Source organism: Lepidochelys kempii, chromosome 6 (assembly GCF_965140285.1).
Source record: "Lepidochelys kempii isolate rLepKem1 chromosome 6, rLepKem1.hap1, whole genome shotgun sequence".
Classification (NCBI taxonomy): Eukaryota; Metazoa; Chordata; order Testudines; family Cheloniidae; genus Lepidochelys; species Lepidochelys kempii.
In genome coordinates, this window is record NC_136385.1 from 44,958,494 (window position 1) to 45,102,672 (window position 144,179).

The following is a 144,179-nucleotide window of genomic DNA, read 5'->3' on the forward strand; positions in this document are numbered from 1 at the left end:
TTTTAACAATAAATTAATTGTTCTGTACACTATTTAAAGAATTGGACACTAGGCTGGAAATGTGAGACTATTATTCCTTTGATATCATGAAAAGACAACTGGCTGTAGATTGATCTTAACAATATAAGAAATGTACTACTTAAGTCTTGATGAAATAACTCTTTAATAAATTAGAAAATTGGACTTGTGTGTTTGATGGATGTTGTTGCCTTGGACATGAGCTAATTGCAAAGCTGTAGCCACATTCTGAATTCTAAAGTCATCTCATAACTGTTTTCATTTACAGAAGAGATTTCAGTTGCTTGGTCTGGAGAATTTTTCTTGGTAGCAAAGAAGAATTAAACCAAAGCATCATCATGTCTACTGCTACCCAGGAAGATATTTGCAATCATGTGAGAGTGGTGGTCCGTGTCCGTCCACAGAATCAAAAAGAAAAAGATGGCAACTTTAATAAAGTGCTTCATGTTGTAGACAAGCACATGCTGGTCTTTGATCCAAAAGAAGAGGAATTTAGCTTCTTTCATGGGAAGAAAATAGCATATAGGGATATTAACAAGAGAAAAAACAAGGATCTCAATTTTGTGTTTGATGCTGTTTTTGATGAAAATTCATCTCAATTAGAAGTTTTTGAACACACTACCAAAACTGTGCTTGATGGCTTTTTAAATGGATACAATTGTACAGGTAACTTTTCAATTTGTCTCCTTGAATTGAACAAATCATATTTAATTTCTGGAAATCTCACTTAGGTGCTAAAATTGATTTTGAACAGCTGCAGCTTTATCACTAGCAGTCAGAGGCAGGAGATTCACTTTTTATTTTCTCTCTCTTTTTACATACACAGACAGAGAAGAAGACCTATTTTGTAAGAAATCAATATTGGGATTATAGTAGATTTCATAATTGGTGTAGTGATATGATACTCATACTTAAACTAATCTTTCTGAAAATTCAGTGCTTGCATATGGCGCAACAGGAGCGGGAAAGACCTACACGATGCTGGGCTCACCTAAAGAACCAGGAGTGATGTATCTAACCATGATGGACCTTTACAATTGTATGGATCAAATAAAAGAAGAGAAACTGTGTACTGTTGCCGTTTCATATCTAGAGGTAAGCCAACTCTTGTATTTTGTGTATTGCTATCAATAAAGAATATTTTCATATATAAAATACAGTGAAACCTGTCTGAAGGAATGATTAAGGAGTGACATAAACTGGATGCTTAAGAGAGATGTAATAGAGATGGAGTAGAACCATGCTCAACGATTTGGAGATGTTTGTAGGGTAAAATCTTAAAATAGGATGCTGCCCAATAAGAGTAATTTCTTCTAAAGATTTCATTGAACACTCCAGTTATCATCAGTATTTTCCAAATTATTTAATTATACACCCTTATAAAACACACAGATATTATGTGCAACAAAATATCCTTGAGTTGGCTGATAACTTCAGGGATGAGCACAACTGAAATGCCTATGAATAGTGTGGAATCACTTGATTGTAATTCAGACTGTTTGTTTGGTTTTTTTCCCCTTTCGGTTATGAGATTTTTTTTTCAGGTTTTTTGTTTGAGTTGCTATAGTAGTGTTTAAATTGAAAGGTTTTCTCTGGTTGAATTCAGACAACAGCTATCTGAAGATAAGGGCTGTCATAAATATAAAGGGAAGGGTAACCACCTTCCTGTATACAGTGCTATAAAATCCCTCCTGGCCAGATGCAAAATCCTTTCACCTGTAAAGGGTTAAGAAGCTAAGGTAACCCCGCTGGCACCTGACCCAAAATGGTGAATGAGGGGACAAGATTCTTTCAAATCTGGGGGGGAGAGACAAAGGGGTCTGTCTGTCTGTGTGGTGCTTTTGCCGGGAACAGATCAGGAATGCAGCCTTCCAACTCCTGTTAAGTTAGTAAGTAATCTAGCTAGAAAATGCATTAGATTTTCTTTTGTTTAATGGCTTGTAAAATAAGCTGTGCTGGAGGGAATGTATATTTTTGTAATTAAAGGTTTTGCCTAGAGGGATTCTCTGTGTTTTGAATCTGATTACCCTGTTGTCATAAATATAAAGGGAAGGGTAAACCCCTTTGAAATCCCTCCTGGCCAAGGGAAAGCTCCTCTCACCTGTAAAGGGTTAAGAAGCTAAAGGTTACCTCGCTGGCAACTGACCAAAATGACCAATGAGGAGACAAGATACTTTCAAAAGTTGGGAGGAGGGAGAGAAACAAAGGGTCTGTGTCTGTCTGTATGCTGGTTTCTGCCAGGGATAGACCAGGAATGGAGCCTTAGAACTTTTAGTAAGTAATCTAGCTCGGTATGTGTTAGATTATGATTTCTTTAAATGGCTGAGAAAAGAATTGTGCTGAATAGAATAACTATTTCTGTCTATGTATCTTTTTTGTAACTTAAGGTTTTGCCTAGAGGGGTTCTCTATGTTTTTGAATCTAATTACCCTGTAAGATATCTACCATTCTGATTTTACAGGGGGGATTTCTTTATTTCTATTTACTTCTATTTTTTATTAAAAGTCTTCTTGTAAAACACTGAATGCTTTTTCATTGTTCTCAGATCCAAGGGTTTGGGTCTGTGGTCACCTATGAAAATTGGTGAGGCTTTTTACCAAACCTTGTCCAGGAAGTGGGGTGCAAGGTTTTGGGAAGTATTTTGGGGGGAAGGACGCGTCCAAACAGCTCTTCCCCAGTAACCAGTATTAGTTTGGTGGTGGTAGCGGCCAGTCCAAGGATAACGGGTGGAATATTTTGTACCTTGGGGAAGTTTTGACCTAAGCTGGTAAAGATAAGCTTAGGAGGTTTTTCATGCAGGTCCCCACATCTGTACCCTAGAGTTCAGAGTGGGGGAGGAACCTTGACACCTGTAAAGTATTTACCATCCTGATTTTACAGAGGTGATTCTTTTACCTTTTTCTTTAAATAAAATTCTTCTTTTAAGAACCTGATTAGATTTTTCATTGTTCTTAAGATCCAAGGGTTTGGGCCTGTGTTCACCTGTACCAATTAGTGAGGTTTATTATCAAGCCTTCCCCAGGAAAGGGGGTATAGGGGTGGGGGGGATATTTTGGAGGAAGACGTCTCAAAGTGGTCTCTTTCCCTGTCCTTTGCCTTGTCCTTGAACAGTATGCTGCCACCACCACCACCAAGCATTTTAAACAAAGTTTATACCTTGGGGAAGTTTTTAACCTAAGCTGGTAAGAAAAAGCTTAGGGTCTTTCATGCAGGTCCCCACATCTGTACCCTAGAGTTCAGAGTGGGGAAGGAACCTTGACAGGGGCATTTCAGCTGAAGCTGCTTTGCCAGTGGACTGTAGAATAAGTTATCTACTACCACCTTCTTCTGTTGTTGATTGTACTTGATCCCTTCTCTCTATCACAATGCTACTCTTGCACGTTGCTCTCTCATTGCTAGCAGGAGGAGGAGCAGCAGCAGCTGTAGCAAATGAAAACAATTTGATCTTTCAACTCCTGCTAGAGCACAGAGAAAGAAGTGTAGAATCAGTACAGATGTGCTCCAGTGCTTCTGTATTAGACATAAATGTGTCTTTCACTGCATTCTACCCAAGTGCTTCACTGGCAAAAAAAAGGTTTGCGTATGTTGTTGCTACATAAGAGCTCTTCCTCTCCCCATCAAACTCCACCTTTTCACCAACCAGTGACAAGATTGTGTTCTTTTCACTTCACTGCTACTTCTTCCACTGCAATTGGGAGAGTGCTACTTTCATGAACAGTAGCAAAGAGGCCTTCCACATTAAAATTGAGGTAGGGGTTACAGATTCTGAAGCCTAATGTAACCCCTTAGATTAAGAAATAAGACTTGAGCAAATGTGTACATACAGCATTGAATTTTAGTAAAGCATAATGTCCCGATAAATTGGTACGTGTTACAAATTATAACTGATAAATTATACTCTGCAGATGAGCATTAATCCTAGGGAAAGAGAGTCGGCTAAAACTTTTCTTCAACTGAATTAAGCCTGTTTTAATTTAAGACTCTTGAACAAATAGGTATACATGAAAGTAGAGCAAAATTATTCTTTTTTAATCTCAAGCACAATAGGATTTCATTTTTAAAGTGTGTGTGGTTTTTGTTTTGTTTTTTTTTTGTTTCTTCTGGAGGTCTACAATGAACAGATCCGTGACCTGCTAGTAAATTCAGGACCACTGGCTGTCCGTGAAGATACCCAGAAAGGGGTGGTGGTTCAAGGACTAACATTACATCAGGTATGTAAATAATATTTTTATCTTGCATTCTAAGGCCATGTTAACACTACAAACCTTGGTCAATGAGAGCAACATCTGCATAAAGCTGCCATATTTAGTAGCCACATGCACAAGCGATATACTGGGTTCTTTGCATTGGCTATGCATTCTCACCAGGAGTGCTTGTATCAGTGCAGTGTACTACGGGTATGCAGTATGCAACCAGCCAGCATGCTCTTTTGGGAAGTTTGGGCAATGAGTGGTGAGGCAGAAACGAGTTGCACAAAAGGTGATTGGATGCAAGGGATCAGCTTCCCAGCGTTTAGTCTCCATCCCATAATGTCATCTGTATCCTATAATTTTTGCACCTTTTTTAAAAAGAAATGCAACGAACCCACATGGTCCCCCTTTTTGTCTGCCATCTCTGACAAAAGCATGGAGCCTGTGCAGCTCTGCACTATTGTTGTAAGTGTTGCAAGCACAGGACACACAATCCTCCAGTATTTGCAGAGTCGAATCAGTGGGGAATACAACCATTTCTTGTGGGACAGATTGCTGTGGGACATAGCAAGAACCAATTCAAGGGTGCTGGTGGAGTTCACAGAGCAGTTGCAGATCGTGGAGTGCAGCTTCTAGGCTCGAGAAACAAGCACTGACCGGTGGGATCTCATTGTAATGCAGGCTTGTGATAATGAGCAGTAGCTGCAGTTCCGTTGGGTGCACAAGGTCACGTTCCTACATCTGTGTGCCAAGCTGCCTCAGCCCTTTAGTGCAGGGACACCAGAATGAGAGTTGCACCAACAGTGGAAAAGCGAGTGGTCATCACATTGTGGAACCTTGCAATGCTAGATTGCTACCAGTCATATGGAAAATCCATTGTGGGGGCTGTTGTCATGCAAGTGTGCTGGGCCATTAATCTGCGTCTATGCAGGATTGTGGCTCTCAGCAAGAGGCAGAACATGGTGGATCGATTTGCAGCAGTGGGATTCCTGAATTGTGATGGAACGATAGCATTTTGGCACCAGACTATCTTGCCACAGACTACATCAACAGAAAGGGCTATTTTTCCATGGTTATGCAAGCATTGAGATATTACCAGGGATGCTTCATCAATGTTGGCTGTTCAGGAATGGTGCATGATGATCATATCTTTAAGAACACAGGACTGTTCAGAAAGTTACAAGGAGGGACTTTCTTTCCTGACAAGCGGATTACCATTAGTGATACTGAAATGCCATAGTGATCCTGGAGGACCCAGCCTACCACTTGCTCCCCTGACCCATGAGGCTGTACACCAGTCACCTTGACACCAACAAAAGATTCAACTACTGGCTCAGCAGGTGCAGAATGACGAATAAGCTTTTAGTAACTTAAAGGAACACTGTCATTTACTCACAAGATTGGATCTCAGTAGAAGAAAATCCCAATAGTTATAGCTGCCTACTGTGTTCTGCATAATATCTGTGAAGCAAAGGGGGAAAAGTTGCTGAAGTGGCTGTCTGCTGAGTTTGAACAGCCAGACGCAAGTATTAGAAGACCTCCATACGGAGCTATATGGGTCAAACAGACTTTGAAAGAGCACTTTAACAGTGAGCCACTGTAACGTATTGAGGTGTTTTGGGGCCTGTTATGAATTGTGTGGCTTGGTGTACATCAGTGAATATGACACTTGGCAGACCTATTAATTTTGTGATCTTTGCTGTACATTTATCATTGTTACACTTTCGTCACTGATCCTATGAGTTGTCACACTGTATAGTAACAAGTAAGTGGGTGCTCTTACAATTGCTAGGCACTCTCCAGCATATGTTGGGAGCTATGAATTATTTTCCAAATAATGGAATTTTATTCAAGAACAAAATCAGTGCAAAGAAAACTGTTCAATTTAAAAGCAAATACATTAAAACCTTAATCAATTAATGGAACAGAACTTAACAAGGAGAAATTCATGCACATTTCACCTGCACATAACGCAACTGTGGCTTTCACAGGTCAGTGTATGTGAAGCTGTGGTTGTCTATAATGTTCCCCAGGATGGAGTGGTAGGAGTAGGGATGGCAGCCCCTGATGCCACATGGGATGTAGAGAGTTGCTATACTGGGAATTCTCCATGGACTACAACAGAAGGCAAGCCCATGATTGTTAAACCTGTAGGTCAACAAGAGTCTGTAGCATCTGTTTGTTGCCAAAGAAGTCCCATTATGTCCTGGTACACCTCCCTCTCCCTTTTCTGCTGCAACTCCTGGGCCTTTCTCTTGTCGTCTTTTTTCTTCCTTTTCTAGGCTGTTTACAAGGTTAACCCTCCATGCTCTTTGCTCACTGTCTGATGCAGCACTCCCTTGCAGGATCTTACTGAATATGTCATCCTGAGTCTTCTTTCTTCTCCTTTATTATCTGACACAGGTGTTCTGTGAAGGGAGAGGACCTCCCAGGGAACCCCTCTCCCCTTCCCCTCTTCCCCCCCTCCATGGCCACAATGACTGCAGATAAAACACACTCAGGTACCTTTGTCAATATAGTCACACTGGGAAAATTTAAGTTCAGAACTGCCTTCCCTAGCTCCCCTAAAGTTTTTTTTAAACAAGGCATGCTTATTGACATGTCTGCTTCAGAGTACTTGTGCATGCACCAGCCATGATGAATATGGCCCTCCAGAGGTGAGGGAAATGAGGAGGGAATTGCTTGCTTGCATGAAACCATGACTACAGGGTAATGGTACTGAATACTGACACCATTTTCCACATGCGGTGGTGATTTTAGCAGATAACTCGCTCATGAGGGTAACAAAGGCACAGAGAGCACAGGTGTTGCTGGCATCCCAAAGCCACTAGTCCTGTATGCTGCTAGTCTTTGTACTGCAATGGTGCCTGCCAAAGTTGTTGCTGACTGGCCCAGGGAAGCGTCCGATCATGGAGGAAGTAATAAGGCTCTTCTCCCAAAAGTTTCTAGGGATGGCATTTGCACAGTACTGCCACGAAATTTTCATTGAGATCTCGGGAGGATTCAAGGGACATCCCTGTGTACATAAACAAATTACTTCATATGGCCCTCCCCATCGCCTACCTCTACTTGGAAATGAAAAGCAGATAGCAGTACAACAGAGAGTTATCTTATCTGAGTAAATTTAATGTAAAGTTGATAACTGTGTCCTGTTTAGTTGGATGTGACATCAGTACATCATTTGAATGGGAAATACAATTACACATTTATCTGAGGTTCAGTCCCCTGCATCGGGCTCACCCATGCTGGACTGCTAGGACGGACTGGACTGCAATGGAGTCTCAAATGGGTCCTGGCTCACTACATAGCTCAATCCCAGCCCACCACCATGTTCCTCCTCACTGTTTATGCCAAGGCCCTGTGGCTTGGGCTCTGTGGAGGTATCCACAGTGTTGTGCAGAGCGATGGTGGGATCGCAGCCAAGTGTGAGATGCAGCTCTTTGTAAAAGCAGCATATCTGCAGCTCGACACTGGATCAACTGTTGACATTCTGATATGCCTGCTGCAGTTCTTTTGCTTTCTCGCGGCACTGCTGCTGGTCTCTATCGTACTTCTGCATCTGCCCCACACACAATCTTCTCATTGATGTCCACGTTTCTACGTCCGGTCCATAGCTGTGCTTGCGCAATCTCTTCTCCCCACAGGCCCAAGAGAGCCAATATCTCCTGTCTACTCCAAGATGGAGTGTGTAGCTGGCATGGTCAGCTGGGCATTTGCATACAACAGTGGAGAGTTGCTACGTATGCTTGCCAAGCTGGAGAATCAGAAAAAGGCATTTCAAAATTTTTCAGGGTTTTAAAGGGGAAGGGGGCCTTCTGATGTCTGTGAACCATGGGCAGCTGAGATCACAATTATGACCAGAGAGGTTCATGTTCGGCATTGTGTTGGTGTTCTTTTAAGGTTGATATAAGTAACAGCGTTTGCACTCATGCTGCATCAAAGTCAGTACATCAACCGTGGCTCAACACAACTCAAGGAGGCAGTATTGCCCCGTTATGGGGACACAGTACTTACAACAGTGGGAGACAAATGTAAGTGTAGACACATGCACAACTAGGTCAACGTAAGCCACTTTGAGAACTTTGTAGTGTAGACCAGGCCTAAGACTCATAACTCCCCGGACATTGTGATGAAGCTTTTTCCTTTTTACAGACTCTGAGACTAAGCAAACTGCTTAGTTATACAGTGACTCTTCCTATGCTCGATAATTGAACTGGTGGTGCTGTTTCACCAGTTCACTTAGCACCATTAATACTTACGTTGCTATCTGTTCCCACTAGCCATGGGGTTTTGGTTTCATGTCCACTGTAACTTTGCTGTGCATTCTTCTTCATTGTTTGCAGTCTCACTGTTTCCTGATCACAGTTCCCAGCAGAGCTGCCTGAAGCAGTGTATTCTGGATAACTTTGAAAGGGCTTCTAGAATATTTCAGCCAACCTGAACCCTGTGTGGGAGTGCAGAAAAGCCATCTAAAGTTCACCAGTCACTTCTTGGGGTAGGAATGAGAGGTCTCTGCACACTTTGAAGCTTTTACACGAGTAATCTCTGTTCACACAAGCAATGCAGCAGTGAAGTCTAGTTGTATGGTTTGTTTGTTTGAATTAAGACTAGTTCCACAATGACTGCATTGCCTTTGCATGGCTGGGAACATTTTTGTGTATGAATGTGAGGTGTTACCATTGAGGAGACCACTTGATAGCTAACGCATCAATTTTTTATAATATAAACAAGGCTGATGAGATGCTTGCAGAGCCAGGAATAAAACTGAAGAGTTCTGACACCCTCTATCCTGCTTTAAACAGCAGGTTACAATTATAGGTGGCACAGCTGTCAACGCTTACACCAAATGTTCCCTGACACTTCTTATAAAATGCTTTTTCAGTTGCTTATAACTTTGCCAAACTTTAACCATCTAGGCTGAAATTCTCCATGTTGGGTATCTGCCAGAGGCTGAATTATTTTTGAAAACTTCATCAAAAATGGTTTCGCTGTTCTTCAGATTGAAGTGAAGGGACAATATGTTAAACTCCTAGCTTTTCATTGAGAAGCTCTAGCACATCTGTGCTTTGTAGAGCAGAGACTTGAAATTTCGCCTGGGGGTCTCCCTGGGGCCTGGGATGTGCCTTCTACCATCCCTGTTAAAACTTGGCCAGATCTGAACAGATTATGACCCTCTGAAAATCTGTTTTCACAGGTTCAGAGGCTGTTAGAGTTTGACAGCTAAATTCTCTTAAGATTCCATCTGTCCTGAAATATGCTTCAGCCTAGGGGTTCAGGGGTTGAGAAGGATTTTTTTCCCTGCAATTGCTCCTCCTTGGGACTGCTGTGGTGTCAGACACAGGAACTAAGAGCAAAGAGACTGCTTCTAATCTGCTCTGCGTTCCTCCTGCTGGACCCAACTAATGTGGAGGACTAGGGGAACACAGCCTGCATACAGCACTGCGGGGTAAGAAGCTGGGTTTAGAGCTGGACAGGATATGGGGTGACTGGGATAATACATACTGGTGGGGTCAGGGATGATGTGTGGGACTGGGGGGAGAAGGGTTTGCGACTACTCGAGAACCCTCCCCCTCAGAAGCTAGAATAGAATCCAGGGTTCCTGAGTCTCATTTCTCTGCTGTCTGCAAATAGCTGTGAAAGCCATTGGCAAAATGCGTGCCTTCTCTCCCTCTCATGGCTAACCTCCATAGAGGATGACAACCTACTACAGTAGAACCTCGGACAAACACCTTGGGAATGGAGCTTGTTTGTAACTTTGAAATGTTTATAATGTTTTGTTCAGAGTTACAGTTCTTTTTTTCAAAAGTTTTACATCTCAATATGACTTAGTTTCAGATCTGTATTATGCAGAAGAAGAATGCTGCTTGTAATTTAAATCTGAATTTAAATGAAATTAAAGGCATCTTAATTTAAATGAAACAAGCACAGAAACAGTCTCCTCTACCTTATCAAATCTTTCTTAAATGTTCCCTTTATTTTTTTAATAGTTTACATTTAACACAGTACTGTATTTGCCTTTTTTTTTTTGGTCTGTGCTGCTGTATGATTACATAATTCTGGTTCCAAATGAGGCATGTGGTTGACCCATCAGTTCGTAACTCTGGTGTTTGTAACTCTGAGGTTCTACTGTATTTTTATCAGTTACTCTGATTCAACTAGCAGAGGTCTGAGCTGTGGATCTAAACATTCTAACCTATGATTACCCATGGGAGAGCCAATATTGTTACTCTTCATGGAATTTCTGTTTAAGAAATTGCATACCAAAAAACTAAATTTAAAAAATGCCAATAAGATTTCCTTTGCAACCTTAGTGCAGCCCTGTTGTGCATATGCATTATGATCGTCTTTACATGATCACATACTTTTCCGCAGGACCCCTGCCTTGTTCATTTAAATGGATAGATGTTGACTGAGTGAGCAGCTAATCAATATTTTGTTTTGTTCTCATCCTTCAGTGTATGGTCTCGGGCCTTGTTCATTGCCCACTGTTCAAACCATGCTTTGAATGCAGAATTAATTTCCTCATGGGCTTTTCTATGACACTCAACTCACTATAGTATCTGAGTGTTTCATAGACATTACCTCACAGGAGAATTGTGAGGATAAATTAAAATGGCATATTCTCTTTTTATGTATAGAGAACTTAGGCACAGATACTTCAACATCAAAATATATGCTAATTTTGGGTGGACAATTTGAGATTCCTATGGTCTATTCCCTACCCTTCCGTGCCAAGAGTTTATAGCACTTTCTGTTCAGAGCACACCTCTCACTGACTTCAGCTGCAGCTGTGATTGCTGGACACTTCTCTAAATCTACCCCCAGTATCTCAAGTTAGAACAACCAGAAAGCGAGGAATGTTGAATGGCTATTTGTGAAAAGTTTGGTTTAAGTGGCTTGCCCAGCATCACATAGGACCTTTGTGGCAGAGCAGGGACTGAATACAGTTTTCAGGGTGGCATTCAAACCACATGGTGGTCCTTTCTCTTCCTGCAGCCCCCTCCCTCGTTCACTAAACACGTTCCAGTTTCTGCAGCAAATGAGTCAGGGATCCTACAGACAACAGCCTCGTTAACCCGATTCATTCAAACACGACCTTGATTCATTTCTTGAGCACTGTCCACTCCACCATGAATGAGGGAAGATCCTCTGAAAAAATTAGTATGTAATCCTGTAATTAAAGACCTTATTGCAATACCTATGCAGAAAGGGGTGGAATTAAGGCTACATGGGAAGCCTTAATTCTGGCCCTTCCGAACTTTTGAGAGGTTGGCTTTGCAGCTGTAATGTTCTTTAATGTAGTTCTTTGTTTGTAATAAGCTTATAAAGAGTTGTCTACATCAGTGGTGGGCAAATTCTGGGGCCTGCCCCCCTAGGAGGAGGTAGGGAGGAACATTTTGGGGAGTGCGGTGGAGCCTGGTGGAGCCTCCACAGGGGGTGCGGAAGGAGCACCACACCCCCATCCCAGCTCTTCCTCTATCCCCAGCTCCACCCCCAACTCCACCTTCAGCCCCAAGCTCTACCGCTGAGGAAGCCTTGGCTGTGCAGTAATGGAGGGGCGTGGACAAATTCCCTTAATGGTAAGGAAAGACACGAGTGGAAAAGTTTGTGCTCTGCTGGTCTAGATATGTAAACTTACTATATATTTTTAATTAAAATAGATATCCTTCAAAAGTTTTCTCTTAATTACAAAATAAACTTTATTTTAAGTGACTTGGTTTCAAAAAGTAAATTTTGCCTCTGACTTACTAAGTTTTCTCTCCCCCTCCCGCCCCCCATTCAAGTAACTCCTCTTAGGATGATTTTAAGACCATTAATTACGTATCAACTGTATCTAAAGCCTGTTCCCTAATTAAATCTCATAAATATTACTAATTTCTTGTGTAATCTCAACACTTTTTGTAGCCTAAATCTGCAGAGGAGATCCTTCAGATGTTGGATTATGGAAACAAGAATAGAACACAGCACCCCACTGATCTGAATGCCTCATCTTCTCGGTCCCACGCTGTCTTTCAGGTAAGATGATATAGCACAGGGATTCTCAAACTTCATTGTTCTGCGACCCCCTTCTGACAACAAAAATTACTACACAACCCCAGGAGGGGGGACCAAAGTCTGAGCCCACCTAAGCCCCACCTACTGGGGGGGGGGTCATGGGGTCATGACACAGAGTTTGAAAACCACTGATATAGCATGTTTAATGGCTGATATCTGAGACTTAGTGAGTTTTAGATTTAAAAAAAAAAATTAAGTAGTTGTTAAGGTTCAAAATGGCTATCTGACTATGGCAATCTTGTTTTATTAGGTTGGGTAGGAGGCGAGAAATACTGCTCATTTTTACTATGCTTCTCTCTCAATTTGTGTGCTTTAATTTTATTTTAACTTTGTAACTGTTACGTAGTTCACAGTGTTTTTGGGGTACAGTTTATATGAAATACGTTATAAAAAATAAAGTTGCATTGTTCATTTCCCCCTCCTCCCCCCACGAATCCTTCAAATAAAGTTCCCTCAGGAATAGGTTTTAGATACATTTGGAACCTAACTTGAAGCTGCCAGGATGCTTTAAGAAACTGATATGAGAAAAAACATATGCATAACAAAAAACTCCAAAGATCTATAAAAATATTTATACAATATTGTTAAATTGTGTCTGCAACAAGGGAAATACATAAGTGACTGTATTTGACAAAACCTTAACCCTTTCGTGACTTCATGCACATGTATGTTTCCCCCACTTGCTTAGCAAGATCCTTGGTGTTAAATATTACTTTAAAATTGCCTGAACTGGTGATTTTTTTTTATTTTATTTTATTTGTTTTTTGTCTTGTTGTTTCTCTCTATCATTGTGATGAGTATTTCCTACCCTTTCCAAAAAATACCTTTGAGTTCTGTTGATGCCCTTGAGGACCCTTGGGTCAAAAGTAGCACTGGAGCATGTATGCATAAAATGCCTTGACTGTCTATCTTTTAACCAGTGTGCATTTTTAAGCATGAAAGGTTAAATCAATTAGAGATGTCAGTAAATTTGAGATGCATAGACCCTATAACAGTGTGGAAGCACCACTAAGTTAAAGTTACATCATGACCTCCATTTAAAGATGGGCTTTCCTAAAGCCTCAAAAGTCAATATGCTTAGTCAGATTTGTTTGAAATTGGGTGTGCCTCAGGAGTTTGCAGGGTAGGATTAGTGACCCAGATCTGGAATTGTTTGAGCTGGGGTTTCGGTGATATAAGCCCTGGGAAAAAAATAACCATTTTAAAAAATGCTTCTAGGTGGCTTTTTGCCCAGAGCTAGAGATCAAATTGCTGATGTGATCGAAGTCAAAATGGTCTTAGTCTGAGTTTTACCCAGATGGTGCATGGCACCTACTAAATCTTTGGGGGACCCAAACGGAGAACAGTTTTTAATAAAACTAAGGCACTAATGACTGGATAAATCACAGACCTGTTGATGGCTGTGAACTCACACTGTCACTAACATAACTAAGGATAAATTAAACACAAGCCCCCACCTAAGACCAAAAGACTTTGAACTGGTTGTCTGGAGGCTGCTGCAATTTGTGAATCCTAGATGACAATTCCATTCTGGGGAGGAATGTCATCAAAGTAGGTTGGGGGAAGGGGGATTAGACATGTGAATGCTTCACGGGAGGAGGGGGTATGTGGGGAAATAGGAGAGGGCTTCAGGGCTGCAGTGAGGAAAGGGGGCTAGGGGGAGTGGGTTGGATGGTATGTGACATAAGAGAGGTTGAGGATCAATTGTGGGAGATGTAGTACCCCCAGCTCTGCTGGTGCACCAACACTACATGAAAGCTATTAATAAAGAGTTGGAAGAAGATTAATCAGGAAATTGAATGGTTCATGTAACAGGTGGTCAGCAGACGAAGGCCCCCTCTTCAGGGTGTAGCTTCAAGAGGCTGGGTTTCTTGAGGTGGGGAATTTTGTATTCACTCTCCAAGATATTACCCAGGAAATGTCACACTTTTGTTCCAAATTCTATTCTTGTTGGTATGCTCACTATATTCCTTTGAACCCCAGGTCTCATATCTGTCACATCTCCCCTCTTGAGAGATTATGTACAATCCCAGCCCACAATACTACATAAACCATTCATTTTATGCAATGGTCCCCAAAGACAGTTAAACTTAATTCAATAAGGTGTCTCAAGGATATTGCCATTGTGGCAGATATGGAAATTTTCTGCAATAGAAACATTTGTATATGAAGAAATGAAGACTTAGGGGGGATGAGTTTCACTGCTTGTGGTGGGGAGGCTTGGGCACAATAGTGGGAAGGGACCCGGTTGGAAGGGGGAAACACACTGAATAGGTCAGCAAAAACAATGAGGAGTACTTGTGGCACCTGAGAGACTAAACAAATATGGCACAAGTACTCTTCCTTGTTTTTGCTGATAGACTAACACAGCTACCCCTCTGAAACCGAATAGGTCAGAGACTTGGCTGGAGAGTTGTGCCAAAGGACTGATGGGGCTCAGCTGGTGTGTGTGGGGGGAATGATCTGTACAACTGCCTAAATGATTACTAATCCCTACCAACAACATATCTTTTCCTCTTTAAAAAGAAATCTAGGAAATTCTATGGCAAAAAATACTTTAATGCAGAGTTAAGCATTATGGTGATGGTATGTCATCCCTTTGCAGAACTGAGTTAAGCAAAACTCCTCTGAAAACCAGCAAATACATGAGCAATTTTAACTTTATCCTCTTTCATTAGTGCCCCAACACACCCCATTAACACACACATCTTTACTCTAACCACACAGTTGCTGAAATGTATGAGCCCTTTTACCTCTTTTTTACAGTCAGTTTACTCTCAGCTATAGGATTACATATAACATTACTAAAGGACAAAAAAGAAAGGAACAGTTGCCTGTGTCACCTTTCCTCTACTCTCTTCAAGCAGTGCCTCAATATGTGCACAGCGTCTACTCTATAGATGTACCCACATTAGCTGGAGCAGAAGGTAGAAGGAAGGTGGCATGGACAACCTTTTCCTTTTTGTCCTTTTAATAGCATGAGATGGAATCCTGGGGGGCGGGGTCAGGCTCAAAGTCTTGTCTCTTTCACCTACAGAAGTTGGTTCAATAAAAAATATTACTTCACCTACATCTTTCTGAAAAACCTTTAGCAATTTGATAATAATTTTGCAGTAATATGGTCCGTTTAAAATTAACTAAAAGGAAATTAAATAAAACAAAAAAACCTTAACCTTAAGATGTATACTATTGCTTTGTCTACCTCAAACAGAAATTTCTGAATCTTGGAATTCCCCTTCTTTTGTTTAGCAATGAAAATTTTGTGTTCACTGTACAAACAAGGGAAATTTCTAGATTTAGAAGTTTCTGCTTGAGAGAAACTGCCATAGTAGTTGTCCAGTCCAGTTGTCTGTCTCTTGGGCTGGCTAACTGGAATACAGCTGCTGCAACTGAACTCTGTGTGTACGGTGACTAGAGTCAAACTATTTCAACATGAGCAAAAGTGGAAGACCCATTGCCCAAATTCATAGCTATTCTGAGAAAATTCATGAAGATGGCAAAGAATCTTGGATGCAAAAAATGCAAAGAAAAGGGGGTGGAAAGGCTGACCATACAAAGAACCACTTTGCAAAATGCAATTGAAAGAACAGATACCAGAACCACTGACTTTGAGTAACCAGATGCAAATATTAGAATCTGAATCAGGATGAAGGTATTAATAATACTGCATTGCCACTGCTAAGTACATCAAAAGAAAGTTGGCCAAAGACAATGAGGAAGTATCATGGTTTTTCAACCACAAATGGATATGCTTGTAATAACTCCACAACTGAAACAAAAAATAGACTAGAAAATTGCAGAATATTTTTACGCCTGTAATATTCCCTTTTTTTGTTGTTGAGAATCCAACTTTCAATCAATAATCAGCTGCCAAAGACTGGGCTACAAAGCACCCAGTTGAAAGAAGGATAGCAGGTGAACTGTTAGATGCGGTCACTGATGGTTTGAAGGTATTACTTCCTTGAGGAAAAACTAACCAAAATATTTACTAAACATTCCAGTGTTCAGTATTATCATTACATATATTCGTATAGTGCCCACTGCAGTTTTACTTTTTATTTGTACACTCTTAAATTAATCTCCGAATCTACTGCCACAATTTGAATATGTAAATAAAACTAAGTATTATGTGCTTTGCATTAATATGTTTTTTAAATAGGAAATGCCTTAAACTGTGACTGCCTGGTTTTTCCTGGGACAGTAAAAACATGATTTTACCCGGTAGAAACCACATCTGCTAAATACCATGCCATTCCTGCAAAGGTGATATCACCAGATTATTATTATCCAGTCAAAGTTTCTTCCACATTCATTGCAACTTCTCTTATCCAATTAGTCTTTGTAAATGAGCTAGATCTTGACCCTTTGCTTGGGTTTATTTTGTCTTTTTAGATCTATTTAAGATGTTGACCAAAATATTTAGTTGGCTTTCTCCTACAAATGTCTGTTTTCTTGTTCATTGCATAAACTGTTGTTCAAGAACCAAGATTCATTCCGTCAACAAAAGTAATCTACTACCTTATTTTATATTTGTCTGTATCTTATGTGCAGGATTATTTACACTAGAGCTGGGTTTAAAAAAAAATTGTTTTTTTCTTCAAACAGTAAATTCACTGAGAGATGCATTTGGGAGGGGGCTGGAGGTGGGGGTGCAGTGTCTGACTGGGGATGGGGGGGTGGTCTAGCCAGGAGTTAGGGTGTGGGAGGGCGCTCAGGGCTGGGGTAGCGGGTTGGGGTGTAGAGCACTTACCTGGGGCAGCTCCCGTTTGGTGCGGGGGGTGCAGGTTCGGGGAACTCGGGTGGCTCCATGCGGCCCCGTGCTTGCTCCGCAGGCACCGCCCCCTGCAACTCCCATTGGCCGCGATTCTCGGAGCCGACCCCCGTTCCTCCCTCCCGTCGCCACAGCCTGGCAAGGATGGAATGAGGGGGCTTAGGGGCTGCGGCCCAGGGCTAAGTGGGCCCCAGAGCCCTGGGCTGCAGCCCCTGAATCCCCACCCCCTTTCTGAATCCATCCCTGCGAGCACAGGCTGGAGGACTCAGGAGGAGCAGGGGCAACCATGTAGCCGGAGAGAAGCAGCGGTTTCCCCTTCAAAGCGACGCTTCTCTCCGGCCGGCTGCGCAGCTGCCCTGTGCTCCTCCTGAGTCCTCCAGCCCACATTCGCAGCGCTCCGGCCAGCTGCATCTCCTGCCTGCTCCCCTGAGGGTGCAGGTGAGCCTCCCTCCCTGCCCTCCTGCTTCCCCACAGCTTCTATCCCTGCAGCTCCTCTCCCGTGGAGAAGTGCCCCCCTCCCCCTGCAGGGGGTGCACTGGTGCTGAGCTGACTGAGTGCCCGGCCTGGGGCCCCCTGTCATTGGGGGACCCTGTGCCAGGGCAATGTGTGTTTCATGGTAAATCCACCCATGGGAATGGGAGTGCCAAAACTTGTTGGAAATTTGGGTCAGACCAAATAGTTTCAGCCAAAAAATGAGATGCAGAAGGGGAGTTGAAAAAATCAAAATGGCGTGTTTCAACTTTTTTTTTTTTAAACTCTTTCATTCTGAAATCTAGCTTTAGCTTTGTCTCTGTGAGTGTGTGTGTGTGTTTATTTTAACACAACAAAAAGGTGAAAAACACCTGAAAATAAAATATAACCCCAAAAAAATTTTTGTTTTGAGTGTTTTCCAAGTCAAAATATATATTTTGTTTGTTTTGGCCCCTGAACTTAAAAATTGGTTCTAATTACACATCCACTTATAAGGTGCATTTATAGGTAGAGAAAAAAAGCCAAACTGATGGCATGGATTGGAACCATAGCTAATTGGGGAGCTGTGTATGAACTGAATGGTTCAGAACTACTTAGTTGTGCTAACATTTTCTTTTCCACACTTGGGTTTTATCATACTCAGGTTTTTTCACATTGCACTGTACATGTGCATGGAACTTTACAGACCAATAAACTTGTTAACTCAGAAGTATAAATTACAGATGATGGTTCAACAAGAAGGGGTTTTGTAGAGAGCCCAAAACTTAACTGATGTCTGTATAGGAACTATAGGATTGATTTTATTCAAGACAGAATTGACTGATGCTGTGGACAAGCAATACTGATTATATTACTAGTGCATTGAAAATATGCCACCTGAACTAAATATACACAACTTTGAAGGGCTTGTCAGCACAGGAACACGCTACCACAACTAGCTTTATCTTCAGACAAGCTTTATCTACGCAGGGGTTCTCAAACTGGGGGTTGTGACCCCTCAGGAGGTCATGAAGTTGTTATATGGGGGGGTCGCGAGCTATTGGCCTCCATCCCAAACCCCGCTTCATCTCCAGCATTTATAATAGTGTTAAATATTTTTTAAAAGTGTTTTTAATTGTATATGGGGAGTGTCTCACTCAGAGTCTTGCTGTGTGGAAAGGGGTCACCAGTACAAAAGTTTGAGAACCACTGACCTTCAGGATGGACTCTTTTGTAAAACTGCACGCGTATTAGTGTGGACAAGCCTCCTCAATCTGCTGACATCTTAACAAAAGACCTGCTCTGAGCAAATTTAGAGCATGGCTTGTTTGTTTTTAAGTGGCAGCCTCAGGAGTTTTGTCTACCTTAGTCTTCCACTTTAACAGTGTTGGTGGGGAATTTTTTTTTTAAATTTGTATTATGGGAAATTCGTTATCTCAGCTTCACACCTGTCATACCAGTGTTTTGCACACATCTTTCGCTGTGTCTCGTATCTTCAATATGCACTTCTGCAAAGTCTGGGATCAAGATGTCTAGAGAGCAACTCTCTCAGGGCCTTACTGCTCCTCAGTTTCTTCTTTTCCTCATATTTTTTCTGGTCTGTCCCATCACAGCCTACTTTTATTTGTTGATAATAGGACTGTGGACCAATTGTCCTTTTGCTCTCTCTTTTTTAACACCTCTGTGTGCATGCAGGGAGGCGGGTGTCCATGTGTTGCCACTATCTAGAACTGAGTAGTATAGATGCCTCTTGACGGAGAGGATCTACACATCCTGTTTAAAAAAATAAACCTAGTGCTGTATAACTCCAGTATCCGTTTTGGAGACCTACTTGTTAAGGCTCTGTGCTCTACATGAGAAACACCAAAATCCTGACTCCTTCAGGTAAACTGAGGATGCTAAGGATCAAGCACAATTCCCTGTGAAGGACCACTTGCAAAAATGGTCAAAGTGTCTGAGTCAGCTGAGTACAGAGCTGAGATTGACTTTGGGGAACCACAGTATTGACTTTGGGGAACCACTTTTCAGAAGGGACCTGTGCCCCAAATGAGTGCCACTGATGTCCCCTTACTGGGCTGACTGAATCTGTTCTGATGAGTCAGCACCATTAACCCTAAGCTCTGCATAAGAGATGCTGAAGTTGTCAGATGCATGTTTGTCAACCAGCGGCAGGGGGTATAACACAACCAACTGCGAAGAGTGGCTCACTAAATCTCTGACTGTTGTATTTTTCTCAGACATACGAGCACCCTTGTCTATATCTAGACTTTGGCTCTCAGGAAAGTGCACAGTGTTCAGGAGTTTTGTATACACAAAGAATACTTTACATCTGTCTCGCTGCAGAGGTGCCAAAGGACAAGTTCTTCACCAGTGAACTTGAGTAACCTCTTTCACTACCTGACCTTTGGGCTGGCTGTGGTGGTACTGCCCACACTTCAACACTATGAACACCTGAGCCACGACATGTCATATAAGATGCTTTACTGAGAGACTCAATGGAAATGTGTGCCTTTCACAGATCCTTTCTCATCCTCCCTTACCATAAGAATAGTTTCAGCTGGTGGACTGGAGTGCTCACCTAGATCTCCATCCTCCACAAGTTTTATGAACTCTGAAGAAAACAAGATGCCACATCATGATACTGAAGATAAGTGTTGTTTGTCTGGCTTGCAAGGTTTTCACTCTGGTCAAATCTTCCAAACCTGTCCAAATTCTGATGGGCAAGATTAGGGCCATGTATTCACCAACTATTAAAGGATGGTTTGATCTAGCCAGATGCATCTAAGTTTTTCTGGTCTGGGAGGATAGCCTCCACAAATGACTCATCTACCATGGAAAGATGTCTTAGTAGTCTTTTTTTAGTAGAGATTATAGTCAACATCACAAATGGTTTATGAAGTCTGTGTTGCATCACCTGTTCTACAAGTGAAATGAATCACAGTTAGGTCTCTTTCCATTAATTGGTAATGCCCATCGAGTCCAGGTCTGCTTCAGGATCAAGGAAGACCCAACATCATGACTGTCTTTCTCTGGACTTGGATCAGGAATTCCTCTGTGAATGACCTCTGATATTGTTGATTCAGGAAGTCTTTCTGAACATGAATTGGTATGTACCCAAGATGCTGTCAATAGCCCTGGCGTGGTAGTCAGCAGATTTGTCCTGACATCCAGTGTTTGACTTTGGAACTACAAGTCCTGTTTTCCAGTTTACTGGATCTCAAGGTTGAAGTGTCTCCACCCATGTCAGTTTATTGGATCTGCAACTAGAATCTTAGATTGCTGGAAGAGTTAGGGCAGGTCTACATTTAAAAAGCTGCAGTGGCGCAACTGCACCACTGCTACGTTTTAGTGAAGATGCTCCTACACTGACTGGAGAGCTCCTCCCTTTGGCATAGTTAATCCACCTTCATGAAAGATTAGCTATGTTTGCTCCTGTTGACAGCGCTGTATACACTGGAGTTTAGGTTGGTATAACTACATTGCTCAGGGGTGTGGATTTTTCACACCACTGAGAACCTGGTTATACAAACGTAAGTTTGTGGTGTGGACCTGGCTTTAGTTGAAGGTGTTCTACTTGAACAACCAGAAGAGAGAATTTGAGCAGTTCAAAGGGGAGTGAATTGGTGACCGTCATTCTTATTACCCTTGGAACAAATTTAAAATTCTTCAACTTCTAGTTGGATGTCATTTGACTGCTATTCCAATTTTCCACCTTCCAGTGTATGGGTCAACTGTCTTTATGTACCCTACAGTAATCAAGTTTATGAAAGGTTTGCTCCATATGCTACTGGGGCTGCTTAGAGTAGGTCCTTTGCCACAAGAGACTGATTTTTCCATTTCAATGTATTTGCAGTGCAATGGGCACTGCAGTGGAACAGACTATTTAAAGCCACTTTTGGAGTATTTCTTTCAGTACCTGCTACTGTAGGGTGCATTGTGTATACGTGTGTGTGTGTGTCTGTCTGTCTGTCTGTCCCTTTGCCTTGTAGTCCCAAATGAGAGCTGTGTCTGAGCCCAGATTACAACACAGCTCCTCTGTTCAAACATTTTTTAGACTGTTCAGGGAAAAAATCTCTGTGAAGAGAACATTCCTAGAGAATTGATGAATTACGTGACCGTTAGACCGAGTTAGATACAGAAAATATGGTCTTATCAGAGTAAATAGTTTTTTAGGACCTCTCAGTGGCTGCTCTCTTACTGGCTACAGCTCAGGCAGGACCTGCTGTCCCACAATCGCAGCAGTCTCCTGCAGCCGAACCTGGCAGCACCGCACCTGATAGCGTGGCTGCTGCATGGTTAAATGTGGAGGAGTTTGAGCGCTTGGCAGCTGTCCAGCTGGTCCTGGTGGGCAGCAGAAAGCCCTCCATTAAAGCAACCTACCTGGCCAAATGGAAGCGGTTCGCTTTTTTTGGACCTCAGATAAAGGTATTCAGCCTGAGTGGGCCTCGCTGCAGTTGATCCTGGACTACCTTCTGTATCTCAAGCTCCGAAGCCTGTGCCTTTCATCTATAAAGGTCCACTTGGCTGCTATTTCGGCCTTCCGTCCACTGCTCGAGGGTAGGTCGGGTTTCACCCAGGACATGACTGCCAGGTTCTTCAAGGGCCGCAAGCACCTCTACCCACACTTCAGGGACCCCGTTCCACCATAGGACCTGAATCTTGTGCCTCTGGCTTCCTGCTCTCTCCTCCTCCTGTCCTGGAATGTCACGTTCCTAGTTGCAATAACATCTGGCTGACAGGTCTCCCAGATTAGGCCGCTTGCCTCGGAACCTCCCTATAGAGTCTTCTACAAAGACACGGTCCAGCTGTGGCCACACCTGGCTTTCCTGCCCAAGGTTATCTCACAGTTTCATATGGGCCAGGACATTTTGTTACCTGTCTTTTTTCCTAAGCCGCATAAGTTGGAGGAGTGTAGGGTGCATTCGCTAGACATCAGGAGGACTCTAGCCTTCTACATTCAAAGGACCAAGCCATTCTGCAAGTCGACACAATTGTTCATTGCGGTGGTCTACAGGATGAAAGGGCATCTGGTGTCCACTCAAGAATTTCTTCTTGGATGATTCTGCATTCGCTGTTACAATCAGGCAAGGGTGCCACCTCCGGTGATAGTAACTGCCCATTCAACCAGGGCACAAGCCTCTTCAGCAGGTTCCCTAGCCCAAGTACTTATCCAGGACATCTGTAGGGCGCCCACCTGCTTGTCCGTCCACATGTTCACGTCCCATTACGCAGTTACCCAGCAAGCCCGAGACGACGCTGCCTTTGGTAGAGCAGTACTGCATGCCGCTAGACTATGAACTCTGAGCCCACCTCTGCGGATATTGCTTGTGAGTCACCTAGAATGGAATTGACGTGAGCAAGCACTCGAAGAAGAAAACATGGTTACCTACCTTTTTCATAACTCTTCTTCAAGATGTCTTGCTCACGTCAGTTCCATTACCTGCCCTTCTACCGCCCCGTCAGAGTTGCCGGCAAGAAGGAACTGAGAGGGCATAGGGTCGGCACCGCCGGTTATACCAGTGCATGAGTGTGGCACTCCAGAGGGCACTCCAGCTGACCCTACGGATACCACTAAGACAAAAATATCTGAGTGTACACATGGGCGCTCGCACACCTAGCATGGAATGGACATGAGCAACGCATCTCAAAGAACAACAGTTATGAAAAGGTAGGCAATCGTTTTTTCCACAATGTGAATGAATGGGCAATACTGCTGAGCTACAGTTACTTACCAGTAACTTCTCTTTACTGAAGATCAGAACATCCACTCTCTTTTCTTATGGCACTTGGAACTCTACACTGTGAATTTAAAAACTATTCTGTCTTTTTGGACAAGACACATTACATTTAAAATGACCATTGCATTATATACATCTCGAAGAAAAAAAAGCCATTTTACTCTGAAGTGTGCAAGACTGATTTGAAAGTGCATTTGTATCTTTAGCAGGTAAACTTGAATTTTCTCCTATTACTACATAAAGTGGGTAGCATACAATATTACGACTTGTTGGAGGGGAGCAGATAATCTTTGAACTTATCGCACTCTGTCCCTCTCCCCTAAATAGTCATTTCTGCTTAATACTTCAGTATGTACAGAGTGATAACTCCAGGCAGTGCTTTGTAAACACCTACACAAACATTTTTATGTAACTATCCTTATGATGTGGAATTGTATTGTCCTTTAAATAAGAGCTGTTGCTTGGGGAGAGGTTGGTGGTGGTGGTTTTTTTAATCCTTGCAGTTTTTTTTTCTCTTATAGATTTATTTAAGGCAGCAAGATAAAACAGCAAGTATCAGTCAAAATGTTCGTATTGCCAAAATGTCCCTCATTGACCTGGCAGGGTCTGAACGTGCCAGTGCCACAAATTCCCAAGGAGCTCGTTTTAGAGAAGGGACCAACATTAACCGTTCCCTGCTAGCTCTTGGAAATGTTATTAATGCGCTGGCGGATCCAAAGGTAAGTGCTGCTTTGTTTCAAATACAATAAATGTGCACACGTGTCAACTTTTCCTTATACCGTTTAACCAGAGGGAATAGCATTAAAAAGAATACAACCTTGTCTTATATTTTCTAATATGTGCACTAATTTAGAAAATATATAAAAACTTCTTTCCCTGTGGACTCCCACTGTAGGAATTGTCTGCTATACTTTGCAATCACTGAACAATCTAAAGCAGCTTAACTGTTGTATGGTGAGCACACACTGAGTGCTGATGTCACATTTCATGTGCACTTATGGGGAGGGAGCCTTTTATAAGAGTCCTGAATGCCTCTTTTATCACTAGTGCTAGCAATCTCATTACCAGCATCATCTTCTCCTTGATTGCCAAATTCGTTTAGTTAGAATTTTTGTAGTAATTAGTTAGCTTAACTATATGTAGATTTTTATATAAAAATGTAGCACACTGCTTTTCCCAACCTTTAGCTTTAGAACATTTATCCAATGAGAAATATGTCCAGGCTTTAAGCATTGCGCTACATGCCTGAATAAAGTGTCACTCTAGGATCCCCTTGTTACATACCTAAAATGCCTGAGAGAGAGGGATTCATAAGGGTAAATAAGTTTTTGTTCCTGTCCCACAAACATTACATCCTAGAATTCATCTGTTCGTAAAAGGAAAAGTTTTTGCTCTCGGGTGTATAATATTCATGTCTCCTAAACGCTTGCCTGCTTCCACAATACTAAATTACCTACTGTAGATAAAGAAGAAGCAGGATTGTGCTTCAAGGTTCATTAAGTGGCTATTTCTTCTCTGAAGTTTGCTTTAGGTCGTTTTAAATAATACACAGGAGAAATTGTTTGAGACATCACAATAATGAAGTGAAGTTTGTAATTATACAGCTAAAGAGTATCATTGAGAATCACAGCATTTGTCAGGTCTACATAATTAACAAATCATTAACACATGCAGAATGTGAATGTTTTATGGCTTTCAGTGTTTTATTGCCTTTTTTAGCAAACTTCATTCCTCACCCATTTGTTGTAAAATGTTACTTGAAAGGGTTGTCAGATCTGTATCCCACAACCTGTTCGCTATTGGAATGTGACCTTGCTACTTCCTGGCTGCTCTTTTAGAACTACTGGGATTATGTTGTTTAACCATTTCTTCATTTACATTATTTTCCTTTAGTTTCTTTATCGGTTGCCATCTCATCTAGGTAGGTTAGTGAAATCCTTAGGTGAAGGACTCTCTTCTTGTACAATATTTCCCAATGATGAGATAATGTGTCACCAAAGTTCATTCAAGTTTGTCATTCAAAGTTTATACCAAAGATAAACCAAACCATTTATTTATCTTTCATATCTCTTCTCCAAAGCCATCAAGCATATTCAGAGAGGCTTGTGTGTATAAAGTGAATAGAAAAAGAGTATAGAGCTATTTCTGGTACAGTACCACGCTGTTCCAGAAGTCATTCTTCTTGTTCATGGCCTTTGGGGGGATGCAGTCCTCTCCCACCCCTGAGCCCAGCTCATACATAGAAGACACTGCCCCGGGGGGGGCCCTGTGGTTGGGCTGGGGGGCGGCTGCAGATGGGTTCTGGGGGTGAAGGAATGCGGGTATCTGGGCTGGGGGGAGAGGATGCGGGTATCTGGGCTGGGGGGATTCCACGACTGGAGAAGGGGAGTTTGGGTTTATTGGCTGGGTCTGGGGGGAAGGAGTTGTGGGTGTCTGGCCCCCCAGCTGGCCTCTGGAGGGGGAGAGGTCAGAGGAACAGGAACTGGGTTGTCGTAGGGGTTTCTTTAACTCTCTACTCCTGGGGGGATTTTTGTGTGTCTCTGTATTGTTACAGACATACTTGCTGACAGGTATTTTGAAATAAATTATCAAAATAATTGAAACTGGTGTGATTATGTAGTGTTATTTTGACAAATAAAATTTGCAGAATTTTAAAATTCTGTGTGCAGAATTTTTAAATTTTTTGGCGCAGAATGCACCCAGAAGTACATAATGTATCCTTTGAAATTTGTAAGCCTGCCACTTACTTTCATTCATTCATTTCATGTATTCAACTGTACTCTCAACTCTAGAGCCAGATCGGAAGTTAATTTCAGGAATATGTCCTTCAGTCCTTATTTACATAAGTGCCTTCTTGAGGGATCTGCAGAAGTATCCTCATGAAGGAGGGGGGAAAAGTTACTATTAACGTTTTCTTTATGTATTGCTATTTCCTGTCCCTACTAGCCTTCTCTTTCTTGCTTCATTGGATTGCTACTGGTTTTGTAGATAAAATGGAGAGAGTGGTTATGGACAGGACCATTTATAATGCATTGAAACTTAGGATTCAGAATTGAGGGTTGTGTATATGTACTGTCATTGCAATGGACCAACAGACGTGGCCTACCTCCTGTTAAACTGCTTTAGAATCTTTCCATGATTGTGAGCCATGGCTTATAACATCTACCACAGTGGCATCCCACATGTGGGCTGGGGCCATTTGTGACCTCTGTGGCCCTTGTGGGCAACTATATTAAGAAAACTTCAATTTGATTATGAACTGAAGATATATTCCTGAGCCACACTGCACCTTTTAAGTGGCTGGACCAGTCCTGTTACAACAGGGAGGAAGTAAGAGGCCCTGCTTCCACAACTGGTCCCTTTTTGTATCATAATGGTTCACTCTGGCCTTGGAATCTCAACGGCTTTCCCTTCAGCCACCCAAAGCAACTTTGATGTGAGGCTAAAGCGCTCTGAACAGCAACTGTTCAGTTCTTGCTACAGCTGCTCGGCTCTCTACCATTGGCTATCTGCTGAGTTACAGGGAATGGAGAAGAGTATCACTGGCTACTTTATTGCCTGTTTCCCTGCTAGGATGTAGGAGCCCCAGGGAGAGCAGGCAAGGAGATCAACTGACTGCCTGAGTGTAGGGAGTGCCTATTGCAGAATGGATGTTTGCTCCCTCCCTCACCCAGCAGCCCAGGAGAGGGGGAAAGAAATAGGCAAGAACCAAAAAAACTGTTATAGTGCCCTGATTTTCTGCTCCAAGCCATGTTAGAGAAGCTTGGGGGATGTTATTAACTTGTGCCAGCTAGCTATGGACTTTAGTGTAATGTAATGCTTAAACAACTTTGCTGTCTTTTTTTTTTTAAGAGATCCCATGGAATATAAAATAAGATGTTAACAAGTTACAGCAATTGTATTATGTATTATATTTGATTATATATACACACACACACACTGTAATGTGTTTTCTTTTGTTTTTTTAAAAAAACCACTGGTATTACCCCTATAAGCTGGCTCCAGACTGCAGCATAGTTGTGTGAAGAGTGTAATATCAGAGTCTAGTGTATGCTGGGCATCTCCTAGAGCAGGATCTAGTGAGTCTGCACTTCAGGGGGGTAGTCTTATGGGTAAGGTTTTTCTTTCATGGTGTGCTGCATACTCTGTGCCTTGGGACATCCCTTTTTAAAAAAAAAAAAAAGGCAAATTTAGAAGTGGCTCCAAGCAGGCTACTTTTAATGCAGGCCTTGGAGGGAGAGGGGAGGAAACTGTAACATAAACTTACTAGCTAGAGGGTTAAACATGCTTGTCAGCAAACAATACACAATGTGAAGATGGAGAAAACCAGCAGTAAGGTCTGGGACAGTGTCTTGAGAACCTAAGTCACAGCTCCAGCTGCTTGTAATGGGGAGTATACATAGATTTCTTCCATGTCCAGACACTGCAAACCCTGATTTGCAGAGGCTCCATATTTCTCATCAACTCTTGACTAGTGTGTGTTATAGAAACATGAAGCCCTGCTTTTTTCTGTCTGCTGGAACAGAGAAGAAAGGGGTTTGTTTGTTTCTCTTCCATCAACCTTTTCCAACCCTTATCCCCCAGCCTGCCTAGTGCTTAGGGGAGACTGGTTTCTATTTTACTCATCTTAGCCTTTTGTTTTTGAGTTCCAGCATCAGTATGTAATAGACATGATTTTTTGACAATTTCACTGCTGCCCAATTTGTTCTGAACAGCGGTAGAGAAACTGACCAATCTTGCTAATTCCACTCTTTTGCTGCTGCTTTGCAAAGCTATGAGCACAGCAACAGATACATCAAAGTTGTCTGCATATTAGGAAGATGATAGTGCATACGTTTATATTTGATTCACATTAGGAGGTTATTTTTACAACCATAACATGCTGAGCCAAAATCCTAGTACATAAAATAAATGGGAACACAGGTAAAAACAAACCTGTAATTTAAGTATGAAAAAATATCAGATTATTACAAATGCAAACAAAGATAGTGAGTTGCCACGTCACAAACAATAGTCCATATTCCAGATCACAGAAATATTTTTGGGTCCCTTCATTTTTGTAGCATGATATGTACTGGAATTGTCTTTTTCCCAGGGAAGCTATTAAATTACCACTTTTTTTTTTTTATTTGGCCCTGCATTCAGGCAAGAAACTAACAGAAATCTGAAGCAATGTGCTGCAAATTAGGCTGAATTTTTTTCACTCATTTATACTTAGGTTTAAAGAATAGGCTACTTGATCTATTCTCAGTACTCAGCATTCATGTTAGGTGTTGCAGGACGGGTATTTTCCAAAATAATTGCCCAATTAGTTACCTACTTATGCATAAATGGTCTTCGTTTTTTCAAATCCATAGTTACTGTAGATGTGACTCTTGGATTCTCTCCCCTCACCTCTCCTCACATTTCACTGTGACACACAGATTTAGTGTAATAAAGCAAAGTGAAAATCAAGGATAAGAGCATACTGCTTAGGGCTGCCACTTTTGGTAATTTCACTTGTGGAATACCAAGTGATTTCATGGCATCATATTGATGAGGCTTCCCTAAGCAAAGTTAACTGACTTTGTTCAGCTAGACTTGCAGGATATGGGATATACTGAGAAATGGTGGGACTTATAGAAACCCTAATCTGCTAGGATAGCAGGAAGAAAAGGAGAGTTAATTTTATCAATGAGCCTAAATACAGGGGAGAGAAGTTAACACAAGGGGGAGAGGGGTATCTGTAAGACAAAACAGGCCAAATTCTTCCTCAGGAAGTTTCAGTGTGGCATCTGTTAACATTGGTAGGAGATGTGTACCAGAGACAGCAGAATATAGCCCTTAGATTTTAGGTCTGTGGGTTTTTTTATGCATATGTTTCCTGTGTTCATATTATTTCTCAGGATAATGCCTCACAGCTAGATATGTTTGAGAGAGCAGATTGTTGCTTTGGAGATTTCCTTCAAATTACTGGTTACTTTCAGTGTGGAGCATGTAGCTAAGTGATGGAGCATAGGATTTTAAAAATTACATGTTGCAGCTGTAGGTAGTTCTCTTCAAAGTTTCATAACCTCTGTGTTTCAGGTGTGATTATTAATTATATTCAAATACTTGAGATTTGCGGATTATCAATAATGGCATGATAATATAAAACTTGGTAAATATATTGCTTTATATCCATTTATCAAGCCCACTTGACCAAAGTATGTAAGTATTCATTATCCCCATTTTACCAATGGGGAAACAGAGGCAAAGATTGCAATTTGGCTAAGTCGCACAGCAAATGAGAGACAAAACCCTTCTCTTAATGCCTAGCATGGTGTCCTATAATTGGACCATGCTGCCTCTTTATTACAAAACTAAAACGTTTGCAATTCAAATGAGAAATCAGATAATACAGTGGGGAAACCATAGCTCTAATTTGGACTTCAGCTTTTCCTTTCTGATCCTTTCAAGAAGCTTGGCATCCTAAATGTTGGCAGGGGCTTAATATTTTATTGTTTTCATGCTACCCCATGCTGAATTTTCAGCAACTGAACAAAGGATGTCCATTCTTCTTGGTAACGGGGTCCTGTAACTTGGAGCCTTAAGAACTTTAGATTCCTGTCCACTATAGCTACACATGCTATGTTGGACAATTCTTACATTAACAACACAGTTGTGGGCCCTGGGACCACTGATATACAGTCTTCCAAATGGTTTTAAATAATTGGAGAAAAAAGACTGAGGGTATTTTTCCTTCTGGAGTCAAGGCGCATTTCACTCAATGTTTTATGTTCTTGAAAGTTTGTGTCAAGGTGGCTATGTAATTGGCATAGTTGAAAAATGTTACCCCAGCCAAAACAAAAGCCAGCAAAATGTCACACACAACATGTGGGAGTTTCTCCTCAAGAAATCCTTGTGGCTCACTGTTTCTGTCAAGCAGGGTAATGTGCTTGTAAATTTCATCTGACAGAAAATGTATTGCAACATCAACAGCACCAGAGAACTGCAGAGCTAAATTGTGGAAGAGTAACTATCAAACCCCTTCAGCAAGCTGTACCATAAAGAAACTTGTGCTAGGATAAATAAACCCAATGTAATACAAAATCTGAAGGAGCAGCACATGCTAGTGTCTGTACAAAGGAAATTCCCTCCCCATTCCCTGAACAGACAGTGAGGCAAAAATATAGTTACTTTCCTCTTCTTGCCCAGTTAACTTGGATAAATTGGGCCAAGAAACACTCATACTTATCTGGCAGGAGGTTAAAACAAAGATAATTGGACAATTTATCTAATTTCTGTGTACATATGTCTGCTCATGTACAAAGTGATAGCTGTCAAAGTAGATGACAGTTAATTTTGTTCCTAAATTCCAATTTCTCTCCAGCCTGACACCTCATCTTGTCTTTTCTTTCTATTCAACATTTTTAAAATTACCATTCTTTTTTGTCCTGTTGTCTAAACATCTCTTGACTTGATTACTGTAACCCCTCCTCCTCTCTGGACTCCCTAAAACCCAGATCACTCCTCTAAAGTACATAATGCAGCGTTAAAGTTCTTCCTTATCTACCAGTAAAGGCATGTCTCTTCTCTCTTTACATCCCTCCTCCAGCTCCTTCTTGCTCCCTATAGCTATTTCTACACTTTACTGCTGGGGGAATTCTGCGTACAATATTTTAAAATTTTGCAAATTTTATTTGTCAAAATAACACTATATAATCACACCAGTTTCAATTATTTTGGTAATTTATTTCAAAATACCTATCAGCACTATGTCTATAACAATACAGAGACAAAAAAAAATTCCTCCAGGAGTAGAGAGTTAAGGAAACCCCTACGACAATCCATTTCCTCCCCCCAGAATCCAGAAGGGGGACCAGAAATCTGCACTCTTTAACCCCCAAGCCCACCTACACACCTCCAGGCCAATCACTCGCATGCACCCCCTACTCCCTCCCCACCCAGACCCCAGCTGCAGGCCCCCAGCCCAGACATTCGCGCATGCACACACCAAGAGCCCATGGATCCAGAGGGAGAAACAGTGTGATGCTGGGTCCCAGGCTTGTATGGAGTTTCCTGCAGGACGCCTCCTTCCTTCAGAGCATGCTGAGACCTGCAGCAGTTCGGAATCCTCCAGCTCCCTCCCTGTTCCCCCAGCAGTGTCTTCTACGTGTGAGCTGGGCTCTGCTGGGTCCAGTAGCCCCTAGTGGCAGCCAGCAGTTCTGCAGCCCATTTCTGTGGAGGAAAAGGAAATTCTGCCCAAAAACCATTAATTTCTGTGCAAATTCTACATGTGCAGTGGCACAGAATTCTTGCAGGAATAACACTTCAAGCTAGGGCTGTGATTCCCCTGCTCACGTACACATGCTCACACTAGCTTTCATTAAGCTAGCATGTGTATAAATAGCATTGTAGCCACTGTTGCATGGATAGCAGCAGTGGCGGAATGGTTGAGTTGTGCCAAGTACATATTTGCGCCACATGTCTAATACGCTAGACCTCTGCTGTCCTCCTTCAGATGACTCTAATATACTTGTTTCTTCCTCATTATCTATAAAAAGTTTTAAAAATAGTTTTTCCACTCCATTATTACATTGAATGAAATCAGGAAAAACTAATTCTAATGAGAGTTCAAGTTTTGTTTTATTTTTCTATCTCCTTTAGGGCTCTGAATTCACTTTAAGATGTAGTCATGAAAAGTGCTGTATTAAGAGCTAGGTATTATCTAGTCTTATATGTCTGGTTCTTAGATTGTATCCAGCATAGCTGTAGCTGTGTCGGTCCCAGGATGTTAGAGAGACAAGGTGGGTGGGGTCATATCTTTTATTGGACCAAATTCAGTTGGTGAGAGAGACACACTTTCGAGCCACCCAGAGCTCTTCCCCAGATCTAGACCTGATGATGTTACTTCACCTACCTTGGTTCTTAGATTGTAAGTGTACTCATAATGGGGCAGGAGCTAGTTGGATCCTGTACAATGCCAAACACACTATTGGTGCTTACCTAATTATATTTAATATCTTTAATAATAACTTATCTAACCACTTTCATTCACTTTCAGAAGTGAACAATCCCAAAATCTTTTCTTATGTTTAAGCAAACTCTCATGATATTTTTAAATAATAAAGTTGATAATCTAAATGGTGGTATTTATTGCATAACTGCAGTCCTGAAAAAAGCCTAAAATGCATATTTAATGGAAGACCTCAAAAGAATAACTTCTGTTGTCATAAATGCACAGCTGTGGCATCAATGTTTTTGAAGCTGAAGTGCCTCTTGCTGTCTTTGTGATTCCTGTACTGTCACCCGTTAAGCTGCAGTCCTGATGCTCCAACTCAATATTTTCACACGGTTAGGTCTTTTTCATAATTCTTTTATAGTTTAAGTGTTTGCAAAGTATTGGCATTAGCCTATCGCACTAATTACTTCATCTCACTCTTTTGTATTAGTTATGGAATTAGCCAGCAGGAAACTTTTGAAGGAAGAAAAACTAAACATTGTTTCAGCTGATGTCTGTCTTAGTTGCATTGGATTTTGGTCATCACTTTATCACAGGGTTACAGAATATTCCATAATTAAAATATTTCAGTTTTCTGGATTAAAATAACAATTATTACATTTTTAACACTGCTGCTTGCACTATGTGTTCAGGTTCCACATTAAAAGTGCACTTTGTGTCTTCCCATCATGAGTACTTACAGCAGCTGCACTTTATCTGGAAAGGGGAAAATGCTTCCCTTTTGCTTACACTTCATAGTATAAAATGCATTGCTAGATAATTTTTGAAGAGCCTTCTGGAGGCTTGTTAGAAGCAGGCAACTGCAATTGCAATGGAGAAGCAGGAAGGAGTAGATCCCTGCTAACTGAGAGACTGATGAGGACATCCCCTCTATTGTAGAGGACAATCATAAAAAATAATCTCTGCCTCACATGTCATAGAATTGTGGAAATGTAAGGCTAGATGAGACCTTGAGAATTCATCAAGTCCAACCCATGCCCTGAGACAGGACCAAGTAAACCTAGACAATCCATTACAGGGGTTTGTCCAACCTGTTCTTAAAAATCTCCAATTATGGGGATTTGACAACCTCATTTGGAAGCCTGTTCCAGGGCTTAACTACTCTTACTATGAAAACCTTTTTAATTATATCGAACCTAAATCTCATTTGCTGCAGATTTAGTCCATTACTACTTTCAGTAGACATGAAAAACAGTTGACCCCATCCTCTTTATAACAGCCCTTTACATACTGAAGACTGTTATCTGATCCTCCTTCAGTCATCTTCTCTCAACACTAAATATGCCCAGTTCCTTCCTCATAAATTAGGTTTTCTAAACCTTTTATATAATTTTTTGTTACTCTTCTCTGGACTCTTTCCAATTTGTCCACGTTTTCCCTAAAGTTTGATGCCCAGAATTGGACATAATACTCCAGCTGCCGAGTAGAGCTGGGCAATTACCTCCTTTGACTTACGTAAACTCTCCAGTTAATACACCCCAGAATGCATTAGCCTTTTCCATAGCTGCATCACATTGTTGACTCATATTCAATTTGTGATTCACTATGACCCCCAGATCCTCTTCAGCAGTATTACCATCTAGGCAGTTATTACCCATTTTGTAGTTCTCAATTTGATTTTTTTTTCCTTCCGAAATATAGTACTTTTTTATGAATTTCATCTTGTTGCGTTCAGACTCCAATTTGTTGAGTTTGTTTTGAATTCTACTACTGTTTTCCAAAGTGCTTGCAACCCACCCCCGCTTGGTGTCATCTGCAAATTTTATAAGCGTTCCCCCCTCTGTTATCCAAGTCATTTAATGAAAATATTCAATAGTACTGGGCTCAGGACAGACCTGGGGGGCCTCACTAGATATACCCTCTCAGTTTCACAGCAAATCATTGGTAACTACTCTTCAGCTACAGTCTTTCAACCAGTTATACACCCATCTTTACAGTAATTTTCATCTACATCACATTTCTGTAGTTTTGTTTATGAAAATGTCATGTGGGACTGTGTTAAAAGCTTTACTAAAATCAAGATATATCACGTTACTGCTCCCCTCCCCCCACCCCCTTCCACTTGGCCAGTAACCCTGTCAAATGAGGAAATTATGTTGATTTGTCATAATTTGTTTTTGACAAATGTATGCTAGCTATTCCTTATAATCCTGTTATCCCCTAGGTGCTTACAAATTGATTGTTTAATTTTTCCAGTTGCTCTGCAACTATTGAAGTCAGACTGTTAGATCTATAATTCCTCGAGTCCTCCTTGTTTCCCTTTCTAATGATAGGTTTTATGTTTTCCCTTCTCCAGTCCTCTGGAAACTCACCTGTCCTCCATGAGTTTGCAAATATAGTTGCTAATGCTTCCAAAATTACTTCAGCTCGTTCCTTAATTTAAGTACCCTAGGATGAATGTATCAGGCTTTGCCAACTTGAGTACATCCAACTTATCTAAATATTCTTTAGTCTGTTCTTTCTCTGTTTTGGTTTTCATTCCTTCCCCCTTGTTAATATTAATTGTGTTGACTATCTGGTCACCATTAACCTTTTCAGTGACGAATGAAGCAAAATAGGCTTTAAGCACTCTGTCATCAGTTATTAGCTTTCCTTCCTGTCTAAGTAGAGAACTTGGTGTATCTCATCTTTATCTTGCACCTAATATATTTAAAGAACCACTTCTTACTGACTTTTATGTCGCTTGCTATGTATCTTGTGTCTTAACCTTTCTGATTTTGTCCTTCATGATTTTACTATTCTTTTGTGCTCCTCCTTAGCAATTCGTCAATGTTCCCACTTTTTGTAGGATTCCTTTTTGATTTTCAGGTCATTAAAGAGCTCCTGATGAAGCCCTATTGGCCTTTTCCTATTTTTTTTCCTATCTTTCCTTTGCACCAGGATAGTTTGCAGTTGTGCCTTTAATAACGTCTCCTTGAGAAACTGCCAGCTTTCCTGAACGACTTTTTCCCTTTTTCTTTTCCATTTTCTTCCCGATTTTCTTCCCATCGGACCCTACCTACCAGTTCTCTGAGGACAACAGACTTTAACAAACTCTTTCTGTTGCTCTCATGCTTTCCTTTCCTTAGAATTATAAAATCTAACATTTCATGATCATCTTCACCCAAATTACCTTCTATTTTCAGATTTGCTACCAATTCCTCCCTGTTGGTCAGAATCAAGTTTAAAATGGCTCTCCCACTCGTTACTTACCTTCCTGAAACAAAAAGTTGTCCCTAATATATACAAGAACTTACTGGAAATCTTGTGTTTTGCCATGTTACTTTAACTACCCAGATATCTGTTGGAAAAGTCTCCCATTACTACCAGGTCTTGTGTTTTTGGAGATTTCTGTTGTTCTAGAAATGCCTTGTCCACCTCCTCTTCCTGATTTGGTGGACTATAGTAGACCACTACCATGATGCAGCTCCTTTTTTTTATCTTTACCCAGAGACTTTCAACTGGTCTGCCTCTCAACTCTTTCTGGACCTCAGAACAAATGTATATATTCTTGATATAAACTGCATCACCACTTCCCTTTTTATCCTACCTGCCCTGCCAGAGCAAGCTGTAGCCTTCTCTATCAATATTCCAGTCATGAGACTTATCCTATCAAGTCTCTGATGCCGATTAAGTCATCATTCAGCTTACGGACTAATACTTCCAGTTCTTCCTGTTTATTCTCAATACTCCTTGCATTTGTGTATAGACGTGAAGGTTTTGAGCAGATTCCCCCATTTATTTCACTTTTGTTGTTCCTATGACCCTATTGAAAATTTCCATGTCCTCCCCACTTCCGACCCCCACACATATAGCCCTCTCTCAAGGTTACCTTTTTATTGCATGCCTGTGGACTTTTGTCATCTGCCCTCTTTAAACCTTGTTTAAAGTTCTCCTCTTTACTATAGCCAAACTAGGACTCCTGAAAAGAAATCAGTATAGCTTTAAACTACAAAGCACTTCACGCTGAAGCAATATACAAAGTCTCTATGGTGTTCTCAGCTATTGACTCTGAGTTGTCTTGAAATGAAAGTCACCCTGCTGCATACTCTGTCCAAAGCCCCATTCTCTACTTTGAAGAGTTCCTTGGCTGTTTTTTTTCCCAACCCCAGGGAGTAAACATTTCCATCATTTTGTCACTGTGATCATCTCAAAGAAGAGTAATCTAGTGAAAACAAATATAGCTAAGATTTTCCACTTAAATGTCAGCTTTAAAAGGACTGGATGGATCCAGGTGTGGGATTGATAATTGAATCACTGGTTTAAATTGTTGCCCAGTGTTGTCCTAAATACTGCAAGAAAAAAAGACTAGACACCAGAAATATGGTTAACTGGGCCACAACTTTGTCACACATCTGGAAACTAGCTAACAATAACTCATCCATTGCAAGTTATCTTTCCTTGTAACTCATACCACATGGCAGAAGGCTGTTCGCCCCCCACCCAGTTAACCTAGTACCAGTACTGTTGATGGGGACCCGACTGCCCTCATACAAGGGTGGGGGGAGGAGAGAAGGGGTTGTTTCCTTGCTGTACCAGACAACAGGAGCCCTAGCATTCTTCTAAAATGTTTAATATTCTGGTTTATCAGGTGCTATTGAATGAGAATGTGCACAGGGAACCTGCTATGTTGTGACAAAATGGATTTTAAAACTTAACCTACCCATGTGTCCCTGAACTGCTGAGAGGAAGGTGAAAAATGCCACATTTCCTCACTGCCAAACTGATCTGGGAAATATTCCTTTCCCAGTCCTCAAAAGATGACTAGCATGATGCCCTTAGCAAGGTCTAAAAAACCCGATTTTACTCTAACCCCCATGAGTGGGGCGCATTCTTTCCTGGCATGGAATAGCAGCCCTGGGCAGGGAGAATGGTTATAAGTCCTCTCGGATGTACAGGAGCCAATAAACATATGCTGCATCCTTCAGCCACAGAGCTCTCCTCAAGCCCAGAAGGAGGAGTGGAAGGGGTTTAGGGTTTTATTCCCTTGCTGGCCCAGACGAAGCCAACAAATCTCTAAGGCTACAAGGGCCTGTGAGCATTTGGGTCCTGTGTCTATGGGAATCTTACCCTGTGGATTTATTTGGTGCAGGATGAGGTCCTTAGTAGCTACAATCTTATCATCTGATAGCGATTCAGTGGGTATTGTGAAAAGTTTCTTCTTTGAGTGATTGCTCATGTCGATTCCAAGTAGGTGTACATGTACCACATGCACGGTTGTTGGACGGTTTTCCCCTAGCGGTACCCATCCGGTTGACTGTGGAACCCCCTGGAGTCGCACCTTCAAGATGGTGTGTGTATATGTCCTTGCCGACCCGCAGCCTCTTCAGTTCCTTCTTACCACTCGTTATGGTCATTTGAGCAGCTCTCTTGCTACTGCAAACGATCCCCTAGTGGACTCTTTCTTGTTGACTCTGTAAATAGTTAAAAACTTAGTATTAGTTAGTCAAGAAGTTTTTGGTCATCTTAGATATGTTTCAATTGGGGGTTTTCCCACACTGTTTCCCCCCCACCCAGGGACTGGGGCAAGCCTTGGTCTCAAGGGTTTCAGCCATGTAGGTCCTGTCTAAAATCCATGCCAAACGGAGACCCACACAACTCCTGTTTAAAGTCTTTGGGGCAAGCCCATCAGACTGAGAAGTGTAAAATCTGCAGAGGCTTCTGCCCAAAGACAAAAAAGGAGAGGGACTTCAGGATGAAATGGCTCCTTATGGTCTCAGCCCTCTATCCCCAGCCAGCTTCGGGAGCATCCGACCCCAAGCCCAGTACTTCTGTGTGCAGCACACTAGCCTCGGTAACAGGCCACACACCGAGAAAGAATTTGGGCTCCAGGGACCCTCGGCACCACGAGTCCCCAGCGCCGAAGACCTCCTTTGGTGCGAGCACCCATTTGCTGGTGTCAGACCTCTTCTTTTTGTGCGACAGAGGTTGCTCTCCCACTAAATCAGTGGTACGAGGAAGCACCAACAGGTGAGTCCCATCCTGCTCCAGCTCCTACTCAGCTGGCACCATTGACTCTGGCTTCACAGGGAGGTCTGTCGAGTATGGTTCTAATGGACTCCCTGGTGCAGGAGGGTCGAGAGGAGGATTTAGACCTCCCCTCCACACCGGACACCTTTGGAGGCTGCCAGAGACCTCATAGCAATGACAGCGCAGACCCCATCCAGCACCACCACAGAGAGGCACCATGCCCTCTAAGGGCAAGCCAGTGATGATGCAGCACCCTTCGTCCTCACCCCAGCACCGCTCCCCGGCACCATCTCACTCGGCACCGCTTTGGTCACGGAGCTCGGAATCCTCATCAGAGGCAAATCATACACCTCTAGGCGAAGCTGGCACCACTCGTGGCACTGCTCCAGACAGGAGGAAGGGCAGCCTTTGCCTATAATGGTATGGCCACCACAGTGGCAGGCACTGGCTCAGTGGCCCTTCTGGACCCCGTGGGCCTACCGCCAAGTCCAAAGGCCAGATCTTATCTGTGGTTTTGGAGGCATGGTCCCCTCTATCTTAATCAGTATTTGTTGCCCATGAACCTCCGCGTGGACTCGAGTTGGGCACGTAGGTCAGCACCAAAATAGCGGCAGGAGCCGGGGCCGGAATAAGACGGACACAGGGGCCAGCACCGCTCCTGCCATCACACAGGGCACTTCAGTGCAAGGGGATCCCTGTGAACCAGAGAGGCAGAAAGACCCAGTTCCCCAGTGGGCATCTTCCTCCTCTTTTCCTGATGAAGCCGGGGCAGGCACATCCACCACACTGCCAGCCATGGACAACAGAGCCCACCAGGAGTTGATTAGAAGGGTGGCTCAAAATTTGGGCACGCAGGCAGCAGCGGTGGCAGAGGAGACCAACCCCTTGGTTGATATTCTGTTGCCCAAGGGTCCCTTAAGGGTGGCTTTGCCCCTCATTAAAACAGTCAATAACACTACAAAAGCGTTGTGACGAATGCCTGCCTCTTTTCCCCTGCATGGCAAAAGGGTGGGTGGGGAGAGGAAGTACTTTGTGCCTTCAAAAGATTGAGTACTTGTTCACTCACCCTCAGCCAAACACGCTGGTGGTGGAGGCGGCCAACAAGAAGGAAAGACGGGAACAGCTGAGACCGACCCCTAAGTCCAAGGTGTCTAAGAAACTGGATCTCTTTGTTAGGAAGGTATACTCTCCGGGGGACTCCAGCTTCAAGTTCCAAACCAGCAGGCAGTCCTCAGCCGCTATAGTTTTAATTCCTGGAACACGTTGTCCAAATGTAAAGAGCTTCTTCCAGCAGACTCCCGCTCTGAATTTGCTGCTGTCCTGGAGGAACGCAAGGTCGTAGCAAGGACCTCCTTACAGGTCTCCTTAGACTCGGCAGCCCGTACCATGGCAACAGGGAGGGGCTATCTACTCTACTCTTTTCCGCCCTTCCCGCTTGTACACAAGGTCCTGCTGAAGGTCAGAAGGGAGGGAGAATCAATGATCTTAATAACACCAGTGTGGCTTCGCCAGCAGTGCTTCATGACATTTCTAGACCTGTCAGTGGACACGCCTATAACCTTGCCCCTGGTCCGAGACTTAATCACCAAGGGCCTTGGCTGTGTCTAGCATCCCTATCTGAAGTGTCTCCATCTCACGGCATAGAAACTCCGTGGTTAAACCCCTCGGAGCTCACATGCTCAGACCCTATTAGAGAGGTCCTCCTTAGCAGCAGGAAGCCATCCCCTAGGGCCACCTATCTGGCCAAGAGGAAAAGATTCTCCATTTGGCATTACAAAAACACACTCCATCCTTACAGTCATAGATTCCTTTTATCCTGGACTATTTGCTGCACCTAAAATGGGAAGGTCTGTTGGTATCATCAATAAAAGTGCACCTGGCAGCTATCTCAACTTTCCACCCCCATTTGCCTGGTCACTCAGTTTTCACGAACTCCATGGTGGACTGCTTCCTCAAGGGATTAGATAGTCTCTACCCTCAGGTAAAACAGCCAATTCCCTCATGGTATCTCAACCTTGTGCTCTCTAGACTGATGGGACCTCCTTTCGAGCCTTTAGCAACATGCTCTCTCCTCTACCTTTCCTGGAAAGTAGCGTTCTTGGCAGCTATAACTTCAGCTAGGAGGGTGTCTGAGCTTAAGACCTTAACCTCCGAGCCCCCATACAAGGTCTTCTATAAGGACAAGGTGCAGTTGCGACCGCCCCCGTCCTTCCTCCTGAACGTAGTTTCACAATTCCATGTGAACCAGGACATTTTTCTTCCTACGTTCCTTCCTAAGCTGCATGCTAGCAACAGGGAACGAATGTTCCACTCCCTAGATGTCAGGTGAGCATTAGCCTTCTAAATTAAAAGAACAAAGCCATTTCGAAAATCAGTGCAACTCTTCATTGCAATCGCAGAGTGCATGAAAGGGCTTCCAGTCTCATCCCAAAAGATATCTTCTTGTATCATGTCCTGTATCCAGGCATGCTATGATTTGGCAAAGATACCTGCCCCTGCACTGATAGCACACTCCACAAAGGCACAGGCATCCTAAGCTGCATTCCTGGCACAAATTCCTATCCAAGACCTCTGTAGGGCATCGATGTGGTCGTCCGTCCACACCTTTACAGCCCACTACGCAATTACACAGCAGACCAGAGATAATACCGCTCTGCCAAAAGCTGCGCTACAATCAGTGATTCCATAAACTCCAACCTCACCTCCTAGGTAATACTTGGAAGTCACCTACTTGGAATCTACATGATGTGACAAAGTTCCTGCTCTATCTTGGTGGGTCTTGACTTATTGGCGGATTTGCTCGCCTTGGAGCTTCACAGCAGACTTCAGCGTGGCCGTTTTTCTGAACCCACAGTCCAGGTCGACGACTCCTGTGTCTGACCAGGAGTTGGGAGGGTTTGGGGGGAACCCGGGCCTGCCCTCTACTCCGGGTTCCAGCCCAGGGCCCTGTGGAATGCAGCTGTCTAGAGTGCCTCCTGGAACAGCTGTGCGACAGCTACAACTCCCTGGGCTACTTCCCCACGGCCTCCTCCCAACACCTTCTTTATCCTCACCATAGGACCTTGCTCCTGGTGTCTGATAATGCTTGTACACCTCAGTCCTCCAACAGTCTGCATTCTCACTCTCAGCTCCTAGTGCCTCTTGCTCCCAGCTCCTCACACACAAACCACAAACTGAAGTGAACTCCTTTTTCAAACCCAGGTGCCCTGATTAGCCTGCCTTAATTGATTCTAGTAGCTTCTCAATTAGCTGCAGGTGTTCTAATCAGCCTGTCTTAATTGTCTCCAGAAGGTTCCTGATTGTTCTGGAACCTTCCCTGTTATCTTACCCAGGGAAAAGGGACCTACTTAGCTTGGGGCTAATATATCTGCCTTCTATTACTCTCCTATAGCCATCTGGCCTGACCCTATCACAATGAGCAATCACTCAAAGAAGAAAAAACTGTTACCTACCTCTCGTAACTGTTGTTCTTCGAGATGTGTTGTTCATGTCCATTTGAAGACCCACCCGCCTTCCCTCTGTCAGAGTATCCGGCAAGAAGGAATTGAAAGGCGGTGGGTTGGCAGGGACCTATATACACTGCCATGAAGGCGTGAATCTAGGGGGCTCCACAGCTGACCCAACAGGTACCGCTAGGGGAAAAACCTTCTGACGACTGTGCACGCAACACGTGTACACCTATTTGGAATGGACATGAGCAACACATCTCAAAGAACAACTGTTCTGAGAGGTAGGTAATCGGTTTGGTTTTGTTTGTTTTCAATATAGATGATAGAGATTCCACCCTAGTCCATTTTCTGTGCCAGTACAAGGCTGTCCGCATTACAAAAATCACCCTTCTCCGCTATCTAGGGTATAGAAACCAAATTGCTAACTTTTTCAAAAATTTGAGCAATAAATACACTAATTCTTGATTTTTGTGGGGAAAGATTTAAAGTGGACAGTGTGATTTGGGTGGGGGTGTAGTTTAGAGGAAGATTACTAATGGAAGTGAAAGATTACAAGTCTTTATCACTTGCTACTAATGAATGTACTATTGTCTTTGTGGGATTATTAAGTTTTGAAAGAGACTTTTAAGGTAGGTCAAATATACTAACTTCCATAATCCATAAAAACACTTGTCACTTTTTATTTCCAGAGCAAGAAACAACACATTCCTTATCGTAACAGCAAGCTTACTCGTTTATTGAAAGATTCTCTTGGAGGGAATTGTCGAACTATAATGATAGCTGCTGTTAGTCCTTCTTCTATGTTCTATGATGACACTTACAACACTCTTAAGTATGCAAACCGAGCAAAAGATATTAAATCTTCTGTAAGTAAATTTATACAACTTATTTTGCAAGTATTGGAGTCTACAAAATTAAAATAGCATAGGATTAAAAGAATGAAGCAGTTACGTGTCTAGAGAACCATGTAACTTACAATTTACTTGGCTTTTGCATCAAAATTGTGTTGAATCATGTAGTCTAATATCCTTTATTTTCTTATTTATATTTTCCACTTCTTAAATATTTTTAAGATGAGCTACATTAGAAATCAAATATATTTTTAAGGTAAATGCCAAAGCTAATCTTCAAGAATGCAAACCAGGGAAATCCTAGATCTCAATGCATTTTACAAAGGTAGTTAGGTATCATTATCCCCAATTTTCTATGTTTGTGAAACATGTGCCCTTGGTCATGCAGACCATGCCCGTAACCATTGGCAGAATTAGGAATAGAACCACTGTCTTCTGGTTTCCAGTCTGATCTAACAACATACTTTTGTCTCGTCTTGTAATACAGTTCAAATGTAATTAGTGATATTTCTATCTAATGCACTTAGTGTGTATGATGTATCATAAAGAATGTTGTTAAAATTTAACTTTCTCTTTTCCTTAACAGTTGAAAAGCAATGTTGTTAGTTTGGACAGTCATATAAGTCAATATGTTAAGATTTGCAATGAACAAAAGAAAGAGGTATGTCCGTCTTAATCACTGTAATTACTATACTAATGTCACTGAGGTATAAGCAGAAAGTGTATAATGAATGAAAGCGTTGGGTAAGATTTGTCTTACCATGTCTCTGTAGTTTTCCTAAGAAGCAAATGTTTCCATGTTCTATTTAGGGGGATATTCCTAACTGTTAATTTAAAAATGCCTCTTGCAAGACGAGAGGCACAGAAAGATGGTGAAAAATAAGTTACACAAGGCAAGCTTTGTATTACAATCCAAACATATTGTCCTCATTTTTCAGATCATAATGCTGAAAGAGAAACTGAGAGCATATGAAGAAGAAAAAGCAGCCATTCCTGAAAAGCATGGTACAAGTGTTCTTTCAAACCAGCAGCAAGTGGAAATTCAAAGGTAACATCATATTAAGGTCTCATTTTCACAAGTTTAGGTTTCCAGAATTTTACCATAGCCTTGTAAAATCAGTTCTATACTTTTTTTAAAAATCTTTGTTTCAGCTTGGTTCATGTTGATCCCTCTGGAGTAGATGTGACATTATACTCAATATTGTTTTACACTACATCTTGGTGGAGGGATTTAAAATAAAACAAATCTCAGGACAGACTCTTTGTAATTGGTCTCTCTTGACTCTACTACAGAACTTTAACTTAATGGCAGGAAAAATATCAGTTGGTGACCTTAATGAACATTATTATTATTTTTTTTTTTTTTTACTTCCTATTCAATGATAAACTTTCAGCTATTAAATTTCAACATGGGCATATGAGCTTCCTAAAGCTATATATTAAAGGACATATCTTCCATTTATAATATTCTGATTGCAAAAACACTACTGTAAAGGAACAATCTAGTTTTTCCTGTTTTTAAAAAAAAAAAGTTTAACTGCTAGACTGGAGTTAGTGGTTCAGCAAAAGCAAGTAGCAACAGGGTATAAATTTTCATTATATTGAGCTTTCTATTTAAAGGTTCAGAAACCATGCACACTATACAGCAAAAAAAGCAGATAGTTGAACCTTTTAATAAGCCTGTAAAATGGAGATACTTGACTGAGACGTTGTATAAATTAAGAAATACTTGTAAAGTGTGTAAAAGATAAAAAAGTGTGACATATTAACTGAAAATCCTTCTTAAATTGTGTGGCTAAACAATAACCCAAAAAAAAAAAAAACCCAAAACACTACACTCCTGGAATCCTAAAAAGGACATTTGTCTGCTTACTGATTAGTGGCCAAATAGAAAAACACAAATTGATTTTACCCGGTTCCTCATCCATGTTTCTAATGGAACATGAAATGCATTCAGATAATTTGAAAAATAAAAAGTTTTCTGAAAAAATCTTGACGACTGATTGTCTCTTTTTAAAAGGAAAACAGAAGATTTAAGCATTTGATGCTTTAACTATCTAGCTAAATTATTGGGTAAAACACTATAAGAGTTCTGTGGAAGTCAAGGTACCCACTCAGTTCATGTACATCAGCATTTTGGGGGGGGGGAATGGCGAAGTTCTGAGATCTGTAGATATTTTCCTATTAAATATTTATCAGTTTGACAAAAGTGTGGCTATTTACTCTGGTCAGCAGTGTTTGTTTACCGTTCAGCACTGAGCTTTACAAAAATCTGAACTTCACCATTGAGCATTTATTTTAAAATGTTTATCTTGTATGCAATCTTTTTTTTTTTTAAACAATTTGTTCAGTTTGCATTATCTGTGATTTATGTATGTTGGAGCTACTGAAGTTCGATAAACTGTCAGGTAATTTATCTTTTTAACTACTGATATATCTTGGGCTAGATACTGTCATCCTGTTAAAAGCAGGACACTATACACAATTTTTTTTTCCTAGCCAAGGATTCATATAGTGTAATGGAGTTCTTCCCTAATATTGAAAGACAAATATATTGGGAAAATCTCACAAATATACTTGGAATGCATAAAAATAGACCCCTTGAATCTAAATGTTTTAATTAAAGTACTTGATTATGGTGTATATGATGAAACTAAAACTTCACAAAATGCAGTTTCACTAATCCTATAATGTTATGCTGATTCTATAAGATTGCTTTCCCTATCTTTGGTTGAGTCAGATATATATATTAACTTTATTCCTGCTGTAAAGTGATTCTAAGCCATGTGTCAATTTTGCCTAATCACTTCAAGATTTCACAAAGGTCCCTATAAAATGGGAGGATAAAGGTCTGAAAACACTGGTCAATAGACGGAAAACTATCCTGGAGTAATGCTGAAGCATACCTAAGTCTCATAGTGGATAACGAATTAGATGGTGTTTGCAAGGTGATGCACTGGTCATTTTTGCTAATGTAATTCTGAGCACCATACAGAGGATTCATGGAGTAGAGAGAGGATTACTCAGTTCTGGGCACCATTTTATCAGGAAAAATATTGAGACTGCTGAGAATTCAGAGAGGAGTAACGCAAACAATCCACAAGCTAGAGAAATGGACTCAAAAAGAAAAACATAAATAACTAAATATCCATACATTGACAGTTTGGCTAACTTAGCAAGACATAGTGTGTGGGAACATCAGACATTTGTAAACACCAAGAACAGAGTGGATTTATTTGGGATGGTACAGTTTTGTGTTGAGCTAGGAGCAATAGAATGAAATTGGGAAATGGAAAACTTAGGCACAGTGTCAGGAAAAGTTTCCTGACAAATCTATTAGGGTGTTGCATAGTCTTCCAGGGGAAGTAGTTGAAGCCCATTCCATGGGATTTTGGCAACTAGGCTAGGTAAAAATCTCCAAAAATGTACTACAATCCTGCCCTAGTAGGAAGCTGCTCTAGATAGAGCTATGAAATGTTAAATTTCTTATACAGTAACATACAGTAACAATTATTGAGATTCTATCAAAAATACAAAGAAACTGGTCAAGATCTAGTTATTTAAAAGACTGGAATGTGGTGTAAATTTCTGGACAAACTAGTATTTTACATGAAGTGGTCTATTTTTTTTTTCTTTGTACTAATAATTTTGTAAGGCTCTGTTTATATTGTAGAATCTGGGAACATGTGCTAAGATATCAAACTTCATTGTTTGATTATTTGTGTTACCAAAAACAACGAGGAGTCCTTGTGGGCACCTCAGAGACTAACAAATTTATTTAGGCATAAACTTTCGTGGGCTAGAAACCAATTCATCAGATGCATGGAGTGGAAAATACAGTAGCAGGTATATTTATACATAATACATGAAAAGATGGGAGTTGCCTTACCATGTGGGAGGGTCAGTCTAACGAGACAATTCAATTAACAGTAGAATACAAAGGGAAGAAAAATCACTTTTGAAGTGGTAATGAGGGTGGCCCATTTCAAACAGTTGACAAGAAGGTGTGAATAACAGTAGGGGAAAATTAGTATGGTAAAATTAGGTTTTTGTAATGACTTATCCACTCCCAGTCTTTATTCAGGCTTAATTTGATGGTGTCCAGTTTGCAAATTAATTCCAGTTCTGCAGTTTCACATTGGAGTCTGTTTTTGAAGATTTTTAATTGAAGAATTGCCACTTTTAAGCCTGTTATTGAGTGAACAGGGAGGTTAAATTGTTCTCCTACTGGTTTTTTAATGTTGTAATTCCTGATGTCAGATTTGTGTCCATTTATTCTTTTGCACAGAGACTGGCCCGTTTGGCCAATGTACATGGCAGAGGGGCATTGTTGGCGCACGATGGCATATATCACATTGGTAGATGTGCGATGAACAAGCCCCTGATGGTGTGGCTGATGTGGTTCAGTCCCATGATGGTGTCCCTTGAATATGCAGACAGAGTTGGCACCGGGGTTTGTTGCAGGGTTTGGTTCCTGGGTTAGTGTTTTTGTTGTGTGGTGGGTAGTTGCTGGTGAGTATTTGCTTCAGGTTGGGGGGCTGTCTGTAAGTGAGGACTGGCCTGTCTCCCAAGGTCTGAGAGAGTAAGGGATCATCCTTCAGGATAGGTTGTAGATCCTTGATGATGCACTGGAGAGGTTTTAGTTGGGGGCTGAAGGTGATGGCTAGTGGCGTTCTGTTACTTTCTTTGTTGGGCCTGTCCTGTAGTAGATGACTTCTCAGGACCCGTCTGGCTCTGTCAATCTGTTTCTTAACTTCATTAGGTGGATATTGTAGTTTTAAGAACACTTAATAGAGATCCTGTAGGTGTTTGTCTCTGTCTGAGGGATTGGAGCAAATGCAGTTGTATCTTAGAGCTTGACTGTAGACAGTGGATCGTGTGATGTGGTCTGGATGAAAGCTGGAGGCATGTAGGTAAGTATAGCGGTTTCCGGTATAGGGTGGCGTTTATGTGACCATCGCTTATTAGCACTGTAGTGTCTAGGAAGTGTATCTCTTGTGTGGACTGGTTCAGGCTGAGGTTGATGGTGGGGTGGAAATTGTTGAAATCCTGGTGGAATTCCTCAAGGACCTCCTTCCCATGGGTCGAGATGATGAAGATATCATCAATGTAGCGCAAGTAGAGTAGGGATGTTAGGGGACGAGAGCTAAGGAGGCGGCGTTATGTGAAACTCTGGCTAAAATAGTAGCCTTAGCTTCTGCTGCTTCTGTTCCTGCTTGCCATCCAGCCTCTGGTGCCATCCAGCCTGCACTGCTGCTGACAGCCATTCTGAGGAGAGGAAGAGTATTCCACTCTCAGTTAATTTGTTAGCTTTCAGTACAGCCACTTAATGAAGTTATTTTTGCAGGTAGTCAGACTGTATAGAATCTGCATACCCTATCTTAGTTGTTGCTACTGCCAAATATTTTCCTGACCGTGTTCTTTGTGCATAATAGGTACTGTATAGGCCCAGGTTTCAGAGGCAAGCACTTGGACTTTGTGTATATTTGTAGCTTTCTTAGTTTCTGTAACTTTCACAGTTTTCATTGAATTATTTTGTTTTTAGGGAGGGTGTTTTGTTTCTCTCAGTGATGTTCTATTACAGTAGTGGCCAAACTGCAGGTCTTTTACCGTTAAATTGTGGCTCACAGAACCCCCCCATGCCACTCCCCATTCTTCACCTACCAGACTGGGGAGGGAAGAATAGCTCAGGACCGCTGCCTTGCAGTGGGGTGGTGGGGTAAGGGCTTATGCCCAGTAGAGAAGAGTGTCTCGGGCACACCTGCTGGAGCTCAGGGCTTCAGCAGTAGTGGGGCTGGAGCCTCAGCAGGTGTGCCCCGGCTCTCAAATTTCTGAAGATAGTCATCTGCAGCTCGGAGAATCAGTATGTTTGGCCACCCTTGTTCTATTATTTCTTCTTTTTTGATGTGGTATGCCCGGGAGAGAGAATAAATAAATGAACATCAAAAAATTGTTATCCCAAAGGTCTGGACTATTTTCCTAGGTCAGCCTCTTCTGCAAGGGAGGAAAAGACTATGGTTAGAAATGTCTGCATTTTTTTTTCTTGGCTCTATCCCTTTAGAACCCCATCACAATGAGGTTTCTGAGAATTATCCAGCTGGGGTTACTCCAATTGGCCCTTGCTGTTCTTTCAGCTGGAAAACTCTAGAGGCAGAATTGGATACTTATGTCTCTAAATTACAGTACTTGCATAATATTAATCTCTCAAGATTAAATGAGGACAAGTCACGAGTACAAAGTAAGATTCTGTTTGCTTTGTGCCTCTTCCCCTAACACAAGAACCATGGGCTACCCAATGAAATTAATAGGCAGCAGGTTTAAAACAAACAAGAGGAAGTCAACCTGTGGAACTTGTTGCTGTGGGATGTTCTGAAGACCAAAAGTATAACCGAGTTCAAAAAAGAATTAGATACATTCATGGAGGATCAATCCATAATGGCTACTAGCCAAGATGGTCAAGGAAGCAAACCCATGCTCAGTAAACCTCCAACTTGCAGAAACTGACACTGGATGACAGGATGGATCATTTGAAATTGCCCCATTCTGTTCATCCCCTCTAAAACATCTGGCCACTGTCTGAAGCTATTGTAGAGCCTGATGATGGTGATTTTTGTAGTCACTCAGTTACTCCAAACTTCTAGATGTTACCTTATCATTAAGCTAACAAAATTAAAGTTATCCTTTTTTAATAAATACTCCTAAAATATATGTTGTTTATTCCTCAAATTTGTTATGGTTTTTTAAAAGAAACAACAACAAACCTTTGGGACATAATCCTAGAAAAGCTCCTGAACAGACTGCTTACTACTGTGACTAGTTCCAGTTAAACACGCCTGACAGTGAGCACTGAACTCTGCAATAAAATTAAAATTTTGAAAAGAGACTGGCTCCTTAGTGACATACACATTTTTTTTTAAATGTTACTGTTTTATAAGCTTAGGCCCCAAGTCTTTTATAATCACTGTCACTTATTATGATTTTTCACCTTTATTCCAGTAGAATGCAAATACCCCTGACTGCCCCCTGCTGCCCCCCCCGTTCCCCACTCTCTGACCCCTAACCACACCCCCGAACTCCCCTGTCCTGTATCCAACCCCTCAGCCCCCTTACCACTCTGCCTGGAGCACCTGTGGCTGGCAGCGCTACAGCCGCACTGCCCAGAGCACCAGGTCAGGCCGTGGCTCTGCAACTGCGCTGCCCAGCCGCCCAGAGCGTTGCAACGGTGGCATGGCACGCTGAGGCTACAGGGGAGGGGCCGGGGACTAGCCTCCCAGGCCTGGAGCTCAGGGGCTGAGCAGGAGGATCCCATGGGCTGGATGCGGCCCACAGGCCATAGTTTGACCACCTCTGAACTAGAAAATACTTGACTGGACAATTGAGTTAAATGGTTCCATCTCTGAGTTGTGTGCCCCTCTGCTCTGATCCTCTGCAATGGAATGCTTTATTTCTTTGAGATTTATTCTGTTTTTGTTTGTCTCTAAACTAAATAATTATGTATTTTACATATACCTTACTATCCAGAAATAATAATCATCTCTGGAAAATTTTGGCCAAAGTAGTTGAATATCTGCCAGTGTGGAGAGGAGTTCTTACTTTAATTCTATTTGGTCTGGTTAGGGTTATAAAATACTAGAATAAGACATGAGCATTTTTTAAACATTCTTAGGTTATGAAAAGGAACTGCTGATGATGGAACACATTTTATTGGAAAACAAAAAAATCCAGCCAGCCACACCACAGGAATCCCACACGTGGGTTTTTTTTTTTTTTTTTTTTTGTAGCTAGTTCTGTAGATGTCACTTTTACCTTATATATTTCTAAACACAGCTGGCACTTCATATCTGGAATATCTGCATGTTCAAAAATTATAAGCCTATTCCTATGGTTCTCTCAAATGAATAGGATAACATGACAGACAGAGATATAGATATACTAGTTGAATTAATAAGCTTTATATATATGATTATCATCTGTTAACGATGTTAGCAAGGACATGGTAATAATTAGACTCCAGAGTAAATATCCCACCCCGTTAAGAGTAATAGTACAACAGTACCATTTTTTAGTGTTTGCAGACTCATAATGTATTTACATAATGGTTTACAGTGATGGACTAAAGCTAAGTAGGTCCTGGATCTACCCAGAGATCAAGGTTTCCCCAGAATTGGATCCCTTCTCCTAAACATCCTTCCATCCCTAGTTTTCCATCCTCAGCCTCACAGGTATTAGGACCTAAACCTTCACTGCATTTGAGTATGGTTTCACTGTCCACTAGCTGCAGGCAATTGCAAAGCATGCATGAGATCTTGCAGGGAATTAAACAGTTGAGAGGGACACCTACAGTGGGTGGGGCTTCATTTGCAAAGGGTGAGGGGGTCCTTTTGCAATATTTGTAGGAGGCATTATGTGCTTACGGAAGCAATCACCTTAGCTATTGAATAAACTGGTACCTGGTGCTGAGTAAAGAAGGAAATGGGAAGCCTTCTGCAATACTAGAGCACAGCTCATTGTGTGAGGAGAGTCTGGCTGGTATCTGCTTGAATCCAAATATCAGCTTCACAAATCAAAGAGCAAGGCATTTTATTTTAAAATGACGGCTTGAAACCTTGAGAGCTGCGGGGAGAGGAAGAAAACAGAGAAGATTTAAATCTTTGGAATTTAGATTCTCTGCACTTGGGTGTCAGTTGTCTCATATTTATATCAGAGTTGTACATAGTTTAAACTCCTATTGAAAATGAAGTACTTCTGTAGTGGTGTTGGTGGCTGTTTGGGGGAAGAGGGAAACAAATGTACCCTTTTAATGACTTCCTAAACTAAACAAGGATAGTTTAATCCCCTTTTGAAACTTGAGTGTGTGCTCTTGTTTTGTATGGATCTTAATTTGCAGTATAGAATCTTTGCTCTTTGTACTACCATTTTGGGAAAGATAAATAGGAATATAACTTTTCTTGAGGTCACTTACTAATTTTGATTCCTTATTTTTCCATATCTATTTTTTTAGCTCAGAATTGGAATTTTGTTTGCTTCTGTTGTATCACAGTAAACCAGGCATCATGAAAGGACTACATGTGTAATCAGTTTTTTTTTTAACTTGTCCCTTATTTCTGGTAGATTTCGAGAAATTCTAAAAAGTTTGTTTATAAAACGGGAGGAAATCAGAAAGGAATACCTCAAGCTGGAAATGCGGTTTAAAGAGAACATTTTGAAAACATATTACCAGAAACAATTCCATGAACAAATTGAGTTGATGTGCTCTGAAGAGAGAGTAGAAAAGGTGAGTGGTTTTTTGTACCACTTCATTTTGCCATGTTAGTGTATGGAACCTCTGTTTTGAAATTTTTACCTTTAATCCGGTTCAGCTATCTAACCTTTTGTATTTAAGTGTTCAAGTGTCTTCAGCTTCTGAATTCCATTTTCAAAAATGATGTAGACCCTTAAGAACCCAAGTCTCACTAAAGATCAATAGCACTTAGGCATCTAAGTTACTTGCCTAAATTAAACTTAGGCTCCTATCTCACTTGAATTCTTTCAAATGTGTTACTTTAGTCAGGACTATAGGATATTCTGCTTTTAGTGCAAAAATTGTATAATTTTATTTTAATATAAAGTAAAAGGGTTCTAGACTTCCTTTCTTCCATATGATTTATTTTAACTGTGGCTTGTTACCTGTGCCTGTTCTGCAAGCTGTGTATAATTCAATTGTAATTTCCAATAAACATATGCTTAACATTGTTGAAATGCAAATTGCATTGCTTTTCATAAGTTCATGTGTACAGCTTTGACAAAACAGTGCAGCATACGCTGTATTGACAATCAGATAACATTTTAACAGTTGACATTAATACAGAAAATGTAGTGTTGGTGTGAGGTACACTATGTTTTCACACAGTAAAGGAACGTATTGACACTTTTATGTTGCGGTTAAACACAAAAATCTCTCATATTTCAATTTAAATGTGATTCACAGTTGCTAATTTGAGATCTGACTAGACTGAACATATCCATGCTGCTTTTGTGCAACAACAAACTTACCAACATAGCAGCACACCTGGCATAGCTACTTAAGGCACTGTCATCTGAGAAGTCCATTTGTAGCACTGTACTGGCAACAAGCATTGTCAAGCTCAATGCCAAACTTAAAGCAATCCAAATTTTCTGCAGCGTTGACAGAGGAAAACTACTATTTTTTAAAACAGTTCCATCAATGGCCTTGCAGTTCAAAATCCCTTGGCCTGTATTTCAAATGATTGCTGTTGTTCAGAGGTTGGTGTCCTAATCTTCTTACAGAGGATCCAAGAGTAGTCAGTAAAGCCTGAAAACATTCCAATCTTAATTTAGTTTCTGAATAAAAATTTACAGCTGTAAAATATAGATTTAATTTTTCCTCTCTTTAATCAATTGTTATAGCAAAATTTAACTTAACTGGCAACAATTTCAGGTTTCCAGTGTGTGCAGTGATTCACTTGGAGGTTTAAATTTGTTATGAATAATGGCAAGGTCAGAAATGCGCTGCTGTTTCAGAAATCTTGTGCTTGTCACAAATGGTGTTTTGAGTGACTGACATATTCCAGAAGTTTTTCATGTCACAATCTGCAGTGAATGGAATTCTGAAGTACTACTGTAAAACATTATTTTTATCCTGTATCATAATTTCTCCAACACCTATTACAATGAAGCGATTATAATATGTTTTTCCATTTTAACAGAGCAATAGTTCTGCTATAGTTAAGGTTAAGACTAGCTTTGTGTTTGAAGCTCAGTTGAGTGCTCTATGAGCTATACAGTCAATCAGATTGCCTTGAAATTTGATGTGCTGCATGGGGTATAGTCAGTGATCCAAATATGGTGCCACTTGACCAAGGGGATCCCAAGATACAATCCCTGAGGGGGGAAAAAAGCTGGCACGTTCTGGCATTGTTTTTCTTTCACTCAGAGAGATCAAACTAGGGGTCAGTCATTACACCAGGGACTCACATTCCCTACCCCCACCCCTTGTGAGCCTGTATATAAAGAAGCCCTACCCCTCTGGGTGAGGAGCTTAGAATAGGTATGGGAGAGCCTGCACTGAGACTGCTGCGACTGAGGTGAGGAGCTGAGAATGGGTATGCTTTTCAGAGGAGGGAGGCAGGGAACCCCCACTGATATGAATGGAGCAGTTCACAGGGCTACGCTGATGTAGCACTTCTATGTAGATACTCACTACAGCGACGGGATGGGTTCTTCCATTGGTTTAGTTAATCAAATTCCCCAAGAGGTGGATTAACCTTCCGTCAACCTAGCACTGGCTACGCCAAGGGCTAGGCCAGCTTAACTACGTCACTCAGAGGTATAAATTCTTCACACCCTTGAGTGATATAGCTGAGTAGATTTAACTTTTGAGTGTATACCTGACCTAAGTTTTCTAAAGTTGCATACTTGCATGGATTGTCTTGAAGTTGGCTTTGCCTCCTGGGTTAGTGTAGGATAGGGTTAATTATCCAAATGCGAGAAGTTCAGATTCTGGTAACATAAAAGTTTGCAACCTACCTTGCGAAGAAATCTGCGAATGAACTGTAAACATTTGAGGAAAATCTACCTCTGTTAAGTTTTGTAGTTTTTTTTAAACATCATCTGATGCAGCAGAATATTCAGAAGGTGCTGAAACTGTTTTTTAAAAGAAAATAAATTACACATGCGAATGCTCACACGGAGGGGAGATTGGGGGTCCAAGAGTAAGTGGCAATGGGGAAGAAATTTGGGTCTGCAGTGAGGGATCGGAGTATTTTATGGGAATGGGTGGTAGGGGATAGAAGAGGAGTTGAGGGTTCAGGTAAGGGGAAGGAAGGAGGAGTTGGGGAATGTGAGGAGTAACAGAGAAAGAAGGGGGTCGTGGAGTTGTCAACCCTGAATTCCCCCTGGGAATCTGGGCAAGCCCTACCCCTCTTCAAGAGTCTGAGCCCCTCTCCCTGCCTGATGTGTGTCCTAGGATCTGCTGCTCTTCGGGTACCTGAACCCCACTCCCTGCCCTTGCATGTGAGTTGGGATCAGGGGTTGGGGTAACACAAATTTAAATATCTGAAATCCAGAAAATGAATAGTTAAGGTACACATCACCGCTGTGTGGGGACTGAGTGGACCGGGGCACATCTGAGGAAACAAGGCCAGAAGCTGCAGCTGGGGATGGATAGTGGGAGAGAGTGGTACAGCTTGGTGTGCAGCTAAGGCTACATAACCAAGGTAGCATGCAGCCTGCCAGTAACTACCTGTGATATATGTATTCAGCAGCATAAGGCAGGAGACAGTAAGGAACAACTTAAATGTTAATGACTGCTGCAGTGCCAAGTAATGGCTTAATGGGCTGGGAAGGGAGAACTGGAAATGTTGGTGGCAGGGGCTACATGTTACGGTGAAGAAGCACATAGTCACACCACTCTCTCTTACTCTCTCAAAATTTCGGTAACAATCATGTAAGAAAAGTGACAAGGTTTTGAAACATAGACCTTGCATGGGATTTCTCTCACCAGCCCTGTTAACAACTACACACTGCAAACATTTCAAAGTAAGACCATTATCCCCATTCCACTATAGCAAATACACAGGAGTTGTGAAGAGCACCAAGGAATCACATAGCAACTGTGTGACCTAGAGGAAAGACTGTTGGACTGGGACTATTCCTAGCTCTGTCATCGGCTTGCTGGATGACTATGGGCACGTCATTTCACTGCTCTGTGCTTCAGTTTCCCATCTCTAAAATGGGGAAAATGATGTAAAGGTCTTTGAGATCTACTGATGAAAAGCACCACATAAAACAATGTCTTTTAATGATTAACCTAGCCACAGTAACATATCATCTGCAAACGTAGGTGAGAATTACGCTTGCCTAAATGACCATTAACTCCTACCAACAAGCATTTCTCTTTTAAAAAAAACTAAGAAATTTAAATAGCAAAAACTTTTATTAATGCAGAGTTAATGTTGCTTGGTGATGGTTCTTGCCCTTCCAGAATATCAAGTTCAGTAAAACTCAAACTTCTGTAAACCAGAAAATACAGAGTTATGGTAAAACACCCAGACAGCCTTAACTCTGCCCTCTTTGAGCGATGCCCCAATATGCCCATAACACAATGTAAAGGCGGAGTGGAACTATGTGTAATAGACAAGTGCTAGCTGAACTTGCCCTGTGCTCAAACAGAGAGCTTACTCCCATGACAGAATACCACACTTGGAAAATTTAACAACCATTTCATACTCTTTTACCACCCTTTCGCACTTGAACACAAGATACCACCTAAACCTATATTTCCCCTGCCCATCATTAAATCCAGAGACTGCTCTCATATTCCACCTCACTGCTGACAGTACCAATGGCAAGAAGGCCCCAGTGCCCTGCTACTGACACAGTCTTACATTTCTGCACTGAGATGATCCATATATTCCATGGCCAGAAGGGATTATTATGATCATCTGATCTCCAGTATAACACAGGCCAGATGTAGACTGGAACCTCAAGCTACATATGTACCTCTTTCCTTTGCTTACACACCTGGGGTGCACTCAGACCCAGGCCTGCTCAGATCAAAATCACAGCTCATTCAAGCTGCTCCAATTTATTCCTTCACTCTTCAAAACAGCTACACCTAACATAGTGCATGCAGCTGGAGTGTATGAGGATAATTCCAATGCCTATTGCCAGCTTCAGGGGGAGCAGAATTAAGATTGTGTGGGCATTTACCTTAATTCTGTATTTCCTGGTTTTCACAAATTTGAGGACTCTCTCTTCTAGATGGGCATGAGGTAGCACCAGGCAACCTTAACTCTGTGTTAACAAAGGTTTTTTTTGTTTTTTTTAATCACTTATTTTTAAAGGACTTTTTTCATTTATGAAAAATTTGTTTTATGTTTTCTCTTTGTTGTTGTATCCAGCTGCTGAGTTTGTGCAGTGTTGAGTGCCATGCAAACCTTCCCCACCTCCATGCTAGGCTCAGGTAGACCCCATCCTGGCAGGAGGTAGGAACCAAACTGTGGGCTGAAAACATGGAAAGTCTCAGTCCAAAAGAAGAATTGCTGAGAGAATGAGAAAGTGAAAACAGAGAATGAAGATTACCTTAACTAGCATTTGTGAAATCAATGTTAATTTGTTTGGGGTTGTTAATTTGTTTGGGGTCCTGAGTACTGCATTCTGTGAACCAATCTTGGGCTACTACTGACCTTTTGCCATGTTCACTTTACATGGGGCTGCCTCTTTGTTTGGCTCATGCATACTGCCCCTTAAAGCCCCAGTCTTCAGCCTCCATAACTAATACCTTCAAGTCTGGGCCTCAGCTCTGCTCTGGGCCTCATTTGCTGCTGCTGCTTGATAGTCCTCTCCTTATTGAATCATAGGACTGGAAAGGACCTTGAGAGATCCTCTAGTTCAGTCCCTTACACTCAAGGCAAGACTAAGTATTATCTAGACCGGGGTGGACAACCTGTGACTCCGGAGCCACATGAGGCTCTTCAGAACTTAATATGTGGCTCCTTGTATAGGCACCGACTCTGGGGCTGGAGCTACAGGTGCTGACTTTCCAATGTGCTGGGGGGTGCTCACTGCTCAACCCCTGGCCCTGCCCCCACTCCACCTTTTCTCTCCCCTGAGCCTGCCATGCTCTCGCTCCCCTACCACTGAGACTCCTGCATGCCACAAAACAGCTGATTGGGAGGTGCGGGGAGGAAGGGATACGCTCTGATCAGAGGGGCTGCTGGTGGGCAGGAGGCCCTGGGAGCGGGGGTGGGTGGGAGCTGATGGTGGGGGCTGCTAACGTATTACTGTGACTCTTTGGCAACGTACATTGGTAAATTCTGGCTCCTTCTCAGGCTCTGGTTGGCAACCCCTGATCTAGACCATCCCTGACGCATGGTTGTCTAATCTGCTCTTAAAAACCTCCTGTGATGGAGATTTCACAACCTCCCTAGGCAATTTATTTCAGTGCTTCCTTACAGATAGGAAGTTTTTTCCTAAAGTCCAACCTAAACCGCCCTTGCTGCAACTTAAGCCCATTGCTTCTTGTCCTATCCTCAGAACTTAAGGAGAACACTTTTTCTCCCTCCTACTTGTAACAACCTTTTATGTACTTGAAAACTGTTATGTCCCCTCTCCATCTTCTCTTCTCCTGACTAATCAAACTCATGTTTTTCAATCTTCCCTCATAGGTCATGTTTTCTAGACCTTGGATCATTTTTGTTGCTCTCCTCTGGACTTTCTCCAATTTGTCCACATCTTTGTTGAAATGTGGAGCCCAGGACTAGGCACAGTACTCCAGTTGAGACCTTACCAGCATAGAGTAGAGAAGAAGAATTACTTCTTGTGTCTTGCTAATACATCCCAGAATGACATTTGCTTTTTTTTTAGGGCTATCGATTAATCACAGTTAACTCACACGATTAACTCAAAAAAATTGTGATTAATCGCACTATTAAACAATAGAATACCAATGGAAATTTATTAAATATTTTTGGATGTTTTTCTACATTTTCAAATACATTGACTTCTGCTACAACACGGAATACAAAGTGTACAGTGCTCACTTTATATTATTTTTGATTACAAATATTTACACTGTAAAAATGATAAAAGAAATAGTATTTTTCAATTCACCTCATACAAGTACTGTAGTGCAAACTATTTATCATGAAAGTGTAACTTACAAATGTAGTTTGTTTTTTGCTTGCTTGCTTACTTGCTTGTTTGTTTTTGTTTTGTGTTTTGGTTACATAACTGCACTCAAAAACAATCTAAAATTTTAGAGCCTACAAGTCAGCTCAGTCCTACTTCTTGTTTAACCAAGCACACAGACAAACAAGTTTGGTTACAGTTTGTAGGAGATAATGCTGCCCACTTCTTGTTTACAATATCACCTGGAAATGAGAACAGGCATTTGCATAGTACTTTTGTAGCCGGCATCACAAGATATTTACATGCCAGATGCACTAAAGATTCATATGTCCCTCTATGCCTCAACCACCATTCCAGAGGACATGCATCCATGTTGATGATGGGTTCTGCTCGATAACAATCCAAAGCAGAGCGGACCGACACATGTTCATTTTCGTCATCTGAGTCGGATGTCACCAGCAGAAGGTTGATTTTCTTTTTTGGTGGTTCGTGTTTTTTACAGTGCAACTATCTGTATTCAAAATAAATATAAAGTGAGGCATTGGACACTTTGTATTCTGTGTTGTAATTGAAATCAATATATTGAAAATGTAAAAAACATCCAAAAATATTTAAATAAATGGTATTTTATTGTTTAAGAGCACGATTAATCGCGATAAATTTTTTTAATCACTTGACAGCCCTACCTTTTTTTGCAACAGTGTTACACTGTTGACTCGTATTCAGCTTGTCATCCACTATGACCCCCGGATCCCTTTCTGCAGTGCTCCTTCCTGGATAGTCATTTCCAGTTGATTGTTCCTTCCTAAGTGGAGTACTTTGGATTTGTCCTTATTGAATTTCATCCTATTTATTTCTGACTGTTTCTCCAGTGACCATTGGTGACCATATGGGTCACTCCCCTCCACCACTTTTAGAATAGTGATAGTGTTTGAGGAATTCGAGTTGAAACTTTCTTGGTTTTGTCCTTCTGCTCCTTTCTTATATACCTACAGCCTTGTCTACACTAACGAGGTAAGTCGATCTAGGTTACACTCATTAAGTTATGTAATTTAAGTTGACGTAGCTTAGATCGATTTACAGCGGTGTCTACACCGTGCTGTGTCGGTGGTAGATGCTTTCCCGCCCACTTAGTTTCCACCTCTCAGGGAGATGGAGTACTGAAGTCAATGGGAGAGCGCTCTCTCATTGACTTATTGCATTTTCACCAGACCCGCTAAATTGATGCCTCTGCATCAATTGCAGTAGCGCTGATTTAGCTCGTAGTGAAGACAAGCCCTACATGTAGTCATGCTGTCATTAGGGGAGCAAGGATTAGAACTCAAGAATTCCTGGCTCTTTTCTTCATTCTTTGTTTACTAGTAACTAGACAGTGCTACCTGTAAGAATAATATAAGTATGTGTAACTTGTCTATTCTATAGTTTGACCATTATGGCTTTTAAATAATTTTTTAAAACATGCAATTTTTGTAAGAGTATTAAACAATTTACTATAATCTCAAAAGTCCTATTGAAAAGACTTCAGAGAAAAAGAACTATGAGTGAGAATATATAAAACAACTTAATCAACTTCAGTAGTGCACTTAGGAAGAGTGTGCTACTTTACAAATATTACATAGATCAATGACTGTGTAAATTGTTTTGACTTTATCTACCCAATTATGGAAGCCTGCAAAGTCTTTTTCATAACAGAACTCAATGAACGTTACAGGGTAGTTTCCCATTAAATTATTTAATATGTTGTATTTCAGGCCACTTGTAAACGGGATCATAGGCTCGCAATGCTTAAAACTCGTCGTTTGCATGTGCAGAAGAAGAAAGAAGAGGAGATGAAACACTTTGAGGAGAATACTAATTGGCTGCATCGTGTTGAAAATGAAATGCGCCTCCTGGGACAAGATGGCCATATTCCACAGGTAAAAGGACTTTCCTTTCAAAGGTAGATTTCAGACATTGTACTCAAACATGCTTATAATAGTTGGGAACAAATTTTTTCCTGGAATTTTTTTAGTTATGGAAGACTCCTCCAGTGCTGATTAGAGCAGTGTCAACTGGTTTAGTCTTCCTTGCACAAATACAGCAGTTCTTCTGCCCCGTCTGAATGTATTGCATTGTTTTAATGCAATTATTTCTCATTCATGAAAATATTTAACTATGTACAGTGGTAAGCACACTGATGGCATTTAAAAGACTGAACAGAACATAGTTTGTAAAAATAGTGTGATACTACATTTTTACTGGCATGGGTTAGGATTTATTGGACACTCAGAAATGAGTTTTAAAGTATTTAAAAGAAGGTATTGGCACACTGGTGTAGGGAGGGAGTTCCAGGCTTGGTGATCAGCATAGGAGTCACTGAAACTAGAGTGTAGGATTTTTATTATAAGCCCTTTCTCTTCAAATTCATGAACAAGGATGAAACTTATGTTAGGTATAGCTATAATTTTCATCCCAAATGTTACTGCTGGGGGAATGGGACAATTTCCCTCCCACAATGCTGAAAGAACTGGCACATGAGATTGCTAGTCCAGAAGCAAAGATTTTTAATGTATCTATCTATTCAGGGGCAGTACCACGTGACTGAACAGCTAATGTCGTACCATACCTATATTTTAGAAAAGGGTGATAGTGTGATCTTGGCAATTACAAACTTGCTAATCTCACCTCAGTAGTGTGCAAGATTTTGGAACATATTTTGAAGGAAAGAATAATTAAATTCATGGAGGTAGATCGTAACAGGAATGTAATGCAACATGGGTTTACCAAAAGTAGATTATGCCAGACTAACCTGATTTCCTTCTTTGAGAAAATAACTGATTTTTTTAGATAAGGGAATTATCTATACATACATAGATATATATGTATGTGTGTGTGTATGTGTATGGGTGTATGTATGTGTGTGTACATAACATCTTATATACATGGACTTCAGTAAAGCATTTGACATGGTGCAATATGGGAAATTATTAGTAACTAAAGAAGATGGTGATTAGAACACGAATTTTAGGGCGGAAAAGGAACCGGCTAACAGGTTGTGCTGAAAGGTGAACTATTGGATTGGAGGGAGGTTACTAGTGGCATTCCTTAAGAATCAGTCTTATGACTAATCATATTTAATATTTTTGTTAATGACCTTGACAAAAAGGTGGGAGTGTGCTACTGAAATTTGCTCATGATACAAAGTTGGGAGGCATCATGATACAGAGGAAGAGTTTTATCTGGTCTCCTTTCCCTGAATCATCAGAAATGTCCATAGCTAGAGATGGGACCCTGGATGGGGTGGACCAGTGATATGAGGTGTCACTGATCATTCTCTCTCTCTCTCTCTCTCTCTTATGTGCTTGACTGGCTGGTTCTTGTTGACATGCTCAGGGTCTAACTGATCACCACATATGGGTTCAGGAGTAAATTTTCCCCCAGGTCAGATTGGTGACCTGGGGGCGGAGAAGGGGCAGAGGGTTCACCTTCATTTGCACCATGGAGTGTGGGTCGCTTGCCAGGATTATCTGGGTGCATATCAGTTACTTCCCTGCCATTGCAAGGGTCTCAGGCATTGGTGCACCTTAGTCCTTCTATTCTCTGCCTGAGACACATAATAGTTTCGTCCCCTGTGGGCTGTACTATTTTGGTATAATTTTCGTTTTGGATTTAGTGTTCAGGTGTTGGGTGGTGTTGGTGGCCTGTGATCTACAGGATGTCAGAATAGATGATCTGGTGGTCCCTTCTGGCCTTAAACTCCATGAATAAAAAAAAAACTAGAATGATTTCTGATATACACAAGATATATGCTATTGTATGTATATGTACTCTTAACTACATCCAGCACACAAATCTGTTTGTGAATGGAAAACTATAGGACAATAGTTAGACATAGCAGTGAAATGCTAACGTAAATTAAATTTTATTTCTTCTGTAAGATTTATTAAATTAAAAGTTGTAGGTGAATTGCAGAACTACTTTTCAAGGTATTGCAGGCTAATCTCTTAAAATCTTTTTGAGACTGAATTTGTGTGTATCGCTCTGAAATTGAAATAATATTTTTTATGTAACTTATTTCTCAAGGTGCTCCATAAAGATCTTCACTGCTACCATTTAAAGCTAGAGGTCAAGGATCTGAAAATGCAGATTGAGCACATGATGTCTCTAGTATCACTTCAAGAGCAGCAACATAAGCAAACAGAAAAGTAAGTATGTGTTTGTATATCGTGCTTGACCTGTGTTCCTCTTCAAAGCTTGTTACATGTATAATAAATGTACACATTTCAGTCAGTTTCAGGTGACAATGGCAGCATAATTTTCCAACCTTTTCTCTAAACTGTTATAGATACTGAAACAAAAAATATATTCCCCTATATAATGGAAAACATCATTAGCATAGTATTCTTGCAATGTTCAACAAAACGTTGAAAATTCCCTCCACCTCCCAGTATCCCTTCAAGATAAGATTTCTCCTGTAATAAAAGGTGAACAGCGTAAGAACGGCCATACTGGGTCAGACCAAAGGTCCATCTAGCCCAGTATCCTGTCTTCCGACAATAGCCAATGCCCGCGGGAATGATCAGAACAGGTTGACTGTGCATTATGTGGAAAAAATACTTCCTTTTGTTTGTTTTAAATCTGCTGCCTATTCAGTTCATTTGGTGGCCCTTAGTTCTTGTGTTATGGGAAGGAGTCAATAACACTTCCTTATTTACTTTCTCCACGCCAGTCATGATTTTATATCCCTATCTCTATCATATCCCGCCCCCTTAGTCATCTCTTTTCCTAGCTAAAAAGTCCCAGTCTTATTAATCTCTCCTCATACAGCAGCTGTTCCATAACCCTAACCATTTTTGTTGCCCTTTTCCAATTTCAATATATCTTTTTTGAGATGGGGCAACCATATCTGCATGCAGTATTCAAGATGTGGGCATACCATTGATTTATATAGAGGCAATATGATATTTTCTCCCTTATGATCTATCCCTTTCTTAATGATTCCCAACATCCTGTTCACTTTTTTGATTGCTGCTGCACGTTGAGTAGGTGTTTTCAGGAAACTATCCACAATGACTCCAAGATCTTTCTTGAGTGGTAACAGCTCATTTAGACCCCATAATTTTATATGTATAGTTAGGATTATGTTTTCCAATGTGCGTTACTTTGCGTTTATCAACATTTAATTTCATCTGACATTTTGTTGGCCAGTCTTCCAGTTTTGAGAGATCCTTGTGTTGCTCCCCGCAGTCTGCCTGGGACTTAACTATCTTGAGTAGTTTTGTATCATCTGCAAATTTTGCCACCTCACTGTTTACCTGTTTTTTCAGATCATTTATGAATATGTTGAATAGGACTGGGCCCAGTAGAGACCCTTGGGGGACACCACTATTTACCTCTCTCCATTCTGAAAACTGACCATTTATTCCTACCCTTTGTTTCCTATCTTTTAACCAGTTGCCAATCCATGAGAGGATTGCCTCTTATCCCATGACTGCTTACTTTGCTTAAGAGCCTTGGTGAGGGATCTTATCAAAGGCTTTCTGAAAATCTAAGTACACTATATCCACTGGATTACCCCTTGTCCACATGCTTGTTGACCCCCCTCAGAGAATTCTAATAGATTGGTGAGGCATGATTTCTCTTTACAAAAACCATGTTGACTATTCCCCAACAAATTATGTTCATCTATGTGTGTGACAATTTTGTTCTTTACTATAGTTTCAATCAATTTGCCCGGTACTGAAGTCAGGCTTACCGGCCCATAATTGCAGGGGTCACCTCTGGAGCCCTTTTTAAAAATTGGTGTTACATTAGCTATCCTCGAGTCAATTGGTACAGAAGCTGATTTAAATGATAGGTTACAGATGACAGTTAGCAGTTCTGCAATTTCACATTTGAATTCCTTCAAAATTCTTGGGTGAATACCATCTGGTCCTGATGACTTATTACTGTTTAGTTCATCAATTTGTTCCAAAACCTCATCTAATGACACCTCAATCTGGGACAGTTTGTCAGATTTCTCACCTAAAAAGAATGTCTCAGGTTTGGGAATCTCCTTCACATCCTCAACTCTGAAGACCAATGCAAAGAATTCATTTAGTTTCTCCGCAATGGCTTATCATCCTTTAGTACTTCTTTAGCATCTCGATTGTCCAGTGGCCCCACTAGTTGTTTAGCAGGCTTCCTGCTTCTGATTTAAAAAAAACTTTAAAAAAAAATTGCTATTACTTTTTGAGTGTTTGGCTAGCTGGTCTTAAAATTCTTTTTTGGCCATCCTAATTATATTTTTACACTTCATTTGCCAGAGTTTATGCTCCTTTCTATTTTCCTCATTAGGATTTAACTTCCACTTTTTGCTTCTCACTGCTTCTTTTACTTCGTTGTTTAGCCATAGTGGCTCTTTTTTGGTTCTCTTACTATGTTATTTAATTTGGGGTATACATTTAAGTTGACCCTCTATTATGGTGTCTTTTAAAAGTTTCCATGCAGCTTGCAGGGATTTTACTTTTGGTGTTGTACTTTTAATATCTGTTTAACTAACCTCCGCATTTTTGTGTAGTTCCCCTTTCTGAAATTAAATGCTACAGTGTTGGGCCACTGTGGTGTTTTCCACACCACAGGGATGTTGAATTTAATATTATTGTCGCTATTACCAAGCGGTCTGGCTTTATTCACCTCTTGGACCTGATCCTATGTTCCACTTAGGACTAAATCAGGAATTGCCTCTCCTCTTGTGGGTTCCAGGACTAACTGCTCCAAGAAGCAGACATTTAAGGTGTCAAGAAAGTTTATCTCTGCATCCATTCCTGAAGTGATATGTACACAGTCAATATGGGGATAGTTGAAATCCCCCATTATTATTGTTTTTTTTATTTTAATAGCTTCTCTAATCTCTTGAGCATTTCACAGTCACTATCACCATCCTGGTCAGGTGGTCTGTAATATATCCCTTATATATTCTTCTTCTTATAATACATTCTTATTATTCAAGCATGGAATTACTATCCATAGAGAGTCTATGATACAGTTTGGTTCATTTAAGATTTTTACTTCATTTGATTCTACGCTTTCTTTCACATTAGTGCCACTACCCCACTAGCACGACCTGTTCTGTCCTTCCGATATATTTTGCACCCTGGTATTACTGTGTCCCATTGATTATCCTCATTCCACCAAGTTTCTGTGATGCCTATTATATCAATATCCTCATTTAATATGAGGTACTCTAGTTTGCCCATCTTATTATTTAGACTTCTAGAATTGGTATATAAGCACTTCAAAAACTTGTCACTTTTTAACTGTCTGCCATTACATGATGTAATTGAATGGGACCTTTTTTTCTTTTGACTGTTTCTCATCAGATCCAACCTGTATTTTATCATCTTCCATCCTCTCCTCCTTATTAGGACATAGGGAATCTCCATTTATAGATCCTCCCCTAAGGGATGTCCAAGCCACACGCTCCTCCGCCCCTGTCTGCTTTCCCCCAGACCTCAGTTTAAAAACTGCTCTGCAACCTTTTTAATTTTAAACAACAGCAATCTGGTTCCATTTTGGTTTAGGTGGAGCCCATCCTTCCTGTGTAGGCTCCCCCTTTCCCAAAAGTTTCCCCAGTTCCTAATACATCTAAACCCCTTCTCCCTTCACCATTGTCTCATCCACGCATTGAGACCCTGCAGTTCTGCCTGTCTAACTGGCTGTCAAGGTTCCTCCCCGACTCTGAACTCTAGGGTACAGGTGTGGGGACCTGCATGAAAACCTCCTAAGCTTACTTTTACCAGCTTAGGTTAAAACTTCCCCAAGGTACAAATTAATTTTATCCTTTGTCCTTGGAATATCCACTGCCACCACCAAACTCTAACTGGGTTTACTGGGAAACGTAGTTTGGACACGTCTTTCCCCCCAAAATCTTCCCAACCCTTGCACCCCACTTCCTGGGAAAGGTTTGGTAAAAATCCTCACCAATTTGCATAGGTGACCACAGACCCAAACCCTTGGATCTGAGAACAATGAAAAAGCATTCAGTTTTCTTACAAGAAGACTTTTAATAGAAATAGAAGTAGATAGAAGTAAAGGAATCACCTCTGTAAAATCAGGATAGTAGATACCTTACAGGGTAATTAGATTCAAAACATAGAGAACCCCTCTAGGCAAAACCTTAAGTTACAAAAAAGACACACAGACAGAAATAGACATTCTATTCAGCACAGTTATTTTCTCAGCCATTTAAAGAAATCATAATCTAACACATACCTAGCTAGATTACTTACTAAAAGTTCTAAGACTCCATTCCTGTTCTATCCCCGGCAAAAGCAGCGTGCCGACAGACACAGATCGTTTGTTTCTCTCCCTCCTCCCAGCTTTTGAAAGTATCTTGTCTCCTCATTGGTCATTTTGGTCAGGTGCCAGCGAGGTTACCTTTAGCTTCTTAACCCTTTACAGGTGAGAGGATTTTTCCTCTGGCCAGGAGGGATTTTAAAGGGGTTTACCCTTCCCTTTATATTTATGACACTGGCCCTGTGTGTGGAACTGGAAGCTTTCAGAGAATGCTACCATAGAGGGCCTGGACTTCAGTCTCTTACCTAGCAGCCTAAATTTGGGCCTCCAGGATCTCTCCCCTATCCTTCCCTGTGTCGTTGGTACCTACATGAACCACAACCACCAGCTCCTCCCCAGCACTACACATAAACCTATCTAGATGTCTCAAGAGATCCGCAACCTTTGCAACAGGCAGGCAAGTCACCCTGCGGTTCTCCCGGTCATCACATATGTCATAAATATAAAGGGAAGGGTAAACCCCTTTGAAATCCCTCCTGGCCAGGGGAAAGCTCCTCTCACCTGTAAAGGGTTAAGAAGCTAAAGGTAACCTCGCTGGCACCTGACCAAAATGACCAATGGGGAGACAAGATACTTTCAAAAGCTGGGAGGAGGGAGAGAAACAAAGGGTCTGTGTCTGTCTGTAGTCGTCTTGACCCGGGATAGACCAGGAATGGAGTCTTAGAACTTTTAGTAAGTAATCTAGCTAGGTATGTGTTAGATTATGATTTCTTTAAATGGCTGAGAAAAGAATTGTGCTGAATAGAATAACTATTTCTGTCTGTGTATCTTTTTTGTAACTTAAGGTTTTGCCTAGAGGGGTTCTCTATGTTTTGAATCTAATTACCCTGTAAGATATCTACCATCCTGATTTTACAGGGGGGATTTCTTTATTTCTATTTACTTCTATTTTTTATTAAAAGTCTTCTTGTAAAACACTGAATGCTTTTTCATTGTTTTCAGATCCAAGGGTTTGGGTCTGTGGTCACCTATGCAAATTGGTGAGGCTTTTTACCAAACCTTGTCCAGGAAGTGGGGTGCAAGGTTTTGGGAAGTATTTTGGGGGGAAGGACGCGTCCAAACAGCTCTTCCCCAGTAACCAGTATTAGTTTGGTGGTGGTAGCGGCCAGTCCAAGGATAACGGGCGTAAAATTTTGTACCTTGGGGAAGTTTTGACCTAAGCTGGTAAAGATAAGCTTAGGAGGTTTTTCATGCAGGTCCCCACATCTGTACCCTAGAGTTCAGAGTGGGGGAGGAACCTTGACAACATATAAAGCTATCTATGTTTCTAATGATCAAATAGCCCATTATAGTAAATCCTCACTTAACATTGTAGTTATGTTCCTGAAAAATGCAACTTTAAGTAAACTAATCCAATTTTCCCATAAGATTTAATGTAAATGCGGGGGTTAGGTTCCAAGGAAATTTTGGGGGGGCAGATAAAAGGTATTATATACTGTACGGTACTGTGGTTGGGAAGTGCCCCAGCTTACCCCACACAGGCACAGCCCGCTGTAGACAAGGACACTAGGAAGCACCTTCGCAGCAGCAGTGGCAGCTTACCTGGAGAAGAACAGGCACTGACTTTGCTGGGGGATGCTCCAGGCCCGCCTCTTCCTGTCCTCGCTCCACTCCAGGCCCACCTCTTCCCCAGAGCACACCGCATCCCCGCTCCTTCCCCACCCCCCAGAAAGTCCTAAGAGCCGCCAAACAGTGGTTTGGCAGGTTTACGACTTTCTGGGAGGGAGGGGGAGGAGTGGAGACGTGACACTTCCTCGCTCCTTCCCCTCCCTCCCAGAAAGTCCTAAGCGCCGCCAAACAGCTGTTTGGCGGTGGGGGAAGCGCTGGGAGGGAGGGGGAGGAGGCGGAGAAGAGGAACTTGTGCAATGCTTCCTTGTAAAGTCGCTGCTCTTCCACAAAATCTTACATGCAGTGTACAGAGCAGGTAGCCAAACAACATAAGGAAGCATTGCACAGTTTTAAACGAACATGTTCCCTAATTGAGCAGGAACGTAACTTTGAAACAACGTTAAGCAGGAGGACGTTAAGTGAGGAGTTACTGTACTAATACCTGTCTCTTCCTAATAACACGTAGGCTGATCTGCAAGAAATAAGATTATTTTCAGCTGCAATTGTCAAACTTCTCAGAGATCATGTTGCTTCCAAGCTATTTTGAAAACATTTTCTTATTTGTAAATCTCTCTGGTATTGCAAACGTATGGAGCTTTTAAAGAACTGAATATTACTGACATTTCTGTTGTGTTATCACTGAATTACTAGTATACTTCCAAAAGAGAGTTGTTTAAAATATGGCTTTTTATTTCATTAGCATTTAAGTACCAGAGTTGCTGGATTTTTTTCTTTCTTTGTTGTCAAATTTCGTATGTTGTAGTATGCTTCCTTTTATTGGCAACAAAAAGTGAATGAATAGCAAACAGCAGCTGAGTAAAGGATATTCCATATTAAGACCAAGTTTAAGGTAAAGTTGCTTCCAAGTAGCACAAAACTTTTAACAAAGGGATGGAGTGTGAGGGCAAGATATTTTCATTCATTGATGCATAGGTCCATCAATGACTATTAGCCAAGATGGGCAGGGATGGTGTCCCTAGCCTCTGTTTGCCAGAAGTTGGGAATGGGCAACAGAGGATGGATCACTTGATTGTGTTATGTTCATTTCCCCTGAAACACCTGGCATTGGCCACTATCAGAAGACAGGATACTGGGCTAGATGGACCTTTTGGTCTGATCTCGTATGGCCATTCTTATATTCATTTACAATTCATACAGTCCCTATTGCTGCCCTGCAGAGTGTATGCATTCCAGAAGTTACCCTGCATAAAACTTTGGTGCTCTGTGTCCCACTCTGCCTCGTCCAGTGGAGCGCAGGCACAGACTGCAATGCTACCCATAGACTTTATAAAGGATGCTGATATAATTTTCATATGTATACCAAACAATAAGAGTGATGTTTATAATCTCCCCGTGCCTTAAGGTACATCGACAGAGGCTAACCTACCTGAACTAGCTTGACTCCAGCTATCTCAGGTAACAATAGCCACAGGCTATCGAGTAGAGTATGTAACCAGGACTCGTGCCAGGCTCATACTGCCTACGCCACGCTGTCTCCACTGCTATTGTTACCCATGCTAGCTGGATTCAAGCTAGTTAAGGTAGGCTAGCCAGTGCACAGCTTTTGCTATGTTGACATACCCTTAGACTTAAATGGCATTTAATGATGAGCGAAGTCTAATTTTGTTACACAGAAGCTGTTATACAGCTAATGGAATTCAAGAAAGTTAGATGTTTTGAGCAGATTTTTTAAAATCAACTATCCGTGTTAAATGCCATTACTGCAAACAACACAAGTGCTGAATAAGCCACACAAACCTGCAAAACTGAAACTGGAACTCTGGCCCACATTTTGGATGCTGTATAAAAAGTGAAAACCACCACTTTGATGCCTGATTGAAAAATAATTGAATTGAAGAAAAGTCTATGTTGGTTATCTGAAGAGATATATAATTGAAAAATAAATGTCAGAACTCTCTAATATTATCAAAATATATCAACCATACTTCTGTGCTATTATTTTTCTTTCTTTTTTTTTTTTTTTTTTTTTTTTTGGTGTATTACTAGGATGATAAAGAATTTTCATATACATCATATTTAAAAGCTCAGGGAAGAGAACACCACCAAAATTAGCAGTGATTTCTGCATGGGGTTTTAGTACTTTTCAGAAGTTGATTACGCTTCTTTCAAATTGAATCAAACAATAAGGCTACTAAATCAACAATAGACTTTAAGGCCAGAAGGAACCAAAGTCATGATCTAATCTGACCTGGTGCATATTGCAGGCCACAGAACCTTGCGGATCCACTCTCTAGTTTAAACCTGCAAGTGACCCGGGTCCCAGTTTGCAGTGGAAGGCAAAAAACTTGCAGGTGCTCAGCCAATAGTAGTTTTTATATTCTAATAGTGGTAGTTCATAGCTAGGTTACTGTTGACTAGACTAAAACTTTCATTTAAAGATATTTAAAATTATCTTTGGGTTTTTTTGTTTGTTTGTTTGTAGAGTACTAAATGCTTTGCTTCCAGTTCTAAGAAAACAGTACATCACCTTAAAAGAAGCAGGGCTGGCAAATGCTGTCATTGAGGCTAACTTCAAGGAGGTTGAACAGCTGATTCAGAGACCAAAAACAGTAGTTTGGGCTGACCAACCTGTTGAAGAGGAACCAAAACAAAATGATCAACCAGAGATGTCTGTTATCCTGGCGTTTCCACAACTTGCAAGCAATCCAAATACACCTTGCCGTAAGTATATAATTAAATTTTCTAATGAGAATAATTTGAGGTGTTGCCCCAAAAAGCCATGATTGATTTGGATAGATTACTTACATTCATTTTTGGCAATATAGATTAGCAATGCCTGCATTTTTTTATGTGAACTGTGTCTGTTAAATTGCCATCTATCCCATAAAAATCTTGCAAACACTACCCAAACTTTTGGTGCACAATGATGGTCATAAATCAGCTACTTTTGCGGATACAGAGAAAATGTATACGGAAGAAAGACAATTCCCCCCGCCCTCAGACCTGCCTCAAAATGCTATGTCTGATAGAAGATGGAGCGTTCATTATGTCTAAGCACCTGGTTTCAGTTTTTGCCTAGATTTAAGTAGATATAGTGGCACCCTTGGATCGTTCGTTTTAGTCTTCCTTTAATCTGATTGAATTTCCATAATTGTGGTGTAATCTACACAGTGCACTCTTGGGTGTCCTATCAGAATGTAAACCGGTGATCAGTAGGTTTGGGCATTTTGGGAAGCCTATAACGGAATATTGAGTTAACTTGCCAAATGCCCCTCTTAATCTGGCTATTTGTTGACATGAATCAGGCATTTTACAGGTATTGCTAAAGTTGGTGGAACTTTGGCAATTTCTTGGCAGGTCACTTAGGGTTTTTGTTGTTGCTGTTGTTTTTTTGATTGCTTATATTTCTTCTTTCTTTTGCTTTATAAAAAGAAATAAACTTCCAATAAATAGGATAGAGCAGAGAGGACTCAAACATGAAAAGTTAATTATTGATCAAGGCGTTTGAATGATGCAATATTAACTTTATAATCTATGAAAAGCAGATCCTAAAGCCCACCATATTTACTCCTCTTTAACTCTATGGGTAACTTCTCTCCACTTGTATAAAATGCCTTTTTCTTTCAGCTGTTTGTGTCTCCTCTAACCTTAGTGATTGTCCATTTAAATTTGTGAAAGATGTTTGTAAACAGTCAAGAGACATAAAAAAACCTGACTTTTATGTAATGTTCAAATTTAACAATAACCAAGGCTACGCTTTAGTCTCAGGTGTTTTTAGTAAAAGTCATGGACAGATCAAAGGCTGTAAACAAAAATTCATGGGCCCGTGACCTGTCCATGACTTTTACTAAAATACCTACCCTGACTAAAACTTGGGAAGGGGGTGCGGGTGTGCTGGGGGGCGCGGAAACAGTCTCGGGGCACCGCGGGTGCTGGGGGATGTGGTGCTGGGGGATGTGGTACTGGGGGGGGGGGCAGGGGAGGGAATTGGTGGCGCTTCCTACCCGGCTTCGCGTCTCAGCAGCTCCTAGGAGGCAGGGGCTCCGCAGCTCCCGTCACAAGCGCTGGCTACCGCAGCCAATGGGAGTCAGCACTCACGCCCCACCACCACCACCAGCCCTTCCGCCACCTAGGACCTGCAGGGAGCCCCCCATCCTGAGATAAGCGCCCCCCTTCCCGCACTCCCCAACTCCCTAGCCCTGAGCCCCCTCCCAGACACCCAAACTGCTGCTGCTGGCCCAGCTGCTTCAAAAGTCATGGAGGTCACGGAAAGTCACGGAATCCATGACCTCCATGACAGACTCGTAGCCTTAACAGTAACCAGTTTTGTTCTATTGTGTGGGGTTTTTGGTCTATTTATATTCCTACTAAATCTGTTTTGGTGTGATAAGGTTATTTAAACTTTTCATAACTATCATCTGAGTGTACTCTTCTGAACCACTCAATTTTCAAGGTGAGGGCTGGAGTTTCTGGTTTTGAAAACTGGCTCTCTTCTCATTACAAACTTAAATATTATGTTTCACTCTATATACAAATGAGTGGTTTTGCCTACTTTTACTTGTTTTTAGTTTAAATAACAATGTAATTAAAATTTTGCTTTGCAAGTGTTTCATATAAATGGTCCGTGAAACATTTTTTTAAAATAAGAGGTGCATACAACTGTTACAAGCCTTACATGTATATATCTGGAAAAGTTGCTTTTTTTTATGTTGGTGATGTATGGATATGCAAGTAAATGTTCAGAGTTTTTATGGTAGGTGATGAGTTTGGTTAGATTTTTGGCTATCATTTTTTGTAATTTCTATTCCCTGCCACTCTGCCATGTGAAGCTAAACACTTTTCCCATCTGGAACAAAACATATCTACTTCTGTTTCACCTACCTCTCTACAAATCCTATGTGTAACCCACACACTTCCTAGGTATGGTGGTCTTTCCCCCTCTGGTGACACCGAGACCACTTAGAGATTAATGAGTCTCCTATAGCCTTAGCTAAGACCTATGTGGCTGTTAGCTCATGCAGTAGAGGCTCATGCATTTAGCTTCAGAGATCCCAGATTTGATCCCGCCCACCAACACCTGGGTCTGTCAGTGTTACATATACATTTAGGGTTTGATCCTGCTCTTATTGAATTCAATGACCAAGTAAAACCCATTCATGCTTTTGAATCAAATTCATAAGGATAGACTTCAGGTTTTCACGCTCAAGGGGATTGCATTTGGATTTGTTGAGGATGATTCCTCATTCTCAATTTGTCTACTGTTCAAAGTCTTCAAGTGTTCCTTGGTGAACACAGCCCACTTCTGTTGTTGGATTACAGGTTTACCTACGCAAATGCAAACCACTTGTTTCAGTTAAGAGGTGATGTTTTTTTACACCAATCTTAACTTTTTTCATGCAGACATGGTGCTTGACCTGGAAACTCCCAGGTAGATCTTGTTCAGTGCTTTTCTGTAGACTCCATGCAAATTATGGAAGAAACAACTGCCTTCTTAATGGAAGAGTTTTGTAACTTTGCCCAGAAAGGCAATCAGTTCCAGCAACACATGTTTTTCACATAGTTCATCTGGCTAAGCATGCACTCTTTTTTCGTTTCCCCTTGAGGATTGATTAGTTACCATGATGTAAAGCTTGTAGGGGATGTCCCCAGTTTCCTTTCCAGACTACTGGAGATTTTTATTCTTCACCAAGAACCATATTCTCTCTCCTGAGCAGCTAAATTGTTGGCAGCCTATCTTGAAATGATTTTTCTTCATAGCAAGATGATCCACATATTTTAATGGGCTCTTTCTTCTGATTATTTATATACTATCTAAAGCTTAGCAGGTTGGCACTGTTCTACAAAAGCTTAAAAAATTAGTCAAGCCACAAAATACAACATAAAACTGCCAATCATTGCTGTATTAAGAACCTGAAAGTTAAATTGACTGTAAATAAATTAAAACTAACCTAACTGATTTTCATTGTCTATGCTGAAAGAAATCCAAAAAGTACACAAAGCACAAAAAGTGACATCACATTTTTGATATTTTTACTTGAGATAGTACTAAGAGGAATGGTGAGAGCATGTAACGTAAATTGACAGTGACCCTTCAAAAAAGAAACCTTCTCTTGAATGGTTTCCTTTTTTAATGGTACCACTATTACCTGGTACAATAATGATACATCACCTAAAATGTCCCCCATATTTGAAAGCATTGGGCCTATATTGCCTATTTTCCTTTGTAAATTGAATAAATATTCCAAATACCTCAGGCACTTCCTGATACATATGGGGAAAATGCAGTGTTTGGAAGGAAATGAGTTACTCTTTGTGGTGGAATGTATAAACCCTACACCAGAACTGAAGGGGTTAAGGAGCAACTCTGGGCCTAGGCGGCCTTGTCCATCCCTACCTGTGGTGCATGCTCCAGCTGGAGGTGGAGTTTAAAAGGGAGACTGACAGCACAGAAGGGGCCTGACAGGGCAAGGAGAGAGACTTGCCCTGAAAGTTCCTGAAAAAGAATGCTACAGAAACCTTTCTCTGGAAGAAAGCCAGGCTGCTGAGCCCAGAGGGGCTGAAGGTTCAGCTCTTTTCATTTTCTTTGTCACTGTGTCAAACTGTAAGACTTTGGTGGGGTAGTGAGTAGTAGGAAGTGGCCCCGAAGGCAGTCTTAAGATGCCCCTGGGTGTTGGGCATTGTTGCTTCTCACATGGCCTGGGGCCAGAGCCCTACCAACTAGTGGGCTCCCTACCAACCACCTTGCTACAGAGGGCATTAAAACCCTCTCTTACAGACTCTCTGTTGCGGAAACCCAGAGAAGGTAAAGGCTTTGCAAGCTGCATGGCTGGAACTAAGTATCCGCAGGGGTTGCTAAACAGACTGAAGGTCCTCTCCCACCCCTCTTACCTTTGGGAAGTTGCAAAACCCAATATCTTCCCTGGGACTCTGTTACCCAGGGAAGAGGGATGCATCTAATTGGAGACCTGACCAGAGGATCAGGTTGACACCCACCAAAAGGCAATCCGCTACAGGACATGATAGTGGGCAATGAGAGAAATTGGAGGTGGGGTCCAATTGGAGATGAGATCTAATGCCCTAACCATTAGGCTACGTTGCCAGTGAGAACCACCTGTCACTGTCTTGTATTACTCTCCTGGCTGAAAAGTAGCTTGTCTATCCTGCACTTTCACTGCATGGTTCTAAAATTCATGAAGATGGCTCTTCCTCTTGTTGGCCTGTATTGCATTTAGAAAAGGAGTACTTGTGGCACCTTAGAGACTAACCAATTTATTTGAGCATAAGCTTTTGTGAGCTACAGCTCACTTCATCGGATGCATGAAGTGAGCTGTATCTCACGAAAGCTTATGCTCAAATAAATTGGTTAGTCTCTAAGGTGCCACAAGTACTCCTTTTCTTTTTGCGAATACAGACTAACACGGCTGTTACTCTGAAACCTGTATTGCATTTGTGTTTAAAAGACCTATTCAGAAAGGTAAAATTGATAGGAATGGCTGTGCTTTCAAAAGCTTCTACAGATTTAACTTTGCCACTAATTTTGTACCAAGCTGACGCTTGAGGACACAATCTTTTTGTTACAAAGCTTCTAAGAAACAAAAAGTAGGTAAGAGAACAATATTAGCATAGAAAAACGTGATTCTCTCTATGCTAAAGAGCAACAAAATCGGGTGAGAGAAATGGGAAGGATGCAGTGCTTTTTTATTCTTTAAAGACCCCCCAAAATAAGTTTTCTCAAAACTAATTATTTTTTCCCAAAAGTCGTTCAAAAGAATGCTTGGCAATCATTTAGCAAGACCTGATGTAACTAAGATCTTTAGTAAACAAATATAAAGGAAGATTTATACAGATGTATTTGGTACATTGATTTTATTTATTTAAGTTCATAATATGTTCAAGATGTTGGAAAGGAAATAGGGTTTTGCATCAAGACTGAACAACACTGACCACCTGTTATACGGTGGTCATTATTCCTTATTTTAAAATCCATATTTCACATGCAACATAATTGCATGGACTTTACTTGTCAACAGTAAAACATAACTGTTCATTTTTTGGCACTTGATTTTTACTTTTAATTTCATTCATAAGTTGAGAGAATTAATTTTAAAATCTACAATATTTCATAAATATGGATTTCCTCTTGGAAATGTTTCTGAAATTTTGTTTTCAAATACATTGTTTTTGGAGAAGTTAATTGGTGGTGATAAAGTGTTTCATTCACATTAAATTGAATTATGTATACAGTATGCTTTAATAAAGTATTATGAGTCTGGGGAGTCCAACAGGAAGGGTGTGTATTAGGTCAGCTTGTTAGTAGATGTAATTTACTGCTCTTGCATCTAAATGTGGATAGCTTTCAAAGAATGAGCATTTTGGGGGGCTGGGGTATTATAAATGTCTTCCTGCAGAAATGAAATACTATTATGACTAAATATGCTAATCATGCTGTGCCAGCACTCATGGATCATATATTAAGATATACTAGAGAAATATAACTTCCTTTTCAGTATATGTTTATACAGTTATTACAGTTGTTTGACTGAACTAAGAAGATTCTAATTATCATGCATTATCCATTAATGAAAGTTCCAAATATGTCAGTCTAGCTATCTACAAGTAATTATGGTCAGTGTAGGTGTAAAACTGGAATAGTATAGAAAACAATGTCTGTGGCCACAAAGGAAATTGCTGACTTTTTCACATCATAAAACACCAGGCAGGATTTTTTTTTTTACAACATTGTCCTTTTGCTTACACTCTATTAAGAAGATGGAAATATGAAACTTTTTTAAAGTTCACTGTCAAATTAAGGTAGCTTCAGTGGCTGATATATTCAACAAACAATAAGAAAGCTATCAGTTTTTAAAAACTGGTAATTAATACTTGATGCTCCTGCAGCATTAATTTGTAAAATACCTGTCATGTGGAACTAAAATGGTATGGTTAAAATGATAGAATTAAACTCTGTTGTGACACTTTTCACATTATAATCATGATGCCTAGAAATCTGTAGCAGTTGAAGCATTGCAATAGGAGGACAAGGAAAGAATTAAAGTTGCAAGCCACTAGTTTTTCATAGGTTGCTATCGGATTTAAACTAGGGTTGTTGGAAACGAGGAGACAGTATAATGAAGATTTTAAGCATCTTTCTCTCCCCTGCTTTTGAATTACATGGGTCAGGAGAAGCAGCCAGTTTTACCTTATAAATTTTGTAAGAAAATGTTCTGGCATGGTTCTGAGAGAAATCACACAAGAACACTTATTCACAGGGAAAGTCTGCAGATCCATTACAATGGTTCTTACTCTTGAGCTTGCAGCTTCTTGGGGACAGTAACCAGACTTGTCAATCAGGCAGACTGGGAATGGCCATATCGCTGAACACCCAGCCAGCTAGCCAGTTTGAACTGCCTCCAGCAGCTTGCAGGAAGTCTTTACCAGATCTCCTGCTCAGGGCAACAAGAAACCAAAACAACCAAGAAAGGATTCTGTGTGTCACTTAGCTGTTGTTTAACATCAAGCGGGCCATGCAGCAGGATTTTTTTAAACCCCTTCTGATAACAAGGTCACTGGCTTCAGCAGCTTTCATTGTAGGCTCCCTGGAAGAACATCAGTAGCCTACAGAAGTTTGGCAGAAGAAGGTGCAGAAATGCCCAGGCTCGCCATGCCATACCTGCCAGTCTAACCAAAGCCTGTTTGTGCTGCAAGTCAGTCATGCCATGCCTGCTTCGCTCACAGGACCCTGCTCCCTATAGGTCGACCATGCCCCATATAGCCAGCCAGCCTTCCCTGGAGGACTGAGTGGGACAGCAATGCAAACATGGATTTCCTTAAACCTTTAGAAGCCTTTCACCGTCTTTTCCAAAGCGAATTCAGATATCTGTTAGCTCTTTTCCCTATGTTGATCTCACAGCCCTTCATGCACACACTACTGGTGTCATTAGTATTTCTGACAATACTGATGGTGGAAGCTGTATCCTCTGATCATGTAAAGTTAGATTAGGAAAAGCCCTAGCGCTATCTTGTATTGGCAGAGGTGGCAACCAAAAGTTCTGATCTTTTCTATCTCTGTTATGCAGCATGTTTAAAAGAATTACTTTTATCAGCATACAATAGCTATTTTAAAAAACACATTGAAACCTTCCTTGCAAAATTTCATATGAAGACCATTGGCAGGAAATTCCTGATTCTTATGTTTTCAATTGTATCTGCTTATGCAATTTGCTTATTTTCATTATGGGAAATAAATGCTGTAGCTAAGGTGTACTAGAAGGCATTTCTATTCATTTTTTTCCCTGGTTGGGGTGTGAATGGTTTTGAGGAGGGTATTTTTTTGCGTTACTTTAAAAAAAAAAAAATCTAACCTTGTTGAATGATCTGTAATACCAAGATTGTACAACTAAAGCTGCAGAAATGAAGAAATGTAATTTTTTACAGCAATAGTAACTTGGTCATGTTGTGCATATGCAGTATTTTCCAATTTTTCCTCCTAAAGTGTGTATCTTAACATATTTGCTTTTTTTCTTAGCATAAAGTTTGTAGGTTGCACAAAATGGCTGAAATGACAGTTCCCAGAACTTTACCTTTTGCATCTCCTGACTTTTGGTCATTTAATTATGAAACCTTAGTACAGAATTCCTATATAAGTTTTGTGCATTAAATAGAACCATAACTTCTTTCTCATTAAAACACAGAAATTTTGCAAAGTGTATACTATTGTTGTTCAACAGTCAAAATACACCTTCATTTCAGAAGTTGCTCAAATATATTAATTCTTTGCTTTGAAATTACTTCAATTACAAATTTATCTTTGAGAAAAATCTGTCATCTTCCTATGGGCTAAAGGAGTGTTTTAGGAATAGGTTAGAAGATATTTTTATTTGATTGCAGTTTGTGTATGTTGAATGAAATCTAAAATTATTTGGAGCAGTCATTGAATAAAACATAAATGGTGTGTAAAAATTCAAGATATGGAATAGGTATAAGTTCATGAAAATAGTCTTAAGGTTCCATCGATTTAGGGTCTTGGTTAATAGAGTGACCCACACTATTCACAGTGTAGAGTGGGGGGGGGGGTGCATGGGGGAAAGAGGCACAAAGCTAGGTTGAGGGCCATAACTGGTATTTACAAGTATTTCTGTGAATGAGGACGTTCTTGGCATGGTTTCAGGCATCCCATTTCCTGAAGCCTCACTGTGCATTAGCAGTGAGAGAACAAAATTGATTTACAGGAAAAAATGGCATCCATTACCTTCCCTAGTGACAAATATCCAAAAGTAAAGCCAATTTACTATTGTGTGGGGCAGGGACAATTCGGATATAGTTGTGTGATCGTAAAAAAAAAAATTGATTAAAAAAGGAAAAAACATTTTTCTGCCTTATTTAAAAGACTTGTTATATACTGAAGAGCTCATTCACCCTGTCCTAATGCGACTGACTTCCTTCCTTCATGTTGAATAAAATATTAATAATGACCACCATGCTAGTCCCATGAATGCAAACTGTTTTCTATCCTTTTCACATCATAGCTGTTGTTTTAGAATGTCATTAAATTGTCCACCATAATGATCCCTCTGGGTCACATGAATATTCAGTAGCTGAAATTCATTCACTAGATATAATTTGCGATTCGGAATTCCGTGAGTCAGAAAGTTGTTAAAAGAATCAGAATTTATGATTAGTGTAGTAATTAGATCAATCATTTGTAGCCCAGAAATGTTTATTGAAATGCATACATTAATATTTGATTTCACTTTAGCAGAACAACCTGGCAGACTTAATTTAGCACAGTTTCCAGAAATATCCCCTCCTGCATGTATTAACATGAGTTCTAGAAGAAGAAGAATCCTGGCTATTATTCTGTCCCAAACTTCAATTAGAACTAATCCAATTCATCAGTGTCTCTTTGTCACAAACCCTACTTATTTGGGCTGTGACTCATGATTGCTAAATACTGCATTCTGCTTTTCACATTAACTTACACCTCTGTAAATCTCTTATGATTGCACACTCACCTCTTGATAAATTAGTTCCTCAGAGTAAAGTCCTCTGGGCAAACCAAAGGATGACCAAAACCTGCTGCCTCTTTTATTTGAAGGGACGCTTTTAACTCCTTCTTTAAATCACTTTTGCACTTAAACTATTTATATATAAAATTATCTGGTAAAACAAACAGTTGGTGAATAACAAATTTTGGCAAGTATAGACTTAATATTCATTAGCCTACCACTATAGATCAGTCAGTTCAGTAGGTACATGATCTGACTTCAATGAGAATTTCTATTTTTAGAAATAAGCATTTTGCTCAAGGAAATCCAATTGGTGATGTCACTTCCATTGTAAAATATATTTTACTCCAGTCCCTTATTTTTAGTGTAAATATTTCTATTGCATATCAAATATCTGTATATACTGAAAGCACTAATTGTAGACTTCATAATGACTCGTTCTCCTATAGCAAGCAAAGAGAACAGTTTAATACTCCTGAGCTCCAGTGATCAGCTGACTGGGTCTATTAGAAAATTTTTACAGTACAGTAAGCAAGAGGGGAAAAAATCCATACAAATCATAACATTTGACCAATTTTCATCTGAAAAAGACAATTTGTAAACATACTTTTTACATTACCATAGGTGTGCCTGCCTATCTGATACCTACATTCCAGTTAATAAGCCTAATACTAAAATTTTGTGGTTTGAATGGTTCTACAGGGTAAATACAGTCAGAACCATTTCAGATGGTGGGCTTTCTTCTTTCAAAGGATCTATTTTGTATGCAAATTTTTATTTGCTATACCACATAACATATGTTTGATTAAATGTTTGTCATGTTAGATGGCCTTCTTTTAAGACTTTCTTTTTGTACCTTTTTATTTGGTCATTAATTCAATTTTAGTTCATTATCTAGGAATAAGATGTATTCCCTCTTAGTGTTCATTTTAATATAAACCGTTTTAATGAATGGTCTTGTTAATTGACTTCTGGGATGTTAGTCATCACCATGTTACTTAAGTGTTTTATATTAGTGGATGTGGCAAACAAGAATGTACTGACTCCTTATTCATTCTGTTTGCACAATGACACATTTAGGGAGAAATTAGCAGAGTACACATATCCTAAGAAGCAGCCATCTTCCGACAAAGTACTTAGATGTCTCTGGTTAATATTAAGTCAATCAAGGGATAATATTACCCCAAAGTTGCATCATAAAAATGTTTCAGTTAATTAAATAAATACCAGAATTACTTCAGTCCTTTAAATCTGAAACTGTTTTGCCTCTCCCTGAACAGATGTCAGTGTAAAAGGAAGGCTGTGTAAAGTGACCACATGCCTGCACAATCACCTGGATCATTCTTTTGAACACACAGCTGTATGGCCCCATACAGCAGAGTTCACATAGACTAAGAACAGATTCTAAGAAGATTTAGAAAATAGGCCAGTGCAACACCATTATGCAAAAGTAGCATTCAATCAATGTGAACATACTCAACTGCAAATTAATTGACAGTGTTACATACATGATTCTCCTCTTTTAATATGTCTTGTATATGTTACCCAAGTATTCAAATCTCTTATTTGGACAAGACTTTCCTAGAATTGAGTGCGCTACCATTTAGAAAATAGAGAGAAGCAGTTCATATAGATGTTTAAATTTTAGGCATACGATATTTTCAGTGTCAGCCAATTGTACCAAACTATAACTTTCAATGTTGTGCATCAGATGTTGGGAGACTGTATAACCTAATTATATTAAAATTAGGGCTGTCGATTAATTGCAGTTAACTCGCATGATTAACTCAAAAAAATTAATCGTGATTAAAAAAATTAATCATGATTAATCGCAGTTTTAATTGCACTGTTAATAGAATACCAATTGAAATGTATTAAATATTTTGGATTATATACATTTTCATATATATATTCTATTTTGTGTTGTAATTGAAATCAAAGTGTATATTATTTTTTATTAACTGATAAACAGAAGAAAGTGTTTTTTCAACTCACCGCATGTAAGTACTGTAGTGCAATCTCTTTGTTGTGAAAGGTTTCAGAGTAACAGCCGTGTTAGTCTGTATTCGCAAAAAGAAAAGGAGTACTTGTGGCACCTTGGAGACTAACCAATTTATTTGAGCATGAGCTTTCGTGAGCTACAGCTCGAGCTCACGAAAGCTCATGCTCAAATAAATTGGTTAGTCTCTAAGGTGCCACAAGTACTCCTTTTCTTTTTGTTGTGAAAGTACAACTTACAAATTTTTGTTTGTTTTGTTACATAACTGCACTAAAAAACAAAACAATGTAAAACTTCAGAGCCTACAAGTCCACTCAGTCCTAGTTCTTGTTCAGCCAATCTCTAAGACAAACAAGTTTGTTTACATTTACAGCTGGCATTGCAAGGTATTTACGTGCCAGATACGCTAAACAATCATGTGGCCCTTCGTGCTTCAGCCATCATTCCAGAGAATATGCTTCCTTGCTGATGACGCTCATTAAAAAAAAAATGCATTATTTAAACTTGTGACTGAACTCCTTGTGGGAGAATTGTATGTCCCCTGCTCTGTTTTACCCGCATTCTGCCATATATTTCATGTTATAGCAGTCTTGGATGATGACCCAGCACATGTTGTTCATTTTAAGAACACTTTAGCTGTAGATTTCACAAAAGGCAAAGAAGGCATCAGTGTGAGATTTCTAACCAACCCAAGTTCTAAGAATCTGAAGTGCCTTCCAAAATCTGAGAGGGACGAGGTGTGGAGCATGCTTTTAGAAGTCTTAAAAGAGCAATGCTCTGATGCAGAAACTACAGAACCCAAACCACCAAAAAAGAAAATCAACCTTCTGCTGGTGGGATCTGACTCAGATGATGAAAGTGAACATGCGTCGATCCGCACTGCTATGGATTGTTATTGAGCAGAGCCCGTCATCAGCATGGATGCATGTCCACTGGAATGGTGGTTGAAGTATGAATGGACACATGAATCTTTAGCGCATCTGGCATCTAAATATCTTGCGAAGCCGGCTACTACGGTGCCATGTAAACACCCATTCTCACTTTCATGTGACATTGTAAACAAGAAGCAGGCAGCATTATCTCCTGCAAATATAAACAAACTTGTTTATCTTAGCGATTGGCTGAATACGAAGGAGGACTGAGTGGAATTGCAGGCTCTGAAGTTTTATATTGTTTTATTTTTGAATGCAGTTTTTTTGTATGTAATTCTACATTTGTAAGTTCAACTTTCATGATAAAGAGATTGCACTACAATACTTCTATTAGGTGAATTGAAAAATACTATTTCTTTGTTTTTTACAGTGCAAATACTTGTAATCAAAAATAAATATAAAGTGAGCACTGTACACTTTTTATTCTGTGTTGAAATTGAAATCAATGTATTTGAAAATGTAGAAAACATCCAAAAATATTTTAATAAATAGTATGCTATTATTGTTTAACAGTGCGATTAATAGCGATTAATTTTTTTAATCACTTGACAGCCATAATTAAAATCTACCAGGTGTAGTTAGCTCTTGTACTGAGGTCTGTAGAAGAGAGTCCTCACAAAAAGGCGTCCAGTCACCACTAACTTCTTTGCATGGTTCCCAGATTTATAACTGCAGTGCTCTCTGCAGTTTTCACTTGTTAGTTTTGCAGCTTTTTGTTAAAAATGATAGCATTGGCATAGCTGGAAAATAAGAACCCTAGTACACTATGTATGGAAATGTCTCCTTTGGAAATATTTGCAGCTCATTGTTTGTCAGCCATGTTAATATGCCTGTAAATTTCCCCTGACAAATAAGGTAGAGACATATTAGAAGCATAGAACACAACCAAACTCCTGTGGATGGTGCTGAATCTGCATCAGGAAAAGAAATTCTTCTGCGAGTGCTTGTTCACGTCTATTCCACATTAGGTGTGTGCACGCCGCATGCATGAGCATCGGAAACTTTTTCCCTTAGCGGCTCCCGGCAGAGCCCCCCAAGTGGCACCACTGCACCGTGCATATATACCACTGCCGGCCCAACCCCCTCCAGTTCCTTCTTACCGTCCGTGGCGGCATTGGAACAACCTCTCTCTCTCTCTCTCTCTCGTAGAAGGGCAGTCCCTTAGCCTTCAGAGTAGCTGTTATCAGTTAGTTAACATACCCTTATTGTGGACACTTATGTGATTAGGTCCTTGCAGGCTTCCGGCACCCGCCCTGGGCTGCAGGGCATGCCGCAGGCCCACGGCTTCAAGGCTTGCGCCACATGCCGCAAACCTATGCCAGTTAGTGACCCCCACGACTCGTGTCTACGTTGCCTGGGGGACGGACATCAAACTGAACGGTCTAGGATTTGCAAGGCATTTAAGCCAAGAATAAAGAAAGAAAGAGACTTTCGTTTAAAGCAGCTGTTGATGGAGGCCACATTGCAGCCACGGGGTCTGGAGCACCCAACACCAGCTCAGGTTTCCTCGGTGCATAGTGCCCCGGAGCCGTCGGGAGACCTGGCACCAGCTAACCACCATAAACTGTCGGCCTCAGCGCTCCAGACTAGGCCCCGGCACCGCTCGTCCTCCCTGGTGCAGCCCCCAGCACAGCCGAAAGGAAGGCGCGGTCTTTCCCCGCACAGGAGGCCAGCGCCTCCCAAGGCCCCGAGCACCGATAAGAGCGGGAAGGCCGCGGTACCGGCGCTGACACCAGTGGTCCCAGGAGCACAAGCCCCACCGAGCCCTAAGTGATCTCAGTGCGGACGATGGGCTCGAGGGCATAACGGATCAGCCCTCCACGCCCGGCACCTTTGAGGCTGCAAAGGACCTCATCGAGCTGTCGGCAGCGAGCCCCCTCCCATATGGGGAGAATCCTCCAGCACCCATGCCTCGGGTGGCGTCGAGGGGTAAGCCAGCAATGGTGTGCTGCTCAAGGACACCATACAGCACCACTCCCAGAGTTGCTCCAGGTCGAGCTCCGACTCCGCGGACTCACAGTTGCCAGCAGCCCAGAAGCTGATCATGTCACCGGGAGTGGGCCGGCATGAGGAAGCACCGGAAAGGGCACAACTCTCTCCCCCAGAGACTGGCACTGGGAGGAGTTGAGACGGCCCTCGCCAGAGGACTCCCGCAGATGGTCCCGGTCCTGGGGATGCTGGTACTGCTCCCGCTCAGCCAGGAGCCAATCGTTCTCCTGCCAGCGCAGATCGTTGGCACCGCCATGGCCTTCGCAATCGGCATCGCCACAGTCCGGCGCCAACTCCGGCTGCTATAGTACCCGCACCGGGCCCCAGACAGCAGGGAACCTCAGGTGGACTGGCAACGGCCATTGGCCCTTCTGGACCCCCGGGGGCTATCAGGAGTGCCAAGGGGCCCCATCCAGGGCAAGTCACTCAGTGCAGCGGTCCTGGTCCCCGCACCAACGCCAGACGGTGCCGGAGGCTACAGTATCCAGGCCTCCAGCATCCCCCCAGGATAAACCGGAGAGACTAGCACTGAGTCCAGTGCCGTCCCTTGGACTCCCGCCCCTGCCTGAGTCAGAGGCCCCTCCCACAGGAGAAGGGGAGCAGGAGGACTAACCAGGGGGGTCGAGCAGCAGCTAACCTCCTTGTCATCCCCGGATGAGGCAGTGGTGGGTACAGAAGTGTCTGGCCCTCCACCAATAGACCATAGAGCCCACCAGGAGTTGCTATGCAGGGTCGTGCAGAACTTGGGGTTGCAGGCTGAGGAGACAGTTGAGAAGGCGGACCCCCTGGTGGCCATGGAGCCTCAAAGGTCCATCCAGAATAGCGCTCCCGCTCATTAAGACCATTCAGTCCAACTATAAGACCATATGGCATACCCAGGCCTCCAGCGCTCCAACGGCCAAAGGAGTGGAGCGTAAATACTTTGCCCTATCTAAGGGCTATGAGTTCCTGTTCTGCCACCCAAGTCCATGCTCCCTAATGGTCTCGGCAGTAAACGAAAGGGAGCGCCATGGACAGCAGGCCCCAGTCCCTAAGGCCAAGGAGGCGAAACGCCTGGACCTTTTTGGCAGAAAGGTGTACTCATCTGGGGGCCTTCAGCTAAGGATTGCAAACCAGCAGGCCATCCTCAACAGGCACAATTTCAACTCCTGGGCAGCGGTGGGGAAGTTTAAGGACAACCTCCCTCAAGGTTCCCAACAGGAGTTCATGGCCCTGGTGGACGAGGGCAAGTCAGTCGCCAAGATCTCTCTCCAGGCCTCCCTGGATTCGGCAGACGTGGCGGCTAGAACAATCGAGTCAGGGATGGTCATGAGGCGCTTGGCATGGCTCCAGGAGTCAGGCCTGCCGCCCGAGGTCCAGAATACGCTCCAGGACCTCCCCTTCGAAGGGTCCAGGCTCTTCTCGCACCAGACAGACATGAGGCTGCACAGCCTCAAGGACTCGCGAGCTATGCTTAAGTCGCTGGGTATGCACGCCCCGGCGACCCAGAAGAAGCCCTTTTAAGCTGCGGCCTCCTCCTCAACACCAGTACCAGCCTTGCCATAGGCATGAGCCTTACCGTAGGCGAGGCAGGGATAACAGGCAACGGCGCAATAACAATAGTAACAATAATGCGCCAGGCCAGAACCAAGGCCAACACAAACCCCATCCGGGCACTAAGCCAGGCTTTTGAAGGTGTGTTCGAGGACAGCGTACCAGACCAGGCACCGGATCCGTCCCTTTGTTTCCTGAACCGCCTGTCCTGTTTCTCCCGTGCATAGTCCACCATTACATCAGACCGTTGGGTCTTACACACGGTGCGGAACGGGTACTCCCTGCAGTTTTCCTCCCGCCCCCATTCCCTGTCCCTCTTCAGGGACCCCCTCACGAGCATCTCCTAGAGAAGGAAGTCCACTCGCTGCTAGAGGCGGGGGCGGTAGAGGCAGTGCCACACAGCCTAAGGGGGAAAGGGTTCTACTCCCAGTACTTCCTCGTCCCCAAGGCCAAAGGGGGCCTTCGCCCCATCCTAGACCTGCGCGGGCTCGACAAGTTCCTGGTCAAGGCCCGGTTCCGCATGGTTTCTCTGGGCACCATCATCCCTTCCCTTGATCTGGGTGACTGGTACTCTGCACTCGACATGAAGGACGCATAGTTTCATGTCGCCATCCACCCAGCACATCGGCGGTTTCTACGCTTCACCGTGGGCCCAGAACATTACCAGTTTGCAGTTCTCCCATTCAGTCTAGCCGCAGCCCCACAGGTGTTCACGAAGTGCATGGCAGTGGTGGCAGTCTTTTTATGAAGGCAGAGAATCCGGGTGTACCCGTACCTCGACGACTGGCTCCTGGCGGGACGATCCGAGGCGGAAGTGCGGGGCCATGTGGAGGTGGCCATAAGATTGTTCCGCGAGCTGGGGCTCCTGGTCAACGTCCCCAAGTCCACGCTCGTACCCACGCAGAAAGTGGAATTCATAGGGGCAGTCCTGAACGCGGTGCAGGCCAGGGAAAGCCTTCCAATATCCTGATTCTGAGCTATCCAGCAAGCGGTGGCCTCCCCATGCCAGTTTCCAGTGACAACGGCCAGATGCTGCCTGCAGCTGCTGGGTCACCTGATGCTGATGATGGACACGTCAGACCACGGATGGGGGGCTCACCGGGGGGACCTCATGATGCAGGGGTTGTGGTCCGGAGCAGAGCGGTCGCTCCATTATCAATGTGAAGGAGCTCAAGGCACTTGGTCTTGCCTGCCAGACCTTTCACACCACTCTGAGTGATCACAGCGTGACAGTTCTGACAGACAACACTGCTGCCATGTTTTATATAAACAAGGAGGGTGGGACTCATTCCTCGCCACTCTGTCACAAGTCTCTCCTCCTCTGGGACCTTTGCATAGCCCATGCAATTCACCTCGAGGCGTCCTATCTCCCGGGGGTACAAAACGAGCTGGCGGACTCCCTCAGCAGGTTGTACCGCATTCACGAGTGGACGCTCAGGGCGGACGTCGTGCTTTCGCTCTTCTGCAGATGGGGGTTTCCCCGGGTAGACCTGTTCGCCACCAGGGCCAACACCCAGTGCCCGTGGTTCTGCTCATTCCAGGGCCGCAGCCCAGGCTCGCTCGCGGACGTATGCCTTCCCCCCGCTCCCCTTGGTGTACAAGGTCCTACTCAAGGTGCACAGGGCCAAGGTGGTGGTGATCCTCATCACCCCAGCCTGGGCCCGACAGCACTGTACACGTTGCTCCTAGAGCTGTCGGTGGAGGCCCCAGTAGTCCTGCCCCTACACCGGGACCTCATTACGCAGGACGGCAGGCAGCTTCTCCACTCCGACCTACAGTCACTGCACCTGACTGCGTGGAGACTCTGTGGCTAAATGCCCTGGAGAGCCAGTGTTCCTTTCCCTTCCCAAGATTCTGCTTGGCAGTAGAAAGCCCTCTGCCAGGGCAATCTATATGGACAAGTGGAAAAGGTTCTCGTGTTGGTGTGAACCCCGACAGGTGCGGCCATGACAGGCCCCGGTGCAGGCCATCCTGGAGTACCTCCTGCACCTCAAGAAGCAAGGGCTAGCTCCGTCCCCATTCAGAGTACACCTAGCGGCCATCTCCGCCTTCCATCCAGAGTTCTCGGGGGGGCTCTGTGTTTTCCCACCCAATGGTGGGACGGTTCCTTAAAGGGGTGGAGCCCCTCGCTTCCTGTTCTCTCCTCCACCTTTCCTGGAAGGTGGCATTTCTGGTTGCCATTACCTCGGCCAGAAGGGTGTCCGAACTGAGGGCCCTCACCTCTGAACCACCGTCTACAGTATTTCACAAGGACAAGGTGCAGCTCCGGCCATACCCCAAGTTCCTCCTTAAAGTGGTCTCCTAATTCCATTTGGGCCAGGACATTTGTCTGCCAGTGTTCTTCCCAAAACCCCATACGGACCCGAGTCACCGCAGCTTGCACGCCCTGGATGTGCATCGAGCACTGGAGTTCTATCTGGAGCGCACCAAGCCTTTTCGCAAATCCACGCAGCTGTTTGTGGCTGTAGCTGAGAGGATGAAAGGCTTCCCAGTGTTGACGCAGCGGATTTCGTCTTGGATTACAAGCTGCATCCGGGCGTGCTATGAGCTCACAGGTGTTCCGGCCCCGGCGGTCACGGCCTACTCGACCAGGGCGTAATCGACTTCCACGATTCCAGGAAACCCCATTAATTACTATCCTATCTTTATGTATCACAACGCTTGTATTCAGCTGAACTCTATGGGAACGCTCATCCTGTGTAGTAAGAGTTGTTATTCAAGACTTTCCTTAAACTGCATTAATAATGTAATGACCGATATTAAAAGAGCCCCAAAATTTACTTATCTTGCTGTACTTAGCTTCAGTACTGTTCTTTCCTTGTAAGATTGGGATAACACAATGTTAAAGACTTCCCTAATTAATTCACTTTGTTTGATACATTTCATGCCCATCTCATGTTCAATTTGTGCCATAACTATTTGTGAATTTGTGTAAAGCAGCAGTCTGGTAAATATGGCTCCTGGGTTCTATGAAATATTTGTATCGCCATACTACCTCAGAGTCCTAGTCATGGTTCAGGACCCCCTTTTGGTAGGCCCTGACAAAAACAGAACAAAAAGACTGTTCCTGCCCCAAAGGTGCTTACGATCTAAATATAAAACAAAGGAAACTAGATGGGGATGGGGGGAGCAAAGGAACAATGAGTCAACATTGGTCAGCGTGATAGGTAATGGTCTCAGCACACCAGCAGCCTTGCTGTTGTCAAGTTTTTTTTGTTGGAATCATGGAAAAAAAGAGTTTTTAGCGGGATTTGAAAGAGGATTAATAGAACTCCCCAGAATAATTCCTAGAGCATATATTTTAGAAAAATATCAAATCCTGATTTTAAAATTGTCAGTAATGAAAAATCCACCATAAGCCTTGGTAATTTGTTCCAATGATTAAATTACTGTCACCATTAAAAATTTTCACTCTGTTCAGACTCTAGTCTGAATTTGTCTAGCTTCAACCTCCAGTCATTGAATCATGTTATACCTTTCTCTGCTAGATCAAAGAGCCCATTATTAAATATTTGTTCCCCATGTAGGTACTTATAGACTATAATCAAGTCACCCCTTAACCTTCCCTTTGTTAAGATAGACTCAAGGAGTTCAATCTATTTATCTCTATAAGACATGTTTTCTAATCCTTTAATCATTCTCATGGCTCTTCTCTGAACCCTCTCCAATTTATTAACATCCTTCTTGAACTGGGGGCACCAGAACTGGACACAGTATTTCAGGAGTGGTTGCACCAAATACAGAGGTAAAATATCCTCTCTACTTCTACCCAAGAATCCCTTGTTGATGCATCCCAGAATCACATTAGCTCTGTTGGACACAGCATCACATTGGGAGCTCATGTTCAGCTGATTATCCACCATGATCCCTAAATCTTTTTCAGAGTTACTGTTTCCCAAGATAGAGTTCCCCATCTGTAAGTAAGAACATAAGAACGGCCATACTGGGTCAGACCGAAGGACCATCTAGCCCAGTATCCTGTCTTCCAACAGTGGCCAATGCCAGGTGCCCCAAAGGGAATGAACAGGTGGTAATCAATTGATGCATTCTCCGTCGCTCATTCCCAGCTTCTTGCAAACAGAGGCTAGGGACTCCATCCTGGAGAATATCCATTGATAGACCCATTTTCCATTAATTTATCTAGTTCTTTTTTTAACCCTGTTATAGCCTTGGCCTTCACAACATCCTCTGGCAAAGAGTTCCACAGGTTGACTGTGCATTGTGTGAAGAAATACTTCCTTGTGTGTTAAACCTGCCTATTTATTAATTTAATTTGGTGACCCCTATGTGTTACTGTGTTATGAGAAGAAGTCAATAACACTTCCTTATTTATTTTCTTCACACCAGTCATGATTTTATAGACCTAAGTCGTATCCCCCCTTAGTCGTCTCTTTTCCAAGCTGAAAAGTCCAAGTTTTATTAATCTCTCCTCAAACGGCAGCTGTTCCATAGCCCTAATCATTTTTGTTGCACTTTTCCAATTTCAGTATATCTTTTTTTGAGATGGGGCAACCATATCTGCATGCAGTATTCAAGATGTGGACATACCATTGATTTATATAGAGGCAATATGATATTTTCTCCCTTATGATCTATCCCTTTCTTAATGATTCCCAACATCCTGTTCACTTTTTTGATTGCTGCTGCACGTTGAGTAGGTGTTTTCAGGGAACTATCCACAATGACTCCAAGATCTTTCTTGAGTGGTAACAGCTCATTTAGACCCCATAATTTTATATGTATAGTTAGGATTATGTTTTCCAATGTGCATTACTTTGCGTTTATCAACATTTAATTTCATCTGACATTTTGTTGGCCAGTCTTCCAGTTTTGAGAGATCCTTTTGTAGCTTCCCGCAATCTGCCTGGGACTTAACTATCTTGAGTAGTTTTGTATCATCTGCAAATTTTGCACCTCACTGGTTACCCCTTTTTCCAGATCATTTATGAATATGTTGAATAGGACTGGTCTCAGTACAGACCCCTGGAGGACACCATTATTTACCTCTCTCCATTCTGAAAACTGACCCTTTATTCCTACCCTTTGTTTCCTATCTTTTAAGCGGTTACCAATCCATGAGAGGATTGCCTCTTATCCCATGACAGCTTACTTTGCTTAAGAGTCTTTGGTGAGGGACCTTGTCAAAGGCTTTCTGAAAATCTAAGTACACTATATCCACTGGATCCACCTTGTCCACATGCTTGTTGACCCTCTTAAAGAATTCTAGCAGATTGGTGAGGCATGATTTCTCTTTACAAAAACCATGTTGACTTTTCCCCAAGAAATTATGTTTATCTATGTGTCTGACGTATGACATAGACACAGGACAGTATGGTACTTTTGCTGATATTTATGGGGAACTCCTCCCAAGTATGAGGTGAGCCTCTGAAAAAGCATGAAGGTGCTTGTTAAAAGTTTAACAAATGGACAATGGAGGCTGGCATTATAGGCCAATTGGATATGTGGGTGTCAACATCTCTATAGCAAATGGGCTGATAAGTAGGCTGGGAATAGGCCATGAAAACAAGTAGCTTATATTTAATGCAATAGAGAAGTGGGACCAAGTGGAGGATGTAAAGAGATGGGTGACATGAGCAGAGGGGATTAGCAGCAGCATTCTCAATGGATATGAGCAGGACAAGGTTGCATTAATCAAGGCCAGAAAAGAATGATGCAGTCACTGGGATGTGAGATAATGAGAATTTGGACATGTTTTACTGTATGGATGAATAGGAAAGGCTATCACTGGATACATCTACACTGAAACTGAGAGCTTGACTCAAGCTAGCATTGACTTTTAGCTAGCTAAAACTAGCAGGTTGGGCATTGCAATGTGAGCAGCAGCTTGGGCCAGCCACCCAAGCTCAGGCCCTGGGGGTCAGGCAGGCTTGGATTAGGGCAGTTAGCTCAAGCCGCTAACTGTGCCCCTACAGCCACACCGCTATTTTTAGCATGCTAGCTTGAGCAGAGGTAGTGTGATTCTGTCTATCCAGGTTGAGAGGGACGCTCCCAGCTGCAGTGTAAACATAATCTTAGGGTAAATCTACACAGCTGATGTAGTCACGGCTCCAGCTCTGGGCGAGCTCTCCCGGCACGGTAATACAACCACCTCTGCGAGGAGAGTAGCTACCAGCACTGGGAGCGTGGCTTCCAGCACTGTAGCACGATCTACACTGCCACTCTACAGTGCTGAAACTTGCAGCACTCGAGGGTGGGGGGGCTTAGTTTTCATACTCCTGAGCGAAGAAAGTTTCATCACTGTAAGTATCAGTGTAGACAAGGCCTTAGAGATGTTGGTTGCATCTGCATGACAAGATTTAGATGTAGCCTGGTTATAAGGACCTAGAAAGAGATGTCTTTCTTCACATCATTCGTGATGGAGGAGGAAAGTGAATAAGGAAGTTTTATTTACCCCTTCATATAATACAAGAACCAGGGATTACCTAATGAAATGAATAGGCAGCAGGTTTAAAACAAACAAAAAAGGAGGAAGTACTGCTTCACACAACACACAGTCAATCTGTGGAACTCGTTGCCAGGGGATATTGTGAAGGCCAAAACTATAACTGGGTTCAAAAAAATAATTAGGTCCATTGATTGAAAAAATGGTCAGGGATTCGACCCCATTCTCTGAGTATCCCTAAGTCTCTGACTGCCAGATGCTAGGACTGGATGATGGGATGGATCACTTGATAACTGCTTTGTTCTGCTCATTCCCTTTGAGGTTTCTGGCATTGGCTGCTGTCAGAAGACGGGATACCGAGCTAGATGGACCACTGGTCTGACACAGCCTAGCTGTTCTTATGTTCTTCCACAGCTCCTGTACCTTTTCTCCTTTCTGGCTTTGACACTTTGCTTTCTAGTTCCAGACCTTAGCTAGCCTGAGCCTGAGCCTGTGACAATAACGTTGTAAGCAGTGTTGACAACTCTCATAATTTTTTCATGAATATCACAATATTTAGTGTTTTTTCTTAAAGCCCCATATGCTAGAATCAAGAGATTACAGTAGGACATTCTCTTTACTTCTAGTATCTTGGCCACTTTGCCTTAGTACTCTGTTTTATTTTAACTTGTTGTTTACTATGAATTTCTTTCTGCTTGTGTTAGTTATTTTAAAGGCCTGGTATTTTTATTACTGGCTTATATTTGCCCAGATAGAACCCCTGCAATCTGCTTTTTATTAATGTACTTGTTTTGCAATATGAAATATTTCTTACTGTGATGAAGTTCAACAAATTATTAATGTTGGCAATAATTTTGTGTTCTCCACTGTCTAATTCATGGCTTAAATGCTCACATTTACAGTTAATATAAAAGTGTTTTCTGTATTTAGTCTTGTAGAAGCTTCTAAAACTTGGCACTCTCTCCAAGATGTTTGTGTATCACAGACTTACTTCCTAGTCATTCCTAGGACATTTGAATAACCCAGCATCTTACAGTAAGCAAACTTTCTGAAATTGGAACCTCATTGTCGGAATGTAACGGCAGACAAATAGAACACTAACCACTACTTTTTCCCGAAACACACACTTTCAGATGCATATAAGCTGCAGCAAAGCCTCATAAATTAATATTTAAAAATGTGTCCTGAAATGTTTAATGGATAGTTGTTTCAAAGACTAGAAATGGATTTGCTGGATAAAGCTTTGTGGGATTTCAGAATATAAGCTGTCCAAAAACCTTTAAATGGAAGCGCTGGTCACCATTTTTAGTTGTGACAGAAGGTACATATTCTGAATAAAGGACATTAGTTTTACAGTAAAAATGTATACAGTACTTGACAAAAGGCCAAGGATGAGAGAGCAGACCTTGTAGTGAACTATAAATGGAATCGTTAGTGCTCTTGCAAGAGCGCCAATTGAAACTAGTTTATAAACCAAAAAAACCCTCTTGCCTATCATTGGCCAATGGGCTTTGAGAAAAATAGCTGTCTGTATCACAGTATGGCTATAAAAGATAGTGGTAGGCGAAATGAAATGGAAGACTGGGAAATTATTTTTGAAACATATCTTTCATTTATGCTACACTCAAACAAAAATTCCACAGCTGTGAAATGAAACAGCATAATGAGAAAAGCCTGTTGAGAGTCTTTGGGTTAAGTTTAGAGGCGAGAGCAACAAGGGTGATATTGTGGTGGGCATGTGCTATAGACCATCAGATCAGAAGGATGAGGTAGACAAGGCTTTCTTCAGGTAGCTGACTGAAGTTTCCAGATCACAGGCCCTGGTTCTAATGGGGGACTTCAATCACCCTGACATCTACTGGGAGAGCAATACAGCAATGCACAGACAATCCAGGAAGTTTTTGGAGAGTGTTGGGGACAACTTCCTGGTACAAGTACTGGAGGAACCAACTAGGGGCCGTGCTCCTCTTGACTTGCTGCTTACAAACAGGGAAGAATTGGTAACGGAAGTAGAAGTGGGTCGCAACCTAGGCAGCAGTGAACATAAGACGGTTGAGTTCAGGATCCTGACAAAAAGAAGGAAGGAGAGTAGCAAAATACGGACCCTGGACTTCAGAAAAGCAGACTTCGACTTCCTTAGGGAACTGATGGGCAGCATCCCCTGTGAGGCTAATATGAGGGGGCAAGGAGTCCAGGAGAGCTGGCTGTATTTTAAAGAAGCCTTATTGAGGGCGCAGGAACCAAACCATTCTGATGTGCAGAAAGAATAGCAAATATGGCAGGCGACCAGCTTGGCTTAACAGTGAAATCTTCGGTGAGCTTAAACTCAAAAAGGACACTTACAAGAAGTGGAAATTTGGACAGATGACTAGGAAGGAGTATAAAAATATTGCTAGAGCATGCAGGGATGTAATCAGGAAGGTCAAGGCACAATTAAAGTTGCAGCTAGCAAAGGATATGAAGGGTAACAAGAAGGGTTTCTACAGGTATGTTAGCAACAAGAAGAAGGTCAGGGAAAGTGTGGGACCCCTTACTAATGGGGGAAGCAACATAGTGACAGATGATGTGGAAAAAAGCTGAAGTACTCAGTGCTTTTTTTGCCTCGGTCTTCACAGACAAGGTCAGCTCCCAGACTGCTGCACTGGGCAACACAGTATGGGGAGGAGGTGAGCAGTCCTCAGTGGTGAAAGAACGGGTTAAGGACTATTTAGAAAAGCTGGACATGCACAAGTCCATGGGTCCAGATCTAGTGCATCCAAGGGTGTTGAGGGAGTTGGCTGATGTGATTGCAGAGCCATTGGCCATTATCTTTGAAAATTCGTGGCAGTTGGGGGAGGTCCCAGACGATTGGAAAAAAGGAAATATCGTGCCCATATTTTAAAAAGGGAAGAAAGAGAAACAGGGGAACTTCAGACCAGTCAGCCTCACTTCAGCCCTCAGCAAAATCATGGAGCAGGTCCTCAAGGAATCCATTTTGAACCACTTGGAGGAGAGGAAGGTGATCAGAAACAGTCAACATGGAGTCATCAAGGGCAAGTCATGCCTGACCAACCTGATTGCCTTCTATGATGAGATAACTGGCTCTGGGGAAAAGCGGTGGATGTGATATATCTTGACTTTAGCAAAGCTTTTCATATGGTCTCCCACAGTATTTTTGCCAACAAGTTAAAGAAGTATGAATTGGATGAATGGACTATAAGGTGGATAGAAAGCTGACTAGATTGTCAGGCTCAACAGGTAGTGATCAACCGCTCGTTATCTAGTTGGCAGCCGGTATCAAGTGGAGTGCCCTAGGAGTCGGTCCTGGGGCCGGTTTTTTCAACATCTTTATTAATGATCTGGATGATGGGATGAATTGCACCCTCAGCAAGTTTGCAGATGACACTAAACTGGGGGGAGCGGTAGATACGCTGGAGGTTAGGGATAGGTCCAGAGTGACCTAGACAAATTAGAGGATTGGGCCAAAAGAAATCTGATGAGGTTCAACAAGGACAAGTGCAGAGTCCTGCACTTAGGAAGGAAGAATCCCATGCACCACTACAGGCTGGGGACCAACTGGCTAAGCAGCAGTTCTGCAGAAAAGGACCTGGGGATTACAGTGGACCAGAAGCTGGATATGTACCCTTGTTGCTAAGAAGGTCAATGGCATATTGGGCTGTAGCAGGAAGGCCAAACCACAACTGGAATTGCAGCTAGCAAGGGATGTGAAGGGTAACGAGAAGGGTTTCTAGAGGTATATACCCTTGTTGCCAAGAAGGTTAATGGCATATTGGGCTGCATTAGTAGGAGCATTGCCAGTAGATCAAGGGAAGTAATTATTCCCCTCTGTTCGGGGCTAGTGAGGCCACATCTGGAGTATTGTGTCCAGTTTTGGGCCCCCTACTACAGAAATGATGTGGACAAATTGGAGAGAGTCCAGAAGAGGGCAACGAAAATTATTAGGGGGCTGGGACACATGACTTACAAGGAGAGACTGAGGGAACTGAACTTATTTAGTCTGCAGAAGAGAAGAGTGAGGGGGGATTTGATAGCAGCCTTCAATTACCTGAAGGAGGGTTCCAAAGAGGATGGAACTAGGCTGTTCTTAGTGGTGGCAGATGACAGAACAAGAAGCAGTAGTCTCAAGTTGCGGTGGAGGAGGTCTAGGTTGGATATTAGGAAACACTATTTCACTAGGAGGATGGTGAAGCACTGGAATGGGTTACCAAGGGCGGTGGTGGAATCTCCATCCTTAGAGGTTTTTAAGGCCCAGCTTAACAAAGCCCTGGCTGGGATGATTTAGTTTGTGTTGGTGTTGGTCCTGCTTTGAGCAGGGGCTTGGACTAGATGACCTCCTGACATCTCTTCCAACCCTAATATTCTATGATTCTATTATTGTTTCTCTATTAACATTTCATCACTGCCCTCCCCTTTACTGCACAGAAAAGGTGGTAGTTAAGCTTTAGTTACAAACTAAAATTAGCAAATTATAAACTATGTGCTGTCTGGTCTTGTTGTTTGTATATACTGTAATTTTGTTGCAAAAATGAAAGTTATTATATTACCTATATTTTTTAAATCAACTTTCCATCCTTCACATGTTTTTCAAGCTGTTAAAAGCTCTAGGGTAATGTCTCTAGGAGAAAACTAAAGTTAAGGAACATTTCAGATTGATAAGCTCAAAATTCACTTCTAAAATTGCATTGAATTTTTTCTCAGTCAAAAGTTTTTTCATCTGTCCTCAGTGAGTACTGCAGTTTAACATTTCAGATTATTTCCTGAGCAATCTACTCACTACTTACTTGATCATAAGAATTAAGCAAGCAAAGTAGAGGTAAAGTATGATTCTGGGACTGCAAACGGAAGTCAAGCCAGCCCATAGTAGGTGTAATTGTAAGCGTATCAGAGTTTACTTCATCAGTTTAAAAGTTAAAATGAAAGTAAAATATAGGAACCTTTCATTTTTATGACTGGCCGCTGCTAGCTTCAATTTGTAACATGGGAATTGTTTCACTTATATTATAAACTACCCATTGACTAGGGTCACCACTAACCCAGCTATTTAAACAATGATATATATCTTACACTGATTCTCCTTTGCTAAAAACTTCAGCAATAATAGGATCTTCCTTCCTTTCTCCCCTCAGTTGTTTTTGTGCGTTTGTTTGTTTTAAATCAAGCCATAATACTTTAGTCATTCCACTTACTGAGGGGTAAACAGAGTATTCTCTGTTGGGTGTGATTGTGTATATCTACTTTCCTGCTTCCTTTGACATTTTAAAGATTTTCAGAAAACATTTAATTTTTTTTAATTGTTTCACTTTTATTAGAAATGGGGTTGTTTTTAGAAGAGTGACAAGATCCAATGTAACCTTCCTACTCTTCTTCTCTTTTCTTATTAGCTCCAAGGTTTCTTCCCTATTCTTGTCTCCTCCTCTACTCCCTCCACTTATAACAATCCTCTCTCCTTCCACCTCATGATCACACCTGCCCCACAGTGTGCAATACTTACTAGAAGTCAGCCAAATTAACAATGGCTACATTGTGAGGGCAGTTGGGGCCAGGTGCTCTTTTTTTAAGGAAAAATAATAACTTATGACTTAAAACCTTCAGGAACAACTAAGTTGTACAATAGCTAACCTGTGTAATCATCAGAGCTTACTTGCGTTATATTTATGCGCCATTCCCTAGTCACTGTCTTCTTTCTATTTTTTTGTCACACTCATCTGGAGTGTGTTGTTTCAAATTAGATTGTAAGCTCTTTAGGACAGAGATCTCTGTACATGTGTGAGTGCAGCACCAAATTCTGCAATACAGGTAATTACCATAATAGAAATAATTGTATTCTTTCCTTTAAATACAAATGTGTTCATTTAACAGAAATTATTTCTAATAGCTTTTTCTTGCATAGAAGTTTACTTTGTTTGGCAGAGGAGGGAGGAAAGAAGGGAAAATAAATGAAACCCCAGCTACACTAGTTTGAATTGTGGGTGAGGGGGAAGCAGTGCTCTAATGAACAGAGTTTCAGTAAACTGCTAACTAGTCTTCATTGTATTTATCAGGTACTCCTTCAGGAGTGCCTTCAGAAGAAGTCAAGAAAAATGTGCAACGTGTAAGCCAATGTGCAGTCCCTCCACAAAAAAGAACAAGGCGGAAACTCATGAACTCTCCAGCAACAGCGCAAAGTCCTAAAGCTTCTGAACAGTCTAGTCTTAGTTGCCTGGAGGATTCCCTCAGCAAGGAGGTTCGTCCTATTGTGTATACACCAGAAGTTTGCAGAAAATCTATGCCAATCTTTTGTACACAGACTGTGATAAAGCAACCATTACAAGTGGCAAGTCTTCCCGAAGTTAACAATTGTAATGTAGACATTCATTTCCCTTTGAAAGAAGAGTGTGACATGGACTTCACATATAACGTGATACCACAGTGTGAACAGATAGACATGAACTCAACAGTGACTCTGTATGAAGGTACAAGTAACACAAATGACCCTTCTGCTGACCTATCTGAAAAGGAGTCACACCTGTGCAGCAACAGCAGTGTTTTACAAAGGTAGTTATGTGCATCCGTGCATGAGGAGAATTCCTCATTCTTTTCCTATTCCTCTTTTCCTACATGCTTTGTTTTATATTGCTTCTTTTTATGCAGTTAATCTGTTTTAGTTTTACTGTTTTTTATTCTTCTAGTAAACTTAAATAACTAATGCTGTGATTTTTTTTTCAAAAGTTCTCAGCATTGGTCATTGAGGTCAATAATAAAATTTCCATTGATTTCAGTGGGAGGAGAGTCAAGCCAACACTTAGCATTTTTGAAACTCCTATCCTGTTTTAATGAGACCTTAAAAACAAACTGCAAATTAAGTTGTTAAATTTTCTGGTCATTTTGGATGTATTTTGCTACCGAATATACTAGGGATGAGGTATAGGGCACTCACTGGGAGTCAGGAAAACTGGGTACTATTCCCAGTACTGCTTCTGTGTGGCATTAGAAAAACTGAGATTCAGAGAAATTAAGAAGTGTTCCCAGCTGTAAAATGGGGAAATACTAATCCTCCTTCGAAAGCACTTTTTAGTCCTCTGAGGAAAACTGCCATATAAATGTTAACTACTAATATCATAGTACCATGTTTTGGCTTTCAAAAGAAAAGTTATGATGTCCTTACCTTTCAAAAAAGACATTATAACTATTTCTGCTTTTTATTGGAATAAATTCATTTTATTACCAGTACTGTTTTTTTCAGTTGAAAAACACTTACTTGGCTAAAAGTGAAAAATAACTGTTTTGACACAGGATAGGGTCTTCATAATTTAAATTAGTATCTTATTTTAATTTCAGACTTGGTCTCCCATCACTGCTGAATAAAAATCCTGGTCCAATGCATGAGCAGCCATCTTATATGGCAATGACTTCGGCTGCTGAGAGAAAAAGAAAGTTATTAAGGTAATTTTAAAAACAGTGTCTGTTCCACTGCCATTCAAATGAGCTTTTACCTACTGCTCTCATTTTCATCACAATTCATTTTCATCACAATTCCCACATGTGAAGAAGTTTTTATCAAGTCACTGGTGTCCAGAAATATGAGAAATTATTCTGACCCACAATGGCTTTGACAATTCAGATTTAAGTATTAACCTTCCCAAGTTAATAAGGTTCTTAAAAGGGTTTTTTTTTATATGAACCGTTTTTTAGTTTTAGTAGAATCAGTACAGACTAACAATGCATTTTCCATAACTGTCTTACACTGTGTTTGGGAAAACGACTTCTGATTTAGAAGGGGAAATTGCATCATCAATTTGAAAATCAAATTTCTATCTGAAAGTGTGCTTACTGTTACAGAAAACACTGAAGATTACCAACACTGAAAGAGAGAAGAAATGTTTTTCATGCATTTGACATCCTTTGTGTGTGTTGTCAATTTCACTGTTTTGTTGGTCAATTACAATTTCTATCTCAACCATTATAACTTCACTTTCGTGGACTGCACTACTTAGATCCTGAAAGAGAATGTTTACTAGTAATAGCAGCAGCAAAGCTGAAACTGGAAGGGCAGCAAGCAGGCTTCTATGCAAGGGAAGGGCATGAAGGATAAAGGGTGGCCTCATGTTTTGTGGAGTTACTCTGTGGCCTGTGAAAAATCGCTTCTGAACATCAGGGTAGTAGAAAAATCCCTCTCACACCACACCAGTTTTTAAGAGGTTTTTTTTTTTAATTTCAGGAGATGCTATTCAAGGGTCCTTTAGCAGAAAAATTTGTTTTTAATTAAAAACAAAAAAAATAGCATCCCTTTAAATAAGTTGCTGTTATAGATTGGCACTGGTTGATACAGTCAGTAATGCATTCCAGCATAAGTTATTTTTTAATGTCTGAATGAAGGCTCTATCCATAAAATGCTTCTGGAGAAGTCATGAATCCTGATATCAAGTTTCAAGTAGTTGTTTGGGTTTTTTTAATATTATTAGCACATTTGAGTGAGAAATGCAACCCTAATTTTATGAGTGTTTATCATTTTAAAAAAAAAAACAAATCTTCAGTTATTCCTAATTTAGCAAAGGCACAGGCTGCAGAAATGCAGCACAGGCTGCATCACTGTTCTGGGACCTTTTTAAAACAGGTCTGTTCTTCCTGGAAGTTCAGTACACTCACTCATTCCAAGAAGTGAAGAAGCTCCATGCTCATGCTTTAGTTGACATCAATTTAAATTTAAAAGGAAGTGTTCTGTTGTTGCTTTCTGGGCTGGGAGAGGTATCTTTTGTATTTCCACATATTCTGAAATAATTGAGTTGAGCTAAACAATCCAGATTCCTGTGGCATTTTGTCAAAGCAGTGCACAGCATTCTAAGGAAAAATAACTAAATTTCTCAGAGTACATGAAATGCCTCAGTTAAGTTTGCTGCAAAATCACTCACTAATTCCTAAGGTTAAGAGGTTAATCCTAGAAACGTACATAATTACCATTTTTGTTTCTGAAACTTTCTTTTGCCTGATTAGATGCAAATATTATGTAACAGTAAAAACTCTTCTAAATTGAAGCATTCCACTGTCTTCCATTTAAACCACTAAAGTCATACAGCCTAATCGCCCCCCCCCCCCCAAAACAGCTGCTTCACTATCCCCACCCCCACTTCTCCCACACACTTTTTCCTGCTCTCCGAACCAGGATAACTTTTAGAGGAAACCTCAGCACTTGCTCTCTCAGTAATACTCTCTTCTTTTCCTCCCTAAAATCATGCTGTCTGACCACAAGCAACACACTCATTCCTAAAACCAGATGAGACACATTTCACCCTCTCTTATCTAACACTGTGTGGGGAAGAGAGAAGGGAACCACATTCTTGTTTATGGAGAAGGAAGAGAGATAGCATTCCTTATATTTTCCTCCTCTCCCCCCCCCCCCCCCACTGCCCCATGCCCTCCCTACACCAAATATATCCCTCGCAATCCAGCATCGAAATACAATGTCTAAATCTCAACCATCCCTCCCCCAACACACACGCGCACACACACACACACACTTGCTAAACATAGTAACCAGCAACCCTGGTTCCCAGGCCAGTGACTGGAAGCCAGTCATTAGTAACATGGGGAGGAAGGGGGGAGGGTCCCTTGCTAAAGGCTCCTCACATGCCCCCACTGAGTGGATCCTCTTCTCAGGAGCCAGGCTTCAGAGATAAAGGGGCCCCAGCAGGAAGCAGATCCTAGCCTTAATCAGTTTTCCTGTTTGCTGTGTATTTGAGTAGAACACAAGCTTTTTAATAAAACAGCCTTTAAACCAGAGTTCTATAAAGTATGAAGGATGGTGCTATAAAATACTGTTAGAGAAACAAGAAAACATGTAGAAATGTAGCTGTGGTTTATATTTTAAAAATTACTGTATCTGGATTTCAAAGTTGTCTTACAGAATCAGGTCATGGAGGGTGAGCGGGACAATAGTGGTAGGAGTGTGATGCCACTGACAACTTCATGTTCATTGTAGTTCATTGTCATGCTTTAATTCCATTAGTTGAAATACTATAAAATACTAGTTTTTTTTCTTTTAGTAAACTGTCAGCTTCAACCACCTTCTTTAAAGCTTAGCTGTGAAATGATTGTCTCCCTCCATCCATCCAGCTCCACTATATGGAGGGAGAGGGAGAATTATTGTAGTAATGAAAAAATTGACTGAAGCAATATACACAGCTTGACCATTTCGAGACCTTTTTATTCATGTGACATCTGGTTTCTGTTTAGTACGCTTATGTCCTTAATTATGACCATCCAATTAGCATCCATTGCTTCCCAAATATCAATGGAATTTTGGACTACATTGTTTCATGAAATGATGTACTTGTTTGTTTTTATTTTCACAATTAATACATTCCTACAAGATTGTAGTACAAAGCTTTAAAAGAAAACTGTTTGAAATGAAATCTGAAGACAGCCACCAGAAAGAAAATTGAGTTTATTCTGTTGCATTTTTTTAGTAAGACCCACTAATACTAGGTGATACTGTTTAATATGACAGGTTTCAGAGTAACAGCAGTGTTAGTCTGTATTCGCAAAAAGAAAAGGAGTACTTGTGGCACCTTAGAGAATAACCAATTTATTTGAGCATAAGCTTTCGTGAGCTACAGCACACTTCATCGGATGCATACTGTGGAAAGTACAGAAGATCTTTTTATACATATAAACCATGAAAAAATGGGTGTTTACCACTACAAAAGGTTTTCTCTCCACCCACCCCACTCTCCAGCTGGTAATAGCTTATCTAAAGTGATCACTCTCCTTACAATGTGTATGATAATCGAGTTGGGCCATTTCCAGCACAAATCCAGGTTTCTCCCCACTTTAGATAAGCTATTACCAACAGGAGAGTGGGTTTGTGGGGGCGGGGAGAAAACCTGGATTTGTGCTGGAAATGGCCCAACTTCATTATCATACACATTGTAAGGAGAGTGATCACTTTAGATAAGCTATTACCAGCAGGAGAGTGGGGTGGGAGGAGGTATTGTTTCATGGTCTCTGTGTATATAATGGCTTCTGCAGGTTCCACAGTATGCATCCGATGAAGTGAGCTGTAGCTCACGAAAGCTTATGCTCAAATAAATTGGTTAGCCTCTAAGGTGCCACAAGTACTCCTTTTCTTTTTACTGTTTAATATGTTTTCAGACTGCATGTCCTGAAATACCAAGGTACAGTGAGAGGGCTTAACATTGCTTCACTAAAAGTAAATTTTTTATTTGCCTTTTTTTCAAGTTCTGTGCCAAAGAGTGGGTTAAGTAGCCTGCAAAATACTGTGTCTGCAAAGCGTATTCGACAGGATATCTTGTTAAGTCATAAACCTTTACGAGTGCCCAAAAAAGCAGGTAAGTGTCAAAACTATAACTTATGATATTAAACTGGAATTTGTGGCCATGGCTGGTTGTGTAGGAGGTCCAAGATTAAATTCTGACATTTACAATTTGTCATTTTCATGGTTTGCTGCTGTGATCAGTCAGCTAAGCTGTTTGCTGAATATGGTATGTCCACTCATTTAAAAAACAAACACAAAAAACAACAAACACCCAACTTGGAATAAGTTTAGTCAATTATTGGGTCTTGATTAGACGTGGTCCCAGTATTCCAAGTTTATAACAAATGTAAATGATAAAAACATCATCTTTATAGGTACTTGAATGATTTTAATCACTCTAAAAGCATACTCTTCACTGATAGCAGGTTTGATCTGGCACAGTCCCATTGACAAGTATCAGCTTTAAGTGCCTGCTATGGAATTTCCAGATCTGCTTTTATTGAGAAATAAAATAATCTCTTAAGCACTTTGCCAAACCTTTCTTGAATGCTTGCTTCATCTTTTAACACAGCACTGATTACTTTTCCAACTAGAGATTTATGAGATAAATTTTTGATACCGTTTGGGAAAACACAGCAGTGAAGTTGAGAAGATGAAATTTGCAAGCAATATTTAAGGATTCTTTAGCCGCTAGCAATTGTTTACAATACTGTAGGTCAGTGGTTCTCAAAGCCGGTCCGCCATTTGTTCAGGGAAAGCCCCTGGTGCGCCGGACCGGTTTCTTTACCTGCCATGTCCGCAGATTCAGCCGATCACAGCTGCCACTGGCTGCGGTTCGCCGGTCCAGGCCAATGGGGGCTGCGGGAAGTGGCGCAGGCCAAGGGACATGCTGGCCACCCTTCCCGCAGCCCCCATTGGCCTGAAGCAGCGAACTGCGGCCAGTGGGAGCCGCGATCGGCCGAACCTGTGGATGCGGCAGGTAAACAAATCGGTCCGGTGCACCAGGGGCTTTCCCTGAACAAGTGGCGGATCGGCTTTGAGAACCACTGCTGTAGGTGGTGTTCCCAAAACATTCTGTAAAACGTGGTTATAATAGTGACTTGCAAGAAACTTCTGTCTGAGATATAGAAAACTCTGTTATAACAAAGTCTATTACTGATTAAAAATGTATGAAGAGCATTTGTCCCACAATTTTCCAAAAAAGTGTGGCTTTCTTAGTTCTAAATTAACATTTAGTCTCTGTGTGCTCGGAGTGCCCATTGTAGATGCTAATGTATTTTATATTATTGTTAGTTTCCTCGCATTGAAGGGCGTGTTACTCAAGGATTAAACCCAAGTAATCTGTTGCAAATTTGCCTCAAACTAAAACACCCAAAACTAAGTCTATTTTGTATTAGAAAGAACTATCCAGGTTCATGTATTCTAACTGTCCTCCTTCCCACTTGGCAAATATCCCTTGAACCTTTTGCCCTGAAACAACAGCTGCTGAAGGCAAGATTTAAAAGTCAAACTGTGACATCTTAATAATTGTAAAAGTAAATTATCTTCCCTAATCTCGTTCTCCCCAGCCAGTGTTTCACACAGATTTCTCTCTTAACTGGTCCTTTTGTCACCTCAGCTCACTCTTGATTTTACACCTTTTAAGCTCCTATTTACTCTTGGTCTTCATCTCCAAATGAATTTTTACTAAGTATCCTTACTCTCATCTTTCCAAAAACTTGTGAAGCCCACCTGTTCTATGAAAACTTCCACATAGAGCAACCATAACTAAAGCTGATCAGAACATTTTTGACTAAATGTTCTTTATTAAAATGTGTTGCTTTGTCAAAGCCAAAATGTATTTATTTTCATGAAGTTTTCTACAAAACGTTTTTGAGGTCCAGGGTAGACACTCTGGTCGCTTCCGAAGACTTTTTGTATCCAAACACAGACATTTTGACTGTGTCACAGGACTCTTTGCCGCTTACACATTTTGACATAACTGTGTTTCAAAAAAAATGTTCAAAGGATTTGTTTTTCCTTCCACAAATTTCAAAAGTTGTCAAACGGAATATTTACTCTCTGGACAGCTCTTAACCTTAATCCCATACGATGTATTCTATAATATCTTGCATAGTGCTGTACATTTTTGTCAGGACTTCAGTTTCATTTTTATTTGTGGAAAGCAACCTCACACCAGTGTTACTATCCTCTTTCATCAGGATTTTAGATGTATTTTCCCTTTCTTTAACAGTGCATACAGAATCTAAAACAAAAGCTGAATGCTTTCTGTAACTTTATGTATGGGAAGAGATTATATGGAAAACTCTGAGCTAGATTGTGGACTATGTCAGAACTGAATTCAGCACGGCTCAGGAATGGGGAGGATGCAAAAATGATTTTAAAGCTACCTATGCCTTCCCTCCTCTACCATTCTTAGTCATTCCCAATGGTGGCATAATCCTCTTGTACAATTTTAGAGTAGGTTGAAGGCTACTCTACATTTCATTCTGCTGACTTTAGCTTAAAGGCATGCTCTGGTCGCATACCCTTTCCCACAGACAAAATCTAGCAATAGTATAGTTGCAATAGAATAGTGTAGCTTTTTTGAAAGTTTATAGTAGACAGGCTTCTGTACTTCTGTGTACAGTGCTATCTCCATGTTACTTATTTCTACCAAGTGTTAGGAAATAAGGGATACCAACATCAATTTCTATAACTGAATTGTTAAGGAATCATGTATTTGAGTACCTAGTTTAATACTGCAAAATATTAGACATACCGAAAAGATTTTTTTAAAAGAAAAGGGATAAACACAAGTTAGTTTTCCTGCCTTTCAGGCATTTAGTAACACATACTTCAGATATGTCATGTGCTTAAATACTATGTCACTGAGGTCAAGAAGAAAGAGTTCTGCTCTTACGATAGTAGCAGTTTTGTTTCCAAAAAGGCATGCTTCCGGGGAAAGAATGAGGTGGTGCTCAATAGCTAACAGTAAGTTCTGTTGGTTTTTTTTCAAATTGAGTTAGGTAAATTTGTCTACATACAAATTTGAATAGGATATTAGGCATACTAGAGAATAAAGTGTCAAATATATATCTACATATTATGTATACATTATATAGTTTCTTTCAATAAGGCACAACGTTAAGTGGAGTCCGATACCTCCTTTACTGGTCATGTTTCTGTATCTTCCACTACAAATTTAGCAGAGCAAATTATCTTCTCACCTAGGAGAGCTGGCTTTTTTTTTTTTTTTTTTTTTTAATAATGAAAGCTAGACGCTGATAAATGTAGAAAAAGCTGTAGAATCCACACACTATCTCACAAGGTTGCCCCCAACATGAAACAAAATAAAGAAACAACGCTCATACTTTTTGAAAGAGGGTTGTTGTTTTTTAAAATGACATCTATTTCTTCATTAGGAATTGGAACAAGAAGCCGGAAACAAGAACCAAATATGCAGAGAAACCTTGTTGGAAGTCTTTCTGAAGACAATGTAACATTGGGTCTGAAATCAAGGACATCAACAAATCTTTTAATTCGTCTTTCTAAGAAAAAGTAAGATTTAGATGTGATGCTCATCATTTCAGGCAGGACTGGAAGCATTCAAGTAAAGGATGGACTTTGATTTTTCCCTGCTGCAGTATTTCTTGTCTGAGACTCATCAGCCCATGTCTGCCACTGTAATGCACAATTCTAGAATGACCACTTACCTTTCCAAGGAGAATTTCATTGAAATATATCTTTGAAATTTAAATTTTACAAAACTTTTTAATGGATGCCCATTCTGGCTTCCCATAAACATATACAGACTTTTACTACTGTGTTTTAGCAAGAGAATAGAAACGAGTCATTGGGCTTGGGGATGACGATTGTGATGTCCACTTATTTCATGATGCTGTTTCCATAACCCTTTCAAGCATAATAATAAATTACTGCCTTGCAGTAGTCAAACTCTTCAGGAACCGGTAGTGTCAGCTTTTTTAAGAAATCCCTTTTTAACATCACTTACAAATTCCCAGTCTTTATTATGATACATCAAATGTTTAAATAATTAGAACATTCAGTTTATTGCTTTTATGCTTTTCACTGAAATTTTCTACTATTAAACTTTCATTTTTCATTTACAAATAAATGAAACAGCCCCTTATGTTAACATATTCATGCTTTAGGCATTGGAATGTCAATTTGTTCTAAAATATTAATGTGATGATGTAGGATGATAGCACCAACAGGGTACCAGAAGACAGGAAAAGAGTTTACTAGAATTTTTTTTAAATGGTAGCCGTAATATTTTGAGCTCAGACTTTTAATTTGACAATTTGAAATCTGTTGTTTAACCTAATTGCTTGAACAACTTAAAAAACAGCTCTATATTTTGATGTTTTATAGTTTTCAAAACTCTAATTTTATTGTAAATAGGTGAATTATGTTAATTGTTCTGAATAAAGTTTTTTTAACTGTAAACAAAGAGTAGTAATGTTCTGTGAATTTAAAATTTAGAAAAAATGAGCTTCTTCTGTGGCTGCCTCTTCTAACCTAGAGACCATCTGAATTAATACTGGTTTTACTGGTAGTGTTTTAATAACTCTAGTTTGTGCTGGACATTTTGTCATATGTATTTAATCAGGTTAGCTTTGTGTGCTAATAATTATTTAATATTTAAATTTCACTAGCGCCCAGGGACCCCAGTCGTGATCATGATGACCCCATTATGCTAGGTCTCTGCAAACTTAAAATTAAACAAGGGAGTGACCCTGACCTATTGGGATGGCCTATTGACATCAGTGAGGGTTCTGCTATTGATTTGTGTGGCACTGGGATTTCCCATGAGTCCATGATGATAGATGCGACTAACATATGAAGTATGGACAAAATCATTTGTTTTGAAAAATTTCACTTATTTTTTGGAAAAGGTGGATCCAACAGTGTTTCATTTAATAAAATTGTCATATTTTTAATCATGTAAAAGAAATTATATTTTAAAACCTCTTGGAAACTTAAAATGAAATCTGTTGTCTTCTATTTTTAATTTTCTTCATATAGTGTCTGTCATGAGAAGTCAAGTACCAGAAGCAAACCTAACAATACAAATGGACTCTCCTAAAATCTTGACTTCTGTCTGATTTGCAAAAATGCACTTAGATGCCACAATACCATGCTGTTCATACTAGCTTTAGCATGCCAAAGCATGATAAAGAAAATAGAAAACATGATCTGCATAATTCAGAATGAAAATAGTGTTGAGGTTTAGTGTCATTGTAATCATCTTGGATGCTATGGTAATGACGCTATATCAATACCTGAGTGGAACTAAGTGGTTCAATTTAAGGACTTGTCTATATGGGGACATCTAGGAAAGTTCATCCAAATTAACTCAAGATATGAATTTGAAGTAGATTAGATAAATAGCATTAAACCCCTGTATGAACACCCTCATTCAAAATTAAAGTGGTCTTAATTCAGTTTATTTTAATTTACTTGTCCCTGTGTAGAGAATCCCTAATAATTATCACCTTACATGTGAAAACAGTGCTCTTGAAAGCAAATTTTAATTTGTGAACTTTGGATTCCAATACAGCTAGGATCATGAATAACAGTTTATTTGAATAAAATATTTCATTTGTATATCTTCCAAATTCTCATTGTGTAATATACTATATGTGCCGGGGAACTCTATGCTGATACTGCTTCATGTCTGCATTAAGTATGTTGGTTTTAGCTATAAAATGCAAACTTAGTGCTCTTTGCTTTCACTACCTCAGAAGTTCAAAAATACACATAAGGCCATTTCTACCAGTTTTGGAAAGGTTCCTAGGTGATTAATTATTCCATCAATGAGGTCTTCATATTTTTATTGAGCAATATAGATTTTATTAATTTTAATGTATTTTGCTTACATTTTGCATGGAATGCTTAAGATCACCCTGAAAGAAACCCACAAAGCAAGTATGTTGAGAAAAATATGGCGACCGCACATATTATCAGGGTAATGTGATAACGCTAATCTTAAATTTATATTTAGAACTGAACTAGAAGAAAGTACAGAACAACAAAATGTTAGTAGCTTCACACATCTACACACAAGTCATCCAGCTAGACATACCAATGTATTTAGAACCCGTTGAAGTGAGTTTATCAGAGCATTCCGTAAGGAACATGTTTCTGGACTGGAACCATGGTCCCTACCTCTGGCTTTCCTGGGCTATTAATAGTTCAAGCTTTTTACCAATAGTAAACTTCAATAACTGAATGGCAAGTAACTAGTCTTCTGTGCGGTTAGGTGCTATTTTATGCTCCCAGTCTTTCCATTCTCCACAGGAAAAGTGCTAACTGGATTTCTTTATTTCTATCTGCAGTCTTTCTGAACCACCCGCATCCTGAATGCCTTCTTATTCTTTCATCCAAAATGATCCCACCCCTTTCCTGATTGACCCTAATGAACACTTCTTCCTTTTATCTCCCTTTCCACTGCCCCATACTTCTATACTTTCATCCACAAAGCCAGTGTTCCACATACCCAACCATCCCACACTTCTCCATCCCAACCTTCCTACTGGTCCCCACGCTCTCTCCCAGCAGGTAGGATGAGGTGGAGCTCATAAACATTTATAGGACCTTATCACTATCTTGTAATCTTCATTCTCTGTTTGCGGAGCAATCAGGTTAACAAGAAATTTGGTAGGGCCCTAATTTTAAATGGGTTTAGTGACTTCTAATGTTTTTTTTTAAGTACTATGATTAAGTGGTCCAAGCTTTTCTGTTTTTAATAGGAAACTTTAATATCCTTGAACAGTAGTCCTCACACTGGATCGTGACCCCAAAGTGGGTTGCAACCCTATTTTAATGGGGTTGCCAGGGCCAGTGTTAGACTTTCTAGGACTTAGGGCTGAAGCCAAAGCCTGAGCCCTGCTGCCCAGGGCTGACGCTAAAGCCCAAAGGTTTCAGCCCAGGGCAGCAGGGCTTGGGCTCCGGCCCACCCCTGCCCAGAGTCATTTAGTAATTTTTGTTGGCAGAAGGGGGTCACGGTGCAATGAAGTTTGAGAACCACTGTCCTAGAAGATCCCCTCCTCACAAAAAGCTACGGACCAATAGTTGATACTATCAGTGCCTGCCTCAAAGCCCATTGAAGACAATCAGAAGACCCCAAATGTCTTCAATGCACTTTAGATCAGGCCCTCTATGCTTACATATTTAAATGTGTCGGTCGTGCGTGTGTGCATGCACGAATGCATACCATTGAAAGCAGGCTTTTTTGATTCCCTGACTGGTACGGAGAAATGGCTTTTAGATGGAATTCGCTACCAAATTATATCTCTCATGCTGGGAGAGAATCTGTTTCTCACAGAATTGAGACCGGGGTGGATGGCAGAAGAGTTTGGTTGATGTGACAAAACAAATTTCTGCATCCCAGCATCCCCCACAATTCTTGACATCTGGGATGCTCTCCTCCCTCTGCAGCTCATTAAGGTGGATTGGTGTTTTGGTGTAGCACGGTCTGGCCGCACCCCCTCTGTTGCTGCTTACTGCTAGATTCTCTACCTCCACAGCAATACACAATGGTGGTTTCTTTTGCTTCTGCCCTTACTCCTTCTATTTTATCTTTTCTATTTTTTTGGGCAATGAAGAGCAGTTTTCTCTCTTCTCTGCATTCCTCCTCTCCCTGAGTTAATTAATCCTTTGGGGGTTTAACCCTCCCTGAACATCCACTGCAGCATCTCTCTGCTGGCTCCTCTGCCGCTTACAGGCATGGCAGAGCAGCCAAGAAAACACTTGGTCAAATCTAAGCATTGCTATATACGTGAGGCAGCCTTCCCAGTCCCAACAGATGGTGAGTTGTGCCCAGACTGCATCCAGCCTTCCATCATAGAAACCTAGACGTGTGGGACTGGAAGGGACCTCAGTAGAACTTATAGTCCAGTCCCCAGCTCTCAAGGCAGGACTACGTAATAACTAGACCATTCCTGACGGGTGTTTGTCTAACCTGTTCTTAAAAACCTCCAATGATGGAGGTTCCACAGCCTCCTTTGGTAATTTGTTCCAGTGCTTAACTACCCTGACAGGAAGTTTTTCCTAATGTTTAACCTAAATCTTTCTTGCTTCAATTTAAGTCTATTACTTATGTCCTGACTTCAGTAGATAAGAACAACAAATTATCACCCTTTTCTTGATAACAACCTTTTACAGACTTAGACTGTTATACTCTCCCTCAGTCTTCTTTTTCTCAGATTAAACAGACCCAGTTTTTCAATCTTTCCTCATAGGTCATGTTTTCTAGCCCTTTAATCATTTTTGTTGCTCTTTGAGGACTTTCTCCAATTCGTCCACATCTTTCCCAAAATGTGGCACCCAGAACTGGACACAATTCTCCAGCTGAGGCCTACTCAGTGTGGAATGGTACTTATTGGGTCTTGTTTACCAACACTCTTGCTAATACATCCCAGAATGATATTTGCTTTTTTTTGCAGCAGTGTTACCCTGTTGATTCATATTTTGCTTGTGATCCACAGTGACCCCCCAGATCCCTTTCCGCAGTACCCCTTCCCAGGCAGTCATTTCCCATTTTATATTGTGCAACTGATTAGATTATTCTTTCCTAAGTGGAGTACTTCGCATTTGTCCATATTGAATTGCACTCCTCCACTGAGGAAGGTGAGCTGTCTGGAGCTGTCTGACTCTGAAACCTGAGCAGGCTCCTTGGGAGTAAGTCTCAGAGAAAATTTCTCCCCTCAGAATCCTCCCCTGAGACTTCAATATGCCTTCCCTCCTCCTTGGAGGAAGTGATTAGGGATGAATGGAACAAGCCTGATAAGGACAAGCACAAACAGCAAAACTCGGGCTCTGTAACTTTCAAGAACCAAAGGGCTCTATTGCTGAGACACTAAAGGTTGACATCACTGTAGTGTCCCTCACCAGGGATATGGTTATTCACTCAGAAGGAAAGTTCTACCCTAACAACCCCATGGATAGAAAGATGGATGCCACTCTCAAAAAGGGCTTTGAAGCATCCCCTGACAGCTACCTGCTTTGCAGGAGTATCTGTTTCCAGGCTGGACGATCTCAAAGCCATTAAGGACAGAGATCATCCTGACTTTGACTCCACTTTAATGAAAGTAATCCTACAGACAGTGTTTTAGCTGATGCCTCAGTGTTGCAATGAGATTCTCAGGCTAAGCCATGGTTTCCAGCTCAGTAGCCAGGTGCCACCTATGACTCCAGCCCTGGAAGGGGGATGCTCACTCTAATCAGGTCCTATACTTGGCCAAGTTTATAAGCTCCCTCCTTTTTGGAGATAAGCTCAATACGGTGGTGGCTGACAATGCAGTAAAATGCAAACAATCTCTCCCTTCTCAGGAGAGAATATAGACTGGCCTTCAGAGAGAGGTGCTCTTTTTCACTCCCTGTCCTCATAGAGGGACCAGCCAAGGGACAACAGATTCCCTAATGGAAAACAGTGGAATCAACCTCATCCCTCCAAAAACCCACTTTCTGGCAACTATTGCCTAGACCTCCACCCAGAGCTGAAGTTAGGGTGGGATTTCCGATTTCCTAAAGGAATGGATTTCAGTGAGCACAGACAAGTGGATCAGGGAAATAGTAGCCAGGGCTACTCTCTTGGGCTGAGGGCTGTACCCAATCTTTCCTTCAACCACCCCAAAAACAAAATCTGATCCAAAATGATAATTTTGGGGGGAGGGATAGCTCAGTGGTTTGAGCATTAGCCTGCTAAACCCAGGGTTGTGAGTTCAATCCTTGAGGGGGCCATTTCGGGATCTGGGGCAAAAATTGGGGATTAGTCCTGCTTTGAGCAGGGGGTTGGACTAGATGACCTCCTGAGGTCCCTTCCAACCCTAATATTCTATGAAAGTCTATAAGTCTATGAAATATCTCATCTTTTGGATATGCAAATGATATGCAAAGTTCCCTCAGAAGAAAGGTTCTCTGGGTTCTACTCCATCTTCATTGTACAGAAACGCACGGTGTCCTCCCCACCCCTGCCTGTGTACCTGGTCGCTGCTGAGCAGGGGCAGCCTGGCTGCTGATGCTGACTCAGAAATGAGTGCTGCCGCGAGCTGCTGCTGGCTGAAAATGCGTTCAGTGCTTTGCTTAAAGAGACAGCACTCTCTCTCTCTCCCCCACACACACTCACACCAAACCAAAATCTGAAATGGTGAGCCAGGAGTGGCCAGAGGGCTGCAGGAGGCCGTGGGCTCCAACAAGATGCAGTCCCCACGCGACACCATGGAGCCTGCCTTGAGCTGCAGGCCAAGTACCAGGCACCATGAGCCTCAGCAGCAGCAAGCAAATAAGTAACATCCAAATGTAACCCTCAAGGAGATTACCTAGATTCCTGGGGCTCTGTCTGCTGGCAGCTCAGGGAGAGGCACACTGTCCCTGGTAGGGAGGGGGAGCCAAGGCAAACTCAGAGTCTACCTGGAAACCAATAGGGAGTGAGATGTCCTTCCCAGGGAGTTCAGGAAAGGGGAGAAGCCATTTTTGAGTCAGTCTGGAGCCAGCCAGGGCAAGAATAGGACTGGCTGTGTGGGGAGCTGGTGAGTCCTCCCAGGCCTTCATGCAGGGTTCTGCTGAGAACTGGCCTCTAGGGACCTGAAAGCAAGATCCCTCAGCTGGGCTTTTCCTTCTCCACTGATGATTCCCAGTTTGTAGAGTTTTGCTGGGAAACTTCCCCAGGCAGGCTGAGTTAGCCCTCCAGCTCCCTAGGTGAGACCAGTCACCACACCGTCATCTCTGCTTTGGCTGCTAGTTCAGGGCTGCTGCCTGCTGTGAGTGTGTCTGGACACTGGGCTAGCAGACTACAGTTTGGATTTTTGTACAGTTGTGCAATCTGCACCTTGAGCCCACACCCCTTTGTGGTGAGGGGAAATCCTGGGTCCGAAGCAGCCTGATTCCTGCCTGAAGAGGATCTATGCCAGCAGAGATCAGCCACTCTGCAGTGACTGAGTCCAGAGTCCTCTCTCAACCTGAGGATCATTCATGGAGTTTGTGAGTGCACCATCTTTTAGTTAGGGAATTTTTGGGGGGACCCCCTAGTCCCTGAACTGTGTCCTCAAGCCAGGGAGTAAGGGTTTGGGGATTTTATAACCTACTGCACATTAAACCTGTGGAGGGATTTACCACCTTCTCCCCCTTGTGAGTCCTTTGGGTTGTACTGAACCCAGTCAGCCACACTGCTAAACCACCACAGAAAAGAATTTTATGGTGTTTGAGGACCCCAACAAAGTACACGTACCAACGGGACTAATCTTACATTTGCTACATCAAGTCACGTGACTGGGGAAAGTCACAGGTATTAGCAGCGTGGGTACCGGTGAACCTAAAAATAGTGTTTTACCCTGTTATGTTATATTTGTCTCCTGTTTAATATAATTATTGTGTTGAATATATTGTATGTGTTTGTGTTATTTCTTGGAAGTCTCCAACTATCTGGCAAGTAAGTGGGGACTCCCCTGTGGTTAGAATTTTTCTCCCAAGCTGCCCTGGTGACCCTGCCAGGAAGGAGCGAGGGGGGTGGAGGCACCGCCAAATAAATTCATAGGAAAAAATAAAGATGATACACCCTGCTGAATGGGTGGCGAGATCCAGAAGAACCCAGACCTGTCCATCAAAACCTGTAAGCTGATTGGCAATAAAGAAGGTAACCAGGTGGAGAGGGGGTGCTAAACACAAATATGGCAAAGATTCCTGTGGCACCTTATAGACTAACAGACGTATTGTAGCATAAGCTTTCGTGGGTGAATACCCACTTCATCGGATGCAAATATGTAAATACAAAAATATGTAAATAAATAGTATTCTAGTATTGTTTAACAGTGCAGTTTAACTGATTGATCATGACTATTTTTTTAATCTTGCAATTAATCATGATTAATTGTTTTAATTGTTTGACAGCCCTAATTTTTACCAATTAATTTCTTTTCTGCTAGCAGTCTTTATACAATTCTAACAGTCCTGGATGGTTCATGAATCAAGGGTCAAATATTAAGTGGAATTGTTACATATGGCAGTCTTCCTTGGTCTGATGTACATACTTATTTCACTAAATATCACAATACTTGTTAATGATGTTATGCAGATTTTACAGCTTGAGAATAATTCATCTGGCAGCAAGCAGGAGCAGAGGGGGGCATGGCCAGGCGATGTGCTGCCAAAAAGTTGATCTACTCCGTGAGCTGCAGAGGGAGAAGAGCAATCCAGACATCCAGAATAGTGGAAGGCACTGCTGTCAGACGGGAGATTATCATTTTAAAAAAAATACCATTCTAGGTGAGATTAAGTTGAAAAGAGAGAATGCTCACCCACAACCTTGTAACCACTGTCTGCCAGCCATGTATGTTGATTTACGGCAAGTTGGCTAGACAACCACTATGAAACTATGCTGTTTTCAGCAGCTACTACACCAAATTAAATGCAACATTTTCATTTTTGAAATGCCCATTGAAAAATATATGCTTAAGAAGGTATGACACTTAATGTTGTTACAAACTGCAAACATGTTAGTGATATTTGGATATTTTACAGACTTTGTAAGCAGAAGCTCCCTCGAAGCATGTTCCAGATACTTGCTGGTGCAGAGTTTTTCAGAGTTTAACAAGTTCTTCAGCTGAATGCCTATATTTTCCCAAAGAGAGAGAAGAAGCAATATGGGGAGGGGTATGATTCTCTTTATTACAAATGTTTACTTTGTTTTGCACATCCACAAACTTGTTACCTGTTAATCTATCTTTTCAAACTAAATTTTGAGTAATATTTTTATCTGATATTTACTTGAAATACATGCTTAAATGAATTCACTATGCTGCATCACGTAGTGTTAAATTGTGCCAGATGGGATGTAATATAATATTGCACAATATAACATGACTCAGGCTGAATCAAGGATGCAAATGACTTGGATCGATAAACTTTGTTTAGTTTAAAAATAACGCTGGTTTAAAATCTACTTTTAAAAAAAAACGTGATGCTCAAGAAATTATTTACAGCATGACATCTTAGATACCTGATGGTTCACAGGTAATGAATGAGTCATCTTACTTGCTGTGTGAGATGCGTGGCAATATTTTCATATGCCTGGGTAGTTTGGCATGTAGATGTTCTAATCTTGGCTCATCTTGCTTTCTCATTTAATACGGATGTCTTGCCTATTTAAAACTAAAGATGGTCCTGAACCAAAATTTCAGCTCAGAACTTTGGCTGAGGTCCATCTCTTATGTATCTCTGTCATGGTGAGTTCTGTAGCACACCCATGCTGAGCTAAAGGATGTATGCCTGTACAAAAGATTGGAATAGTGTCATGTTTTGTTTCATAGAGTATTTCACCTGGAGTATGTGCTACTAAGTTACAGTGTAAAACCACCCAAAGGTCTTGCAAATACTCGGAATCCTGTAATTGAGGGGGGGAAAGCATTTTTATTTCTAACCATAATATATGTTGTACTGTCCCTGAAGTAGTCTAGGATGTATTTTAATGGATTTGTGTATATTTCACAATAAATAGTGTTCTGTACCGCACCAGTAAAGAATGAGTAATGTTGTTTGCAAGAAGCATGTCAGTTTTTTTCTGTGTGTGGGTAGTCTGGGTGTGAAGGTATTCTGCTCTTGGTACAGCCTTCATTTTAGCTCTAAATACTCACTTCCTTGCATTACAATATATGGTTTAAATATAAAGGGGTACAAAAATACTGTTTTATATACAGATATAAATTAAATGTTTAATAGTAGAATAATCATAACTACAGAACTGTTTTCTAAAAAGCTAAGTATGGATACTAAGGTAGTAATGGTCTATAGTGGTTGCATACGTCATTCTTTTCAAAATATATGTATTATATTTGCAATGCTATGATACCTGTATAGTATTTAACTCATAAATTGGAGATGTGACTAAGTGAAAGAATAGGGAAGTCCTGAAGCCATATAGCCAAAGCAATAATGTAAGCAGTTTGTTTACTGGTTAGTTATGTTTTAAAATCTATTCATATATTTTTATGTCTATCCATTCCTGGCCTTGTTGACTATTTTAATAGTTAATGAAGTAGCTGTTATGGTATTCACAGGAATTATTAGCATATTGCTTAGCAAAAGGAATGCCAGCTGAACTAAAGCATGTGTAGAGTCCATACCATACCTTGAGGATGATGGACATTTTGGAGTCCAAACTGGGAATTAGCCAGTGACATCTTTGAATAACCCTTTCAATCTAAAACATTATCTAGTAATGTTAGAAGCAAAGCAGATCTGAGCACTTAACCCCTTGATAGCAGAAATTGGGATTGCTCTGTGTCAGTATTTAAGTTGCCAACAATTTCTTCTTATTTTATCAGAACATTTTTATGACAGAACTTAAAATGACACGCTCAGAATTAAATAAGATGAAACAATTTGCAGCAGCATGCGCTGTTTTCGTCTTAATTTTATTTTTCACAATAGAGGGGCAAGAAGCAAAGGGATAGGAAAGGAATCCTAAATGTACAGACACATCCATTTATAATGTAATGCCACAGGATATATATATGCCAGTTCTACAGTGTTAGCTATATATATATTGTAAGAATATTCATACCCTAAGGAGTCATAGTACATGTTTCTGAATGCACCTAAATTCTCATTCACTTTTGCTCTCTTTGTGGCCCCAGAGTTCAGACCCCAGGGTGAGAACTGCAGTATGCACTAGCGTCCTATGCTCTAACTGCCCAATGTGGACACAAACTGAAAGTTCGCATTAGCTTTGTACCCTTTCAAATCGGACTATGTTAATGCAAACTAGTTACCTTTTAGTTCATACTTGCAGGGTTTACATGGGGGAATTCCAGCACAGTCCACTAGTGCACGCTGCAATTCACACCTCTTTGGTCCACACAACTGGGCTGTATAGAAAAGCCCTTAAAAGGATATTTTTTCCAGATTACCCAGGGTAACCAACTAATCTAGAATGCTAAGAATGTTTAACATTTTTGTACTATCTGTTTTTTACCCCAGCAGGAGGGCTCTTTGTATCCACACCTAGAACCCACCAGCTTCAATGACTATCCCATGCCAACACTGACCATCGTCATCCAGTGTCTTCATAGTAGCCCTTACTTGGGTGGAACTCCCACAGTTCTTTCCTTTGACTAAATTATTTATTCCTTTCCCTTTTCCTGGTTCAGCCTCCAAGGAGGCTGGAAGGGAGGCCCTTTCTCTTTGGGGTCTGACTGTACTTAGCAGCCTCCACAGTCCCATCCACTGTATATTCAATAAAGCCATGTTAATTAGAAGATAACTGAATGCACTCAAAGTAAATGACCTAAGCAAGCATGGCCTCCAGAATAATTGCTGAAAATATTCCTGTATGGTAAATGAACTTGTTACCCACCAAGGCTCTGTCAGATGAAAAAAAAACCCTCTTTTTTCTCTACTGGCCTACCCCTCAGAAGCAACACCTCTTCTTATTCCCTCTTTATTTCTTATTCAAGCCTGTCAATGCCAGGGACACATACCCCCTTGCAGTATGTCGCTCACTTCTGGGAATTGGCTGTGATCAATAGGAAACCCCAGATAACCCCTTCGGGTGTATTCAGTTATTTGTCTGAACTATGAACTTGAAAATATACTAGAGACTAATAAAGACAACATTGCCCTCCGAGAGCCCAGGATCAAATTTTTGCATGAGCTCAGCATCATCCACAATTGGGATCAGGTTCTCAAAGGAGCTCAGTTCCTACTGTGGCACCTAGGGCCAGATTGTCAAAAGCTCCAATGGTCTGAGCTCCTTAGAAAATCTGGCCCTTGCAATCTAAAGAGAAATGAAGATCTGGCCACTGGGAAATCCAGAGGAGGAAATGCTATTAAGGTTGGAGGGTGAGGTCTGTGTTGTGACTAGCTTCCCAATTCTTGGCATGTTAGGAAAAGCGAGTTTTTAGGAAGAATTTGAGCCACAGCGTGATGGACTTGTGAATCAGGCTTGGGAAGTCTAGTGATTGTGTGTTTGCATTTGTCTGTCTAGTCATGTATAGTGTGTAGCATAGAAGAGAATGGACAGAGGATACATAGTTCTATTCGGATATCCAATTTATAATTCAACCGATAATGAAACAATAGAACTTTATTGGACTCATAAATCTTAGATTGACAGTGCAACAAAAGTCATGTGTTGGGAGGAGGAAGGGATTTCCTTTTTAATAAGTGTGGACATGTATGCTTTCCTGTCAACAGACTGCAAGCAACATATTTTGTCCATCCCCACCCTCTCTCCTGTCAGTAACATTTTGCTGATGATACAGGAAAGATAGGTTGAAGATGTGCGTTTTTACATTTCAATCTGAATGCAGTGAGATTTGTGCTCATTTTGGAAGTGAGTTCCACAGTTATGGACCTATGATCCAGCTGCTAAAAACACTTTGTCTCTTACATTCACAAGTCTTACTCATCTGCTTGATACTTCCATTGTTTCAGAGGATCACAGGTGTTGTGGGAGGTGGTGATCGTGCAGAGTGAAAATAAGGACTATAGCTATGAGCTTGATCCAGAATTCAACAGAGCCAGTATAGTGGCCCCCTTTTGTAGAGGGTTCAAGAGGTTTTAAAAGGAATTTGCAAGACATTGTTCTGCATTTTCATTTAATTGTTTAAAGTGCCTATCTAAAAACAAAACCAGAAATTATAGATTTAACAAGTACAGAGAGTGCACATTCCTGGAAAATTTAATTCACCAAGTGTGTAAAACATATTTGGTTTTTCCTATGGGAAATTGAAAAGGTTTATTTAATAGGAAAATGTTTTGTAAAGGTAAATGACCCATTTTATTTCTTGGCTGTGAGATACTCTGGGCAAAGATATCCATAATACTCATCACTGCCAGTTTAATTTCCCTACAGTTACCAGGACATAAGATTTTATGTAGCATGAATATTGTACATTAAAGTTCTACTGGGGAGTGATTGAATCTGCCTAATATTAGTACAAAAGTTACAGTAGCATAAATCAAAGCTTTTTTAAAAAATGCTTGGGATGAATTAATTGCCCTGTTCAAACTTCATCACTCTCTTTCCCGCCATCTTCATACTGGATTTATTGAGGATTGGAGTAAGTCACGGTGGTATACCTGGTATTTTGCACCATGAGTTTCTTCCAAATGTAGTTATGGGAATATGTAGGCTACTCTAGTAAAGGGTATTTCCTTGAAGCACTTTGTTTCAAGCAAACACTTCATTACATTGCTTTAAAATGAGAACCTGAAAAAGTTATGTTTGGATTATACAAACTATGCGAACTTGGGGGGAAAGGCACACATCTATTAAAAGAAAATGCATGGATAGAGAAATTTCTTAACATTTTCTTAGAGTTTATATTGGAGGTAAAATCTAAAACCACAAGGAGAGTATACTCTGTAGCTGAAGCAGAGAGGGAGTTTGTGGTTAGAGCACAGTGTTGGGCATCAGAAGAGATGGGTTTTAATCTCAGCTTTGCCAGTGACTTCATGTGTAACCTTGGCATGTTATTTAACTGTCACCTGTTTCTGAAATAGGTGTGCTACTTACATGTTTCACACAAGCTGAAGTGTTTGATTCTTAATTAGCTCCTCTGGTTTATGGATTTGCATTCTCAGGGTCCCATGTCTTTGGAACCTATTCTCTCACCCGCCCCATCTTTTGCTGATCTGTTATAGGTAGGGCCCTAGCAATCTCACGGTCCATTTTGGTCAATTTCACGGTCATAGGATTTTAAAAATAATAAATTTCATGATTTCAGCTATTTAAATATGAAATTTCATGGTGTTGGAACTGTGGGGGTCCTGACCCAAACAAGGAGTTGTGGGGAGGTCTCAAGGTTATTGTAAGGGGGATTGCAGTACTGCTACCCTTACTTCTGCACTGCTGCTGGCTGTGGTGCTTCCTTCAGAGCTGGGCAGCTGGAGAGCGGCGGCTGCTGGCCAGGATCCCAGCTCTGAAGGCAGAGCCACCACCAGCAGCAGCGCAGAAGTAAGGACGGCATGGTAGGGTATTGCCACACTTACTTCTGCGCTGATGCCTGCAGAGCTGGGCCTTCAGTCAGCAGCGACCACCCTCCAGCTGCCCTGCTCTGAAGGCAGCGGATGGTACGGTATGGCCACCCTTACTTCTGCATTGCTGCTGGTGGGGCGCTGCCTTCAGAGCTGGGCATCCGGCCAACAGCCACCACTTTCTGGCAGCCCAGCTCTGAAGGCAGTGCAGAAGTAAGGGTGGCAATACCGTGACACCGCCCCCCCCCCCCCAAAATAACCTTGCAATCCCCTTGCAACTCCCTTTTGAGTCAGGAGCCTCAGTTTAAGAAACACTGGTCTCCCCCGTGAAATCTGTATAGTATAGGGTGAAAGCACACAAAAGACCAGATTTCACGAGGAGAGACCAGATTTCATGGTGCGTTTTTCATGGCCATGAATTTAGTAGGGCCCTAGTTATAGGCTAAGTTTCTCAGTTTTCAAGATGTGCTCCAAGGAACATGTTCTCTCAATTACCTATCAGGAGAAAAGTGACGAAGAAAGCTGGTAGGGCGGGTGGGTGGATGTGTTTGTGCACAGAGTATGACAGCTTGTGTCACTTGATATAACTGATTAAAGCAAGTGACAGCTTATGTCACTTGATATAACTGATTATATCAAGCTTATGTCACTTGATATAACGCGTGCATTGAGGGGGAAGGAAACAAAGGGCATGGGAAGATTAATTAAATATGGGTTTTTTTATGTTGCTGCTGGAGTTTTGATCTTAGGTTGACTGATGGGATTTTAATAGATTGTCAGATTAAGATATGGACACTTGTAGAGTATTGTCATAAATATAAAGGGAAGGGTAAACCCCTTTGAAATCCATCGTGGCTAGGGGAAAACTCCTCTCACCTGTCAAGGGTTAAGAAGCTAAAGGTAACCTCGCTGGCACCTGACCAAAATGACCAATGAGGAGACAAGATACTTTCAAAAGCTGGGAGGAGGAAGAGAAACAAAGGGTCTCTGTCTGTCTTTATGCTGTCTTTGCCGGGGATAGACCAGGAATGGAGTCTTAGAACTTTTAGTAAGTAATCTAGCTAGGTATGCGTTAGATTATGATTTCTTTAAATGGCTGAGAAAAGAATTGTGCTGAATAGAATAACTATTTCTGTCTGTGTATCTTTTTTGTAACTTAAGGTTTTGCCTAGAGGGGTTCTCTATGTTTTGAATCTAATTACCCTGTAAGGTATCTACCATCCTGATTTTACAGAGGTGATTTCTTTCTTCTATTTACTTCTATTTCTATTAAAAGTCGTCTTGTAAGAAAACTGAATGCTTTTTCATTGTTCTCAGATCCAAGGGTTTGGGTCTGTGGTCACCTATGCAAATTGGTGAGGCTTTTTATCCAACATTTCCCAGGAAAGGGGGGTGCAAGTGTTGGGAGGATTGTTCATTGTTCGTAAGATCCAAGGGTCTGGGTCTGTAGTCACCTAGGCAAATTGGTGAGGCTTTTTACCAAACCTTGTCCAGGAAGTGGGGTGCAAGGTTTTGGGAAGTATTTTGGGGGGAAGGACATTTCCAAACAGCTCTTCCCCAGTAACCAGTATTTGTTTGGTGGTGGTAGCGGCCAATCCAAGGACAAAGGGTGGAATATTTTGTACCTTGGGGAAGTTTTGACCTAAGCTGGTAAAGATAAGCTTAGGAGGTTTTTCATGCAGGTCCCCACATCTGTACCCTAGAGTTCAGAGTGGGGGAGGAACCTTGACAAGTATAAAAACTGATACATATGTAGATCATTTTTTAAATCCTTGGATCGAGGACAATATAGAGTACTATGTATCTGAAATCATTAAAGATTTTTATTAACAATATACTTTCATAGATATTAAATATTTCAATATACTTGAAACATTACCTGATTATATGTGAATTTTGTTCCATAGGTCCCAACTGAGGTTTTTGGTGCAGGTGGGTACTCCAGCTGCTAATCTGATGTAAAGAGTTCTAGGAGTAGTCATCACAAGATATTAAGACTAAACCTAAAGTGATAGTTTCCTTGTTAATTTCAGTTTTATTACCTTGTATTACAAAAATCTGCTATCAGTTAATGTTTAATTGAAACCTCCATGTGAATTCTGCTCTTCAGTCTTAGCATAAGCAAAACAATTCTGATCTCTTCTCTTTTTTTCCTAAAGACTATCTAGCCTGAGGAGACAGAATAAGCTATTTTTTCCTTTTTTAATCTTGCCATTTATGGAGACCTCATGAGAGTCAAAGCATTCCAAGACTGAATTGCTGATTGGTTCTTCAAAATGCCAGTCATTTGCCTTTGCTTTACTGAGACAGTGCTCTCTTCAATCTGTAGAACCAAGGAGTGGGAGCTAAAATATATAAAATCAAAGACAGCTCCCTTTGAGTAGCCATCATACATTAGTTGAGTCCAGTTTCCAACTCTGGTTCACCAGAACACTCTTCCACTCTGAGAGGCACATGCCACCAGCTTTGAAATCCTGGAAAGCAAAATCTCTGGAAGATTATGTTTGTAAACTTGAATGGTATTATAATTTATCTCTAAATTCATCATTGTGTGTAAATCCCTACTTGCTCAGGCTCAGATTTAGCAAAGCACTTAACCATGTGCTTAATTCTGATTGGCTTGAGATGAAGGATGATGCAGTGATTAGGAGGCTTGCCTGAGACCTGTGTTCAGTTCCCTGCCCTGCCGCAGGCTGTGTGGCCTTCAGCAGTCTCTTAGACTCCCTGTGCCTCATCTGTAAAATGCAACTAATAGCAATTCCATATCTCATGAGGATGTTGTGAGGAAAACTACACAGAAGATTGAGCTACTTGTATACGGCCATATATCTCGAAAATAGACCCCATGTATAATATTCATGGGTTTGTCCTACTGACTTCATGTATTGATTTTAATGGGACTTAAGCACTTTTCAAGTGTAGGCTGGACAGAGATGGGCTTAATCACATACTTACGTCTTATGCTGAACAATGGCTTCACTCGTATCAGTTAGTATTCATGTGAGAATACACCACCTAACAGTGTTGGAGGGAGGGGTTTGGTATAGATATAGAAGGGGTGACTATTCTACAGTGTAAACGTTTTGTTGCTGCTCTGAGGGACAATAAAAAAAGACTGCCAATATTATGTGAAATGAATCATGGCTGTGGCAATTTCTACCTCCTCAGTTTTTGCTTTCCGATAGGTAAGGGTACACTGTTCACACATGCTGCTGCACATCAATAGCATGTTCTTGAATTTGGCACACAGGCCATTTGCTGTGTAAATATGCTCACTTAAAATTGTGTAGTATCTTGTTTATTTTAGTTAAATAAAATCTTAGTTTTATTTCCAGTAGCTGTTATTTACTTTAGGCTGGCCCTTACGTAGGCAAACTCCCCAGGTAGTCCAAGAGGCATCATCTGAGATGAGCATTGAATAGAAACTAAGTAAGAAGCTCAGGATATCTCACCAGATAATTATCTAGAAGTGACTTCCCAGAGGTGATTATCCCAGAGGTGACTTCTGGTACAATTTGAAACTTGAGAGTCAAAGATATTCCTCTTGTTGAATATATTTTCTGTGTGGAAAACTTTCTATTCCCAGAATTGATATCATCCAGGCTCCTTCCCTATGCTCCCTTGGGTAGCTCAAAGGACTAACAGTTGGAGGAAAATATAGTCTTTATTCTTTTTACATGTCTGATCAATAATCCAGGGTTGCACGCTGGTGCTCTCTGGCTTTTCTTCCTTTTTGGGAAATGATGGTTAGCTTTGCTTTCACCTGAATATGCTATGGGATATTTCACCTAAGTACTACCCCTGCTCTGTTGCCAGCTTGTCACCCTTCTCTGTTTTCTCACCTTCCACGGGGATCGTCTATATTGTATCTTATATTTGCCAGATAAGCTGTTAAAACAAATTTAGAAGGGGACATTACTGCTGTATTTGGGGGAGGAAGTGCACAAGTCCATTATTTTGTACTGATTTCCAGTGTGTCACTAACTTGCTAGCTATTTCCATACATTTTTTGCCAATGCAAGTTCTTCTGACTGTTCTCCCCCCGCACCTTCAATTGCCCCCCCATTCATCATATGGAATGGCAACAACTAATGTATTAATATAAAAACATGTCTTGTCATTTCAACCCAGTGCAATGATGTTACCAATTATGCAATGGGCAAAACACTCTGCTTTATCAAAACCAGTAAAAGTTTAACAGTCGGGGTGGGTGGGTGTCAGAATAAAATGTTGTTGTGATTTGTTTAAAAGCTTAAAGCTTTCATGTCTGCCTCCTGCCTCAGCCCAGCATAACACTGCCTTTGAGCAGAGCACATTCATCTTGTTTAAAATACAGAATAGTCATTTGTGTTCCTTTAACTCTTCCTCATCCTGTGGTAACCCAGCTTGAGATATGTTCAGTATAGAGCTCTGCTGTGCAGAGAGTCTGACTCACTGCTTTTCAATAACACCCTCTTCACAGAGGCCAATAAATCAATGCAACTTCCCCCAAGTCATCAGAGTGATTAAAAAATAATATTTAGGTTATTAGGCAAAATAAGTGTTTATATATTGTGACAGGGTTGGGCCAGATAGCTACAGGAGAGCGATAGAAGGCAGATATATTAGCCCCAGGTTAAGTAGGTTCCTTTTCCCTGGGTAAGGTAACAGGGAAGGTTCCAGAACAATCAGAAACTTTCTGGAAACAATTAAGGCAGACAGGCTGATTAGAACACCTGCAGCCAATCAAGAAGCTGCTAGAATCAATTAAGGCAGGCTAATCAGGGCACCTGGGTTTAAAAAGGAGCTCACTTCAGTTTGTGGTGCGTGCGAGGAGCTGGGAACAAGAGGCACAAGAAACTGAGTAAGAACGCATATTGTTGGAGGACTGAGAAGTACAAGCATTATCAGACATCAGGAGGGAGGTCCAGTGGTGAGAATAAAGAAGGTGTTGGGAGGAGGCCATGGGGAAGTAGCCCAGGGAGTTGTAGCTGTCGCCCAGCTGTTCCAGGAGGCACTCTAGACAGCTGCATTCCACAGGGCCTTGGGCTGGAACCCAGAGTAGAGGGTGGGCCCAGGTTCCCCCCAAACCTCCCAACTCCTGGTCAGACACAGGAGGAGTTGACCTGGGCTGTGGGTTCATGAAAACGGCCAAACTGAGGGCTGCCATGAATCTCTGAGGCAAGCAAATCCACCAATAAGTGCAAGACCCACCAAGATAGAGGAGGAACTTTGTCACAATATATAAAAAAGTACACACTTTTTAAAAAAGCTTGTAACTAAGTATATTATTGGTATTAACTATTATGCTTGTTAGTACTACTTAGTAAATGGAGTGAATGTAGCACTTGGCACTGGGATAGCATTTTTTTCATTTAAAGCTAGCCAAGGTTCACTTATCCTCTATTTTACAGGCAGGAAAACTCATGGACAGCAGATAAGTGTCTCCTTCAAAGTTGCACAGCAAATTAGCGGCATAATCAACAGTAAGATCCAGATTGCCTGACTCCTGGTCCTGTGCTCTGCTAGTCAAAACTCTCTCTTTCTCCTGATGAGTTTGGGAAAAGAAATATCTGGAAACAGAAAGTCGCTGTAATCAGCCAGTGGAGTCAGTGAGAGAATCAGATAACCAGATCTGGTTGCTCTCACTGCATGTAGCAAAACTTGTCCATGTTTATTATACTAACACTTTGCATGCATTCATGTTGTGTTGCTTAGGGTCCATATGGGCCCCTTGTGCTCACTCAGGATGTTCCAAGCAAGAATGCAAATTAGCTCTCTGTTTTGTCTAAATAGATTTGTTTTTCTTCCTCTCCAAGTGCTCACCTTCATATCCTATGTTCCCTCCATTGGCAAACTCACAAAGAGGATAGTACTCAGTGTCGCAATGTTTCTTAAATACTGTGATCATTAATGTCATTGCTTATTCAGATGATGTGAACCTGGCATGTTTTTAGTTCATAAACTGAACTGAGCTAGATTGCAGAGTACTTTACAAAGGTGGCTAAGTATTATCATCCCAGATGATAGGGAAACTGAAGCTCAGAGAAGGGATGTCAGTTGCACATGGTCACTCAATGAGTTGTGGCAGAGCTAAGGTTAGAACCAGTCTCCTGACTTCCAGTGTCATGCCCTATCCACTGGGCATCACTGCATTGTGCATCCAATGTGGCACTTCATAGGTGCCATTTATGCACAGAGGAATCTTTTATAATATTTCCGTAGGGAATCCAGCTGCTGAACACAGCAGGTCCGCTTGGCTTCCATGGTCTGACAGCCACCTAGACTAGTAGTTAATGAATCAATAGCTAACAACTTGCCAGATTTGATTTTAAAAATGAACCCATTTCAGTTATAGAAAAGCAATGCAAAAAAAAAGTTTGAAAATGACTTTTTTTTTTTTTTAGGTTCCTCACATCAGGATTCCTGAACAGATAGTCTCCTGTAGCATCAAGAATTTTTTTTCCCCACTTACCATTTTAAGCCTTTTATACAGAGGCATATATAATGGAAAGCTGCATAGGCAAACAGGACCAGCAAACAGTGGGGTTTTGGAGAGAGCTCACAGGAGGGAGTGTGTTTCTTCCTATTTTATGCATGGCTCCACACCAGGTAGTGGATATGGACAATGAGGGAACAACTGCTGTGACCTGTCTTGGAAGTGCTGTGATTTCCTTTCTGCCGGCAGATAGGAGAGTGTTCTGGTGCATGAAGTGGAACCTGGTGGCCATAGTGGAAAACAAGATATATGTCCTGAAAGCACACTGCATAGCATCTGAGAAAATGAAAACATCTTGGACTACCAGATTCAGAAATCATTGTCAGACAGACACCATAAAGGGAAGAATTGATGAAACTGGAGAGAGTAGAAATGGACTAGTGATTTGTGACCCAGAGGGAAAAGAGAATCAGGAGTCATTCAGTCTGGCTAGAAGTATCTGATGGTTATCAGATATTCAGCAAGTTAACTACTGAGAAATCTCTCTCTCAAGGAATGGGATAGAAAGTTAGAAGGAATGTAGTAGCAAGATTGGATGGAGTTATGAAGTCACTTGGCAAGTCTCTGTGACAGATTGACAAACGCCTGTAATATTCTGAACAAACCTTATGGAATTAAGATAAATGTAAAGAATTTTGTTAGTACCTTTGGGGTCCATTGTATTAAAAATGCCGTTGTGTATGTGTTATTGTGGAATTGTATGTATTTCTATGGGAAAGGTAAATAGAAGAACTGCAAGGGATGATTAGGCAAATTCATTCAGGTTGTAACATCTCCAGATAAAGGTACGCATATACTAATTCAAACTAGATTCTCCAGGGACCAACAGAAAAAGAAAGGGTTTTTGGATAAATAGGCTGCTTTGAAATTGGCTGTGGACGTTCTTTCTGATCCAGTAAATAGACTGGTCCACAGAGAGCCCCAATTCTTTATGGAGGGTTGGAAGGACTGGGCCTACTGATGCTCTATGAGACTAGGTACTTGTTCTGCGTTGAGGTTGTGATGAACTTGTGACCACAAGGAATCCCGTGGGTGGGAGAGTTGAAGGACTACTCCTGCCAAAATCCATGTTTGGGTGACGTCTGGTAAGCTTATTAGTATGTGTGTAGGATCTTTTCTTGTTTTTAATATATTTTTCCTGGAGTGCTTTTTATCTTAAGAATAAAGTAAATTTGCATAGGAAGTGCTTTGTGGTACCATATAACTGCAGCAATTACAGCTGATAACTGTCTTTGAAGAAAAGCAAGCAAATCTTATTAGGCATCTTGTCTGTGCTGGGAATAATACAGCGAAGGCAGAGAACTGTGAGTCTGGCAATACCCCAGTCAGAAAGGAGAGAGATGTGGCTCTCCACCCTGAAGGGCATCAACTGGGAAGCTGGAAGACTGAAAGTGGGTGCCCTGGTTGGCCACAGAGGGGAAATATAGGTGCAGTTGCCCTGAACTGTGACAGTCTCTACTGATGATGACACACATTGGAACCGATGAGACAGCATCACATGGAATTACACAGATAATAGAACACTTCAGGGGGTTTTAGGAAGAGAGCTGAAGAAAAGGAAAGTCCAAGTGGTCTTCTTGAAGTTCCTTCCAGTCCAGTGAGCACCAGAAGGCAGAAGATAATGGAGGTCAATTGTTGGTTATGATGGGTGGAAAACGAAAGTTTTGTGGAACACTGGGGCACAGTCCGATGGGGGAGGTTGCTGTATGACTGTGATGGCTTGCATTTAATAATTAGGAGGGCTAATCTTATCAGTTGGAGCAGCGAGAAGGGCATTAAACTGATGCAGGGGGAAGGTGCTGAAGAGGCAAGTGCAGTACAAAGTCAAAGTCCAAGTTGCAAACAAAGTGAACCAATATGACAAAGAATGTGTAAAGATTTTTTAATAGCCTATAAAGCTGTGCTAATGCTCTGGGTAACATGGAAGATGAATTGTAAATGTTATTGAAGAAATTTGATACAATTGGCATTACTGAATTGTGTAGGGATAATTTGCATTACTGGACTATTAAAGCATTGGCTATAACTTGTTAAGGAAGTATGGTGAGTAAAAGAAGTGAGGAGTGGCACTGTACATTAAAGACACCATTACCTGTTTTAGAGCTGTTGGTACTCAGAATCACAAGATCTTGAATGCATGTGGATCAATGTGATAACTAGCAAAGCCCCGCCAGGGGTATTGGTGGGGGGACTGTTACAGCCCCCTAAAGGAAACCAGAGAACAGAATTAGTTACACCTTAAGCATCTGTCTGTAATATGTGGAAAAAATTGTGCTATGGGGAACTTCAGTTTGGGAGACTTACGTTGGAGGTCTTGTGCAGCCAGTGGTAAAACTTCATTAGTTTCTAAAAAATTATAGATATGATTTTCTAACCCAAGGTATTGCAGTCAATGTGAGCTAACTCTATTTTGGGTCTTATTATGATGACTTAATATGAATTAATCATTGGTCTGGAAGTTGGTTGCCTACAAGCCAGTGATCATGACCTGGTTACATTCAATGTGGCTAAAAAAAAGGATAATCCCACCAGCAATATGTATATTTGGTGCTTTGAAAGAGCTAATTTCTAAAAAGCTAAAGAAAATTATGAACAAAACAGATTGTCAGGAAAAATTTAGACACCCAGGACAGATGGTGTTCTTCCATGACATGATGCTCAGATTCTTGAGAGGGCTGGAGAGACTCTTCCCGCTGGCGCGGACTCCCATCCCACAGTGGGATCTTAACTTGGTCTTCTCTAGGCTCACTGGCCCCCCCTTTGAACCACTGGGGTCCTGCTCCCTTTCCCATCTGTCATGGAAGGTCACATTCCTGGTGACATCGGCAAGACGGGTCTTGGAAATTAAAGTCTTGCCCTCAGAACCACAGTCTTCCACAAAGATAAGGTTCTGTTGCGGCCCCACCTGGCCTTCCTGCCAAAGGTGGTCTCCACCTTCCATATGAACCAGTACATCTTCCTCCCAGTGTTCTGTCCCAAACCACACAAGACCAGGGAAGAGAGGTGTCTTCATGCCCTGGACGTCCAGAGGGCCTTCTGGCACTGGTGCGTGTGGTGAGCACACTCACCTACTATGGAATGGACATGAGCAACACATCTCAAAGAACACGAGTTACGGAAAAGTTAACTGTCTTTTATTGTACAATCAAGAAAGAGGACAATACTGGCTAAATGTCCATCCTGTTTCAATGGCAAAGTGAAGCAAGCAAATAGAAATCAAAAAGCAATATATAACAAATTGAAAACAGGTAAAATGGGTAGCAATTTATATAAATGAAGCTAAGTGTAGAAACTTGATAAGAGAAGCTAAAGATGTCAGAGAAATAAATCTGTGGCTGGCAATGTTAAATATATTAGAAACAAAAGAAATTTTAATAATGGTATTGGTCTATTACTAGATGGAGAGGGCAAAATTGTTGTTAAGGCAGAAAAAGCAGGAAGTGTTCAATTAATATTTCTGTTCTCTATTTGGCAAGAAACAGGATGATATACTTGTATATCATAAGGATAATGAAGTACTTTCCAGTTCATAAGTAATGAAGGATAATGTTAAACAACATCTACTATGGATAAATACTCATATCAGCAGGCCCAAATAACTTGGACTCAAGAGTAGGGCTGTCTAGAAAACAAGACCTCTATTTATGAAACATTTTGAGTTTTTGACATGTATTTCTGTTTAGATGCGGAACCAAATCAGGTGGAACCAGAGCTTCAACCGGGGTCTCCTACATCCCAAGTGGTTGTCTTTTTTTGGTTTTGACCAGAAGAAATTCCATCCTGGACCTGAGAAACCGTCCCAACGAAGGCTGGTTAGCTTGACCCCAATCCTGGGCAAAATAATGGGAGAACTGATATGGGAATTGGTTGAACTGGAAGACTTAAAGAATAGAAATATAACTGAGAGTCAATATGGTTTTATGGAAAATAGGTCTTGTCAAACAAACCACATTTCATTCTTTGAAGAGATTATAGTTTTGGTTGATAAAGGAAACCTCACAGATGTAATATATTTTGTAGGGCATATTATTAAGTACCACATGACATTCTGACAAAAAATTAGCAGAATACAATATCAACTAAGCAGACTTTAAATAGATTAAGAACTGGCTAACTGACAGATCTCAAAGTAGTTGTCAATGGGGAATCATCATTGGTTGGGGGAGGTGCTTCAGAGATCAGTTGCAGGTTTGATGCTATTCCACATTTTCAACAATGATCTAGAAGTAAATGTAAAATCACTGCTGATAAAAGTTGTGGATGACAGATTGCCAGAATGGTAAATAATGATGAGGATAGGGCAGTCATACACAGCAATCTGGATCATTAGGCCTATTCAAGCAAAGTATGTTTTTAAACAGTCAAATGCAAAGTTATGCATCTAGGATGCATAGTCCACAGGTCAGATATACAAAATGAACAGAGAACACAAGTTGTATCTACAAAATGGGGGACTATATCTTGGCAAGCAGTAACCCTGAAAAGAATTTAGGGACTATAGTAGACAAGCAACTCAACATGAGTTCCCGGTGGGCTGCTATGGCCAAAAAGTTACACCGGACCCTCGTTAGAATGCGGGATTTGGGATCCATGCCAAGTACCGCATTACAGCGGGGACTGCGTTAAAATGAAATTACTATATACAGGAAATGTCACATCCATAAAGTATAGAAAACTTTGAAAATAAACTCCTACTTGAAGGAAACAATAAACGAGAAAAAAAGCGTTGCTTTATTAGAGAATTATAGTAGACATTACAATAAACTAGTCTAGTTTTTCTTTAAAAAGTCGGTGAGTTGCTTTTGCTTCTTGCTGCTGTGCCGCTTCCGCTTAGCAAACTGCAAAAGACTACGTAGCAGCATAATATTTGTAGGCTCAATGTTTTGCATCTCAAAGCAGTCTCTAAGCCAGCTACGGTCGCAGTTGACGTTGGAACGACGTCCACTTCATCTTCCTCCTCTTCTTCCACAGCGAAGGCCAATTCTTCAGCTTCTGGAATGTTGTTTGGTCATACTGCCTGAAGAATTTGGTCATCCGTTAGACTTTCAGCAACAGGACAAAATTCTTCTGCTTCATCATCACCTCTTATCCAGGACTTGATATTTTGGGGCAGAGCAGTTACCCCGAGCCCGGCAGTTGCTGGCACAGCTCCTGCATCAACTCCATGTCTGTTCCTCCAACTTCCTCCTTTGTAAATCCCTCGAGGTTGAATTCCTTGTCAGACTGTGATCTGCTTTCTTCATTTTCTTCCAGGAGCAGGTGGCCAAACTCCTCTCTCAGTCCCAACATCCAACAGCGGTTTATCGTTTCAGCGTATAATAAATTCCAGGAATCGCCACCAATGTAAAAAGTCTTTTTTATAGTCAGTTTCTTCAGAAAATCGGTGACAGACAACTTGCTTACTATCATTTGTCATACCAAGTTCCATCTATAATGCTGCTTAAAAATGGCGATAACACCTTGATCAAGTGGCTGGATTTTGGAAGTCGTGTTTTTAGGTAAGTATTCAACCCATATTTTACTGTCACAGGTTCTGAGTCTTTCGGCCAGAGGATGCGCTGGACAGTTGTCTAGCAAAAGAATGTACTTTTCTTCTAAGCATTTTGCCCACAAATGCTTTTGCACAGAAGGGACAAATTTGGTGAAGAACCATTGTTCAAAAATCCAGTTATCCAGGAATTTTTGGAGTTCTTGTACGAAAATGGCAGGCAATTCACATTTGTGTGATGAAAGCACGGAGGCATGCGAGACTTTCCAGTGCACAATGGTTTTAATTTATGCTTGCCTGTTGCATTCACACAAAACAATAAAGTAAGGCGATCTTTTGCCTGTTTATATCCTTCTTTCTTATGTTCATCTGTTCTGACAGCCAGGGTTTTATCGGGCAACATTTTATATAAATTCCTGTTTCGTCTGCATTGTAAACCTGTTCCTCCGAGTAACCCTCTGCCTGTAAAATTTCCCTCAGCTTTGCAGGGTACGATTGCTGGGCGTTGGTGTCAGCAGAGTGTTTTTCTCCAGAAAGTGCAATCTGAGAGATTCCGTGTCTTTTCTGAAATCGTCATAGCCAACCCAAACTCACCTTAAAATTGCTGAATTCACTAGTAAGTTCCCGGTCGAATTTTTCAGCTTGCATGGCTATAAGCGGACCAGAGATTGCCTTTCTGCTGTTCTTGCACAAACCACGTGTATACCGCAGAATCAAGATCAGCATCATTCGCTAAACAGGCTAGTTTTCTTTGCTCTTCATCCAGGTTATGAATGTAAGTTCAGAGCTTGTCAGCATTCTTTAGCAATCCACAAAAGGTGGACTCGTTAATGTCAATATCACGGCTAATCTTTGCCTGGGTTTCACCATTTCTAAGTCATTCAATAGTGTCCAATTTCTCCTGCTCTGAGTAAGCCTTCCTTTTGCCCAACATTTTTGACATCTTTCTAAAGATAAATACTGTACCTGTAAATTTTTGTTACATTACATTTGTATGGCATTCTAGGCCTACAGCAATCCTCTTAGGGCTTGTCTACACTACCACGCAGGGTCAATCTAAGATAAGCAACTTCAGCTATGTGAATAACTGACACTCTCCCGTCGACTGCGCTTGCGCTCCTCATTCTGGTGGAGTACTAGAGTCGACAGGAAAGTGCTCAGCAGTCCATTTATTGTGTCTATACTCAAAAAAATTGTACTATACAGTACTTAAATTTGGGATCCATGGCCACGACCGTGTTATATCCGAATTCGTGTTATATACACATGCGTTCTAGCGAGGGTCCAGTGTAATGTGATCCTCGGATGTATGAACAGGGGAGTAGTGTGTAGGAGTAGGGAGGTGATGTTACCCCATATACAGCATTGGTGAGACCGATGATACTGTTTTTAAAAGGATATTGAAAAATTGGAAAAAAAGTTATAAAAAGAACTACTGTCTGGAACGTGAACCAGACAAATTCAAATTAAATAATGCACAAATTTTTAACAGCAAGAGTGATAAACTGCTAAGGGAAGGGGCGGATTCTCCATTTCTTGATATCTTCAAATCGAGACTGGATTCTTTTCTGGAAGATGTGCATTAGTTAAGCACAAATTACTGGGCTCAATACAAGGATAGCTGGGTGAAATTTAAGAGCCTGTTACACAGGGGTAAGGGAGTCAGACTAAATGATCTAATGGTCCCTTCTGACCTTAAACTCTAGGAATCTATGAACCCAATTATTTGTAACAGCAACAGTGGTTGCCATAATTTTCTGGCGAAGTGGGTTTTTATTTAAACCAGGTTTTCTCTAGTTGTCACTGTCATTTAATATATACTTAAGCTGAAATCCTGGCTCCATGGCCAATAGCAAAACTTCCATTCACTTCAAGGGGGCCAAGATTTTTCACCCTGAATATTAAAGCCTCAGTTTTCTTTGACAGGGTTGATTTATTTCCAGGTCATCTAAAACTTTGCTATTACCTGTCATTGATTACTGTGTTGGACTGTGGGAAACCTTGCTGGTGAACTCTGCCAAAAGAGTTTTTCCTCTTAAGTCTGGCAGATGTGTTTTGTGTGTGTATTTTTTCTTAAGTCAATAAGTAACTTATGGTGTAGTTTTTCACTTCCTCTTTAAATCATGTGTTAGTCTCCTTCATTGAGATTTGGAAATTCATTGGGGAACAAAATTCAAGAACAAAGTACTAAACTGAGTAGCCAAGTCAAAACTAAACCGAAGATTTTTAGAAGCAGCCTCATGCTTTGGATGTCCCTAAAACTCCAACTGCCAGAAGCTGGGACTGGACGACGGGATAGATCAGGGATCAGCAACCTTTTTCACAAGGAGGGCGGTGAAGCACTGGAATGTGTTACCTAGGGAGGTTGTGGAATCGCCTTCCTTTGAAGTTTTTAAGGTCAGGTTTGACAAAGCCCTGGGTGAGATGATTTAGTTGGGGATTGGTCCTGCTTTGAGCAGGGGGTTGGACTAGATGACCTCCTGAGGTCCCTTCCAACCCTGATAGTCTATGATTCTATGAACCTTTGGCACGCGGCCGGCTAAGGTAAGCCCCCTGGCGGGCCAGGCCGGTTTGTTTATCTGCCGCGTCTGCAGGTTCGGCCAATCGTGGCTCCAACTGGCCACGGTTTGCCACTGCAGGGCAATGGGGGCTGCAGGAAGCAGCGTGGGCCGAGGGATATGCTGGCCACGGCTTTCCGCAGCCCCCAATGGCCTGGAGCGGCGAACTGTGGCCAGTGGGAGCTGCAATCGGCCAAACCTGTGGACACGGTAGGTAAACAAACCGGCCCGGCCTGCCAGGGAGCTTACTCTGGCAGGCCGTGGACCAAAGATTGCCGATCCCTGGGATAGATGATTCGAAATTATAGCATTCTGTTCGTTCCCTTTGAAGAATCTGGCACTTGTCACAAAATAGGATACTGGGCTAGATGTACCATTGGTCTGACACAATATGGCTGTTCTTATGTTCTTAATAGGATTGAAGTTTGTAGATTCAGTGGCCAGTAAATGGCTTTATAAACTGCATTGATCCACTTAAGGATTGTTTAAACATAAATTTAAAAGGTAGCAATGCTGATTGTTAAAGTTGCCCTATATTTTATAAGATGTTGTTTGGCCAAGCTTGTAAAGGTGGAAGATGCAACTTTATGGCTTTTCTGTCTGTAACACAAGTATTTTTTAACAATGCATCTGATCAATACCAAAAATTTCTGGAAATGTTTTAGGCATCAGTGACCAGAACCCTATTGATTTTGGGGGAAAATTGGAAAACCAAAAGGTGGTGTCACTGGGGCTGCCACTTCTCCCCAGCTCCAAAGCATACGCGGCTGCACCCAGTCTCAGTCAAGGAGGTTTATTGCTTAAACAGAGGTTAACAAATGAACAGAACACAGTTCTGTCAGTTTTTAGCCCCAAGTTTCAGGGCCACCCCTCCCAGGGGTCTCCAGCACTCCAGCTCCTGGCAGCCTCCCAGCCTTAGTCAGGAGCAGGGAGAAACTGTGGGGAGGGAGGGGGGGAGATAGGGACCCCTCTCCCCTGCAGAACCTGGAATTGAACCCGTTATTCCTGAGTATCAGCATTTCTTTGCAGTGTAGCAAATAGCTGTGAAACCCACTGGTAAAGTGTGTGTCTGTAATCACCCACTACTGGCAAGTCCACATAGAAGATAACAGCCTTCTACTGCTGCCAATTACTCCATTAGCTCAAGTGACAGGGGGTCTGTGGTGTGTATCTAAAGCTTCTAACTCTAGTGATGAGGTCAATATGGTTCCACATGATGAAAAAAAAATGTAATGTTAAGATTATTTAAATCTTATCTTTTTGGATGTAATTTCCTGCATTAAAATAACATTAAGTTTGCAAAGTCAAGCTAAACTCTAGACTTCTCACCCAAAATTAGTTGATGCTTTTAACAATTTTGGATTTAATCATTTTGCTTCAATTCTCAGTGTGTGATGTGGAGAAGAACACCAACTCACCTCACAAGGGTACTGTGAAGATTAATTCATTAATGTTTGTAAAGAACTAAGACACTACAATGATAGTACCATGGAAAAGCCCATGAGGAATTAATAATTCTGTATTCAGGGCAGAGCATGGATGGTGTGCAGTAAATAATGCATGGGCCACAAACTGAACGTGGAAGATAAAAGCAATGTTGAAAAGTTATCCATTCAGGAAGCACTGTCCATCCTATGCAGGGGTCCTTTTGGGGAAAAAATTGTGATCTTATAATTAATGACTATCATACTGCATATATACAAGGGGGCCAAAATAGGCACAGGCAACCTTAATTCTGGCATTTCCTAAGTTTTGAGTGCTTGACTTTGCAATCTTAATATTCTTGTAATATAGTTTTTTGGATGTAATTAACAAGTGAGATAAAATCACAGGTAGTTGCCTAAGGAAATATGCAGTGAAAAACTTTAATGGGCTTTAGAGCAGACCCTAACTCTTTGGCACTGGCTTATTGTAATAAATATTTCAATCATGTTTACAAAGTTCATTGGAAAATATTTATTTTAGGCCAGGAAAAAATGTAACACTGCACTCAACAGTCATGGGGTTATTTAGCTTTTCAGCCATCTAGATTGTGACAAAGCTCTGTCCTTGCCTCCATAGGCCCCGTGTTTCCTGGTGGATTTCGCTAGCCTCAGAGGCTCACTGTGACCCTCCATGTAACCCCTCTCTCTCTCTAGAGACAAGGGTCACAGTCTACTGAGCCATTTTCATCATAAGCCAGCGAGGGGGTGAGGAGAAGTTATCCTTCCTTGCACAGTCTCTGTTGTCTCTCAGTGTCAGTGATTAATCAGGGGGCAAAGGTGGGGGGGGGAGCCCAGGCTCACCCTCTACTCCAGGCTCCAGCCCAGGGACCCTAATAGTATCAGTTATAGTAGCTGACCTTTTAGAAACATGACATGTACAGTTCCCTGGGCTACTTCCCCCACAGCAGCCCTCACTTCCTCAAGCTCCACTTTACCCTTACCTCAGGGCCTCCTTCCTTGTGCCTGATATGGTGTGTACTACTCAGCCTCTCCAACAGCACAACTTCCTTCCATAGCTCCTGACATGCACACCCACCTGACTAACTGGGAGGCTTTTAACTAGTTTCAGCCAGCCCCTGATTGGCTTCAGGTATCCCAATCAACCTAGCATTCTCCCTGCCTTCTGGAAAGTTCTTAATTGGCCCCAGGTGTCTTAATTGACCTGGAGCAGCTGCCATTTCACTTATCCTGGTACCAGGGATTTGTTGAGCCTATAGCTAATATATCTATCTCCCACTACTTTTCTATAGCCATCTGGCCTTGCCCCATCACAGTACATATGTGAACCGCAAACTTTCTAGTTGACCATCAGCTTTGCTATTTCAGCTGCTGAATCCATTTGTATAAATGAATCATGGCTTTGCACATGAAAAGAGGTACAGTTCTCTAAACTCTCATTGGCTGGCCAATGCTTTGTTGTCAAATGATGAAATATCATCTATTGGCCATAACTATAAAGTGGGTAACCATCACTTTCTGCTGAGAAAACAGCATGTAAAAAAGTTTTCCCATTGGAAATAATAATGTGGACTGGAACAAACAAAATCTTAATAATTGGTGAAGTTGCTCCTGTTGTCTTCATGTGGATCCTAGTAGAAGAAACCATAGGCAGCGGGTAGCCAGAGCTAAATGGGGGTCAGCCCCGCCCTCCCCCATAACACACTGCTGGGGATACCCAGAGCTCTGAGACACGGTGTTACCTTTTTGCCTCAACAAGAGTAAGTTTTACGGGCAATTAGACTGTGCGTCCGCTCCCTGTCATGCCAGTCTGCCATCCTTATAAGCAAATTACTTAAGGCTCTCCCAGTTCAGACCTCTCCTGGCAGGTAACAGTCAATTAACTCCAACCCCTGAGTTCCTCAGAGATGTTTCTCTGCAATGCACAGCCCCTACGATGGTGCATTCACAGAAGATATTAAGCTTGCTGCTTTGTTCGAGCCAGTACATCCCAGCTTATTTAATTTAATTGGGATAAATACCCTTTCCTTCAAACATAGCACTGAATAGATTTGTAGTAAAAATAAAACAAGTCTATTTACAAAAGAGCAGGGTTTTTGTGATACCAAGTATAGAGATAAAGGTAGAGATGGCTACAGGCAAATAAAAGTGAAAAACTCTTTCTAATGATGAAGATTTAACAAAACTACAGTCTTAATTTAAGGTAAAATTCTTTCTTCCAGCAAGATGGCTGACCACCCCCTTGGGCAGGATTTTCCACAAAGTGCTCGGTTCCTTTCTTGTCTTAGGTGCAAGATAAACACAGAGTTTCTTTCTGTTCCTTATGTCCCCAAAGCATCTGCCCTTGTCTTGCAAGTCATAGAATCATAGAATATCAGGGTTGGAAGGGACCCCTGAAGGTCATCTAGTCCAACCACCTGCTCGAAGCAGGACCAATTCCCAGTTAAATCATCCCAGCCAGGGCTTTGTCAAGCCTGACCTTAAAAACCTCTAAGGAAGGAGATTCTACCACCTCCTTAGGTAACGCATTCCAGTGTTTCACCACCCTCTTAGTGAAAAAGTTTTTCCTAATATCCAATCTAAACCTCCCCCACTGCAACTTGAGACTATTACTCCTCGTTCTGTCATCTGCTACCACTGAGAACAGTCTAGAGCCATCCTCTTTGGAACCCCCTTTCAGGTAGTTGAAAGCAGCTATCAAATCCCCCTCATTCTTCTCTTCTGCAGGCTAAACAATCCCAGCTCCCTCAGCCTCTCCTCATAAGTCATGTGTTCTAGATCCCTAATCATTTTTGTTGCCCTTCGCTGGACTCTCTCCAATTTATCCACATCCTTCTTGTAGTGTGGGGCCCAAAACTGGACACAGTACTCCAGATGAGGCCTCACCAATGTCGAATAGAGGGGAACGATCACGTCCCTCGATCTGCTCGCTATGCCCCTACTTATACATCCCAAAATGCCATTGGCCTTCTTGGCAACAAGGGCACACTGCTGACTCATATCCAGCTTCTCGTCCACTGTCACCCCTAGGTCCTTTTCCGCAGAACTTCTGCCTAGCCATTCGGTCCCTAGTCTGTAGCGGTGCATTGGATTCTTCCATCCTAAGTGCAGGACCCTGCACTTATCCTTATTGAACCTCATCAGATTTCTTTTGGCCCAATCCTCCAATTTGTCTAGGTCCCTCTGTATCCTATCCCTCCCCTCCAGCGTATCTACCACTCCTCCCAGTTTAGTATAATCCGCAAATTTGCTGAGAGTGCAATCCACACCATCCTCCAGATCATTTATGAAGATATTGAATAAAACCGGCCCCAGGACCGACCCTTGGGGCACTCCACTTGACACCGGCTGCCAACTAGACATGGAGCCATTGATCACTATCCGTTGAGCCCGACAATCTAGCCAGCTTTCTACCCACCTTATAGTGCATTCATCCAGCCCATACTTCCTTAACTTGCTGGCAAGAATACTGTGGGAGACCGTGTCAAAAGCTTTGCTAAAGTCAAGAAACAATACATCCACTGCTTTCCCTTCATCCACAGAACCAGTAATCTCATCATAAAAGGCGATTAGATTAGTCAGGCATGACCTTCCCTTGGTGAATCCATGCTGGCTGTTCCTGATCACTTTCCTCTCATGCAAGTGCATCAGGATTGATTCTTTGAGGATCTGCTCCATGATTTTTCCAGGGACTGAGGTGAGGCTGACTGGCCTGTAGTTCCCAGTATCCTCCTTCTTCCCTTTTTTAAAGATTGGCACTACATTAGCCTTTTTCCAGTCATCCGGGACTTCCCCGGTTCGCCACGAGTTTTCAAAGATAATGGCCAATGGCTCTGCAATCACAGCCGCCAATTCCTTCAGCACTCTCGGATGCAACTCGTCCGGCCCCATGGACTTGTGCACGGAAGTCAGGAAGGCCTCCTGAGGATTCAGTCTTTCTGTGTCTCTCTGGAGTTCAAGAGCCATGTTAGTTCTCTGTCTTGAGTTCAGGAACAGGATAATCCCTGTTGGTTTAGCTCAATGGCTTTTTTTACTGTACATTGAGGTAAACCCTCAGTCAGCGCTTAATTTGTATTGAAAGAGGTGCGGGGCTCAAGCAATGAGGTACTGGAGCTCATACAATGTTTTTATATTCATAACTGATGCAACCCAGAGGCTCTGGGACTATGAACTGCCAAGCCTTAAGGTGCCAGGGCTCAGCCCTGGCACACATTAAGCACTGCCCACAGACCTCTTTGTCACCTTTACCTTGGCTAGACTGCCTGGTCTTAAACATGTTATAGAAACATCATACAGAGGGAATTCATAGCTTCACATATTAGGTTATCATATTAGGCCGGTGACAGAATAGAATCCAGGTCTCCTGAGTTCCAGTCCATTGCTCTGTCTACTAGGCAGCACTACCTCCTATACACCAATCATCCTGATGGCACTTTTACTAGTATTTCTTTTTGACTAGTTTCTTCTCGGCACCAAACCCTGCCATAACAACAGATGCAAAACCTGCAGACATCTCTCCACTGCTATGATGATTGATATCCCTCCACCACCACCATATGCACACACACAATACTCCTGTTAGGGTCTATGGGTCTTACACATGCCTATCACAATATGTGGTATACCTCATCCAAAGCACTAAATGCCCCAGTAATAACAATGTGGGTGAAACGAGACAATCATTGCACTCTCAAATGAACTCACAGAGAAAAATAAGACAAAAACACCACATCACCTATTGGGTGAACACATTTCACAAAATGATCACTCCATATCTTACCTCTCATATCTCGTCGTCAAAGGAAACCTGCACAACATCTTCAAAAGATAAGCCTTGGAGGAGCTTAAGTTCATAAATCTGATAGACATTAAAAATCGTGGACTGAATTGAGACACTCATTTTATAGCTTATTACAACAATCTGTAACCCACTAACTTTCTCATTTTATCTTGAGTAGTCTCTTGTAACATGTGTTTACTCCATATGCTTAACCATCTGTTACAACTTGTGCTTTGCAGTGATGCTCTGAGTACCTTTCCCAGAGTTGAAGAAGAGCACTGTGTAAGCTCAGAAACTTCTCTTTCACCAACAGAAGTTGGTCCAGTTAAAAATATTACTTTACCCGCCTTGTGGCTCTAATATATTGGGACTGACGTGGCTACAACAACACTCCAAACATCTTCTCAGTTTAGAAATGTATGTGAAATCTGACTTATTTTAATACTTTATGGAGTACTTTGTAACCCTGAGCATGCCACTTTCTCATCTGTTTAAAAGCAATATGATATGTTTGACTTAAAGTAGAAGAAAATTATGGCTTATTTGACTTTCTTGAAAAGTTTTTAATGTTTGTTTGTAATAGTTGTTTTTCTCTATGGAATCAAAGCTTTAATCTGTGAAGATGTCTAGCCCTTACTGTTGCACAGATAGCCTTCCTTATGTCAGTGTAAGACCTGTTAAGGCAAGACTGTAGAAAACTGTCTCTGAATGGACCATAGAAATAGCAAAGGTGTGAAGCAGAGCTGAGGTGCTAAATTCAGAACCTTGCTAGGACAGTTTTAAATGTTAACATTATTAAGCAAGGTAGTTTGATTGATTAAAACCTAGCAGGAGTGAAAGAGCTTTTTTTTTTTAACTCCTTCAGAACCGTCAAAGGAAAACAAAAATGTAATAGATTCTGTCTAAACACTACATATAATTACATTTGGGAACTAAATCATACATATGACCCTGATTGTGCAAAATTTACTGGTCCCCTTGGCTTCAATAAGTAAGGAACTTCCACAATCCCTTCCTACCATATCACAAGAGTAAAATACCTCTCAATTTCCTTTTTTCCCCCTTCCCCAATTTCCTAATTACCCACTGGCTCTGCTTTTAAGACAGAGTTCGTATAACAAGAGTCTTTGTAATGTCCATTCTGAAGTCGCTAGTAGCAAACCCTCAACAGAAACTTGACCCAAAGTTTTAAACTACATCGATAATAAGAGAGAATGATCTATTCTCCTTAAAGGAGATTTCTTTTAAAAAAACACTAGATTTATATTAAATAAATGATTGCCTATCTGTAATTCTAGATGTCCTCAACAATTTTTAATTATACATTTATAAATACAGACTTGCATTATTTTAACCTACTTCTGAAATTTACA

General features: G+C 41.4%; 1 protein-coding gene across 1 annotated transcript; it reads left to right on the top strand.

Annotated features, from left to right (window-relative positions):
• Positions 1 to 289: 289 nt before the first annotated feature.
• KIF18A (kinesin family member 18A) lies at positions 290 to 108,316 on the top strand. The gene is made up of 16 exons (XM_073350650.1): positions 290 to 684; positions 956 to 1,113; positions 4,125 to 4,229; positions 12,114 to 12,224; positions 23,744 to 23,941; positions 42,293 to 42,469; positions 43,041 to 43,115; positions 43,393 to 43,502; positions 51,566 to 51,728; positions 59,836 to 60,000; positions 62,147 to 62,268; positions 70,452 to 70,690; positions 98,872 to 99,364; positions 100,148 to 100,252; positions 104,045 to 104,154; positions 107,486 to 108,316. The coding sequence occupies exons 1-16, from the start codon at positions 357 to 359 to the stop codon at positions 107,623 to 107,625; spliced, it is 2,799 nt and encodes a 932-aa protein (XP_073206751.1). The 5' UTR covers positions 290 to 356; the 3' UTR covers positions 107,626 to 108,316.
• Positions 108,317 to 144,179: the final 35,863 nt, after the last annotated feature.

Coding starts and splice junctions, on each gene's coding strand:
- KIF18A (XM_073350650.1), top strand. CDS start 357: ATGTCTACTGCTACCCAGGAAGATATTTGCAATCATGTGAGAGTGGTG. Junction 685..955: donor AAATGGATACAATTGTACAG/GTAACTTTTCAA, acceptor CTGAAAATTCAG/TGCTTGCATATGGCGCAACA. Junction 62,269..70,451: donor CAACATAAGCAAACAGAAAA/GTAAGTATGTGT, acceptor GTTTGTTTGTAG/AGTACTAAATGCTTTGCTTC.